The following is a 144,179-nucleotide window of genomic DNA, read 5'->3' as shown; positions in this document are numbered from 1 at the left end:
CAGCAGGACACACTTATCCATGCCTACCCTAATAGAATATTTAACCATTTCTCTGACCTCATGTGCAACTTTTAAATCAATCACCTTACTTTCTAATTCTTCCTACTTTCGTACCTGTCTATATGTTGCATCTTTGCTTTACCCTTCACTATCAATTATAATGCTCTATTACATATTGTGTTGACATTGTAACTAGTATACCATGCCATACTTTGTATTTTTGAATATTTTTACTGCTGTAATTGTCTATTTCTGAATCTATTCTTACTGTACACGGCCTTGAGTGAATTCCTTCATAAAGGTGGTAAATTAAATCCTAATAAGTGGTTCTGAGCTCTGCTTGCGGAGGAGCTGGTGCAGATGCTGCAGTTGCAATACACTCGGCCATTGAGGGTTCTTGTACCAACTGCAGATCAGCCCCAGATTCTTCCGGAGGTTCTATCCATGCCTGTGGAGAGCTCCTTAGTGCCAGTGCCTCAAACAGTGTCAACATCAACTTCTACAGTACCACTGTTGACATCAGAGGAGGAAGTGTCCCCTGAGTCCAAGGGTAGGGCTATAACTCGGCGCTCTTTGGGGCGTGGCTATGGTTCCACTGAGCCTGAGGCAGGCACAGACTCATTTAGTCCTGCCAGAGTGTGGTGAGCAGTCTGACTGGTACTGCTCATGGGAATTGAAGAAGACCCTCATTACTTATATATGTTTGCTAAAAGAATTTAATATACCACCTAGCTTTTACAGATGACAGTGGTCCACAAAATTAAATTACAAATTTAGCAGGAGTCTTATGGCATACATTCTGATCCTCCCCGCCAGATGGTCTCTTCACCAGTCGGCAAGGTGATGGTTTTGGCCATCCCATTTAAGTTGGAGATGGAGGGGAAGCCTAGGGCAGAAGTCTTTATCTGTTCTGGACTAAGCTGCCCCCTAAGGAAAGGGTTACCCTATCCTTAAAGATGCACTGACACTGGGAATCTCCCCTCTTGGTGCAGGTAACACCTAAGAAGGTGGATACACCATATTGTATCCAGAAGGCTCCTGGATTTGAGAGGGCACAACTGCCTCACCACTCTCTTGTCAATTTTGCCCTAGGAACTCCAGGACTCATTCCTTGGCTCCCCCAGGTAGAGAGGCTCAGACACTAAACTGAGAAGGAAAACTTTTCAGGTCTCTGTGCTTATTGCCCATATCCATTTCTACTAGCTCTACATGAGCCTTTACTTGCATCTTTGCCTACACCATGTACTAAGTCTTGACGATTCTCTCCCATAGGAGCAGGCCACAGACCTGCTCCAGTTGGCCAGTAAGCAGCTGGAACTATCTGGCATAGGGCATATGATTCTTTTGGTATTGCATTCAGACTCTCTGCCATGGGTGTGAGGATGTGCAGACTCTCATGGTAACATGTCTGACCTAAAACCAGCGGTTCAGTAGAGGTTGGCAGACATACCTTGTAGCGGAGGCTGCTGACCTAGTAAAGAAACATACAGATACCATCCAGACCCTGTCTTGGCAACCTCCAGCTGCAGCCTCTGTATCTAGGAGACTTTTGAGTGGGCTAGGCAGCAACCCTACTCACAAAGGTGTGGGTTTCTGCCACCTTGCTCTGCCCGGAGCCCCCAGGCCCAGCGGTCTCAGCCTTGTCAGTCCTGACCTTAGAAGTCCTAGCTGGCTCTCCAGCAACGGGTGAGTTTTTGACTGGCTCCAAGAGAGCATAGCTGCAGTACAAGTAAGCATCTCATATGGCCTTCCAGTAGGGGGAGGCTGAATACCCATTGGTTTCTTTAAATAGTCCACTTCAGTTATGCCCTGCATTGGTGTCGAAGATCACCAAATTGCCCATTGAGCATCGTTCATCAGCAGGTAGAGAAAATCTCTGCCCTTCTACTGGCCACTGTGGGGGAAAAAGGGAAGGGATTCTATGCTGGGTACTTCCTTGGGCCCAAGGAAAAAGGGTGAGATGTTGTCCCATCCTAGACTTAAGGGCCCTGAGTAAATTCCTGGTCAAAGAAACATTCAGGATTTCACTGGGCACCTTTATTCCCATGATTCAGGAAAAGATTGGCTATATTCTCTGGACTGAAGGGATGCCTATGCCCACGTTTCAATACTTCCTGTGATAGGGAAGTAGCTCTGAATATGAAAACACCAATACCAGTAGCGTGTAATACCAACAGGTTTCAGTCAGCTCCCAGGGTATTTAAGTGTCTAGCAGTAGTTGCAGCATATTTGTGCAGACTGAGAGTATGTTTGTTTTTCCCTATCTAGACGATTTATGCTTGACCAATCAATTGTAGGAGGATTGTGCAGACTGGGAGTATGTTTGTTTTTCCCTATCTGGACGATGTGCGCTTGGCCAGTCAATTGTAGGAGGAAGTGACAGTCAATGTGCCTAACTATTTATTTGCAGCATTTATATCCCACATTTTCCCACCCACGGGCAGGCCCAGTGTGGCTCACAGTAAATTACAAAAGCATACATTAAATCTTCATTAATCAACGGCAATGTAGGGAAAGGGACAAGTGAGTAATAGCAGAGGTGGGAAAATAAGGATAGAAAATAGAGTTCAATATGTAGCGGGGTGGGTCAAGAGCGTAGGCCTTTCCAAATAAGTAGGTCTTAAGGTATCCTTTGAAAGTTGGATGGTCAGAGATAACTTTCACGAATTTAGGTAGGCCATTCCATAGTTGTGCGCTAATATAGGAAAAGGTGTAGGCGTAAGTGGTTTTGTACTTGAGGCCACTGTAGATTTTACCTAAATCTGCATTACCCAAACAAGCTGAGCTATGAGAGTTTCGAGGTGGTGAGCTGAAGAGGGCATCCATGTATGCAGGGGCTTCACCGGAGAGAATTTTATGCACCAAAGCAGTTTCTCACGCAAGGGCCTTGAGCTTTCAAACCTTGATTTACCATAAATGAGCCTAGCAGCTGTGTTCTGGGCAGTTTGTAATTTTTTCAGGAGCATGTCTTTGCACCCTGCATAAATCATATTACAGTAATCAAGGCGGCTAAGGACTAAAGACTGAGTTAAACCTCTAAATACTTCCCTAGGGAAGTAAGGTTTTATGTGTTTTAGCTTCCAAAGTGAGAAGAACATTTGTCTGGTGGTAGAGTTCGTTTGCTGCTCCAAAGTTAAGTGTCTGTCGACAAGTACACCTATCCAGGTGTTAGTTACTAAGGGTGGTCATAAACTAGCCCAAGTTCCACCCTCATCTGGTTCAGTGATGTGGAGTACATAATAGGCTCAGACTTTTGTTCAATAAGCAAGAGCAGATACCTTGACAACACTCACCGTAAGTTCAAAGCAGGTCACAGCGTGCCACATGTTGAGATTGATGGACCACATGGCCTCAACAGTTCATGTCACTCCTTTGGCACATCTCCATTTGAGAGAGGCCCAGTGCACCCAGTGGTCTCAGCTAGTTGGGAATTGAACATATGTAATCCAGATCAGAGTTGACTCATGCCCTTCTCTGGTGGACAATTCAAACAAGTTTTATGGGACTGCCATTCCAAATTCCACCTCCTCCAAGTGCTAACCACTAATTCATCTGTGACAAAACACCTAGACACCTGCCTGGGGCTATCCTGTGGCCACTTAGATTGTCTATCCTCAGCACATCTCAGGTCCGCCTGCACCTAATGCTTGTGCTCTACACTAGCACCCTCCTCCCACTGACTGGGTCACAACCGCTGCTGGGTGAGTCTCCCACTCTCAAATTATCCCCAGTGATTTCTAGTTTACTGGAGGCCACACTCCTAGTGGTCCCACAGTTCCCAGAAAGCACTCGCAGACCCAAAAATCAGCAGGATTCTTTATCAGTCCAATCAAGCATGGTCAACAAACTGAAAATGTTTGTTGTCAAAACTTGCACAGTGGACAAAAAATGTGCAATCGGCAAACAGGTAACTGACATATGGATCAATTATAAAACCATCTAAAATTTTGTTTAAGTACCTGGGGAGATCAGGAAATATAGCTGCTCACCAGTTATCAAATATAACTGTTTTTTTTTTTTTTTACAGGGCTTCATCAAAGAGCTCTTCTCCCGAGCTGAGACTGGGGCAAATGCCAGTACACTCCAAATGACAAATGAGCTCCTGGGCCAATAAAAGTATACTTCAGACTGCCTTTTCGAAATGCTTAAACTAAGAAAACAGCCTTGAGTCTGCAGCAGCATCAAAACAAACATGCACCACCTGCTTGCAAAACTAGAGAAATACATGTCAGGAATTACCCAATACATTTTACAGGCATAAAACACACTGTTCTGTCACAGCATCCAACCTGGGATGGGGAGCTCATGTAGATGGGCTTCACACCCAAGGAAATTGATCTGCTTAGGAAACAGATCATCATATCAACCCCCTTAAGCTGAGAGCCATTTGGAACACTCTAAAGGCTTTCAGAGATCGGCAACAGATAGGTGCAATTTTCTGTGTGAATAAGCAGGGAGGTATGGGATCCTACCCCTTGTGTCAGATGCCAGTGGACCCTCCTTCATGGAATGGTCCTCCGAGCTACATACCTAACAGGAAAGGACAACTGCCTCTTGGAATGGTCCTCCGAGCTATATACCTAGCAGGAAAGGACAACTGCCTCTCAGACTACGCAGGGTTTAGCAACTGCATGAGTGGTCTCAATATGGGCGTAGCCCCCAGGATCTTTGAGTGGGGGACCCATCTTGGTGGATTTTTTTTTTTTTTTTTTTTTTTGCTGCTCATCTCAATAGCAAAGTCCATCCCCCTCCCACCCCCGAGTTCTGTTCCAGACTTAGATCACATGGCAGACTAGCATTGGATGCCTTTCTCCTACATTGAGGGGAGGGTCGCCTATATGCATATCTTTCAGTGCATCTCGTAGAGAAGTCTTTCTGAAACTCAAGCAAGATCAGGGAGTTATGATCCTAATCTTACTGGCCAATGCAAATCTGGTTTCCTGGAGTTCCAAAGATCTGTGGAGATTCAGAATATTTTCTGACCGTCATCATGCAGAATGAGGGATCTACATCCCAGTCTCCAATCCCTGGCCCTCACAGCTTGGAGGTTGAGAGCATAGAATTTGAACCCTTAGATTGCCAGAGGGAGTCTCCTGCATCTTGCTGTTTGTCAGGAAAGACTCCACTCATTCATTTTAAGTAGAGGAGATTTGTTGTCTGATGTGAGGGCAAGACCTTAGGTTCCCTCACCTGCCATACACAAAGCTACTTGAATACCTCCCACACCTCTCTGACTTTTTGAAAACCAATTCTGTAAGGGTTCATATAAATGCAATTAATGCTTACAACCATGTAGGAGGTAAGCCCATCTGTTTTATTCTGCTTCTAGCTGTTCTATTCATGAGAGGTTTGCTGTTGACACGGCCCCTGTCAAACCTCCAACTGTGTCATATGATCTCAATGTTGTCCTCGCCCAGCTGATAAAAGCTTCTTTTTGAGCCACTTGATTCCAGTTATCGGAAGTAGTTGATCTGGAAAATTGTGTTTTTGCATTTCAGCTTGCACAGTCAGTGAGCTTCAGGCCCTAGTAGCTGACCTACCTTATACTGAGTTTTACCCCAAGTTCTTTCCTAAGTGAGTTCCATCTTAATCAGTCAATCATTGTACCAACATTTTTTCCTGAAATCACATGCTCTCCTGGAGAGTGTACTGTATGCTTTAGGTTGAAATTGAGCCTTAACCTATCTGGAACAGACTAAAGCCCACCCAGTTTTTGTTTCTTTTGATCCAAACAGAATAGGGTAGCCATTGGCAAACACACAGCATCTAATGGGCTAGCAGATTGCATTTGCTTTACGTGTGCCCAGGCTGGACTGATATTAGAGGGACATGTCAAGGCTTATAATCCAAAGCCAACCACCCCCCCCCCCCCCCCCCCCCCCCACGGCCAAATTTTCTTTGGTTCCAGGCTGCACCTTCACAACTAGTATATAAAGTCTTAGGTTAATTGACTTTTGAGGCTGCAACATTTCAAGTTCCTTATTGTTTTCAGTCAGCCTGGTAGCTAGGGATTCCCAGCTGTGAGAATACAACTGGTGTGCTTGTCCTCAAAGAAAGCAAAGTTACTCACCTGTAGCAGGTGTTCTCCAAGCACAGCAGGCCACGTTTTCTCACATACCCTCCCACCTCCCCTTGGAGTTGTATTCTTTAGCTATTTTATGTGACCGTGGGAGCTGTACTTATGCATTGTGAAATGGGCTGCTAGAAAATTCTACATTAATTTTGCTAGTCAGTGTCTGCACCGGGCTGTGTCAGATGATGACACCCTACCTGTGAGAATACTTGGCCTGCTGTCCTCGGAGAACACCTACTACAATTGAGTAGCTTTAATTTCTCAGAGGACAAGCAGGCATATTCTCACATGTCAGTGATGTCATCCAGGGAGCATAGTGCACTGTCACTTTTAAAACTTTTTGAGACCGTGCCTTGCAGTTGCCTTTCCACCCAACACTCAAGCACAGCAGGCTATCATTTTTCTGTGGAGCAGAGAGGTTGGTTTTCTAATCTCTTTGGCACGTCAGACTGTTGTCTTTTGGTGCCTTCCCTTTTTGGGAATTTTCTTAATTTTTTTTTGTTTGATTTTTCATCCTTTGGGGCCTCTGAACTCTTATTTTGCTGGGGAAGTATCAACCATTTTTAGGCACAGACCCTCATAACTGGTGTGTTCAATGCATGGATCCGGAGCACCAGGGCATACATTTGTCCTCGCATGCACAGGCAGAGGCTACCCTTTAAGGCTTCACAGTCCAGTGTGGATAACTTTTTTTTGGTTCAGCATTGAGCATGGAAGGGAATTCGGCCCTAGATGCAGAACCTGCATCGACATTGGGTGCATCAACGCAACATTGAGAGGGTCCAACATCGGACTTGATACCAAGATATCGTAAGGACTCGACATCCTTTCTGGTGGTGCAACATGCATCAAGGGACCTGCAGTGTAAAAAAACCTGAAGCATCACCATCATTCTCCCTCCAGGCACTCCACCAACAGCACCCCTGCATTAGCATCCTTGATGCATGGGAAGCATCCATGCCGCAGTGACCATGCTCCTCTCCAACTAATTTCTTATCAAGAGCCTTCGAGGTTTTGGAGGTATCCCACACCTGCACAGGCTATAACTCAGGCTGCATCCACACTGCTTTCTCAGCTGGTACTGATGCCTATTCTACAGGAGGAAATCCGGACTGTGCTCTTGGGGCTACTGCGTTCGCACTCTATACAGGCTTACAGGGTGAGTCGGCCTTAGCCCAGCCCATCAATACAGCGGACAGACACAGGAGAAGTTCTGTGCACCAGCTTGGCTTTTATCGTCGGGGGCAGCTTGAACTTGACTGATATATGCATTGACATCGGCAGAGGAACCTTCTCCAATCTCAGACTCATATGCCTCAACATAAGAGCCCAATGAAAATTTCAACTGCTTGTATGTACTATTATTGTACATGTTTTAAATTACTTGCTTGAACATCAATGTTTTAGATAGCCCTCAGTATTGGAGCTAAGCATCAGTAGGTTTAAATGTCGCTTAGAACATTCCCAATGTCGTCACTGGTCCATGCAAATTTAATGCTTCCAATTTTACGTTTATATTCTATGCTTTAAACTTTTTTATAGATGTTTAAACTTGTAATTCTAAGAAATGTTACTTAGCTTATCAGCAAATGGTGTCTGCTACAGAGGGTTCTTCAATCCAACTTGGCACATGTTTCGCCGTCAAGCAGCTTTTTCATGGATAACCCCCCTCTGAATGAAACCAAAATAAATAGGTCAAAATTTAATAGAAATCTTATATAATAAAACTCACCCTCAACGTTCTGAAGACACTGATGTCACTTCCGTCACTTCCTTCAAGACGGGTTCGAAGAGTTCGTGGTGGTGAAGCCACCGAAATCGCCAAGTCTCGGGGCCCCGCCCTCACGTCAAACGTGATGACGTCGAGGGCGGAGCAATGGCGTACGGTGAGGTACGGAGCAATGGCGTCAGAACGACGAAGGGATCGGTAGGGAGGGAGAAGGGGGGGTGTTGGGGAGGAAAACCTTGCTAACACTCATTGCATTTGCTCCAGAAACGGGCCTCTTTTACTAGTTATACTTAAAAGCTCAGGCACTAATAAGAGGTGAGATATGACAAAGCTTGAGCTTTTAAGTATAATTTCTATTATATATATTCACATCCCTCCTGACTCCCCTTGGAGTTGTCTTAGCTTTACTACTGTGCTGCTGGTCCCACGCTCAAGCATCTGGTGGGAAGGCACATGCGCAGTGGGTTAGTCTTAAAGTGTCAGTGCACAATGGCAGTGTCCACACCGGGCTCTGTGGATGATGTTTCCCACATTTGAAAATATACTTTCCTTGGAGAACACCTGCTACAAGTAAGTAACTTACCTTTACTTATCTTTTAGCGTGGCTAAGTACTAAGTCAGATCTTGATTGTCCTCTCGTGCTACAGCTAGCTAGTGAGGCAGCTGAGAAGACATCTAATTTTTTAAATTGTATCTTCCTGCAGTAACTTTACCACAGGCGGTGGTGCCTACATTTAAAGAGGTTTGTTTTTTTTAAGTCTTCAGCTGCAAGTGTAAGCACAGATTCTTTATCATAATGATCAGTGCCATTCTCTTTTTGTACAGAGCAGATTTTGTGTCAAGATTCAGTATCTACTGTTGGTTTGGTGCTGACTGTTTTTGAATGATGGCCACACATCAGTGCAGACACTCTGCAACATATACACCACATCAACCCAGTTCGTAGTTGGAAGTTATGTTATTTTGCATCTTCGCAGACCTGGTCTTCCAGTTTCATGACTGGACTCTGCAAGCTACTGTGTACAGAAAAAGATCTTGTGGTCTTGATGGTGTAGTAGTATGTACTGGAGTAGATTATTTTAATTTGTCTAGGTCTTAATGGGATCTCCTGAGCTGCCATATGTTCTGCAAGCTTGTCTTCAGATTGAGTGAGCTGTTGTGATAGTCTTTCAACAAAGATTTTCTTTGGCACGGAGTCGGCCTCGAGCCACAAAACCTGTCTCTATCATAGAAACAGAATTACCTCTGTAGGAGTGTGATGTGTGGGAGGGGATGCAAGTATTCAGAAACTTTTTCTACTAGTTTCTGAGTTTAGTGGGAGCTATGCTATCCTGCTACTAATGGAGGGCATAGTAATGTTTGGCTGACTTTTTACATCCTGCTTATCAACAGAAGTAACTATTTTTGAGAGCATCATACAGGCATTTATAGCTAACAGCTGTTCTAAAATACGTAGAAAGGTACATTATGTCTGTACTTAGATGTTAACTTCATCCTTATCTAATCTGTAAGGGTTAATATAAGTGTTTATGGCACTAAGTTGCAGTAAATAAATACTAGTTCAATAATCTTTAACTGTTTGCGAAGTCAGAGAAACAGCATCACATGAAAGAATGATTGACCTGGAGATACAGCTCTGGAAATTTTGAAAATATTTTTGTCTTATCTCAAAACTATGTCCTGTGGTCTACAAGCAGTCTAAAACTACAAGACATCAAAATACATATTTCTCAATGTGATTTGGATTGGCTATGAGGGAACGTGTCAAGGTAGGGAACAGTCACATTTGCTCATCAGTTACAACAAGACATAGAACTAGTTATTTCCTGTTTATGAACAATTCAGCTGTGATCACTAAGCTTGTAAAAAAAAAAATCTAAAACCCAGATTTCCTGTGCTGATGAATGCCTAGTATCAACTCTTTTTTTTTTTTTTTTTTTTTTTTTTTATTATTAACAAAAGCAGATGAGCATCTTATGTGTCTGAGTTCACAGCATATTTAAGGGCAACGTCATTCCAAGTCTGATGCTGGAAAATTTATGATCTGTAAGGTTACAGGTAAAAACTTCATATCTGTTACATTGATGCTTGGATTCCAGGGCTCTGTCCCTTTCCTGGTTCTCTTCCTACCTCTCCCTCCGCACCTTTAGTGTTCATTCTGGTGGATCCTCTTCTACTTCTATCCCTCTGCCTGTCGGCGTACCTCAGGGTTCTGTTCTTGGTCCCCTCCTCTTTTCTATCTACACTTCTTCCCTTGGTTCATTAATCTCATCCCATGGCTTTTCCTACCATCTCTATGCTGATGACTCCCAAATCTACCTTTCTACCCCTAATATCTCACCTTGCATCCAAACCAAAGTTTCAGCATGCTTGTCTGACATTGCTGCCTGGATGTCTCAACGCCACCTGAAATTAAATATGACCAAAACCGAGCTTCTCATTTTCCCCCCCAAACCCACCTCCCCGCTCCCCCCGTTTTCTAATTCTGTTGATGGCTCTCTCATTCTCCCTGTCTCCTCAGCTCGAAACCTTGGGGTCATCTTTGACTCTTCTCTCTCCTTCTCTGCTCATATCCAGCAGACCGCCAAGACCTGTCGTTTCTTTCTTTACAACATCTGTAAAATCCGCCCCTTTCTTTCCGAGCACTCTACCAAAACCCTCATCCACACCCTTGTCACCTCTCGTTTAGACTACTGCAATCTGCTTCTTGCTGGCCTCCCACTTAGTCACCTCTCCCCTCTCCAGTCGGTTCAAAACTCTGCTGCCCGTCTCATCTTCCGCCAGGGTCGCTTTACTCATACTACCCCTCTCCTCAAGACCCTTCACTGGCTCCCTATCCGTTTTCGCATCCTGTTCAAACTTCTTCTACTAACCTATAAATGTATTCACTCTGCTGCTCCCCAGTATCTCTCCACACTCGTCCTTCCCTACACCCCTTCCCGTGCACTCCGCTCCATGGATAAATCCTTCTTATCTGTTCCCTTCTCCACTACTGCCAACTCCAGACTTCACGCCTTCTATCTCGCTGCACCCTACGCCTGGAATAAACTTCCTGAGCCCCTACGTCTTGCACCATCCTTGGCCACCTTTAAATCTAGACTGAAAGCCCACCTCTTTAACATTGCTTTTGACTCGTAACCACTTGTAACCACTCGCCTCCACGTACCCTCCTCTCTTCCTTCCCGTTCACATTAATTGATTTGATTTGCTTACTTTATTTATTTTTTGTCTATTAGATTGTAAGCTCTTTGAGCAGGGACTGTCTTTCTTCTATGTTTGTGCAGCGCTGCGTATGCCTTGTAGTGCTATAGAAATGCTAAATAGTAGTAGTAGTAGTACTTTTGTATATGTGATAGTAATTACACACGCGTGTGTATTTATATGTGTTTGTAGACTAAGTTTGGTGACGATACTACCTCCCATATAAAGGACTTTAAAAGGGGGAAGTAATGAGTGAATTAAATATGGTGTTTTTGCCATATATAGTATATTTGCTGTTGGCTGTCATGCGTTAACCATAGACTTTTATGCTACTGCATTCTGAATTGTGTTTATACTAATACTACTTATCATTTCTATAGCACTACTAGATGTACACAGTGCTGTACACTTGAACATGAATAGAAAGTCTTTGCTCAGCAGAGCTTACAATCTAATCAGAACAGATAAGGGAATTACTAAGGTGGGAATGATACAACTGACATTGGTACTGAACAAGTGAATAGGGGCTAAGAGTTAAAAGCAGCGTCGAAAAGGTAGGCTTTTAGCCTAGATTTGAAGACGGCCAGAGATGGAGTTTGACATACCGCCTCAGGAAGTCTATTTCAGGCATATGGTGTAGCAAAGTAAAAGGAAAAGAGTCTGGAATTGGCAGTGGAGAAGGGTACAGATAAGAGAGATTTACCCAATGAATGGAATTCCCAGAGAGGAGTATTGGGAGAGAAGAGTAGATAAGTTGTGAATTTTAGTGTTTGGAGTGTCACATATATATATGAACACTGTCGGATGTGTCACAACAGAAGAAAGGGTGAGAACCACTGGCTTATGGACTTACAGTTAGTATATAAGAACTAAATAGGTCCTGTCATACAACTTCAAAGAACCGTCGTTGTACTATACACAAGCATTTGTTTTCAGGACCAGTTTAGGAGGGATGATGATGATGTGTTATTTTGGGTTTTTTTTTAATTATCGAAAACTCGGATTAGAAAAGCCTTTGGGCCTAAAACCTAATTAAGGGGGCAAAAGGCTGGAGATCTAGTTAATATGCTTATAATGGGAAGGAGAGAACTTTGTTTGGGCTTACTAGCAAAGGAGATTGAGTAACATCAGCATTCCTTCCCACATTGGGTGTTTCAGGAGCTGAGCATCTGACATAGAAAAATATAGGCAGATAAAGACTATATAGCCTCTCCAGTCTGCCCATCCATGCCATATAATCATCTTATCACTCCCTTAGAGATCCCATGTACTTGTCCCAACTCTTGAAGTGCATCATAAGGTGTCACTTATCCCCTCTTGAAAATAGAGTCACCACTGTGAAAGGTTAGAGAAAAGAACACTGGGTTTACCAGAAAGGAAGAATACATAATCAGCGTCCCTTCCCAGAGTTGGCGTGTTGGGAGCTGTTTGTCTTCTGTCATAAGGAGCCACTCAAGCTCCTCTTTAAAATGAGTTGCCACTGTGGCATGTGGCTGCAGGGCATGCCCTAAGGGGTATACCTAACCCCTTGGAGCATAAAGAGATTATATTGTGGGTACTTTCTCTAGGGACAGAGAAAGTACCTGCATATAATATGTACAGCACAGTATACATGTAGTAGTGCTATAGAAATGATTAGTAGTAGCGATCAAGAAATTGCTCTGACTGAAGGTGTGGGGGGTTTCCACACCTAAAACCCCATGGATAAAGATTTAGCTCCTTTCTCTAAGAGCGGGGAATCTTCATTGGCTCCTTCATTAGAGGGTGCTTCATTGAGTCCTTTTACTAGAACTCTGCCTCTCCAGCTGCCTTGACTGGTTTAATCTGTGGCTCAAACAGTTGAGTCCCTCCTTAGTCTACACCATTACCTCAAAAAAGGGTTGGGTTTTTTTGGGGGGGGGGGGGGGCGGGGTTTAATCTGAACTGGTTGCCAAGACTTCTGTGCCTACGTTTGAGGTTACTCTTAAAGTTATCTGGACAGTTGTTACACTAAAAGATGTGGTGCCTCAGCTTTATTTACTTCAAATGCTATCCTTAAAGAAATTTTGACTCTAAAGTTCTATGTCATCCTACAGATCAATCCAGAGACTTGTGGATTGATTATGCCTATCAACCAGCAGGTGGAGATAGAGAGAATGCCAGAGCTCTGCCATATAGTATCTTGTGCAGCAGTTTGATTTTCCAGTATTCTCTCTATCTAGCAGGTGGATGGACATAACCTGTGCAGCTTTGGATTGATTTGCGCTCCTGGCTGGTTGAGTTTAGTTGAGCTTTTAGGGGTTGAGAGAGCCTATGAGAGCTCGGGGTATATTCGGTGGGGCCAGTTCCTTCCATCCCCCACTGGCTGGGCTCCTAAGCTAGTAAAATCTGCCTCTTTAGGTCTGCCAGAAATCTCCTGCCTCTTCTAAAGAGGCTGAAATTGGATAGAGCTGACACCAAGGAGCCAGCAGTGTTGAAAGTGCAGGGTGACGGAGTTAGGTGGCACAATTTGTTCCTGGTTGCTCTGCTTCTGCCAACATCCTCCTCTGGAGATTGAGAGTACGTGGTCTTGGTGATAGCCCTCTGAGATTGTAAAGCACTGCTCCTGGTGTGGGAGCTGGAGAACAGCATTGGGCAGCTGCAGCCTGTGTAACTGCACCTCTTCTCACAGCCCCCCTACAGCAAAGACAGCTGCAGTTTTTTTGTGCAAGTCAGTCCGGGAGTGGTTTTGGTGGGCTCCACGGTGCTTCCCTCAACCGCGTTGGTAGTCACCATCTTTGATTCACCAATGTGCTCCTATGCAGTTGTCTTCAGATTCCCCTCACATTGCTGTTTTTTTGTTTTTTCCCTTGGGGCAAGCTAGGCAGCTGGTTTGAGCCAAGTGGCAGCATCTGTGGATATGCCATTCTCGCCAGAGTCTAATGCACCAGGCCTATCTGATGAAGAGGCCTGTGTCTTCTTAGCCCTTTTCTGCTCCCCTGGGGGCCACTGTGGCACAACAGCCTAAAGGGCATGATTAGAGGTCCAAAGAAACTTTGAGGTGTCTGTCCTCTCAGATTGCACTTCAGATGTTCCCCTATTGGGGGCTTTGTGCTCCCTCCCTTATGAATCCCTTGGAGGAAAGGCAACTACCCTCTGAGGAGGGGGATCATCCCACGGCAGCCAGGTGGTGTAGGAAGGAGGAGTTACCTACGCTGATGGCCAAGGTGCTTGAGGTACTGAATATTTCTTGTTCCCTCTAGACTCAGAGGCTCCCTCTCACCCCATGATGTCTGGTACCAAACAAGTTTTGCAGACCTTCCACATTAATGCTGCCATGGAAGTTCTTATTTCAGCACAATGGGACGCTCTGGACTGCAAGTGGCTCGGGCCATGATTTGGCCTTACCTGTTCCTGGTGAAGGATTTGGAGTTACTGAGGCTCCCTAAAGTGGATTTTTTTTGTCACCGCAGTCACAAATTACCCTGCCAGTTGAGAGCAGTACTGCAGTCAAGGATGTCCTAGATAGGTTTCTCTTAAAGAGTTCTTCAAGGTCATAACTGTGTGTGGTTCTTATACTGCCCACTCTTGCTTAAATTTGGGTTCAGAAGAGGACTTGAATCAATTGATGCCCTCTTTGAAGGCTGGTCTGTCTTGCTTGGCAGATTTGCTGTATGATCTTAGGGCGTCAAGATGTTTTTGGTAGTGTCTGGCTTCGGCACGGGGCTGCAGATGTGGCCTCCCAAGTCATGGCTCACTAGACTTCCCTTTTAGAGTTAAATTGTTTTTGGGGAGGACTTGGAAAAGATTGTGAAGGATCTGGGAGATTCCAAAAGGCAGCATTTGCTGGAAGATAAACCAAAGTCTTCCTTCTTAACAGTCTAAATCTGGGAGAGTTACGTGATGCAGTGAGCAGTGGAGGACGTGTGATACGTCAGCTGCTCTGGATCCCATCTCTAATCCACTATTTTGAGGACTTCCCCTGACTTTGAACAAGTAAATTTTGATGCCCTAGTGTCTCTAGAGGCATATGGAAAAATATCTTACCCGATCCTCGATGGCGACAGCAGCTAAACCTCCTCGGCAAAAGGAAGACTGTCTTCGGGCCCCAGAAACCAATATGGCACCTTCCTCCCCTCCAGCTTTGCAACCACCTGTGTGCACGGACACTATGATAGCAGATCTAACGGAGTCGGTGGTGGGGGCACTGGACCCCAGATTTACACAACTATCTGAGCAGCTCACAGGGCTAACTGCCTTGACCTCTGAATTAGCGTGCCGTACTGGGGAGCTAGAGGCACGGGTGTCGGAAGTGGAAGACACCCAACAGGCCCAGACGGAGAGCCTAGCTAAGGTGGAGCGTTTGGCCCAGGAATACCAAGAAAAGATAGATGACTTGGAGAACCGCTTCCAACGTGACAATTTGCGTTTTGTGGGATTTCCAGAGACCATAGTTGAAACAAAGTTAAAGCAAATGATGGAAACATGGTTATTGGCAACTTTTCTGGAAGCGGGGGAAGGAGGAGTGATTCGCCAGGACAGGGCGCACCGCGAGGGCCAAAAGAAGGCAAGAGACCTACGACCACGGGTGATTATAGCAAAATTTCACCACTATTCACAAAAAGCATCTGTACTACGGCTTTATAAAGGCTGCAGAGAAGACACAAAATGGGACCTTGATTAAAATATTTCAAGATTATTCAGTGGCCTTGACAGCCCGGCGGCGAGCCTTCTTCTCCACCTGTGCCATGTTGGTGGAAAAGCAACAGCGTTTTATGTTATAATACGCAGCTACCATAAAGGTGCTTACTAATGATAAATGGATCGCTAGAGGCCGCTATGGACTGGATTAATCTTCCTAATACTTGACCAGGACTACACTTAAGCATGGACTACAGAAGTCCTGCTGCTGCCTGACCATGGAGATCATGCTTAAAACTTCCTACCTGTTTAGAGATAAGATTCTGGTTTTGAGGTTCAAAGTTCAATGTTTTATAGGTAGTTACTGAAAGGCAGTAATAGAACTGTTTACTTTTTTCCTGATTTGAAGATTGAAGATGGGTACCCTTTCTGACATTATAGTGACTCACTGGCCTGCCTGTCGTGGAGGATGGGTTGGGCACGGTTAAGAGGTGACCGAGGTGGGGGGAATGTGTGGGTGGTGGGTGAGCTGGTGGGTGTGGGGAACGAGGGAATGTTTTCATTGTGTAATTTGTGTATATGTGGCTGTGGGGACTGGGGCGGGTGTACTGCCCCATTTTTCTGGGATTGGAGTACTCTAGAACCCTTTTGGTTAGGGACACTGACACCTCGCTAGATACTTTAGTACTCTCCAGGTTGAGACTGGGTAGCCTGGAGTGTTTCCTATTTTGGTGTTTGGCTGACTCACGGATCCAGTTTGGGCCAGGCTATTAGAGCCTCCGCATTTTGTGTAATCTCTTGGAATGTCTCCAGAATTACGTCCCCCATAAAACGATCCAAAATTTTTATCCTTACTTAAGCATCATAAAGCATCCATTGTATGCCTGCAAGAAACAAAACTGTCGGACACTGAACATCAAAAGTTATGCCAGCAGTGGGTGGGGGAATGTCACTTCTCTTCCTCTGCAGGTCGTCATGGGGGAGTGGCCATACTGTGTGTCCAAATTGGTGGAGCGGGATACCGAGGAACGATATGTTCTGGTACATTTAAATTACGTGGATCAGGAATACTACTTTCGTGCAGTCTATGGACCAAACTCATATGATGCGGGGTTTTTTCATACCCTAGTTCGATTGGGCCTTAAATATGATACAGCTCCGTGGATAGTTATAGGAGACTTTAATCAGGTCTTTGACCCAACCTTAGATAGATCATCGCATAAAGCGTGTAGCGCTTTCATAAGGGGTAAAGGATTACCACATCTTTGTCAGCTGCTGGATTTGGTGGACCCTTGGCGGTTGTTACACCCAACTCAGAGAGACTACTCCCATCTGTCAAGGGTTCATCGGACATGGTCACGCATTGACTACATTTTGACCTCTGCCTCTATTTTCTCCAGATTAAACATAGAAACATGATGGCAGATAAAGGCCGTATGACCCATCCAGTCTGCCCATCCTCTGTAACCCCTAATTCTTCTGTTCCTAAGCGATCCCACATGCTTATCCCATGCCTTTTTAAATTCTGGAACAGTCCTCGACTCCACCACCTCCACCACCCTGTCCCTGTAATTTTTGCACTCAAGACCGCTTACTAATTTCGTAGCCGCCCTCTGGACCGACTGCATCCTGTTTATATCTTTCCGTAGGTGTGGTCTCCAGAACTGCACGCAGTTCTCCAAATGAGGCCTGCTGCAATGCTGGGCCCTATGGTGGTGTCTGATCACACTTTGCTCTGGGTAGACTTTATAATGGACCCTGCGTCAGACACATTGGGTCGTTGGAGGTTTCCTTCATACATGACCACAAATCCAGATTTTCGGGATCACATAGCTAAGAAATGGAAAGACTATGCAGAGTTATACAGTGAACATCAAGACACACCCACTTTATTCTGGGAGGCTTCAAAAGCAGTGATGGGCAAAATAATTAGTTATTTGAGCGCTTGTAACAAAAGACTTTCCCAAGGAATAATCTTACTAGAACGTCGTTATAAACAAACTAAGCAGGCCCATATAACATGCCCTTCGACTGCTAGGTATGAGAGCATGATGGCCACACTAGCTGCCTTAAACTCACTGATTCATGAGCGAACAAAGAAGCAGCTGTTTTCTCGCCATTTTCAATATTATCGATATGGCAACCAGACAGGAAAATTGCTTGCCCGGTTGGTGAAAGCATGGTCACCCAGAACATTTATTCCCACTTTAGTGGCCTTAGACGGTAAACACCGCCCGGCTGATATTATGCAAATTTTTTATGACTGTGCAACTCGCAATAAAATCTTTCTCATTGGGCACTTCTCCAGGGTCTGGTGGGTTTTCTTTGGAATAGTATTAGACGATGGCACAATATATATGTGCCCCACTTACGGCCTATTATGAGGCTGCGGTTTCTGGGGGTGCCTTTTCTCCTCAGGTTAATGAAGCCCTTATCACACTTATACCTAAGCCCGGTAGGGCCCCAGACTCCCCAGCAGCATTTAGGCCAATTTCACTACTCAATGTGGATTATTAAGATTCTGGAGAAGATTTTGGCAGAAAGGCTGGCTAAGCATATCCCAGGTTTAGTGGGGAATCACCAGGTTGGGTTCATTAAGGGGTGGCACCCGGGCCTGAACATGCGTAGGGCGTTGCTGGCTGTGGCGCAGAGCTGGGCCTCCCGGGAACCTTTGATGTAGGCTAGTCTTGATGCTGAAAAAGCTTTTGATTTCATATGCTGGGACTACCTGTTTGCAGCATTGCGATACGTGGGGATATAGGGTTGGTTTCTCCAAGCAGTATTAGCGCTGTATTCGACGCCCTCAGCTACTTTGTTGGTTAATGGGCTACGATCGCCAACATTTCCAGTGGGTAGAGGTACCAGGCAGGGATGCCCCTTATCCCCATTATTGTTTCTTTTTTATATAGAGCCCTTGCTCCGCACTATCGCCAGAGACCCTGGAATTTCAGGTATCCTCCTCCCCCAGCTCGCTATCAAAGTCCTCGTGTATCAGATGATATTCTCCTTACTCTCACTAATCCACAGCATTCTTTAACGCATTTACCGGATACTATTTTGGAATTTGGTTTTTACTCGGGTTTTCAGTTAAATTTGCAAAAGTCAGTTGCTTTGCCGATACAGGCTTCTATTCGCAATGGTTGGACTGGGGAATTCCCACTTCGGTGGGCCACCACCCAGATCAAGTACCTAGGCATTTATATTCCAGTAGACTTGAAGAAATTATATACTATTAATCTTCAACCTCTATGGGCTTCAATGAAAGCTTTGTTTTTAATATGGCAGAATCTGCCACTTTCTCTATGGGGTCGGGTTGCTCTGTACAATATGATACTAATCCCTAAGTGGACCTATGTGATCCAGGTCCTCTCTCTTCCTATTGTGTAGGGATGAGTTTGCACTGCACCGTCTGGTGAAGAACTTTTTGTGGAGGGGTCACTGGGCTCATGTCCCTCTCTCAAATATACCTACCCAGGATTAGGGTGGTTTGGGGGTTCTTAGTGTTCGGATGCTATCGGTGGCCGGCTGCATGCAACATTTGACAGATTGGTTTAGGGGCACAACATTTTTCTCTAATACACACACTGAACATATATTGTTGGGTCCTCACCATTTTAGTTTTTGGCTGCAGTGCTCTTGTGCAAGGGCTCTCTATGGATTACTTCAGACCAGAGGGTCTTAGAGGTGGTCAGATAAGGTTACAAACTAGAATAAACTCGTTTGCTGGCAGAATTTTATCTGGAATCACCATGTAAGGTGCCCACCAAAGTTCTGGTGGTCCCAGAAACACTCGGCATTTGATCAGGGATGTTATTCCATCTATTTTTTGCCCAAAAGGGCGGTTCTTTTCATCCGGTCCTCGACCTTAAGCATGTAAACAGATCTCTCAAGGTCAGGTACTTCTGCCTGGTCATCATCGTCAAGGTGATGGCATGGGTGACACATTCTGTTTGTTAGGAGGCACTGTTTAGTCCTTCTTTTAGTTCATTGCGCTCTCTGACTTCTTATATGTTGGTTTCCTAGTGTGTTCATGTGCATTCAGATGCAGGATATTTCTCTTCTCCTTGGTCTTTCTATTGCTCTTTTCTCAAATACTGGAAATGTACAGAGAGAATGGCAGAGCTCTGCCATATATAGTATCCTATCTCCACCTGCTGGTAGGTAGGCATAGCCTACAAGTCCCTGGAATGATCTGTCAGGACTAATGGAAAGAAAATTACCAGGTAACTGTACATTATCTATTCTTAAAAATGTGATATGGCTGAGTAAACAGAGCAGAAGAGAGATTAACACTTGTGAAAAAGTTTTTTTTATGGGGGGAAGGCCTGGTTGATATATGATTTGCTAAAAGTGAGCTTTTAAATGGTTTTTCTGAAAATAAAATACTAGAAATCTTTCCGGATGACTTGTCAGAAAAATTTGCTTGGCATCACTGTGAAGGAATCCCAGGTGAATCATAAGTAAATGATTCCAAGTCCTCGGTGCTGACATTATCCATATCAGCACTGTGGGTGGAGCTGTGCATTTGATAATTTTGTTCCAATCCATTCTTGCCTACAGGAGGCACATGCTCCGCCCCTGAATTATTAGTCAAAGAATGGCCTTGCTAAAGCAAAGCTTGCACTTCTGAATGATATAATTGAACCAGGTAAACCATCCTCTCTCAGTGCCAGTACCTGCTGTAGCCTTAGAGCCAATGAAAAGCTTGTTGGTGCTCCACATGCCTCCAAATGTTTGAGTTTCTCCATGGCTTTCCTTCCTTTGCAAGTAGAAGAATGAATTGTATTCTAAAGACAACTGCCTTGGAAGAATCCTTTTGTAGCACATACTCTTTCAATGTAGTCTTTGCTTTTTGTTTTAGCTCTTGACAACATTTCAGCATACTTAATACAGTACGATCTCAAACCTGGTACTCCTTCCTTCTGCAGATAACATAAAAATTGTGTGAATCAGAATTATACACCTTTTTCTAACAGGACAGACATCTCGACACGTGGTTTAACTTGAGACCTGGTAAAAGGATAAGCAGATAAAAGTAGATAATATTGCAAAAAACTATAAAGTAACAGAAGTACTGAAAAACTTGACTTTACAGGATCACAGATGCAACAAGACTGACAGTTAACAGTCTCTTCTTGTGTTGTGGGGACTCCTAGTACAGCCTCTGTATCATTCTGAATCATAGCTTCGGTAAACATTCCTGACTTGGTGCCCATCGTGGTATACCACCACCAATGCACCTGTGGATCCCCAACTGTTGATGGCGAATTATGAGTATCTTCATGCTTCATTTTTGAAACTAGGATATGAAAAAAATATACACTTCAAAGTACATTAAAGTAGGAGTGTGTTACTGATTTATACAACAACATGGTCTATTCTACACTTTTAATATAAACAGTTATGGAGTATTAAAAAATTAAGAAAAACAAAATCCATACTCCTTGACTCAAGCCTTGGATGGAAGCCTCTCCTGCACCATGGGTCATTCAGGTGATTACCAACCATATACCGTAGTATGACAGTTTTAACTGTTCTTAGAATTCAATTTTCAAGACGGCATGGGATTGGCTGGGGACTTCAGTTTTCAAGTCTTGCTGCAGCTTCTATTGAATACAGGCCCAGGCTTTGAGTGGCTCACTTATCACTTCTTGCTAAGCTATTCCTTTATTGATTCTGCTTCGATCACCGACTTGATGAAAGGTGAATCTCTAGTTTGTTTACATCATAACATAACATAAGAGTAGCCATACGTGGTCAGACCAATGGTCCTTCTAGCCCAATTTCCTGTTTCCAAACAGTGGCCAAGCCAGGTCACAAGTACCTGACAGAAACCCAAATTGTGACAACATTCCATGCTACAAATTCCAGAGCAAGCAGTTGTTTCCCCATGTCTGTCTCAATAGCAAACTATGGACTTTTCCTCCAGGAACTTAACCAAATGTTTTTTTAAACCCAAATATGCTAACCGCTGTTATCACATCCTCCGGCAAAGAGCTCCAGAGCTTAACTATTCGTTGAGTGAAAAAAATATTTCTTCCTATTTGTTAAAAGTATTTCCATGTAACTTCCTTGAGTGTCCCCCCCCCCCCCCCCTTTAGTCTTTGTACTTTTGGAATGAGTGAAAAATAAATTTACTTCTACTTGTTCTACACCACTCAGAATTTTGTAGACCTTCACCATACCTTCCCTCATCTGTCTCTTTTCCAAGCTGAAGAGCCCTAATCTGCAACCAGAACTGAACGCACATTCAGCAGAAGATTTCAGCATATTATCTACAATGACACCTAGATCTTTTGGTTGCTGACCCTCAAGGTGGTACAAAGACCAGAGGACACTCAATTACATTTCTTGGAAATACTTAAAACTAATAGGAATATTTTTTTTTCATTCAAATAATAATTAAGCTCTGGAACTCACTGTGGGAGGATGTGGTAACAGCAGTTAGCGTAGCTGGGTGTAAGAACGGTTTGGACAAGTTCTTGGAGGAAGAGTCTATAGTCTGTTACTGAGATGGGCATGGGTGAAGCCAGTGCTTGCCCCGGGATTGGTACTATGGAATCCATCCTTATATTTTGATTGTAGGGTAAAATTTCACATGTGAATGACCAAAATGACTTGTCTTGGAATTTGGTAAGACCAGAGCTAGTTCCATTAGTATGAATAATATGGTTTCCTAGGATACTGAAAATATCAACTAGTCCATATATTACCAACATAAACCATATTAGCTGTAGACAGTGTGTGAACACTTGAACAGCTATCTGATCAAAAGCCACTATTTCTTGGACCTTATCTCCCCAAATAGATTTTGTCCAACACAAGGTACATTTGCTTTCTGCTCACGAACATCTTCACAAATGTGAGAAGCCTTTAGCTATGCCTTTCATCCTGCAGCTATAGCAACCACAGCTCCTCTGGACACAGTATCATAAGCATCAAAAGCAGAACTAATTAAGAGTTTTGCTGTTTCTTCTAAGTCCAAAAAAAGAGGATAGTGTTGAGAAGCCAAAGTGGAAGTTAAAGGAAATGAATCCTGAAACTTCTCTAGAATGTTATATAAAGATCGATTCATAAAAAGTTGGTGTGTTGCTATTATTTCTGCATTTAATACTGTAGTTTGATAGACTCTTCTCCCAAATAAATCCAAATAATAGTCTAGCATCTTTCCTAGAGGACATATTACAATGTCTTCTTGTGGTATGAAATCTTCTTAGAGCCGATTTCACAGTGACCAATTGGTGGGGCAATTGAATCTTAACATGACCCAACACAGGCAGAACTTAGATTCTAGGCTTCTCAACACCTGTTTAGCAGAAAAGGGTTCAACCAAATTTGTTCCTGAACATCCACAAAACATCTTGTATTAGAAGCAGTACCACATGTTAGGCAAGGTGGTGTCGTTTTCTCTTCTCTGGTCCTGGTCCCATATTCCTTCCTCTATCCACTATATGTCCTCAGTCTATTGGACATTTCAATCTTCTCCCTCCCTAAGGCCAGTCCAGGTTTCTCCTTTGTCCCTGGAAGTCCAAAACCTGTCATACAGCTGGAATAATTCGGTAGTGAGAAGGCAATAGGGTGCATAAGACCTTGTATTCCTTGTTACAATATGAACTAGTTCTGTAAATAGCTTAGAACATAAGAATCACCTATCTAGCCCAAAATCACTGCCCCCCCCCCCCCCACTACAATAGCCCTTATGGGTGAAGGGGGCAACTATATGTGGGTACAATAGGGTTTTGGTGACTTTGGAAGGGGTCACAATATTTGCCACAAGAGTGGCAGGTAGAAGGAGAAAGGGACCTGAGTCCCCCACTCCATTGTGCACTTCACTGAACACTACACTACTCCAGGGACCTGCATGCTGCTCTGATAGACCTGACTTTAACATCTGCAGTTGTCATAAAGGCTGGTAAGTGATTTTTAATTCACATTTTTTGGGGGTGATGGGAGGGGGTCAGTGACCACTGGGGGGAGTCACTCCTGATTCCCTCCAGTGATCATCTGGTCATTTAGGACACCTTTTTGTGCCTTATTCTGAAAACAGGTCTAGACTAAAACGTCTTAGTTTTAGTCCTGGATGTTTTTGCTTTATCCGACTTTGGCTGTCAAATGTCCAAGTGTTAGGCATGCCCTAATCCCACCTTTGAGATGCCCCCTTGTGATTTTAATGCACTTCTGGCAGACTTCATAGAAAAACGTCTAAAAATAGGTTTTGAACATACTGATGCTGCTTTATGCCACTTTTTAGACGTTTTTCTCTTTTGAAAATGAGTCCCCCAAGTGATACTAAAGAAAAGTTAAGGGGACACTGTCTACTTAAACTTTATCACTTAGATAACAATAAGGACTCAGTGCCATAATACAAACTTGATGCCTTCCATTAGATGTGCTAAGAGACACTGCCTCTTACACTGGTTATGGTTCAATCATTCCTTTGGCAGAGCATGGCTCTAGTACATGATGAACAAATTCATTTCACCTTAGATGAAGGGCATTTTAACCAAAATTGTAGTGGTAAGAGAACAATTAGTAACACTGAGTGCCTTCTTAATGTAAAGTGCTATTGCCCTCTAATGGACACTAGGCATAATAGCAAGAACTTTTTTTTTTTTTTTTTTTACTTTAGTTGGTATAGGGGAAACGTTGTTCAAATGATACCACCAGACTAGTGCTCAGATGCACAAATCCTAATAAGCCAGCAATGTTTTTTTTTATACCAGTTCTAGCTGGTTTAGCGAGCAAGGAGTAAAATAAGACATGCACAAAAGGATTCTTCAAGCTCTTTTCCTATCACGGTAGCAGCTAACGAAAACGGAATACAAAGCTGTTATAATGAGCTAATTACTATACAAATGTGCATAAGGCAATGTACAGCCATTTTCTGACCCAATGTAGAGAAGCAGTCCCTAGCTTTGCTGTGGAAAAGTTAACGGGAGGTCTGGAGCTGTTTGCTGTTGAATAAAGTCATTTCGATTCAGCTTCAGCTGTTGAGATTTTTTGGTCCACCCTTACTCTCCTGTACATAACTATCTGGAAAGAATATATTTATGAAACAAAATTGTTTTTAATCACTTAAAAAAATATATATCAAAATTTCATAAGCCATGTAAAGCTCTGGAATTCATTACCAGAGAATGTAATAAAAGCAGTTAGCAGGGTTTAACAAAAAGGTTTGGACAAGTTCCTAAAAGTCCATAAACCATTATGAAGATAGACGAGAAAATCCACAGCTTATATTTGGGATAAGCAGCATAAAATCTGTTTTATTCCTACAATTAAACTAATTGATTTTTTACTGAAAGATACAACAATTCAAACAGTACATGTGTAGTTCAATGTTTCAAACAATATGTAACTCCACCTCTCTTGAATATTCCCCACCCATCACTCCTAATGAGGTGCCTGGACTCTTAAAGCCCTCAAGCAGGAGAAAACTTTAAGATAACCAAACAGTATTCCTGTCACTCAGCATTCCCTTCCGCTATCCCTACCCACCAACCTAAAAGCATTCTTCCTTTCTCTTCCCCCCACCTCATAATCTAGAAAAAGATCCCCAAGAGAAAGCCCTGTATCAGGAACCCTCCCCAACCCTCCTACCCCCTAGAGAGGTCAATGAACCCAGAAAAAGTCAATTTATAGTTTAATGCACTGGAAATAATCTAGATTGATCTTTTAAAGGTTATATAAAGCTCTTTTAATTCCATAAATAGAAATTAATGTAATCTATTTTGTCAATGCCAAAAGGATGGTGGTTCCTCTTTTGTCCAATATTGCAAAATATACCGCTTTCCAACCATGTAGGCCTTAGACACCCAACACTTAGTCCCTGTCCCCTTTAAGCCTGTCGAAGACACTTGCCCAATCAAGAGACCTGAAAAGTGATCTTTTGCTTAAAGACCCACTCCTAAGTATCCCACCATTGCTTTCCAGAAGATTTTAATTTGTTAGCAACCCCAAAGAGCAAGAAAAAATATATTATCCTCACACCTACACTGTCTTTTATGGGATCTTGCCAGGTACTTGTGGCCTGGATTAGTCCCCTTTGGAAACATGGACCTTCAGTCTGCCTCAGTGTGGCAATGCTTAAGTTTTTGTGTACAAAACAAATAATACAGTACAGTGGCTGTTATGAACCAACAGATTTTAAATTCAAAAAAATATCATAGATACAATATAATACAACAAAACGTAAAGACAAATAGAAGTAATAAGGCTCCCATGAGATACCAACGCTAAATAATCCCCTAAACTTAAACTCTCATTCCTCAGAGCAAAATCACAGCCTGTCAGAAACTAACAACCATTAGATTAAATAATACACCTTGTTTAGGGGAGTCAGGTTTCAAAAAATGTTAATTTCCTAACTTATAGGTTTAAATTTAGAAAGATTTTCAGCTGAATATTCACTTAAATTTAGCTTTCTAAAACTTAAGGGCCTGAAAGGATTTATTTATTGGGGTTTATTAACCGCCTTTATGAAGAGATTCACCTAAGGCAGTGTACAGCAGGTACAGTTTAACATTAAACTCATAATTTTGTTAACAGCATAACAGTAGTAAAATAACTAAGCATAAACATAAATACAATAACTGAGGTAAACTTGAAAACAGTAAATTTAAACCTAATAATAGATCTACCATGAAACAGTATCAAAAATATACAATTCAAATACCAGAGATATAATACAATGTTAGTATAATACTAATGATACACCTAATAAGTATTCATTAGAACATTCAACCAACATAGATATGATGTCAACAATTTTCTACAATACAGCTTACCATATAGTTGAGGGACCAAGAGCAGATATATGATGGGAACAAGATGTGTGGTAGAGTCAGTTGTGATAATTCGATAGTTAGCTAAATCAAGGCAAGTTCTTTGTATAATTAAGCAAAAGATAAGGAACTGATCTAAGTTACAGTTTGTGTAGCAAGCTAGTCCAGGTGCAGAATGAGAGTATAATCAGTCACCCTATTTATTAAAGGCTTAGCAGAAGAGCCAGGCTTTCACCTGCTTCCTGAAGTAGAGGTAGTCTTGAGTTATACGTAGCCCCTTTGGGAGTAAATTCCAGAGCGTAGGGGCTACTCCTGAAAAGGCTCGCTGGCAGGTATCACATCATACAATTTCTTTTGATGAGGGTACAGATAGTGATGATCCTTGAGAGGACCTTAGAGGTCTCAAAGGTGAGTAAAGGACTAACTCGTTCTTTAAAGACTCTGGCCCATTTTCTCTGAGGACCTTGAAAAACAAACAAGAGTTTTAAATTTAGCCCCATAAGGTACTGGTAGCCAGTGTAGCTTTTACAGGAAGGGTGTAATGTGGTCATACCACTTGCAGCCTTCTATCAGTCATGCTGCAACATTCTTAATTAGTTGGAGCTGATACAAACTCTTTTTGGTTTGGCCAGTGTGCAGGGCATTACAATAGTCTAGTTGTGATGCATACCACAAAGACCAAAACATGTGAAATCCCCACACATATCTAATAATGTTAAGAATGCCTTACATTATATCATCATGTTTTCCATTACCATGCAACCCAAAATACTTCTGTAACACTAAATGTCAATTCTCGTTTCATTTCCACTAACCATGATATATTGTAAGCCACATTGAGCCTGCAAAGAGGTGGGATACAAATGCAATAAATAATAATAATAATTATGGCCTGGACCACTGTGGTCAGACTCATCTTTTCAATATATGGAAAGAGATTTCGTAGCTGCCATAGGTGATAGAGTTTAACTATTTAACTATGAATATGTTCCTTGCTTTGAGAGACATGCTCCTAAATTGGCCTCTCTAATAATTTTTTACTAGGGCTAAATACCCACATTTATACTAAAAATGTCACCAAACTCCTAAATTTAGGAGCATAAAGAGTGGGTGGCAACAAGAGTGGATTTAGGACTGATATTTTAGGGTGTTTTCAGATAACATCACAACAAACCAAAAAACATGGCAAGCGAGTGAGACAAAAAGGCTGGCAAAAGAAGCTGTACTTTCTTTGAATATTTATCCCTTTGATTCTAAATTCAGACTTGCAATTAATTTGCCTAGGTTTAGGATCCTGTATTACCTAATGGTAAAAGTCATTGCTAATATGCAAATTTTTTTCCTTCTCTAACTCTGTCCTCATTGCCACCTAGGATCCCAAAAGTAATTGTCCAACTTGGTCAGTGTTCAAAAGGGCTGATTTTAGGCACTTTGAAACCTTTTAAAACTGACTTCTTTATCAGATCTATTTACTAATGTATAGTAAAACAGCAAATTATGTAAAAAAAAAAAAACAAACCACACACAGACACATACATACATACATATTACTGTCTCAAGTTAGTGACCCTTGTCATTTTCACCATATTACTGTGGCCAGGGTTTTGGGTTTTCCTGGCTGCAGGTACAGGTTTGATTTTCAGCACATTAGGTAAGGAGATACATTCAGTTACTGGTGCAGGCCAGTAAAATCATGGTTAGTCTAGTGAAAGTCAGGCTGGAGGCCTAAGCTAAAAGTCTCTCTCTCTCCCCCCATTTTCTGCTTTTGTTCTCATTTAGCAGTGTCTGAAATGCTAGTGAGCCAGTGTACTTCTGGGAAAGTTAACTACACCTTCAGGGATGGAATTAACTCTCATGCAAATAATGCAGCATGATAAAGTTAGCTCAAACTGCATTTATGTGCATTTCCATTGTAATTAGTTGTTTTCTGTGCATTTTCATGCAGTGCATCTCTGTAATTTTAATGTGAGTCTGAGCCTGTTTTTTTTTTTTTGCATTAAAGCTGTTACTGCAGCATGTCACATTAAGTGCACTTTAACATTGTTATAAAGTAGCTTAGTAAATAGAGACCTGTGCTTGTTTCAGTGTTTGATCCTTTGAAATTTAAATGTTTTATGTTCTTTTTGAAGTTTAGGGCATGATCATAAAGTTATTAATGCACGGGCACATGTATATTTTGATGGAGTATTGCCACCAACTGGCCACATAGGTGTATAGCACCATGCCATTTTTCAGCAATAGCTCAACAGAAGTTACAGTCAGGTAAAGTAGTATTTTCCTGGCCCCGGAGGGCTTACAATCTAAGAGCCTCTTATCAAGTTGCGCTAGCAGCCCCCAGTGCGTCAATATAGGGTTAAGGGGCCCTTTTACTAAGCCATGTAGGCGCACATGTGCATCCTACATGTGTCAATTTTGAATCACTGCCCAGCTACCATGTGGCCCAGGCGGTAATTTCATTTTTTTACACACATCCGCTACGCACACCGGAAAATTTTCTGGCACGTGGTGCTAACTGTGCAGTAATCAGCATTGTACGTGTATCGATGATTACTACCCAATTAACGCGTGAGACCTTACCATTAAGTCAATGGGTAGCGGTAAGGTCTCAGGCGCAAAATGGATGCATGCAAATTTAAATTTTGCTACACGTCCATTTTCGCCCCCCCCCCCAAAAAAAGGCCTTTTTTGCAGGTGCGCTGAAAAATAAAAATGGACCTGCGCATGTCCAATATATGCGTCTACACCAGCGCAGGCCATTTTTTGGTGCACCTTAGTAAAAGGACCCCTAAGTGAGTTGTCCAAGATCATAAGGGGTATGCCATTTGGACCCATCACTTTGTCCACAGTTAGTTTAGCTAGCTCTTCATGAGCACAGTCCTTTGAAAATCATTCAGGAACTACTGCACCTCCATTCTTATGTTTGTCTTCTGCAGTCCTGCTCTTGGCCCTTTAGCTGTGAACACAGATCAGAAATATTTGTTAAGCAATTCTGCCTAATCTTTATCAGCTTATACATATTCCTCCCTTTCACCTTTGAGTCTCACAATGCCACTTTTGCACTTCCTCCTATCACTAACATATTTTAAAAATGTCTTGTGGGAGTCACGTGATGCTGGAAGTAGGCACAGATCTGTTTTTGACCTGCTTAGGGGGTCCCCATGCTTCCTGACTCCATCTTCGGCTTAAATTCAGCACAACTCCGAAAACTGCTCAATCTGAGCTCTGGAATATATGGAGCAAAATACTATGTCTGCAGAAACAACTATGGCATGTAAACCTGAGTGTAGGGGCAAAGAGTGCTCTTGGCCCTCTGAGACCATCTTGGCGAACTCACCCAGGTCTTCTGTAGTGCAGTTTACAGCAGCTGCTCTTATAGAGCTCACAACGGCAGTGTCCACTGCATTGGAGCCTTTTTTTATTTTTTTCATAGTCTCCCAAATCTCTCACGTGGAGTCACTTTTCTCGAACATCACTAACCACATGACTGAGCTAGAGACACAGCTCTCCATGGTGGAAGATGAAGCCCACACTGCTCATGAGCCCATAACAGCGTTGCAAAATCAAACGTGACTCCAGGGAGAGCTGCTGAAGGAACTTGAAAACCATTCCTGCCACAATAGTCTCCAGTTTTTGGGATTCCCAGAAACTCTGGTGGTCTCTGTAATTTTGTCCACCTTTGAACACTGGCTTAACCATGAGTTCATGCTGCCCACTGCTACTGGGCTGGTGCACCTGGATCATGCACACAGACTGGGCCGTTGCAAACCGGGAGATGTTAAACCACGTGTAATTATTGCGGTTCCAGTTTAAGATTGAGATTCTCTGTCAATATTGTGCTAAAGAGAGGCTCTTCAATATGAAACTTCTTCTATATGAATCTTCCAGGATTTTTCAACTGTACTGATGGAAAGTGAAGGAGCTGTATGGCTCTATATCTGTGCAGGTATACTCCTACTACTAATCTCATTGCTATAGTGCTACTAGATGGACACATTATATGCAGGTACTTTCTCTGTCTCTTGAAGGCTCACATTCTAATATTTTTTTGTACATGGGGCAATGGAGGGTTAAGTGACTTGCCTAAGGTCACAAGGAGCTGCAGTGGGACTTGAACCCAGGTTGCCAGGATCAAAGCCCACTGCACTAACCATTATGGCTGTCCTCCACACCATGGTCCAGTAGATTGAAATATTTGGTTCATGATGGTGTATCCTGTGATTCTTAAGATTAACTGTGATGGTAATGGTCCTCATTTGACACTCTGGAGAGAGCCAGAGATTTTCTAAATGGATTAAATCTGCCTCCTTCAGCTGCGCCTTAATTGGACATTGTTTATTTCTCCTGTTTGCCTGCTGTACATTCTCATTGTGCTGTTTTTTTTTTTTTTTTTTATATTGACAGATGGCTATTTTACTTTAAAGAAGTATCCCTGTGTGGTTTGTTCAACAACTTGGGTTTATGCTTGTTTAGGTTGTTGCTGTTACTCTGTGAGCAGCCATGTTCTCTATTACAGATGGGGTGACATGGATTCAACAGTATGCCTATCATAAGGAGAGGCTGGAGTTCTGGGAGGGGGGTGGGGGTTTTGGGATGGCAGGAGGGATGTTACTAGAGCAGATTTTATTGCATGGCATATGTTCTACTGTTTAAGGCAGTGGACTTTCCAGCGCTCTTCAAGATTTGGCTGCCGGGGTTGGGGGCTGGGCAGCATTTTAGATCAGCATATCAGCCTTCTGAATTTTCAGTACCCATAACTACTGTCGGCTAGCCTCCTGGAATGTGGGAGCCATTACTTCTCCCATCAAAAGGGTGAAGATATTGATTGCACTGAACCGTCACAATGTAGATATAACCTGTCTCCAGGAGACGTCTTACTTATAGTGAACATAAAAAACTGCAATACCACTGTGTTGGAGAGATGTTTTATTCTTCCTCGGACAGTCGTAAGGGAGGGGCGACAGTGCTCTTTAGGAAATCTGAGCTCTCAAGCTGACCTCTTGTTTAAAGATGACAAGGGACACTATCTACCGTATTTTTCGGACCATAAGACGCACCGGACCATAAGACGCACCTAGGTTTTAGAGGAGGGAAATAGTTAAAAAAAAAAATTTCCTTTTTCCCTCCTCTAAAACCTAGGTGCTCCGGTGTGTCTTGTCCGAATCCCTCCCCCCGGCCCTGTCACCACTTCTCCCTACTCACGCGATCTTCCCTGGTGGTCTAGTGACGTCGGGGCAGGAAAGAGCCCCCTCTTTCCTGCCCAGTGCGCTGCTCTCCAACCTCCTGTATGCATTGCTGCCTGATGGTCTCGGCGAGATTCAAAATGGTCGCCGAGAATTGAAGTCGTCTCGGCTGCCATTTTGAATCTCGCCGAGACCGTCAGGCTGCATACAGGAGGATGGAGAGCAACGCGCTGGGCAGGAAAGAGGGGGCTCTTTCCTGCCCCGACGTCACTAGACCACCAGGGAAGATCGCGTGAGTAGGGAGAAGTGGTGACAGGGCCGGGGGGGGGGGGGGGGAGGAGGTAACCCTGACGGCGATCCGGAACTTGGAGGGCGAGCGGCCTGCCAGCCAGCCAGCCAGCCAAATCTACCTTCGGACTATAAGACGCACCCCCCATTTTCCTCCCAAATTTGGGGGGAAAAAGGTGCGTCTTATAGTCCAAAAAATACGGTACTACCCAAAGTGTGGGCTTAGGGATGAACGTATCTATTATTCGTTCTCTATAGCCCCACTCCATATGACAAAACATTTTACCTGACTCTGCTGCGGTGACTACTTCCTATCGCTGCAGCCATTGGATACACTTAGTCCTGGATTCCCAATTAGATTGCATAGTTGACCAGGGAGGTACCAGTTGATGTGGGAGTTTTGCAGACTTTTCTTGATGCCTTGGATCTGGTGGATTTGTGGCACTTGCTCCATCCTGAGAAGTAGGACTATACACATCTTTCCAGGGCCCATGGCACTCTCTCATCTAGATTATGTCTTGGTGATTCAGGACTTGGCCATGGGCCCTGGGGAAATATCAGTTCATTCCCTGATGTAGGTGGACCATGCAAAACCTAGCTGTTATAGGTCTGTGGGGGGCTTGGCGGTTTCTCACGTATCTGGCATATATTGTAGACTTTATCAAACACCTAGTAGAAAAATGGGAACAATTTTTAGTTCATAACCAACAGCAGGTACATCAGTCTACCCTATTTTGGAACACGATGAAGACAGTCCTAGGAGGCAAGCAAACCAAACCACCACAAGGGTTGCGGTACATGAATTCCTATGAAAAATAGAGTCTGAGGAAAGGGGGGAGTAGGAGGAGTGGGCTCTTCAACAACACCAGTAGGCGACGTGAGTTAGGAACAATCTCTTTGAGTCGAGTGTATATTTAAATAAAGAGATTGTTTCTAACTCACTTCGCCTACTTTCCTCAGGCAGTCCTAGGAGGCAACATCATCACTTACACCAGTCGGCGTAATAAACAACTAGCGACTAGCATATGTTAACACTCACTCTGTTGCTAAAAGAGAATCTTTGGTGGCCACCCAAGTAGCTGAAAATTCCCCTATTCATGAACATGCTAATTGTTACTTGCTTTATAAGAAATACTTTTTTTTAATAGACATGGCAACAAGACTGGGAAGATGCTGGTGAACCTGGTTTGAACATGGGGCGGGTCGCGGGCTGTTCCAACCTTGCAGACTCCATCAGGTAAGCTTACCACTTGTACTGATCAGACTGCATAAACCTTTCTTGAGCACTTCAGTTCTGTATACTCAGCAGGTGAGCCCCTATGCCTAGTGGGCATACAATCTTTGGATAAAGCAGAGCTTCCGTGCTTGTCTGCTGAGGCACTCAATAGACTGCTACAGGCTAAGGAGCTCCAATCCATCATTAAATCCTTGAAAAATAGCCCATCTGCTCCAAGACCAGAGTATTCTGGCAAATTTTATAAGAATCTACAAGTTAAAATCATAAGTACATACATAAGTATTGCCATACTTATATACTTTTGTAAGAACAAAGGTCTTACATAAGTACAAAGACCAAAGGTCCATCAAGCCCAGCATCCTGTTTCCAACAGTGGCCAATCCAGGTCACAAATACCTGGCAAGATCCCAAAAAAGTACAAAACATTTTATACTGCTTATCCCAGAAATAGTGGATTTTCCCCAAGTCCATTTAATAATGGTCTATGGACTTTTCCTTTAGGAAGCCGTCCAAACCTTTTTTAAACTCCACTAAGCTAACCGCCTTTACCACATTCTCTGGCAACAAATTCCAGAGTTTAATTACACGTTGAGTGAAGAAAATTTTCTCCGATTCGTTTTAAATTTACTACATTCTAAATCATGGGCAGACTCAAAAAAGATGTCAGGAAGTATTTTTTCACGGAGAGGGTGGTGGATGCTTGGAATGCCCTCCCGCAGGAGGTGGTGGAGATGAAACCAGTAACGGAATTCAAACATGCGTGGGATATGCATAAAGGAATCCTGTGCAGTAGGAATGGATCCTCAGAAGCTTAGCCAAAATTGGGTGGCGGAGCAGGTGGGGGAAGAGAGGTTGGTGGTTGGGAGGCGAGGATAGTGGAGGGCAGACTTATACGGTCTGTGCCGGAGCCAGTGATGCGAGGCGGGAAATACTGCTGGGCAGACTTGTACGGTCTGTGCCCTGAAAAAGGCAGGTACAAATCAAGGTAAGGTATACACATATGAGTTTATCTTGTTGGGCAGACTGGATGGACCATGCAGGTCTTTTTCTGCCGTCATCTACTATGTTACTATTTTCAAGAAATGTTAGATTTTGGTCAATTCCCTCTACATGACAGTACAGCCTTGATCACCCAGATATGAAACCTGGCAAACCAGAAGAGCAGGCAGACTCTTACTACCCATCTCCCTGCTGAATGTCGATATTGTTATCTAACTGTCTGGCGGTGGAGCTTCCTCATCTTATTAGTAGTGCGCAGTAGGCTTTGTGAGGACCCAACACTCAGTAATTAATGTCAGAAAGGTCTTGATTGCCATGTTTCATTGTCAGACCTTTGCCATCCTGTCCATGGCAGTCAGCCTGGACGTGGAAAAGGCTTTTGACAAAGTACATTGGCTCTATTTGAAGTCCTTAGAAAGGTGGGGATTCATGACTGGTTTCTCCAGGTGGTACAGGACCTATATATTGGCCTACAAGCTCAAATGTAACAAATAAATAAATAAATTGTTAGTCAATGGAGAGTGCACTCCCTCCTTTGACATGCAGAGGTACTCAACAGGGATGGCCTTTGTCCCCCTCCCTCTTGTTTGTTCTTGATTAATAACTCGAGCCCTGCTTTGAGTTATTAATCAAGATCTGAACATGGAGGGGGTGACTGTGCATGCCACCATTATTAAATCCTTTGCTTTCACTGACAATTTTATGATTATGTTAACGTCTCCAGCGTAGTCCTTTCCTGCCATATTGAACTTAATTACTACTTATATCATGCTTTCAGGATTCACTTTCAATCTCCATAAATCAAAAGCATTGCCAATTCTCCCGGAGGTGCACTCTTCATGGGTAGATCCCTTTCCCCTTGTGTGGGCAGAAGACACCCTTAGATAGCTGTGTGCCATTATAACCCAGAATTTGGCTTTACTCTACTCTCGTAATGTAACACCCTTACTTGAGGACACCTGCACCAGGTTACGCATGTGGACACTGTATCCGTTATCTTTGTGAGGTCATATCCACTTTTTTTAATATGATGCTGGCACCCAAGTGGCTTTTTAACTCGCAGGGATGAGAGATTTTAGGGGCGGGCTGTGCAACACTTCCTTTGTCAGGGGAAGAGGCCCAGATTGTCCTTAGTGGCATTGCAAACTCCGAAACACCATGGTGGTATGGACTTACTGAATATAAAATACCTGACTGACTGGTATCAGGTTATGCCCCATTTTTGAGTCTCTGAACTAGAGCCTTAGTTGATACCACTTATGCATTTCAGTGCAATCCTACATGGTCTCAGCACCACTTCCTTGGGATTACTTGTCTCATTTGATACTACAAACAGCAAGGGCTACCTAGAGATGGATTTGTATGAGGCATTTCTTCTCTCCCACAGTTACTCTTTATTTATTCCTTTGTGACAATCCTGCTTTTCCTCCTGGATTGGGATAGTGTTTACTTGTTGGAAACAGAAAGGAATTTGGTGGACCTGGAGATCCAGCTCAAGTCCTTTGCCACTCTCCAGCAAGAATTTGGGCTTTTAGTGTCAGATTTCTTTTTTTTATTTCAAGTTCAACATTATTTCGTTCTCTACCATGGCAGGACTTCATGGAGGATGTACAACAGACTTGGTGAAGGCCTTCACTCTAGGTCACAGATGCCCATACCCTTGACATTTTATCACCGATATTTACAGGATTGAACTCCCAATATTGACAATGCAAAATTGCCCTGGCAAGGGACTAATGATTTACAATGTACACTTTTCCACAGACCAATTCCAGGCTTTTGTGCTGGGCCTCCTGAACTATTCTGCTTTTGTTCCTCAATTGGAAATGTTGTACAAATTTGCTCTAAGGCCTTATCTATCCTTTCATTGGGCCTGAAAAGCAGGAGTGGCCTCGGGTGCTGAATGTCCAAAATGAGCGGCTAGGACACGTTTTGGTAGTGTCCACATATTAGAACTCAAGAATACCCATACTACTACTACTACTACTACTATTTAGCATACCGGGTCAGACCTATGGTTCATCTAGCCCAGTATCCTGCTTCCAACAGTGGCCAATCCGGGTAGTAGCAACGTTCCATGCTACCAATCCTGGGGCAAGCAGTGGCTTCTCCCATGTCCATCTCAATAACAGACTACGGACTTTTCCTCCAGGAACTTGTACAAACCTTTTTAAAAAAACAGATTCACTAACCACTGTTACCACATCTTCTGGCAGCAAGTTCCAGAGCTTAACTATTTTTTAAGTAAAAAAAAATATTTCCCCCTATTTGTTGTAAAAGTATTTCCATTTAGTTTCATTGAGTGTCTCCTGGTCTTTGTTATCTTTTGGCACCACATTCTTCATGTGCTACTGCAAATATGGGGTTGCACAGCATGACAAGAACAACTGTTACTGTTTGGTTGTGCAGTCTTGACTGAAACTTAACGCAAGGCTTTCGGAGATTCTTCCATCTTGCCTTGCTGTTTGTCCTGAAGTCCATACTTCTGGCCTGGTTATTGCCGATGGGGACTACTGTGAGGCAGTGGCTTGCATTGCTCATTATGCAACTGCATCTAGAGAGAAACCAAATATCTGATTTTTCTCAACACCCTGGAATTCTTTTTCAGGAAACTCAGGAACCATTTTGGATGACTATCATCAGCTCGAAGTCAATTGTTAAATCTTTGCTGTTCATTACCTGTGTCTACATCATAGATGTTTTCTTTATGGCCACCATGGTGTTTGAGGATGGGGGTTGGGGAGAGGGATTTGCTTCTGGCTGGGTACATTGATTTCAGTATCTTGTTGTAGTCAATTACTATGTCCCTTGGGCAGTGGCGTCGCGAGGGCAGCTGACACCCGGGGCGGGTCGCCGCTGCGCACCCCCCTCCGGGTGCAGCACGACACACCCTCCCCCCCTCCGTAGCGCAACCGCCCCCCCCCCCCCCCCCGCAAGAACATACCTGGAAGGTGGTGAGGGGCGGGCGGGAGAGCCAATCCGCCGAGTGCATGCCGCTGGGGGGTGTCAGCACCTCACTGGTTCCTTGCTCTCTCTGCCCCGGAACAGGAAGTAACCTGTTCCGGGGCAGAGACAGCAAGGAACCAGCGAGGCGCCGACACCCCCCAGCGGCGTGCACCCGGGGCGGACCGCCCCACTGCCCCCCCCTTCCTACGCCACTGCCCTTGGGACTTTAATTTGTTGGTTGTTGCTTTTGAATGAATAAAAAGCCTGAAACATAAAAAAGTCCTGTCCCCCCCCCCCCCCCTCTCCCATTTTACAGTAGTGGCTGTTTTTTCTTCTGTTTGCATCTTTGCTTTCCTGACTACCAGTTTCTCTTAGCTTTTCCATATATTGTCCCCTGCCTTCCTCTTTCTGTGATCTCCTATAGTTTATGAAAGCTAATGTCTTTTTCTTTACCTTTTCAGCTACTTTTCAGAACCAAACGTTGGCAGCTATGCAGTTCAAACACACTTTGTCAGTGCTTGCCATCTACAGGGTAAATACATGTTAAGGAGATCCAAAAGTCCTTAATCCCTTACAAGTGATGAGTGCTTCTTCATAGACAAATACATAGCTGCCAAGTGACCGTGTTTCAGTAGGGATATTTAAGACCAGGCCTGAATTTCTGACAACACTGTCCTGTGGTGGTATGAGGCCTGCATCACCGATTTCAATGGTTAGAATCAGAGAATACAAATAGCACACTGCTTTGGGATATAAGTTCAACACCAGAAATGGACTAAAATACCCCAACTGAAACTGGGTAGCTATGCACATATCAGAAAGGAAGTGTAGTGTTTTGCTGGTGTTGGGAGATGTCTAGTGAAGGAACCTAGAACATGTCTTCTCTTTTTTTTTTCTTCTGAATTGTCTCTTAGGAAAGAGTCAAAGGCTCAAGGTCAGAGCATTTGGGCCTTCAGCGAAAGAATACTTGGAGCAGCTATGAGGGGCACTGAGCAGAAATATTTTGTAGTTTCCTAGTGAAAGGGAGTGTTTTAGATGAGAATGTACAACAAGGTGTGAAAGAGAAGTGGAAATACATCCAAGAATGTCTAGGTTCCAGGAAGTGGTATTCTGGTTTAGGAAATGTGATCAGTTTGTGATGGAGAAACCATCACTTTGCATTCGGTTACCAATTGAGTGTTATAGTCTGGGAAGTTTCTGAAGAGTATCCCAACAGAGAGACTGTACCATGGAAAGGAAATTCTAGAACAAAAAATCCTAAGATGAGGCTCAAATTGATCTACATTCAACAGCAACGTTTGAAAATATTTCTTCATGGAAAGGGTAGTAGAATAGTTTCCCCTTGAAACCTTGGAGGAGACAAAAACAGCAGAATAAAAAAAACCCCATATGGGACAAACACAAATAATCTTTAGTTATGAAGGGAAAGATATAGGTTACCTGAAGCCCAATGAAATAAAACAGGAATTAAACCAGGTGGACGACATGAGCTTTATGGTCCTTTCTGCCATCATATTATATTCTACGCTCGTATATATTTTTGGTTATTAAATTACCACTAATATAAATTGTATATTTTAACTTTACTCTGGCAACAGTTCAAGTATACAATGTTTGCAGGAATTCACAAAATCTATTGAGTGTCAAAGGCTAATGGTTATAATTTGCCTTGCAGCACAACCAGGTCAGGTGTTAAAAACAGTATGACAACCTGTTAAGCAGCTAACAGCAGCAGAACTTTAGCACACTAGATGACATTTGCTTAAACCCTATGCTGTCTATTAAAATGTTTTATTGTGTATTGTGTTGACATTGTAATATAGCATACTATGCCATACTTTGTATTGTTGTTTGAATATTTTTACTGTTGTAATTCTCTATTGCTTATGTTTGACTTATTGTTGCTGTACGCCACCTTGAGTGAATTGCTTAAAAAAAGGCAGAAAACAAATCCTAATAAATAAATAAACAATACTTTGAAGACTATATGGACTGATGGACTATTCAGTGTTACTATTACTACTGTGTTGTGATTTTTGTATTATATTCTCCTCAATTAAGTTTCATCATAGAAATAATGAATATGCTACTAGAATTTCTCCCATTACCTATGCCTGTCCCAAACTACTAAAAAAGATTAATGTCAGATGGCAACCAACTGTAAAAATGTCATTGCCATAATTGTTGTCCCTAATAATGCAGAAATAAGGATCAACAAGAGAGTTGTAGGCAATACTTGTTTATTGGACCGACTAAATATATTTGTTACTAAGTTTTGAGAGTTCTCTTTCCATCAGGTCAGTAAAGAAATATAAAAAGCCTACAATTCACTATTACTAGAGGATAAATTTGCTGTAACAAATATCTCTTGCTCTTCCATTTCTTATGACAACCACATGAAACATTTTACTAAAAGGTTGAGATCAGAGTTGATTGGAATTTAGATGTCCATATTGGGACATACTCAGTTCCAGTAGTATCTTACAAAGGCTCTGCTAAACATGGTAGGCCCAATGTGGAGATGGTCCTGTTTAAATCGCTCGGTCAGGGATAACCGGCAATATTCAGTGCACATAAATGCTGGATATTGCTGGGAAATGGCCAACACTGAATTGCATGACCTCTTTTGTTTTTTAACTTTATTTATGAAGGTCCCAGTCGATATTCAGACCTGACACTGACTATCCTGGGCTAATTTAGCTGGCAACAGTCAGCTATCAGCTAGACTGCATTTTGTAAAATATGAATAATGACATGAAGGAATGCATATGTATTAGCTTGTTCATTCAGCAGAAGCAGCCATTTTACAACTCTCTAAAGCATCCCTGTAATGAACAGTCTCCAGGAGTCTTGCACTCTTGGTAGACGCTTCACCAACTTTTCTAAGTCCTCTCCAAAAAGAAGCTTCCCTCTAAAGGAAAGCTTACTAAGTCTAGCCTTGGCTGCTACATTCGCTGACCAATTCCTGAGCCAGAGAAACCTCCTCACAGCTACTAACAACAATGTCATCCCTTTGGCTGAAGTATGAATCAAGTCCTACAGTGTATCTGCCAGAAAGGTGGAAGCTATCTTCAGAATCCTGCACTGAAGTCTTAGGCAACTGTTCTAGCTATTTAAAACAAACCCTAGCCATGTAACCACCAAACTAGCTGCCTGTAGCACCAAGGCAGAAACTCAAAATGCTTGTATCAAAATAACCTTCATGAAATGATCTTGAGGGTCTTTAAATGCAGCTCCATCCTCCACTGGAATCATTGTCTTCTTAGTAACAGCTGACACTAGAGCATCTACCTCAGGGAGATATATCTTTTTCCTCAGCCAAAATGGAACAGAGCTTAGTCACTAAAGGACCAACCTTAAACCTGCATCCGAGGACTCCCAATCTGTCAAAATCATTTGCTTAATGGCACTGTGCAGAACGAAGGCCCTAAAAGACTAATTCTGCCCAAAGAGTCCATGGGCTTATCATCTGGGATTTTTAAAGGTTGCCAGTACCTGAATAATTAAGAGCCAGCAACTCCTCCCAGTAGAAGATCCTAATCAAAGAGAAGTCTTCACTGGAGAGAACCAACTTCTCATCTAAGATACCTTAAGCATGTCTCCCTGCATGTCCAGTTGGTCCTACAACAATCCATGAGAACAGCCTGACCTTTCAGAGCCTGCATCCTCATGTTCCTCCTCAACTACAGCTCTGTTTCTTAGAGGAAATTTGAACCTCAGGAACTCTATTTGTAAGGATAAACCAAGGTCAGTTGGCTGCACAGTGCCCCCTCTTTAAACAAAAAGTATGCTGTTAACAGAAAATACCTCATTAAAAAACTGAACTGCTCCATCTTCTGAACCACCAGAATTCAGTGGCAGGAGAACTGGTGGGCCTTCTACTGATTCCGACTGCTCTGAGGCAGCTGCAGGCAAATAGGCAGTTTGCTAAATTTAGAGAAGGTCTAAAAACTCATCTTTTTACTCAGGTCTTTTCAAGTCAGATTGACTTGTGGGGCCTGCAATGGCAGCAGAATGACTACTGTGTACTTGATTCTCTTTTGTATCTAAGATCTGTAGTTCCTTTCAGTTTTTCTATTTAGTTCTGTAAACCGCTTTGACTGTTACCATTTGAAAGGTGGTATAACATGTACTAAATAGTAAACATAATGCCAGGTCTCATGCACCAAGTATGGGCAGTGCCTCAGCCATGGCAAACTGAGAGAAATCATTGACCTACAGAAATGTCAGCCATTGAAGCTGGAATGTCTGTGGAAGAACTCCCCAGACACTTGGGACAGACATCTCTTGGTGCTTTGACAGTATGGCAAGAGCTGCAGCTTAAACAATGATACCCATGCTCTTATTTTATTTTTGTTACATTTGTACCCCACGCTTTCCCACTCATGGCAGGCTCAATGCGGCTTACATGGGGCAATGGAGGGTTAAGTGACTTGCCCAGAGTCACAAGGAGCTGCCTGTGCCTGAAGTGGGAATCGAACTCCGTTCCTCAGTTCCCCAGGTCCAAAGTCCACCACCCTAACCACTAGGCCACTCCTCTAACTCTTGGTTAGAGTGGTGGACTTTAGTCCTGGGGAACTGGGTTCGATTTCCACTGCAGGCACAGGCAGCTCCTTGTGACTCTGGGCAAGTCACTTAACCCTCCATTACCCCAGGTACAAATAAGTACCTGTATATAATATGTAAGCCGCATTGAGCCTGCCATGAGTGGGAAAGCGCGGGGTACAAATGTAATAAAAAAAAAAGTATGCCCAGCTCCTCTCCCTGGCTCAACTCTCTTTCCTTCCGAGTCCTAAGAAGCCCTCTAGAAACAAAACAGCCTAACGAGACAGCAGACACACTGTGTCCTGCCACCACTCTTAATATCTTTTTTTTTTAATGATATCTGATGGGATTCTTGCCAAAAGGGCAGTCGAGGGCCCCCTCCTAGAACCAGTGAAAGGGACAGAGGCACAACAACTCACCCCTCCAGAATGAATGAGTGTGAGGAGGGAGGAAGGACCTGGGATCCCCCAGATGTAACATCCCAAGGCATAGATAATCCACCAAGAACCTCAAAGCAAGGTGCCATATTCAATCTATTTAGTTTCAGACTTCTGACAAACAAAACAATTTTACCTCAGCCTACCTAACTGATCAGACAGGACTGCATATCTCACCTACCACTGGATGGCTATTGCTAGGCTGCACAGACTGCTATATACAGTGATGCCATAATTCAGTAGTTCTCAGTCTCTACTGCTAGCAGGAGAGCATAAACCCATGTCTGGACTGGTATGGAGGCATGATAAGGGTAATACATGTGTAGATTTTTGTCCTGCCCAAGCCATGTCCAAACCACACCCCCTTGAAATCTCTCCATGGTGTGGGCCTCCATGTGTAAATAATTGCTTTCTGAAATTGCCACTTATACTTGTATGCAATATACACATGTGGAGATGTTTCTAAAATAAAGGCCTTAACTTCAAATAAAAACATAAAAGACACAGGCTCTGAACGAACCGCAAATAGAAGAAAATGACACCAAACAGAAAAAAAAGTGTATGGATGACTCTCATATGGAGAAAAACTAAAGATGTTAGTTATCTTCAGTTTGGAGAATTGAGAGGAGATATGATAGAGTTCTATAAAAGTCTGAGTGAAGTAGAACTAGGAGACTTCAACATTCATCTGGATTTTCTCTAGGCTCCCTATAGTGCACGATAGATGATCTCTACTTACACAACATATCACCTCCCCTACTCATATAGCAGTTCACATGCTGGATGTTGTTACATCTACTAAACCCAATTTCCTAGGACATTAGTTTTTCTCCTATTGCCCAAACTTGGACTGATCATTCGCTAGAGTTAGTTTCCTTTTAAGTCTTCCTTCTGTCCGAAAACCCCCGAGTCCTCTCCTCAGACCTGAACGTGATCTCTAGAACCTCACAACTGAGAAGTTCAATAACTTCATTCCTATCACAGATACTTTTCCATCTCTATCACTTGAAGAACAACTTTTCATACTTGTATCTAATAATTATTGACTGATTGCCCAACTTCCCTTTTTTCCAAAAATCGCTGAACACTTTGTTTGGAAAACCTAACCAACTTTCTGAAAATATCTAATGCACTACACCCACGACTGGATTTAGAAGAACTCACAAAATGGAGACCGCCCTCTTAGGCCTTACCACCAACATATTTCAACACTGGGATCTATATAGAAGAGTTATTCTCCTCTCTCTGGATCTCTCCGCAGCGTTCAATCTAGTATATCACACTATCACATTCATTTACTCACTCGCCTTGAAGACCTGGGAATAATAGATACTAACCTGACATGGTTTTGCTCATATCTTTTGGGATAGAACTTACCAAGTTTATTGGCACAATACACATTCTAATTTCTATACCCTTGATCAGGGATTTTAAACACATTCAGTGGGGCAATCCTGAAAACCCCGACTGGTTGGATGAACCCAGAGGACTGGATTGAAAACCTCTGCCCTAGATTATGGAGCCCCACAGGGCTCTTTATTAGCCCCAACTCACTCTTTTCAATATACTCATGGCACCACTTTTGACCCTTTATTCAGTCAAAGCTTACTGCCTTCATCTATGTAGATGGTATTCAAGTTATATCCATCCTTGACAAAGCCAATCACCACAAGATCACCAATCTGAACAATAAATTGATCAGAATAGCAGAGTGGCTATTTTCCTCAAAAACTAAAATTGAATCCAGAAAAACACAGGCGTTACTGATCTCCTGCCCTGGCAGTTTATCATTGACTACTCCCATTGCTATGGCAGGAACATAAGTACATAAGTACATAAGTACATAAGTACATAAGTACATAAGTAATGCCATACTGGGAAAAGACCAAGGGTCCATCGAGCCCAGCATCCTGTCCACGACAGCGGCCAATCCAGGCCAAGGGCACCTGGCAAGCTTCCCAAACGTACAAACATTCTATACATGTTATTCCTGGAATTTTGGATTTTTCCAAGTCCATTTAGTAGTGGTTTATGGACTTGTCCTTTAGGAATCCGTCCAACCCCTTTTTAAACTCTGCTAAGCTAACCGCCTTCACCACTTTCTCTGGCAATGAATTCCAGAGTTTAATTACACGTTGGGTGAAGAAAAATTTTCTCCGATTTGTTTTAAATTTACTACACTTTAGTTTCATCGCATGCCCCCTAGTCCTAGTATTTTTGGAAAGCGTTAACAGACGCTTCACATCCACCTGTTCCACTCCACTCATTATTTTATATACCTCTATCATGTCTCCCCTCAGCCGTCTCTTCTCCAAGCTGTATAGCCCTAGCCTCCTTAGTCTTTCTTCATAGGGAACCCCCATATCTTTTGGAATGTTCATCAGGATCCTTGGTGTCATCTTTGGTCCAAATCTCTGCTTCCAGACTTATGTTTCCTAAACAGAATGATGCTGTTATTTCAAACGCAAGATGATATACTCCATCTGCCTTTACAATTGGTTCAGAATATGGCAGTGAAACTGTTGACAGAATTGAGAAAATATGACCATGTAACCCTTTCTGCTTCAGGAAGAACACTGACTACCAATAACTTCAAAACCCTTTCCGTAGTACATATTATTCTGGCTCACCATTATTTCTCTATTATCTCCTAATTCCTTACTTAGCATCCAGAACCCTCAGATCCTCCCAAACAATCCTGTAGTTCCTTCCTTCCATCACATTTGTTACAACTTTGTTAGATCAAACATTTTCAGTGTAGTAGGCCTTTCCCTCTAATCGAATTCATAGCTTATATATCGTACTTGTTCCAACAAGAGGTTCTAGGTGGCTTAGAATTCAAAAAGCCAAAGTGGGGAATAACAAATTAGTCCAAAATAGAAAATAATGAATTATAAAGCTTATCAAATAAAAGGGTCTTCAAATTCTTATACAACCACCTATAGTCTAGTTCTAAACAAACTAGGCCTGGTAAAGAATTCCACACAGTAATTGCTTGAAAGGAAAACACAGAACCAAGTTGACGTTTGAACCTTAAGTTCTTAAAAAACAGATACCTCACTAATAAAACTTTCACGAACTCTAACAGAATTATAAAAGCAATGAGAGAAAAGCTGAATTAACAGTTTAGAAGTATTCCCATATAACACCTGAAAAATTAAACAAGCAGTTGTAAAAGTAATTTGTATGCATATACAAAGCCAATACAACAGAATTACAAGCGGGTTTTTCAAACTGGATTCACAGCTTAAATGAAAAATGCGGAAAGGACCTCAGACAAGTGACATACAGCGAACACGCTGAAATATAGTGCTCATATGAGCATCGCATGAGCATCACTACATATCAGTCATTGATCACTCTCCAACCTTCCTCCACTGTGCTGATACCATATCAAAACAAACTTTAATTAATATCCGTAATATCAAGCTCCAAGCTACTTAGCTGAATAGCGGTTGCAATCAGGCAGCCCTGCCCAACGGCCCGTTTCACCCCGCAACCGGGGCTTCTTCAGGGGAAACAAACAGGGGAACCTACAGCATACCCCGCTGGAGCAACAGGACAAACCATCAATTGGCGTCCCCGCAGCAAACTCCGCCTACGGGAACTAAAGCAGCATACAAAGCCAATGCAATTCTTTGAGATAACCAGAAACACTACCATACTTCTGTAATCAAAAGATCGGATGTACTGCTGTATTCTGAAAAAGTTGTAGCTTAGCTAACAGCTTACTACTCAGGCCAACATATAATGAATTAAAATAATCCAAATTAGATACAATCAACATTTGGACCAGCACAGTAAAATGTGACCTTTGAAAATAGGACCTTACCAACCTCAATTGTCGCATACGAAAAAAAAGATTTTTTCAGACTTGACTAATCTGTGTTTCAAAAGTAAATGAATAATCCAAGATGACTCTCAGGACCCTAGATTATTTCTCCACACTTAGGGGTATGTTTAATAAGGCACCTTTAAAGTTAAGGCACATTAAACATTTCTATGGGCGCATTCGCGTTTAATGCACGTCAACCATTAACACGCATTAAAAACACTAAAGCGTCTATAGAGCTCCTTAGTAAACATATCCCTTAAAGTAATTCCATTAGGCAATATTAAATTAAAGGGAATGTCATTTATAAAATTAGAAAACCATAACATGTTTGTCTTAGTCTGACTGAAGCATGTGTACCCCAGCCCATTTCTGAATTTTGTTCATTGCACAGAAAATTCTGGCAGATGTTTCATTCAATGTAGAAGTTACAGGGAGCAACATTAAAATATCATCAGCACAAGAAAATAATGTTCACCTCATCCATAACAATATGTAAAATGAAGCTCATGGAAAGAGTAGACAACATAGGGGACAGTGGAGAGCCCTGAGGCACCCCACAGGTAGATACCCAACTCTTCAACATTTCGCCTCCCTTCCAAACAGTAGAAGATCTATTCCTCAAAAAGTCTCTGAACCAGTTTAAAACTGAACCAGAAACCACTCAATCTAGTCAACAATAAATCATGATCAAGTCAGTCAAAAGTTGCTGAAATATCATATTGAAGTAAAATAATGTTTTCCCCACTTAGAAATTCTTTAACAATAGTAGTTAGCACCAGTACAAGAGACTCAGTACTATGTTGGGATCTAAACCCAAACTGTATGGAATGATAGCATGAATATCTAGCAATATATTTAAATACTGTTGGCCAGGGGTGTGCTGGTAATTTTTAACAACAGGCTTTTTCTCCGGACGTAGCCAGCTCTGCAGGGGCGGCTGGGGGGGGGGGGGGGGGGAGCAACACTTGCCTCTCTCTCCTCCCTCCCTTCATGCGGGCATGCTAGGCATACCTTTGCTGGCAACCAATAAATGGACTGCCACCACTCCCAACCTCTTGCTCTGAGCAGCATGCTGGAACTTCTCTCACATGCTCGAGAAGTCTCCGCCTGCTGCCCAGAGCTGGAAACAAGGAGCGGGGAGCAGCAGTAGTCTATTTACTTGGCTGGCAGGGCTCAGCATCCCCACCAGCAAAGTAAAAGAGAACTCAGCAGGAGGCCCAAGCCCACATTTTGGGAGCCAGTTGTTAAAGTACCCATGGAGGGCCCTACTTTAACAACCGGCTCCCAAAATTCTTAAAAACTTAACAACCGGCTCTTGCGAGCCTGTGAGAGCCTGATCCAGCACACCACTGCTGTTGGCTAACAAGTGTTTCCAGCAGCTTTGTAAGCAGAGCAATCCCCGCTATAGGTCTAAAACTGGAAGTAAGTGATAAATCCAAGTTCTGAGCTTTTGGTATAGGAGTTACAGCAATACAGCCTCTCTCTTCTGGAAGCTTCCCATGCATCAGCAGGCTATTAAAAAAAGAAAAACATTCCATAGAATTATAGTAACTTGTGGATTAGCAAACAAATTAGGACAAATATCCAATACACATTGGCAAGATGACATTTCTGGAAGCAAGGATTGGAAATCGCTAATAGTAATGGGTTCAAAAGAGTTCCATAATCAATCTGCAAAAATATCTACCACCAAATATTGGTCCAAAACTGAAAAATGAGAATCTAATATCTGCAATTGATTTCCTCTCTGGAACCCGCTCCCTCCAAATAGTCCTTATAGAATTTTTAAATATGACCTGAAAACATTTCTTTTTTTTTTCAGAATGCTTTCCCTGATTGATACCTTGTCAACGGTCTCTATGCTTGGGGGATATTGTGGCTGCACAGTAAGTGATATCTGCTTTGAAGGTATTCTGCTTCGTACATCTGTCCTATTTTTTGATGTAGTTCTCTTCTAGTATTCTTTATTTTTTTAATTATGTATTACATATACAATGTGCTCTGAAAGTTCTCCTCTAGAGTGGTATAAACCTGAGAAGGAAAACACAAATCAATTGTTTAATATTTAGTTTAAAATTTGTTTGGCTCGCCTTTTTTAGTTGTAGCTCAAGGTGAGTTATACTTGGGAACAGTAGGTATTAACTCTTTCAAAAAGTACAAGGAGACATGCTATGAATTTACAATTTAGTACTCTTAAAACAAATAGGAGAAAGTATTTTTTTCATTCAAGCTATTTCTGTAACTTGAAATCAAATGATGTAGTAAGAGCAGTTAATGTAGCTAGATTTTTTAAAAGGCTGGAGAAAAGTTTGAGGCGCCGCAGCAGGCATCGGAAGAAGAGGGAGAGCTGTTCGGACCCGGGGGGGGGGGGGTAGGAGGGGGAGTATCAGGAGAGCTGCTGACTCGACCTCAGGGAGGAGGGAGGTAGAAATTCAGAATGAGGGGGAAAAAAAGATGTGGCTGGAAACAAAAAAAAAAAAATCAGGTAGTGTCACGGGGATTCCCAAACTCCCACGGCACACCGGTTGAAAAACCCTGTTCTAAATCCTGCAAGACACCACAATGTTATAGGTCCCTAGAGATACCCACATGGGAGACATTCAGGCTAAAAGGTTTGTATTCATGCTTCTCCATGAATGTAGTAGTGTGCTTGATCCAAAGTATAAAATGTGAACAAGAATGCTACATCTGTGAAACAAACCTTAAAACTGGAGTACTTAAAGGGAACTATAGGAGTACACAAGCATGAGAAGCCATTTGTAATTAGCATGATCAAACACACAGAAACACATACAGGATGACTTAATAAAAAATATTTGCTCTCTTGCCCATTATCAAATATAGACTTTCAGCTGTGAAGTTTTACTATCTCTGTCAACTCCTTTCCTTCACAGATGTGATAAAAAGAAAAGTTATCTTCTGAAAGCTACTCCAAAAAAAGGTATCACTTATGATTTGCTTATTGATCCTTATTTCTACATATAGAAGTGGAACAACACAGCAACCAAGAATCTTTGAATACTTAATGGCATACTGCAGAGCAAAATATGTAAACCCATATGGCAAATGACGTTTAGGTTTTTGTGCATCTGTGCGACATCTTTCATATCAGTTGGTTTTTCAGTAGTGAAATGTTTTACAGTCCATAGGAGCCAGTTCTGTGTGTGCTGGAGCACCCCCGATATTGAGCAAACTCTGTGTTCAAGGAGAGGTCGTTTCCATTCAGTTTAGCACCCCCAGTCATTTTGAAAAGTTGGCTTCCTAAGTTACAGACTCATGTAGTGAAATCAGATATTGTGCTTCATCTGATATGGTTCATACATAACCTGCACTGAAATCTACATTTTAACTTTGCAGAAGCCAAGTTGTGTTAAAGCTCCTGCAATTAATGCATGATATCAACTTGGTTCTCTGAGAGAATTTTTAAAACTTTAACCAGATCTCCAGAGTAGTAGATTAGTGATACTATTTCTCAATTACTGAGCAACAGAAATCTAATCATTTCTGAAGTCTATTGTTAAGTCTAATGTTGCAGTTCTCAGATTGCACTTAAGTGGTCTTTCACTAAGCTGTGTTAAGCAGCTAGTGTGGGTTTTACTGTGCAGTAACATTAGTATAACCCATGCTAACATCTACCGTACACTAAAATGGAAAGTGTGGTAAAAATCCCATGCTGCTTAACCCTGCTAGGAGTAGGAACCAGATGTGACTTGGGCAGGATAGAGGCATGGTCAGCTGTAACAAGTAGCACTCAGGTCTGTACCATGTGCTTGCTGTCTGCACTTAGTGCCACTTCCAAGAGGAGGCACAACTCTGTGGCCTTCCAATCTCCTCCCCTGATATCCAATTTTCTTCCCATACCTCCTCCCTGGCAGGTTGACTCCCTCAAAGTCCTCAACCTGATCCCCCCTGCAAACACAGTACTCCCACAGTCAAACTCTGCACCCCCCCCCCCCCCCCGACAGAACCCTGGTCTCCAAAGTCCTCCCCCCACCCCCTGGGATGTACTCGGGGGTCACCATTTGTCATCCAGTGGGTCCCCATCAGCAGTAATCCTCCTTTGCCTCAGTTGGAGCTGTCATCCAAAGTGGTGCCAATGATCCCTAGCAGTAGTCTTGTGGTGGTATCACTAGAGAGTATCCTTCCATACAAAGGAATAAATCTCCTTATATGGAAGGATGGCCCACAGAGCACTGGTTCTCAACCCAGTTCTAAGGGCACACCCAACCAGTTGAGTTTTCAGGATACCCACAATGAATATACATGAGATAGACTTTGCATGCACTGCCTCCTTAGGATGTAAATCTATCTCAAGTATATTCATTGTGGGTATCTTGAAAACCAGACTGGGTAGGCGTTCCCCAAGCACTGGGCTGAGAAGTGTTGCCCTAGTGGCAGTAATGCAAAACTATTGCTAGAAGTCATTGGCACCATTTTGGATAACAGCACAACTTGGGCAGCAGTGAGGAAGGGATCAAGTGAAGGGGAGGGCTTTGGAAAGGTAGAGTTGTTCTGTCAGGGGTGATGTGTCTGGGGGGGGAGGGGGGTCAGATTAGGTGCATGTAGAAGGTCCAACCTGCCATGGAAAGGGTGTGGTAGAGGAATCGAACTTCAGGGAAGGGGAAATGGGATGGGGGGGGGGGGTGTAAGCTGCCATGGCTTTCCAGTATTCATTTTTTAAATCATGAATTGGGCTCCTACCAAGTTAGCTGTGGTAGATAGTACCTGCACTGTCTGCCACTGTGGTGCACCTCTGTGGTAAGTGTCTGTCCTGTGTGGTAAATACAGGGTCAACGTTGGCCATGCCCCCTGTATTTATCACACATACCACATGTTTATTTTTGCTATTCATGTGCAGTAAGTGCAAAAACACTGTACTTAAGTAAAAGAGTCCCTTGGTTTCTGACTGTACCAATCATGTTCCATCATTCTTAGACTTAAAGTCTTAGGTAGCTAGTAGCCCTTGGAAGCACATGGAAAAGCGGTGGCAATCGGACTGTTATTTAACTAGACAGAAACAAAAAAAAGGCAAAGATCTGCCACAGAAATGGCAAATCAAAAGAAAAAAAGCAGATCAAAAAAGACAAAAAAATAGAACAGGAGGGTAACAGAAGAAGTGGTTTATTACAAGTTACCCGACGTGGCCACGTTTCGCCCTCAGGCTGCGTCAGGGGTAAAAAAACTAATAGGGGTAAAAAGCAAAGTGAACCCCTAAAAGTAGTCCTACAACCACCTTACATAAGTGCTTCCCAAGCTTACTCAGCAAACTTCACAATGCTATGTTGACTGGCAGCTGCTTTTTTTCTTTTGATCTGTTATTTAACTATACTCATTTGCAACTGACCTATTACAATATGAAATTGTGTCACAATAATCCTCATGTAACATGTGCAAATATAATTCCGCTACTACCTTCATTTTGTCACGTTAGTTGGCATATGGAGAGTGGAGTAACCCAGTGTGGTAGTGAGAAACGTACAGTATGTGATATCAGTCATTGTACAGCTATGAAATATGCTACAAAAAGCTTCTTATTAATGATGGTAGCCACATTGGATGAGACAGTAAAAATGGAAAAAAATATTGTTCTTCTTAATCAGGAACTTTAAAACATATAATCTTCAGTGCCTACATTTTGGTGCAAATAATGTTTTTCCTTTGCTGTAAGATGATACATATTTGGAGTCCTTTTATAAGATGATCATCTTGTTGATTTCTTACATGATGTCACAATCCAGGTCCTGTACAGGAATAGCTTTAAATTGACTGGGGTCTAACACCACTAAGTGTGGACAGTTTCATTTATGTTCATTATAAAAAGATTGTTTACAAATTTCTTTAACAGGTACAAGATATGTTTTACATATGTCTATCGATAGATGACATTCTTTTAATAGATTTCCAAACCAGCACTTTCTATGCACATCTTCCATATACAGTGACAGTTCCTGATGAAATTATGTATAATCCAATTGTACCATTCACTGCAGAAAAGTGTTTCCACAGTCTGACGATCTTTCTTTGGAGTATATTTCTGATTATTTCACAGTTTGGACCTGTCAGCACTCTTTTGATGAACATTCTTCCTAACCTTCTTTCCATAAAATGCTGAGGTACAAATTATGTTTTGTGTTCATTTAGTTGAACACTGGTGTAGCAGACCTAAAAGAGACAGAGACAGAAAGTATATGAGCTTGATTAGTGAAAAATATATTACACACCAGTTCAGTGTACAACATGAGGCAGTGGTAAGGTTCAAAAGAAAAACATCAAGTACACTAAGCTAAAATGTTCCAAAATATTTAGTATTCCAAAATTACAAAGGGGGAGAAATGGGATTCCAAAATCATAAATCAAACATAAAGAGAGGAACCTCACATAGGCAAAAATACAGAAGCAACTATTAATACATGATTTTTTTAAAACTTACATATAGAAAAATGTAAAGAAACAATGCTGAAAAATGTATCATATATTAAGCTGCTTAGTACACAAATTAAAACTTAGCCAAGAAGAAACTTGAAGCCTTAATTCATATAGGGGTCCTTTTATAAAGGTGCAGGAAAAGTGGCCTTACCGCCTTTCTGTGTTTTTTTCAACTACAAAGCAGTTTACATAGTATATATAGGTACTTATTTGTACCTGGGGCAGTGGAGGGTTAGGAGACTTACCCAGAGTCACAAGGAGCTGCAGTGGGAACTGAACTCAGTTCCCCAGGATCAAAGTCAGCTGCACTAACCACTAGGCTACTCCTCCACTAGCAACATTCCACGTAGAATCTCAAATAGTAGCAACAGCAACATTCCATGTAGAATCTCAACTAGTAGCAACATTCCATGTAGAATCTCAACTAGTAGCAACATTCCATGTAGAATCTCAAATAGGGAAAAGGAAATGGGACTTGATACACCACCTTTCTGAGGTTTTTGCAACTACATTCAAAGCGGTTTACATATATTCAGTTACTTATTTTGTACCAGGGGCAATGGAGGGTTAAGTAACTTGCCCAGAGTCACAAGGAGCTGCAGTGGGAATTGAACTCAGTTCCCCAGGATCAAAGTCAGCTGCACTAACCACTAGGCTACTCCTCCATTCAAATGTTGCCATTAGTGTGTGACCATTACAAAAAGATTAGTGTGTGAGCCCCTACTGCTGTTTATTTTGTAGACACTAAGGGTTCACGCACTTATCATGCACTGATTGGTGTAGAAGCACAGTCTCCATCCCCAAACACACTCCCTCTGTGAAAAGAATAAACAATTTTTTTTTTTTAGTGCATGGTGTGTGCATACAGAGTGCAAAATTACTGTGGGACATCTCAGTGCAGACTGCAGTAAGCCCTTTCAAGCTGTGGTAAGTGTGCACTAGCGCTTACCGCAGCTGAGTAAAAGGACCCCATAATCATGTACCTTCTTGTAAGTGAAGATGTGAGAGCTAATAAGGGTATCTTGTTGTAGACAACCTCCAAGCGTGATTTACACCTGCTACCTGGGATGTCTAGGCTTCAGAAAAGTGTTCCTATTGAGCAGCACTCAACTGCACCAATTAGGGGAGGCTGCCCTGTTAGTCCCCCAGTGGTTGAGGTCCTCTATCTCCCCCCCCCCCCCCCCTCCAAAAGTGAAACTAGCATAGGATACCAGGTTCTATGACAAAATTTGGAAAAAATAAATGTTTATGATTTTAAAATGGCTGACAAACTCATATTTTGGCACATAAAACAAAAATCTCAACATAAATGTTTGTTACATTTGTACCCTGCACTTTCCCACTCATGGCAGGCTCAATGCGGCTTACATATACAGGTACTTATTTGTACCTGGGGCAATGGAGGGTTAAGTGACTGGCCCAGAGTCACACGGAGCTGCCTGTGCCTGAAGTGGGAATTGAACTCAGTTCCTCAGGACCAGAGTCCACCACCCTAACCACTAGGCCCACTAGCGCAACATTCCATGTAGAAGTCGGCCCTTGCAGATCACCAATGTGGCCGCACAGGCTTCTGCTTCTGCGAAACAGAAACAGAAGCCTGCGCAGCCTTCTACATGGAATGTTGCTAGTGGAATAGCAACATTCCATGTAGAATCTCCAATAGTATCTATTTTATTTTTGTTACATTTGTCCCCTGTGCTTTCCCACTCATGGCAGGCTCAATGCGGCTTACATAGGGCAATGGAGGGTTAAGTGACTTGCCCAGAGTCACAAGGAGCTGCCTGTGCCTGAAGTGGGAATTGAACTCAGTTCCCCAGGACCAGAGTCCACTACCCTAACCACTAGGCCACTCCTCCACTCCATAATATAAATGTAAATATTTATGTGTCTGTTTTGATTTGTTGATATTTTAGATGTCTATATTTCTAAAATGGATGCTCCTGCCACACATAATCAGTGCACAAATGTCCATTTCTCCCAGTATTTTAGAACAGGCTCCAATTCTAGCAGAACTTGATAAGTCCTGCCCTGGACATCTAAATTCTGATTTGTACATCCTTTCTAAAATTCTGATCTTGGTATAACAATGTCTCACAGGGCTGTTAATGTCTATACCAGTTGCTATTTGAGGGGCTGATGAAGTAACCTTGCATTAGAGCTGTGTGCTAAAGCTTAGCATGTGGTTTCTTAACACAAATGTAATGCAAAAATTCTGCTTACCAATGCAGTAAGCAAACAGCATGCACACAGACCGAACACAAACTCCCTTCCCCCATGTACTAACAGGGGAGACTACACACTGGACACATGTGAACACAGGTCTGCGCTAGTGACAACTGGAGGACTTGCACACTCATTAGATTACCATTCCTCATTGCACTTTGAACTCCCCAATCCCTTTGACCCCAAAAAGGTTCCTGGTGGCCCCTGGGCCCTCCCTCACTTCAAAGATTTCCTTGATTTCTTGTGGCCCCTTTCACCTCTTCACCTTCTCTCACAAAATATATGCTGGGAGCCCAAGTGGAGCCCTCTGATACCCCTCTAGCCCCCACCCCCACACATCTCCAACATTGGGCGGCAGGAGCAATGCCCTTTTACTTCTGCCTCTGCAATGCCATTTTGGAACATGGTGGCACATTTCACCTCAGATAACCATTTTGCTACTAGATGCATTTTTATGCCAAATTTTAGCTAGCGTAAAGTTGCAGCATTAAGAGAAGAGTAAAAAACTGCTGTTTTTTTTAATATCAGGAGCAATTTCATATTTGTTCATTCGCATATGATTTGCATGCCCACTATACTATCCTTTAGTGCAATGGTTTTTGCACAAGATTCTCAAAGGCTAGAAGTCTTTCTGTATACATCGGCAGTAAAACACGCTCAGGAAAATCTTGAGCAAACTGCTATGCTAAAGCACAGTGCAGTTTACTGCATCAGCCCCAGTTGTGAAAGTCGTCACAGGAAGATGAACACATTGGTTTAAAGCAGGATTACAGCCACATACATGAAAGTTTCTATATGTAAACAAAATTTTTAAAAAAGTCTTAAATTTCTCCTGTACTATATGAGGTTCCTTCTGTTGTTCCAAACATTATGGGGGAAACCTCCACCCCAATAGTGAATCAGTAACCCATTACTAACTACCCATTTCCACTGTTTTATCCTTTTTCATTTTGGATTTATAACAACATCTTTATACTGTGCTTCTGAAGTTCACATTTTGAAAATATAGGTGCTATTGGAAAAATTACCGCATCGCAAACAGTGACCGATGCACAAAGGGGATCACATTCAAATGACATGCACGGATCCCCTTTTGTGCATCGATCACTGCGACTGGAAGCTGCCAAATGCATTTGACAGCTTGACCAAATCCCTGGTTGTCCAGTGGACTGCCTCCTGATCCACGCAACCCGGACCACCTCCTGATCCGAAAAGACCCTCCCTAAGATCTCTTAAAAATTCGTTGATGGTCCAGTGGACCCCAACACCGCCACCCCCTCCTGGACCCCCAAGCATAAATGCCCTGGTGGTCCAGTGGACCCTGCACTCCCTCCTGGCCCCCCCAAATAATATTACCATTGTGATCCAGTGGACCCGACCCCCCTGCACCTCCTCCTGGACCCCCCCCCCCCCCCCACAAAGCAAAGATCTACCTGGTGGTCTAGTGACTCCCCTTCCTGTACCTTAAGAAGTTGGAGGCAGGAAGATAGGAGCAACACCTCCTCCTTCCCGCCTCTGGGCCTGCCCAGAACAAAATGGTGCTTATCCCCACCCTGTGCATCCCAGAATGCACTGGGCAGGGGCTGGGCACTGACATTTTGTTCCATGTGGGCCCAGAAGCAGGAGGGAGGATGGGTTGCTCCTGCCCATCTGTTTCTAACTTTTTAATGCACGGGGAGGGAGAAGGGAAACTAGACCACAAGATAGATTACTGCTTTGGGGGGCGTCCAGAAAGGGGTGCTGTGGGGGGGGGGGGGGGTTGGGTCCACTGGATCACCGTGGTGATTTTACTTGGGGGGCGGGGCAGAAGTGCGTGACCCACCAACCAGGGCTTTTATGCTTGGGGGTCTGGGAAGGGGGTCTGGAGGGGAGAGGTAGCAGGCAGCCTTTGCAGTTGCCTGTTTGTCTCTCTGCTCTCCGTCAGCTCCAGTGCAGCCGTAAAATTAGTTTGTTAAACCTAGGTGCTCTGGAACTGTGCATTGCCCGGAATGCTTGTTAGAATACTAATGAGCTCATTATAATACATTTGCATGGGGTTCTTGGTGGCTGCTAACAGCACACTTTAAAGCCACGGAAAACCCCTTTGTGCATTACTCGCTTAATAACATTTGGTTTAGACTGGCTACAACTAGTCTAAAGCAAACAATCTCAGAATGGTAAGCTTTGTGCATCAGGCCCTAAGAAGCTTATATCCTAATTTACAACTTCCAATAAATTGTCTGGCAAGCAGTACAGCCAAAACAGGCAAAAGGAGATTAAGAACACTAAGGGGTCCATTACTAAAGTGTCACAAGTTTTTTGCACGTAGAGTGCCTTAACAGCAAAAATTTTAAATATGCTAATTGCAAAGGCTGTGTGGTAATTGTTGGGACTGTGCCCAGCATGTCCTCAGGAATTACTGCACTAGTACAGGTAAACCTAATTTCAATTATTGCTGGTTCACTTAAGAACATAAGAATAGCCATACTGGGTCAGACCGATGGTCCGTCTATATAGTAGCATAGTAGACGACGGCAGAAAAAGACCTGCACGGTGCATCCAGTCTGCCCAACAAGATAAACTCATATGTGCTACTTTTTGTGTATACTAAGTTCTTTCTATTAATATTGGACTTCAAAATTGTATTCAAAAATTGTATTTAAAACTTTTGTAGTAAAGTTAATTTGAGTTTATGTTTAAAAAAAGTTTTTTGAGGTTAAACATGGTGTAGTAAGAAGTGGCGTAGCCAGACCTGACATTTTGGCTGGGCCCAGAGCTAATATGGGTGGGCACTAATATCTATCTATCTATCTATAGATAGATAGATATAGATAGATATATATATATGCATGAGTAGTGCGCCCTACTTCTAGCATTTTTCCTCTCTTTCCCTCCTTTCATCCAGCATTTCTCCTGTTTCTCTCTCCATCTGACCAACCAAGGTCTCCCCCTTGCTCCCCTTCCTTCTCCCCAACAGCTTGTCTCTCCCCTGCCCTTTTCCATGTCCCCTCTTTCCATTCATCTTTCTCTCTGTACCCTTCTTCTATCCAGCATCCCAACTCTTTCTTTCCATCCAGCATGTCCCCTTTCTCTCTCTCCCTTCCACCAACATCTTCTCTCGCACTCCACCTTCTGTCCAGTGTCTCCCGCCTTTCATCCATCTCCTCTCTCTTCCTCCTTTCATCCAGTGTCTCCCCTTTTTCTGTCCCCATCCAACATCTTTGATCTCTCTCTCTTCCCCCCCCCCCCATGCAACATACACCCTGACACACTATCTTCCTCCTCCTCTTCCAAACAAAATATTTTCCTCCACCCCAGCATCCACGTACCTTAGTTCCCCAGGACCCCAAACGGCTGCTGAGATCAGCTCAACTGCATCCCTTCTACACGCTGCCACTGTGAGCAGCCTCAACAAAAGAAGAAAATGAAGCACAAGGCCGCAGCAGCCTTCAGGCATGCGCTGTCGGTCTGCCGGTCCTCAGCCTTTGTCGGAACAGGAAATTGACGTCAGCGGGGGCAGAGGACGGCAGAGCCGACAGCGCATGCCTGAAGGCTGCTGCGGTCCCACGCTTCATTTTCTTCTTTTGCTGAGGCTGCTCACAGAGAAGCAGCGGCGGCGGAGGATCATCGCAGCGGCAGCGGGAGACTTTCCCGCTTTGGCAGGAGTGCGGAAGATGACCTGCCAAAGTGGGAGTGTCCCGCTGAATGTGGGAGACTTGGCAGGCAGGCGGGCGGGCGGGCCTTAGCCAAGATTGGGCGGGCCTGGGCCCACCCAGGCCCACCTGTAGCTACGCCCCTGGTAGTAAGGGCTTTAAAGTGAATGCTCTGGCATTTTTGAACCAGTAAGGGCCATTTTCTAAATTTTAGCCCGACTCAGAGCTATTTGCAGCATTCTTCATTTTCTATAGTTTTTTGCACTTCTTGCCAGCATTGGTCATTTTGTTAATATCTTAAGCTCTTATGTTTTAGAACTGAGAGTTTGCTTTGTTAACCTGAAGAAGCCAGCTTTATGGTGAAACAGGTCCACATTGGTTTGCGTACAAAGGTCTTACTGACCTTTGTGAGCTGGTCACCCTTCCAGACTCCGGCCAGGGCTGACCCTGCTTAGCTTCCTCCACACACACACACACACACACACACACACACGGTCACGTCTGGGCTCTAGCCTTCTCGGTAACTCACAGGATTCTGTCTCAAACACTGGGGAGCTTTCTGCCTCCTCTTCTCCCTTCACAAAACGCTCATCAACACCAGGCTTCTTATCATTAAGGGTTTTATTAATGGCCATTTAACATACTCCTCATGGTTATTTCTTCTTTAACATCAACATTTCTTTTTCTTTAACATAAACATTTCTTCAAGTCAAACATAACAAAAAGGCACTTTACTCAGAGCCTGCTACTTAAACCCTTCTTAAGACAGTTCCTCAAACAGTCAAACAAAAGAATTTACTTTCCTTCTCAGAGCTGTCACCTTTTCCAGAGAGAGCTTCCCCAGTGTTTCCATCTACTTCCTACAGCTTTCCACCACTCTCTTAATAAAGCTGCCTGCAACCCTCTCACACCTGGTTCAATTTCCCGATCAACTACTGGCTTCTCACTCTCCTGCCTAGAGTCCTCCCCCTGACTCTGATTCCCTTGCTGCTGCAGTGCATTCTGGACCTTGTAGTTTCCCGCCTCATCACACCTATTCTGGTCATTTTGAAGCACTTTAAATCTCTTTAAATAAAGGATCTTGCAACTACAAGGATTGTTCGCTGGCTTTAGAGTGTCAGTTCTTTTTCATTGAATTTTCCACTGCATACATGAAGGATTTGAACAATCTTTTTAAATTGTCTTGATGTCCGTGGGATTCATAACGCTATGGTTTGAGGAACAGTTGAAGTACTAGCGTTTCAAAGTTTTGATTTTTCTAAATAAACATCTTTGTAACTTATCTGGAGTAGTGGTAAGAGACCCCTATTTTGTGGACACCATGAACATAGGCTGCTTCCAACAGTGACCAATCTAGACCACAAGTACCTGGTAGAATCCCAAAGAGTAGCTAGATTCTATGTACTAATCCTAGGGATATGTAGTGGCTTTCCCCGTGTCTTAATAGCAGATTATGGAGTTTTCCTCCAGGAACTAGTCCAAACCTTTTTTTAAACCCATTGAGGAGGTATTAGGTGAACCAGAGCTAACTGCTAAAGTGACGGTTAGCACACAGTAAGTACCGTGCACTAACTGCAGTATGTAGTTCACACCGAGTCTCTCTCTTTCAGGGTTTCCTCACCATTTAAACATGACTGTTTCTTATTTTCTCATTTCTCATCTGTTTGCAACAGCAGAAGTCAGTTTCAACAACCTACTGCAACAAAAAGGAATGTTATTAAATTTCAAGATATCTACACTGGTTCTATCAAGGTATATCCAATCTAGGATGACACACCTAACATTTTTTGATCAACATATTTTGGCATTATATGCTAAGAATGATATCCAAGTGATAAAACTGCAGGACATGTGGAGGTATGGAAGAAGTGCTGTGGGTTAAACTGGACAGAGGGAAAGGAAAATGTATCTATATCAGAGTGATATACAGACCACCCTCACAGTTGGAGGAAATGGACAGGGACATAACTGAAGACAGCCGCAAGATAGCTAGGACATGGGAAGTACTACTGATAGGTGACTTCAATATGCCGGACGTTGATTGGGGTGTCCCGGCTGCGGGGTCGTCTAGAAGCAAAGAGATCTTAGATTCCCTAAAGGAAGAACTGTTCCAGCAGTGGGTGACGGAACCGATGAGGGATGGAGCTGTTCTAGACCTGGTGCTTACGAATGGAGAGTATGTTTCTGACGTCAAGGTGGCAGACCATTTGGCATCTAGTGATCATCGTATGGTATGGTTCAATATTAAAACAGAAGAGAGGGCTCATTCAAGATTGAAGGTCCTGGATTTCAAAGGAACTAACTTTGCTGAGATGGGGGAATTTCTCAAGGAACAGTTAGCGGGATGGGAACAGCTGAAGGATGTAGAACAGCAATGGGCAAGACTGAAAGGAGCTATATTAAAGGCAACTAACCTTTATGTTAGAAAATTACATAAAAGTAAGAGGAAAAGAAGGCCTCTCTGGTACTCGAATGTAGTAGCTGAAAAGATAAGGGAAAGGAGGCTAGCCTTTGCACGTTATAAGACGACTCAGAAAGATGAAGACAGGAGAGAATACCTAAATAAGCGAAGAGAAGCTGGAAAAGCTATCAGGAAAGCGAAGCGGCAAATGGAGGAAAAGACAGCTAATACAGTAAAATTGGGGGACAAGACCTTTTTCAGATATATAAGTGACAAGAGGAAGTGCCATAATAGCATTGTGAGGCTCAAAGCTGAGGGAGAGAAATATGTGGAAGATGTTAAGGATAAAGCTGAACTGCTTAACGATTATTTTAGCTCTGTGTTCACGAATGAAAGACCGGGGGTAGAGCTGCAGAAAACAAAGGCTAAAGGGGATGGATGTATGGTAGACCAAGACCCGTTTACGGAGGACTGTGTTCGTGAGGAGCTTGCCAAACTAAAAGTAGACAGAACAATGGGGCCTGATGGGATACACCCGAGGGTGCTTAAGGAACTCAGAGATAGTTTGGCGGCTCCGCTGACGGACCTTTTCAATGCTTCCTTAGAAACTGGAGTGGTCCCAGTGGACTGGAGAAGGGTGGATGTGGTTCCTTTGCACAAGAGTGGAAGTAAGAAGGAGGTTGGAAATTAGAGACCTGTCAGTCTGACCTCGGTGGTGAGTAAGCTAATTGAAATGCTTCTAAAGAGGAGGATTGTGACATTTCTTGAACTACATGTTATCAATAGAAATCAAACAAAATAAAACATGGAAAAGAAAATAAGATGATACCTTTTTTATTGGACATAACTTAATACATTTCTTGATTAGCTTTCGAAGGTTGCCCTTCTTCGTCAGATCGGAAATAAGCAAATGTGCTAGCTGACAGTGTATATAAGTGAAAAACATTCAAGCATTGCTATGACAGTCTGACAGGGTGGGAGGATGGGGGTGGGTAGGAAGTATGCATGGGGACATCAAAGTATATCTTTGGTATTCTAACAGGGTGGGTGTGGACAGGTGAGGGGAGGGTGATCAACAGAGACATACAGCTTTATGGTTTATAATGGGCTAGGAACCCCAGGTCCTTGTTAAGTCCTTTCTGTTGGGTGTTAAAATATTCAATCATTCTGACTTCAAAGGTCTTACGTTCTTGTATGGTTTTAAAGTTACCTTTGAGGATTCTCACTGTGAAGTCACTGGTGCAGTGTCCTGGTCTTGTAAAATGTTGCCCAACAGGCGTGGGAACCCTGCTGGCACCAGCATTGTTTATATGATGTCTATGTAAATTGAATCTTGTCTTAAGCATCTGGCCTGTTTCTCCAATATAAGACCTTTGAAGTCAGAATGATTGAATATTTTAACACCCAACAGAAAGGACTTAACAAGGACCTGGGGTTCCTAGCCCATTATAAACCATAAAGCTGTATGTCTCTGTTGATCACCCTCCCCTCACCTGTCCACACCCACCCTGTTAGAATACCAAAGATATACTTTGATGTCCCCATGCATACTTCCTACCCACCCCCATCCTCCCACCCTGTCAGACTGTCATAGCAATGCTTGAATGTTTTTCACTTATATACACTGTCAGCTAGCACATTTGCTTATTTCCGATCTGACGAAGAAGGGCAACCTTCGAAAGCTAATCAAGAAATGTATTAAGTTATGTCCAATAAAAAAGGTATCATCTTATTTTCTTTTCCATGTTTTATTTTGTTTGATTTCTATTGATAACCTTAAGAGTGGACTAACACGGCTACCACACTCCTCTACTTGAACTACATGGAATGCAGGACCCGAGGCAGCATGGCTTCACTAGTGGCAGGTCGTGTCAGACGAATCTGTCTGTCTTCTTCGATTGGGTGACCAAACAGTTGGATGTGGGAGGGGCGCTTGATGTGGTATACTTGGATTTCAGCAAAGCCTTTGACACGGTTCCGCACAGGTGACTGATAAATAAATTGAGTGCCCTCAGTATAGGACCTAGAGTAACTGATTGGGTTAAAAATTGGTTGAATGGTAGGAGACAGAGGGTAGTGGTAAATGGAGCTTGCTCTGAAGAAAAGGATGTGGTCAGTGGAGTACCGCAGGGATCGGTCCTAGGGCCGGCTCTTTTTAACGTCTTTGTGAGCGATATTGCAGAAGGGCTGTCTGGTAAGGTTTGTCTCTTTGCGGATGATACTAAACTCTGCAACAGGGTGGACACCCTGGAGGGTGTGAATGACATGAGGAAGGACCTAGCGAAGCTAGAGGAATGGACCAATATTTGGCAAGTAAGGTTTAATCCCAAAAAAATTCAGGGTCATGCACTTGGGTCACAAACATCTGAGGGAACGGTACAGTATAGGGGGTGAAGTGCTTCAGTGTGCGAAGGAAGAGCGGAACATGGGGGTGATTGTGTCTGATGACCTTAAAACTTTCAAACAGGTAGAAAAAGCGACAGCCAAAGCCAGAAGGATGCTTGGGTGCATAAAGAGAGGCATGACCAGCAGGAAAAAGGAGGTGATAGTGCTGTTGTGTAAGTCTCTGGTGAGGCCCCATTTGGAGTATTGCGTGCAGTTCTGGAGACCGCACCTACAGAAAGATATAAACAGGAAAGATATAAACAGGATGCAGTCGGTCCAGAGGGCGGCTATGAAATAAGCGGTCTTGAATGCAAAAATTATAGGGACAGGCTTATGAACCTCAACATGTATACGCTGAAAGAGAGGAGGGAGAGAGGAGACATGATAGAAACGTTTAAATATCTCAAGGGCATTTATGTACATGAAGAGAGCCTTTTCCAAATGAAGGAGATCTCTGGAATGAGGGGGCATATGACAAAGTTAAGAGGGGATAGGCTTAGGAGTAACCTAAGGAAGTATTATTTCACAGAAAGGGTGGTGGAGGCGTGGAATGGCCTCCCGATGGAGGTGGAGTCGAGGACTGTTAAAAAGGCATGGGATAAGCATGTGGGATCGCTTAGGAACAGGTAGAATTGGGGGTTACAGAGGATGGGCAGACTGGATGGGTCATATGGCCTTTATCTGCCGTTATGTTTCTAACCTATGAGCTGAATTTTGACAGAACGTGTTGCAATTAAGATCTCAGTCAGTAGAGGGCACAAATGTATAAATGTTTTAGACATTTAAGCCGGCAAGTTGAAAAGAGTCACTCATATGCAATAAACAGCAAGATTTGTAAAAACAAATGTCATTGGCATCTTTTAGAATGCAAGTAGTAGAAATTTACTGTGGAATAGCAAAGACATTTGACAGAAGTCAAGCAAATTTAAGTAGGGAAGCAGATGAAATATAAATAAGTTCACTTATATATGATTTGTTACTCCATATTCTCTTTTGCTCACTATCAAGGTGTCCTTAGTCAGATATTAGATAGCTAACTTGATATGAACAAACTATCTTGAAATGAATGTACTGAATACATTTTATAATTAAGCTTATGATTGTTGTACCACATTTATAGAACACGGAGTGTGAATGAAGATTATAACAACCAGTGGAGTAGCTACAGGGGGGGGCTTCAAGGGCCCAGGCCCCCCATCCCTATCTGAGGCCCCCTATCCTGGTAGCCAAAGAGTTGCCTGCATAGGTGCCCCGTATAAGAAGCCAGTCCGAAGCCCAAGCCCAAGCAATTCAACCCCTTCTCTTGCCACCTTACTCCAGCCAATGTCTGGGGCTGCTGGTATTTCTCCCTTCATTCCCCCCTTCCCCAGTCTGTTTTACCATACTCTACCAGTAGCAACACTGCAGTGATCAAATTGGGCTGCTCTGGGGCCTTCCCTGTGACATGCCCTGCCCGTGTGAAACAGGAAGTGGCATCAGAGGAGGCAGGGCGCATCCCAGGGAAGGCCTCGAAGTAGTCTGATTTGATTGTTGCGGTGTTGCTACCTGCAGCAATCAGAGTATGTTAGAATCGACTTGGGGGGGGGGATGAAGGAAGAGAAAGAAATACCAGCAGCCCCAGACAGTGGCTGGAGTAAAGTGGTAGGGGAGGGGGCAAGGGGTTACATTGTTTGGGCATGGGCTTCGGACTGGCTTCTTATATGGGGCACCTATACATGCAACTCTTTGGCCACCAGCGTAGGGGGGCATGGGCCAAGGCCCTTCTCCTCATAGCTACGCCACTGCTTTGGGGCCTCTCCTCCTGTGACATGCCTCGTCTCCTCTGATGCCACTTCCTGTTTTGTGTGGGCAGGGTGTGTCACAGGGAAGGCCCCACAGCAGCCCAGTTTGATCGCTGCAATGTTGCTACTGGCAGCAATCAGAGTATGTTAGCGGATGGGGGTGGAAGATGAAGGGGAGAGAGGCTCGGGGAGGGGGGATTTGAAATATGCTACTTGACCAGGGGGAGGGGAGAGAAGGAATGGGCAAGAAGGGGTACCGCTGGACCCCGGGAAGGGGGAGGTGGAAGGAATGGACAGGGAGAGGTACTGCTCAACATGGGGAGCGAGGTGCAAGAGATGGACAAGGAGAAGTGCTACTGGTCCTGGGGGAGAGGAAGGAAGGAATAGGGAGAGATGCTGTTGGATCCAGGGGAAGGAGAAAGGTACAAACAGGAAGAGGTACTGCTGTAAAGGCGGGAGGAGGAAAGAATAGACAGGAAAAGGGCAGAGGTGCTGCTGGACTCAAGGTGAGAGAAAAGGAAGTGTCAAATAGGGAGAGGTGTTGGACCCATGATGAAGGAGATGAAGGGAAGCTGAACCAATGGGGGGGTGGAGGGAGGAGAGAGATTGAGACAGGACTGGGAGAGGGGAGGAGAGTGAGAGAGATGCTGGATGGGATGAGGGAGAGACAGAGAGATGAGGGAGACAGGCACCAGATCAGGGGAGGGGAGAAAGGGGCCCACAGGGAGAGATACTGTCTCCAGCATGAGGGGTATGAGAGGAATGGAAAAGGAGGGGTGGGATAAGGAAGACAGAGAAGAGATGTTTTGCATGGAGGGAGCTTAGGGACAGGGACAAGAGGGGCAGTGCTAGATGGAGAGAGGATAGGGGGCACAGGAACAATGCTGGACATTGGGGGAGGGAGATAGGGGCATAGAGGGGCAATGCTGATCACAGGGGAATGGAAAGGGACAGAGGAGCAGATGCAGGGCAAAACAGAAACACAAATAGGAGATGCTGAATAGGATGGATAGGGAAGCAGAGGGAAGATGGATGGTAGACAAGAAGAGACAAAATGTCAAAAACTGAGAAAAGTAGAAAACAGACACAAGGGCTAAAGTAAATGATAAAACAAAATGCTCAGACCACATTATCCTGTTTTCCAAACAGTGGCCAAGCCAGGTCACAAGTACCTGGCAGAAACCCAAATAGTGGCAACATTCCATACTACAAATCCCAGGGCAAGCAGTTGCTTCCCATGTCTGTCTCAATAGCAGACTATGGACTTTTCCTCCAGGAATTTGTCCAAAGCTTTTTTAAACCCAGATATACTAACTGCTGTTACTACATCCTCTGGACACAGTTACAGAGCTTAACTATTCGTTGAGTGAAAAAAATATTTCCTCCTATTTGTTTTTAAAGTATTTCCATATAACTTCCTCGAGTGTCCCCTAGTCTTTGTACTTTTGGAACGAGTGAAAAATCTATCTACTTCTACTCGTTCTACATCACTCAGGATTTTGTAGACCTCAATCATATCTCCCCTCATCCATCTCTTTTCCAAGCTGAAGAGCCCTATCCTCTTTAGCCTTTCTTCATACGAGAGGAGGTCCATCCCCTTTATCATTTTGGTCGTTCTTCTTTGAACCTTTTCTAATTCCGCTATATCTTTTTTGAGATACGGTGACCAGAACTGAACACAATACTCAAAGTGCGGATGCACCATGGAGCGATACAAACGCATTATAATATTTTCTTTCTTATTCACCATCCCATTTCTAATAATTCCTAGCATCCTGTTTGCTTTTTTTGGCCGCTGCTGCACACTGAGCAGAAGATTTCAGAGTATTAACTACAACGACACCCAGATCTTTTTCTTGAGTGCTGACCCCCAAGTTTGACCCTAGAATCAGGCAACTATGATTCGGATTATTCTTTCCAATGTGCATCACCTTGCATTTGTCCACAGTAAATTTCATCTGCCATTTGGATGCCCAGTCTTCCAATTTACTAAGGTCTTCCTGCAATATTTCACAGTCTGCACGTGTTTTAACAACCTTGAATAGTTTTGTATCATCTGTAAATCTGATTACCTCACTTGTCCCGATCTCCATATCATTTATAAATATGTTAAATAGCACTGGTCCCAGTACAGATCCCTGCGGCACTCCACTGTTCACCCTCCTCCATTGAGAGAAATGACCATTTAACCCTACCCTCTGTTTTCTGTACAATAACCAATTCCTAATCCATACCAAAACCTTGCCTCCTATCCCATGACTCTTTCTCCTAGTGGGTAAAATTGTAGTAGTAATTTTAAAAATAAATTTTTTGCATGTGTATGCACATAAAAGGCCTCTGATAAAATTACCCCACAGGTAAAAGTACATGCTTGAAATAACCATGTGCTTTAACTTCAAAACTAGGTGACCTGTAATAATGTTACCTTCCATGAGGTTTTACCTGCTTGTATAAAGTTCACTTCTGTGAGTAAAGCACGGGTTTACTTGTGCAAAAGGCTTAAAAAATTATCCTGATAATGTTATGTGGCTAAGAAGTTATGCAAGTTTTTTTGTATTCTTTCTTATCAAGCTTTGTAATTCCTTTTGGTTTTATGTTGCTTTAGTGTTGTAACCCAGCCTTGCCTGTACTGATTTGGTGGTATATCAAGTCTCAAGCGATAAACACCTAACCATGGTATTACAAACATTTTCTGACCTTACTGTTAACAAGATGCAACCACTGTTCTATCAGATTATAGACTCTGTCCAAATGGTCGGTGAAGTCATGAGATATTTTGAACATTTTGTATGAACAACACTTTGACATTTGCAAAAAGAAAAAAAATGGTAAGATCACAAAACTTATGTGCACAACTACTATAAAACAAGAAATACAGAAGGTTATTGCAAAGAGAAGCTCACTGCACAAAGCCATGCAAAATTACTAAAGTAAGAGCATACAAACATTTCATAGCTTTGCCCACTTGGTGTCATACTTACTCGGTTTGGTCCTATCTCATACATATCTAATTTACATTAAGCACTTCCTTCATCTGTGGAGAAGAAAAATAAACTGATTACATACACTTTATTTGTTTTTTTTAACTGACACTGTGCTGGGAATTAAACTCGGGCACCACTGCTACTGAGCCAACTCAACTTTGATTTCTACAATATGGGTTAGATTCTATATACGGCGCCTAAAAAGTGCTATTCTATAAGCCACGCTTAAAGTTAGGCGTGGTTTATAGAATAGTGCTTACACCCAGAAGTTGCACCTAACTTCAGGCACAGCCATTTGCACCAGCTAAAATGTGGTGCAAATGTACGTACCTCCATTAGGTGTGTATCCCTGTTATTCTATAACAATGTGCATTAATTTTAGGAACGTACTCCTCCCATTTCCACACCCCCTTTTTCAGATCGTGTGTAAATTTTAGACACGGATCTCGTGCCTAAAGTTACATTCATAAATAGCAATTAAATCTAATTAGTGACAATAATTGCTTGTTAAAAAGCCAATTATTGGTACTTACTGGCTCATTATTCAATTAAATTGCATGCACAAATTGGGTGCATGCCCAAATTTGTGTGCACAGGTTTTAGAGACTTTTATTGAATTAGGGGATATGTGTTTTCATCAGCCCAGGAAACAAGTATGCTTTTGTTCACTAGGGTGCAAAGGATGACAATGAAATTCACTTTTCCCTATTTTCATTTATCCTCTAAACATGGAAATAGTTCCTTTTGAAAGCAATGAAAACATGTTTCTGATGTACTATAAATGGAAAGGGATTACATTAAAAAGTTAAGCTAAGCAATGAAAAAGAGTAAAATAATGATACGTATCAAATTTATATCCTGCATTATCTTTAAAAAGAATCTAAGCGGGTTACAACAATACATATATAAAAGTATAATACAAAACAAATACACATAGTTAACAGTTAAATCAGTTTTGTTTTAAAATATCTCATACACTTTGATGAAAAAAGAACCTATTTCCACATTAAGGAAACATTTAAAGGCAAGGATACAATAATAAAAAAAAAATAGGTTTTGAAAATATGAAAGCTTATAAGGCTGAACAAATTGGACAAAACATATACTAAACAAATACTGCAGTTTTGCTAGACAGAGGAGCATGATGTGCTGTTTAGTAAAATAAAAAAAAAAAAAAATGTTCATTACTCAATACAGTATATACTTTTATCAAATGCTTCCTTAAAAGAATGATCTTGTAATTTGTCAATCACAAGTCCATAGTTTAACAGCTATAATAATAAATTGATAGGCTGATTTACAATCTTGCTTCATATACACTTACTAGAGCGGTGCATAAATTAAAAGGTTTATATCAAACTCCTTTATTCAGGAAAGACTTGTAAGATACCTAATTTTAAAGTACTGGCATCGTATTTAGGAAGTAGTTACTATTATGCATAATAGGGCACATTTTTTGCCAAATACATATTAAATGGCAAAATTGTGTGTTATTTTCCCTTAACTCACCTTTTTAGTGTAACATGTTTAATTATGAGATGCAAAACATCTTATGCCAAATGAATAACACAGCTTGCATTTGACCTTGCAAGTTGCATTATTCATGGAAAGATAAAGCCAGTTAGCAAATTCCACCTCTCAGACTACCAAGCTACTAATAGAAGGCTTGATGGTCCAGAGGAGCCTCTTAAAGAGGCCAGTGATGGTATACTTGCATGCACCACTCCTCTCAATCAAAGCTTCAATCCAACCCCAATAAAAATTCACCAATTCTTATCTGACCGTCTGACCAAGCAGCAGTACCATAAAACTATGCAGAAACATAAAATGTACATTCTCTGTATCAGGTCCATTACTGTTGAGATTCTGTACATCTTTGAGGCAGTTTAAGAAAGATCTAAAAACATATCTTTTTTTTCTCCAGGCTTTTAAAGTCTGATAATTTTGAGGTCTCAATAGTGCAGGTAATGTTGTATTAGGATTTATTTGGTTTTGTATTTTTTTTAATCTGTATTTTATTGTGAATGTTCTACTGTGAACCGCTTAGTAGTTAAGCGGGGTATACATTTTAAAATAAATAAATAAAATAAACTGTCTTTAGAGATTGCATTTACCATCTTGAACCTGTGCGCCAAGATGATAGGAGAATCTGGGGATTATTCCTGCCCTCCACTAGCCACCAGGGAAACCATTGGCAGGTGCCACATTGAGACCTATTTCCAGGGATGGAAAGCTTGAAGTTGAGGTGGTGGGGGGATTAAATTTGGGGCCTCTGATAGGGGTGAGGGTGGATGTATTTGTTGCTGAGGAGGGATAGGGAGTGAGTAATTTTTTCAGGCACCAGCTCATTACCACACATTAGAAACATAGAAAGATGATGGCAGATAAGAGCCAAATGGCCCATCCAGCCTGCCCTTCCACAGTAACCACTAACTCCTCCTTTTCCTAAGGGATCCCACATCTTTGTCCCACGCTTCCTTAAATTCTGACACAGTCTTTGTCTCCACAACCTCCACCGGGAGGCCATTCTACATATCCACCACCCTTTCCGTAAAAAGAGTATTTTCTTAGATTCTTCCTATTTCCTGTTAAACATCATCCTATGCCCTCTTATTCCAGTTTCCCTTCATTTGAAAAAGGCTCACCTCCTGTATATTAAAGCCACTGAGTTATTTAAATGTCTCTATCATATCTCCTCTCTCCCACTTCTCTTCCAACGTACATATGTTGAGGTTCATGAGCTATCACTATATGTTTTATGACCGAGACCACTTACCAATTTGGTAGCCGCCCTCTGGACTGACTCAATCTTGTTTATATCTTTCCGTAGGTGAGGTCTCCAGAACTGCATGCAGTATTCTAAGTGGGGGCTCACCAGAGACTTATACAAGGGCATTATCACATCTTTTTTCATGCTGGTCATCCCTCTCCTTATGCACCCAAGCTTCCTTCTGGCTTTGACCATTGCCTTGTCTACCTGTTTGGTCACCTTAAGGTCATCAGGAGCACTTCATTCCCCTATATTGTATTGGGCCCTAGGATTATTGTAACCCAAGTGCATGATCCTGCATTTCTTAGCATTAAATCTTAGTTGCCAATTTTCGGAACAAGCTTCGCTAGATCCGCCTTCATGCCATCGACTCCCTCCGGGGTGTCCACCCTATTACAGAGTTTGGTATCATCCGCAAAGAGACAAACCTTACCAGACAGCCCTTCTGCAATATCACTCACGAAGATGTTAAAAAGAGCCAGCACTACGACCAATCCCTGTGGTATACCACTCATTAACATCCCTTTCCTTGAAGCAAGCTCTATTTACCACTACCCTCTGTCTCCTCCCATTTAACCAGTTTTTAACCCAGTCGGTCACTTTAGGTAACATACCGAGGGCATTCAGTTTATTAATTAGTAACCTGTGCGGAAACGTGTCAAAGGCTTTGCTAAAATCCAAGTACACCACATCTAGTGCCCCTCCCACATCCAATTGTTTGGTCACCCAGTCAAAGAAGCCAATCAGATTCGTCTCACACAACCTACCTTTAGTGAAGCCATGCTGCCTCGGGTCCTGCAGGCCATTCGATTCGAGAAACCTCACGATCCTCCGCTTCAGAAGCATTTCCATTAGTTTATTCACCACTGAAGTTAGACTGACAGGTCTGTAATTCCCAACCTCCTCCTTACTTCTGCTCTTGTGCAGAGGGCCAACATCCGCCCTCCTCCAGTCCTCCAGAACCACTCCAGATTCTAAGAAAGCATTGAAGAGGTACAACAGTGGAACTGCCAAACTATCTCCGAGTTCCTTGAGCACCCTCGAATGTATCCCATCAGGCCCCATTGCTTTGTCTACTTTTAATTTAGCTAGCTCCTCATGAAACAGTCCTCTGAGAATCAGTCCTGGTCCACCACACATCCATCCACACCAGCACCCGCTCTCCATTCCTATAGCCAGGAATACACAATATTCCCGGCTGCAGCAACACAAAATGAAATTTATTCAAAGACTGCAGTTTTGTTCAAGTTTTCCAGTGAGGTTTACATAGGCAATATGATAGTTTGTTGATGACTCTATATGTCCATACTAATTGCTGTAGTTGAATATATACCTTATCTAAGTCAGTCTTTATTTTCTTCCTTTTGTGGTTATCCACCATCCTGGGCAGATTTATTACATTTGTATCCCACATTTTCCCACCTATTTGCAGGCTCAATGTGGCTTACACAGTACCGTAAAGGCGTTCGCCAAGTCCAGTAGAGAAACAAATACAGGGTGATGTTGTGGTCGAATAAAAAAAGTGTGTTCACCTATTTATATATTCACTTATGCATGTGTCTAAAATAGTATGTCTTTCCTTATTTATAATAGACAGTTTAGTTGATTTTCTAAAATATTATCAACCATATTCTGATGAATTCTAATATATGCTTTCATTCCTATTTGTTTTATTAAACAAACAACATGTGTGGCTGTATCAAAACTTTTCTATATTTATTTTTTCCTTCAGGTCTTTTCCTCTCTATTTTCACAATCAACTGGGGGGTTTTTTCTGTAAGAAGAAAAAGAACTATTATTTCAAAAGAAAATTAATCATAATTGAATCTCTGAAAGAAAGGACCAAATGGATACCCCTGAAGGAAAAATCTGAAAGGAACAGAAAAAATAGCAGTGGTTGTTATAAAACTATAGCTCATTGTCCCCTCTAGCTATAAAGCGAAGATACTTACCTGTAGCAGGTATTCTCCAAGGACAGCAGGCTGATTGTTCTCACATGTGGGTCGACGTTCGCGTCGGCCCAGGAATCGGCATTTTGCAAGCAATATATAATCAAAGTTATGCCAGAGTCCTGTGGTGCACGTGCAGCGCATGTGCAGACAACTTCCCGCCCATCGCGTGCGCGTGCCTCCTCGGTTTAATCAAAAAGCATAAAAACAAATAACAACTCCTCCAAAGGGGAGGTGGGCGGGTTTTTGAGAACAATCAGCCTGATGTCCTCAGAGAATACCTGCTACAGGTAAGTATCTTCGCTTTCTCCGAGGACAAGCAGGCTGCTTGTTCTCACATGTGGAGTATCCCTAGCAACCAGGCTCACTCAAAACAATGAACATTGGTCAATTGGGGCTCGCAACGGCGAGGACATAACATAGATTGACCTGACACCATAAACAACTAACTGGGAGTGCAGCCTGGAACAGAACAAAAATGGGTCTGGGGGGTGGAGTTGGATTCTAAACCCCGAACAGATTCTGCAGCACTGACTGGCCAAACCGACTGTTGCGTCAGGTATCCTGCTGAAAGCAGTAGTGAGATGTGAATGTGTGGACTGATGGATTAGGGAGTAGAGTGACTGTTCTCTGCTCTACTCCAGGCTCACCCCCTACCCTGCCTCTTCCTTACAGGTTGCTTGGGACAAAGAGGCTGAAACAAAGTACCCCTGCAACTCTGGAATCTGAAAAGTGACAGAACTGTATCCCAGGCCATTCCCCCAGAACAAGGTATCTTTCAAAGATATCACCATAACAGGGAAGATAGGGCATCCTGTTAGCGAGGTTGCAATAGAGACCATAGTAGACCAGGCATCTTTAAATAAAAAGCAGACAGATTTTCAAGATTGCAAATTATCACTCTCAACTGCTGAGCAAATTGTAAAAAGGAACAACAAACATAGTTTGAAATGTCAATATGCAAATACTTGAAGCCTAAGAAATAAGATGGAATAGTTAGAATATATTGCACTTAAAGAAAAATTAGATATAATAGGCATCTCTGTGACCTGGTGGAAGGAGGATAACCAGTGGGACACTGTCATACCAGGGTACAAATTATATCATAGTGATAGGGAGGATCGAATTGGTGGAGGGGTAGCATTGTATGGTAAGGAAGGTTTTGAATTGAACAGACTAAAAATTCTGCAGGATACAAAACAGGGGCGTAGCTACGGGTGGGCCTGGGTGGGCCCAGGCCCACCCAATTTCAGTCCAGGCCTGCCCAGCGCCAGCGCCAGCTCCCATTGCCGGCCACTGCTGCTTTTCCTGATGAGCAGCAGTGGCCGGCGCTACAAAAAGAAGAAGCGCTCAGCTGACTGAGCTGAGCGCCAACGCTAACCCGACGAGAAAAAATGTTTTTAAAAAAAAGCGGCACTGCAGGCAGCCTTGCAGCATTGGCTGCTGGCTCTGCAGGCTCCTCCCGTCTCTTACATCACTGCCCCTGTAGCGAAGCAGGGGCAGTGACGTAAGAGACGGAAGGAGCCTGCAGAGCCAGCAGCCAATGCTGCGAGGCTGCCTGCAGTGCCGCTTTTTTTAAAAACATTTTTTCTCGTCGGGTTAGCATTGGCGCTCAGCTCAGTCAGCTGAGCGCTTCTTCTTTTTGTAGCGCCGGCCACTGCTGCTCATCAGGAAAAGCAGCAGTGGCCGGCAATGGGAGCTGGGGCTGGTGGGCCTGAATGGGAGAGGGAAAATGGATGGCAGGATGGGGAGAAAGAGGGAAAATGGAAGGATGGGGAGAGAAAGAGGGAAAACAGATGGGAGGATGGCAGAGAAAGAGGGGAAACGGAAGGATGGGGAGAGAAAGAGGGAAAACAGATGGCAGGATGGGGAGAAAGAGGGAAAATGGAAGGATGGGGAGAGAAAGAGGGAAAACAGATGGGAGGATGGCAGAGAAAGAGGGAAATCGGAAGGATGGGGAGAGAAAGAGGGAAAATAGATGGCAGGATGGGGAGAAAGAGGGAAAATGGAAGGATGGGGAGAGAAAGAGGGAAACAGATGGGAGGATGGCAGAGAAAGAGGGAAACAGATGGGAGGATGGCAGAGAAAGAGGGAAAACGGAAGGATGGGGAGAGAAAGAGGGAAAACAGATGGCAGGATGGCAGAGAAAGAGGGGAAACGGAAGGATGGGGAGAGAAAGAGGGAAAACAGATGGCAGGATGGGGAGAAAGAGGGAAAATGGAAAGATGGGGAGAGAAAGAGGGGAAACAGATGGGAGGATGGCAGAGAAAGAGGGAAACGGAAGGATGGGGAGAGAAAGAGGGAAAACAGATGGGAGGATGGCAGAGAAAGAGGGAAAATGGAAGGATGGGGAGAGAAAGAGGGGAAACGGAAGGATGGGGAGAGAAAGAGGGAAAACAGATGGCAGGATGGGGAGAGAAAGAGGGAAAACAGATGGGAGGATGGCAGAGAAAGAGGGAAAATGGAAGGATGGGGAGAGAAAGAGGGAAGATGCTGGATGGAAGTGTAGGGAGAAAGAGGTGACACTGGATGGAAGGATGCAGAAAGAAAGAGGGGAGACTATTGGAAGGATGGGGAGAGAGAGGGGAGACACTGGAAGGATGGGGAGAGAAAGAGGAGAGACTGCATGGAAAGGGGGAGTAGTGAAAGATTGGAGAATAAGAGGAAGGGGCATGGGGAGAACAAGGGTGAGAAAAAGATGAAAAGCCATAAGTAGATGAAGGAAATTAAAGAATGGATAGTAAGAATGAATTAAATCTGGACACAGAGAGAGGCAGAAAAATATTGAAGAAAGCAAAGAAAAAGGAGAGAAAAATGACAAATGGCCAGGAAACCCTGGCAGAAGAGTTAAGCGAAAACGAAGGAAAGCAGAATCTAGAGACAGGGAGCAACACAATGAGAAAAAGTAAATGGCCATACAACAAAGGTAAAGAAAATAATTTTATTTTTAATTTAGGATAAAGTAATATGGTGTTAATAAAGTTTCAGAGACCAATACTTCCTTCCTTAGGTCAGGAGAGGATACCGTAACAGCATTATACTGACCTGAGGCAGGAGGTTTTGGCCTCTGAAAGCTCATTGAAAAGGGTGTTAGGCTATTAAATAAATTGTCTGAAATCTGATGCACTGAAAAGCAGCACTTTACCCTGTGTGACAAATGCATCTGAGTGTGACTACATTTTGCTGGGGGGGGGGGGGGTAGAGAGAAAAATTTGTGCCCACCCACTTTGGGTTCAGGCCCACCCAAAATTGGCAGTCTGGCTACGCCACTGATACAAAATACATCTTGAAATCCCCATGGATAGAAATTCCATGTGTAAAGGGTGATTTCAATTACCCCAATATTGGCTGGGTAAATTTAACATCAGGGCATGCCAGGGAGGTAAAATTCCTTGATGAAATCAAAGACTGTTTTATAGAGCAGCTGGTTCAGGAACCAACAAGAGAGGGAACGATTGAATATACATAGACTTAGTGGAGCGCATGGATCTGGTGCAGGAAGTAATGGTACTGGGGCCGCTTCACAACAGTGATCATAACATGATCAGATTTGATGTAAGCACTGGAGTAAGTACATACAGGCAATCCAATATGTTAGCATTTAACTTTCAAAAAGGAGACTATCATAAAATAAGAAGAACAGTAAAAAAATGAAGCTTAGAGCAGAAGCTGCAAAGGTCAAAAATTTACATCAGGAATGCTGTTCAAAAATACCATCCTGGAAGCCTAGGCCAGATATATTCAATGTATTAAAAAAGGGAGAAAGGAAGGCCAAATGACAGCCGGCATGGTTAAAAAGTGATGTGAAGGAAGATATCAGAGCTAAAAGAACATCCTTCAGAAAATGGAAGGATCCAGCTGAAAATAATAGGAAGCAGCATAAGGAATGGCAAATCAAATGCAAAGCACTAATAAGGAAGGCCAAGAGAGGCTTTGAAAAGAAGTTTGCATTGGAGGCAAAAACAGATAGTAAAACCTATTTTAGGTATATTAGAAACAAGAAGCCGGCAAAAGAATCAGTTGGACTGCTAGATTACCAAGGGATAAAATGAATTCTTTGCTTCGGTCTTCACCGAGGAAGATGTGGGAGAGATACCAATGCCAGAAATGGTATTCAATGCTGAGGAGTCAGAAAAACTGAATCAAATTTCTGTAAACCCGGAAGATGTAATGGGGCAATTTGACAAATTGAAGAGTAGCACATTCACCTAGACTGGATGGTATACATCCCAGAGTACTGATAGAACTGAAAAGTGAACCCTTGCAAAATTGTTAGTAATATGTAATTTATCTTTAAAATCAAGCATGCTACCATACGATTGAAGGGTGGCCAATTTAACGCCAATTTTTAAAAAAGGTTCCAGAGATCTTTGATGACTCAACAGGTTTCCTTGGAGCGCAATTCATTTGCAGACATGGATTCTATGATGGGCAAGCGTTTCTCACAAGTGTGGGAATCTTTCTGGACTGCACTGACACCAAAGGGGGGGTGTTTATGGGTTTCAGGGTGGGGGGTAGATGGGGGAGCTTAGGGGGTTATTCAAAAATTGATTTAACTGTTTGGCTCTCAACTGGATTCTGTACTTTGATCGCATGACTGTATTGGCATTGAACCAATAAAGGTGATTTTAAAAGGTTCCACAGGTGATCCTGGAAATGGCAGAGACTATTTTAAAGAACAAAATTATAGAACATGTACATAAGAATGGATTAATGAGACAAAGCCAACATGGATTCAGTGAAGGGAAATCTTGCTTCACCAATCTACTACATTTCTTTGAAGCAGTGAACAAACATGTGGATAAAGGTGAGCTGGTTGATACTGTGTATCTGGATTTTCAAAAGATATTTGACAAAGTACCTCATGAAAGACTCCTGTGGAATTTAGAGCGTCAAGGGATAGGAGGTAATACCCTATTGTGGATTAAAAACTGGTGAAAAGATAGATTATGCTCTCACCTATCCACCCTTATTTGTTTGTCCTTGAGATAGTCTAAATCCCTGGTTACTTACTACACATGTATTAATTTGCTTCTTCAAGTTCTTGTAATTTGTTTTATATTCTGTACATTATCAGGCTCGTGTCAAGGGTCTATGCCGCCCCCCCGCAGACGAACTGTTGGCGCCCCCCCCCCCCCCCCCCCCCCGCAGAAGAACAGTTGGCGCGCGCACGCCCCTCTCCCCCCCCCCCATGAAGATGATCGCTGCGCGCCCTGGGGGCCTTTTACTTGCAGTCGCAGCAGCGTCTGTGAAAGCGGATGCGCTGCCGACGTCTCCCTTCCCTTCGCGCTCTTGGTTCCCTCAGTGTCCGCCTTCTTCTGACGTCAGAAGAAGGCGGGACACTGAGGGAACCAATGAGTGCAAGGGAAGGGAGACGTCGGCAGCGCTCCGTTTTCACAGACGCTGCTGCGACTGCAAATAAAAGATTTAAAGGCCTCGGCGGCGCGGGGCGAGGGTAAGCACTGTGGCGGCGCCCTCCAGAAGTGGGCGCCCTCCTGCGGTGCTTACCCCGCTTACCGCATCGGCACGGCCCTGTACATTATTATGTTTTATTCACTTTATTGTTTGTTTGTAAGCCACACTGAAGTTGAGTCTATTTTAGACTAATGAATAAATAATAAATAAATACAAAAGGGAGTAGGATTAAATGGTCAGTATTCTCAATGGAGAAGAGTTGATAGTCAGGTTCTGCAGGGGTCTGTGCTGGGTCTGCTGCTTTTTAACATATTTACAAATGATCTAGAGATAGGAATAACTAGTGAGGTAATTAAATTTGCTAATAACACAAAGTTATTCAAAGTTGTTAAATTGCAAGAGGACCTTACGAGTCTGGGAGAGTGGGCATCCAAATGGCAGATGACATTTAATGTGAGCAAGTGCAAAGTGATGCACGTGGGAAAGAGAAACCCAAACTATAGATACGTGATGCAGGATTCCACATTAGGAGTCATCAGCCAGGAAAAGGATCTAGGTGTCATTGTTGAAGAAACTTTGAAATCCTCTGCTCTGTGTTCAGCGGCGATTAAGAAAGCAAATAGAATGTTAGGTATTATTAGGAAAGGAATGAAAAGCAAAAATGAGAATGTTATAATACCTTTGTATCGTTCCATGGTGCGACCACAGCTTGAATACTGTGTGCAATGCTGATCACCACATCTCAAAAATGATATAGTGGAATGAGAAAAGGTACAGAGAAGGGCGACGAAAATTATAAAAGGGATGAGACAACTTCCCTATGAGGAAAGGCTAGAGAGTCTAGGGCTCTTTAGCTTGGAGAAGAAATGGCTGAGGGGAGATATGATAGAGGTCTATAAAATAATGAGTGGAATAGAAACACAAGATAAACACACACCACACAGAAGTCAGGCACAAACATATACACATATATACAATATGCACATGCTCACAGGGACTGGAAATAATTCCCTATCTCTGATGAGTTTACTTTTAGTTATTCTATGTATTTCATTTTCTGTGTTATTAATTCTAATATGAAGCCTACTGGCTGAATCATGCCTGTTCTTTAATGGTTGCTATGTTTACTGCCAACTAGTATTTGTTGCAATGGAAAGGCCAGGTGAAGGCTTTAGCAAACTGGGCACATACCAAGGGCCTAAAATGTTTAGGGATCCTTGTCACATAAGCTCAAGAGGCTAGGATTGCCAGCTACATGGCCTTTTCAGGATTCTGAAGTTTTGCATTAATGTTTGGAATCCAAAAGGATGGTTTTAATCTGCAATACTCCAATTTCCAGCCCCTCCCCTTCATGGCCTGTCGGTTTCCAGTATCACTAGCAGCAGACTCCAACCAATGGACAAGCAGTGGGGTAGATCCCTGAAAGGCTGCTGATTAAAGGAATGTATATGTGTGTGTGTGTGTGGGGGGGGGGGGGGGGGGGAGCCGGGAAGCCAGGGGAAAAGTCCTGTGCTGTACAAGTAAGGGAGTACAAGTGCTATAGGTACTGAGTATGGGGGGGGGGGGGGAAACTGAGAAGGACTAGGTATGGGAGAAGTGGAATGAGGGGAAGGGGGACAGCTGGAGCCTCAGGAAAAGAGTCAGCAACTGAAAGGTCACACAATGATAGGCAGAGCTGCTGAAGGTGGAAGGGGCAGTTACTGAACGGTCAACGTACAAAACATTACTACAGCTTTAACTTGGTTTTACCATGGGTTTTACTGGCCGAGCAATGTTCAAATGAGACCACATTAAAATGTGTGTTAATGCAGTCATTATGTATTCTGCAGCCATGCTCAAAAAAATAAAAATAAAATAAAAAGTTTCTCACACACATTGTGCGTGGGAAACGTTTCGCCAGGTTCTGAGCAGCGTAGAAGTGTTGGTTGAGAGAAGTGGGTATCTAGCCATCCAACCCAACCACCTTGCACTGGCCTCTAGCAGCCTCCCTCTCTCTCTCTCTGACCCAAGCCTATCCAAACACTCCCCTCGTCCCCAGCTTAAAATTTCTCCCCCTAGTAGTCTAGTGGCCCCCTCAATTGATTTCTTACCCAGAACCCCCTCCCTCGTTCCCACCACACACAAATTCTCTGGTGGTCTAATAGTCCCCTCTCTCCTCCCCTAATCTTTCCAAAATACCTGGTAGTCTAGTGGGTCCCTCTCCATTAGCCCCCAACCCTGTACCTCGAACAAGGCAGGAACAATGCCTACTCGCTCCTGCTTCAGATGCCAAAATCTGCAAAATGGTGGCACCCCACCCTGTGCAGTGCATCCTGGGAGAAATAAGGGAGAAATTCCCTTATATGGTAGACAGGCACTGCCTGGTGCCTCCCAGATTTTGCAGATAATGGCACCTGAAGGCAGAAGGAAGTGGGTATCACTCTTGCCTTGTTCGCTGTATAGGGTCAAGGGGCTAGGCTTGGGGTCACAAGGTGGGTGGGGGATCCACTAGACTACCAGGAAATTTGTGTGCGTGGGAAGGAGGGGGACCGGGGGGGAGGGGCAATTAGATCACCAGGGCATCTTTTTTATTATTAGAAGGGGGTTCAGGTCCAGGAAAGGTCAGTCATGTGGAGGTGGGGTGGGTGCAGCTAAGCACCACAGTTATGTTTTTTGGAAGGATAGGGGCAGGAAGAGGTGCCAGGTCGGGGAATGTTTGTTGAGGCATGGGTTAAGGGGTTGTTTGTCAGGGCATTGGGGTCCGTGGTGTGAGTGTGTGTGTGTTTTTTTTTAAATGTTAACCTTTCCAGTCAGTGCCTGAGCTAATCACCACTCAGTTGCTGACAGGAAAGTAGACATTTAGCTATGGGACCTAGATTACTCCCATTATCTTAACACAGAAATAATTTGCATGCTCATTGAATAGAGAGTGCTGTGGCAATTTCCTGGTGCTAATTTCACAGTAGAGTGAAGACTCTACTGCGTACCTTAGAGCATTGGCCCCTGAATGAGCATGTGAGTAGCAGCAGGCCGCAGCACAATATCAAAAGAGTGAATACGTGTGTGAAGTGCAAGCGAGTACATGCCTGTTTCTATGTCTTTCTCTGGTGAGGTCAGTAACAACTTTCTTTTGAAAATTTGAGCTGGAGAAGTCCACTGTTATAAATGTACCAGTGTGCATAAGTAGAAAAAAGGTTTTCAGTTTAGGGAATTCATTCAAGTAACTATTTAATTACCTGGGCAAATTCCTTTGAAAATTGGCCTAATAACTCTTGTTTATATTTTGTCAGAGGCACCAAAGAAATATAACTGTCATTTTCAGTTCTTTCTTCCATCTGTGAAGCCTTTTTGACACTTAAATACATCTAGATCTATACCGTGGATGCATTGCTTGTAAATCTCACTCTTTGGCCTTTAATCTCACTCTAGGATGATCCATCCTTGGATTCTCTCTGGTTTCTATCAAAGGTAATGAGGGATGAAACTGATTTACCCAACTGACCTTGTCAGCCTACTACTCCAGCTACTAGATCACTCCATGTTCTCTCACAACCTATTGCTGCCACTTGAGAAAATAAGTAAGTGAAGGTCTATGGTAGGCTCTATATGTTAATCCAACCCTGTCTGTAGGACAGTGACACCCTGTGGTTTAACTGTAAAATCTATCCTTTTGAATATGTCAGAGACCTCTAATGGTTCCATTTAGTTTAATTTTAATATTCCTTCCAAAACAAACAGATTGTTTCATTACCACATCATCCAAGTCACCCTCTCCCCTCTCTCATCCAAGTTAAAGACATACGGAGACAACACAGCTATATATACACGCAGGTTGGAAAGAATTCCATGAGTCACGCTCTGCATGCTTTCTCCAATAAATCCCAATGAACCTGTCTTTGTTAATATTTAGATATCTGGAAGGTTTGTTGTTACTGCTGGCCTTAGTCTGGTTTGTATTTGTTCTGTATTCTAGGTGCTCTTGGTTTACAGATTAGATTCACTGAATACATCAATGCTTTTAGCGGAACACTTCATTTTCACATGATGGAATCAGCCATCAACTAATAAGTACAATGGATTTTTTTTCTGTTTACTTCAAAACATTGAGGTTCTGCACACAACCTTGAACAACAAAAGTAATTTAAGGATCTGAGTAGGTAGGGCTTAATTTCTGGGGGAATGGCCTGGGATACAGTTCTGTCACTTTTCAGATTCCAGAGTTGCAGGGGTACTTTCTTTCAGCCTCTTTGTCCCAAGCAACCTGTTAGGAAGAGGCAGGGTAAAAGGTGAGCCTGGAGTAGAGCAGAGAACAGTCACTCTACTCCCTAATCCAGCTCCTCTTCTTCTGGTGCTCTTGCCCCTGGCCTGCCCATCTGCCCCCTCTCTTCCTCAGCTCTACACTATCACTTCCTTTTTGTTTATAAATTACAGCCTGTGAACAAGTGATAGAAATTTATTATCAAAACTCTATATTCACTTCTGACATAAACAATTTTCTAAGACAAATATTATTCTGTCAATGAAACATGAGAAACCATATGGTCTAGTGTTTCAGATCTAGCATACACATTGATTCACATATCATTCTGTCTTTTTTTTTTTAATGCAACTCATGACAACTAGCAAAGTGGGAGTGCTTCATACATCTTAGAAAGGATCATTTTTCTGAGCAATTTCTATGGGTAAAAACTGTGTTACCTGTGCAAATCATTTGTCTAAACCATGGTTCTCAACCAAGTCTTCAGGATACGCCAAGCCAGTCTAACCTTTTGGTATTGTGCCAAGGATGTTTCTCAAACCTCAGCTGAGCCTCAATATTCCTGAACCATGACTGGGCTGGAAAAGCCATTGTGTGTGAGCACTACATTGCACTCCCTGGACAGAGAATGATTTGGAGCCAATGATGTTCTCTATTTCTTCTTTGGAGAAGATCTCTGTGCTGCTAGTTTTGCCAGTTTTAGCACTGAGATGGAGTGGGCACTAGGTGGCATCCTGCCACAGCTATAATAACAATGTTCTCCATCATAGGGAAAGAAGAAGAAAAAAATCCCCAAAAAACAAGAATCTTCTTTTTTTCCAGACAAAAAGACTAAAATATAATCTAAAAAAAAAAAAAAAAAAGAGAAACAGAGGTAAGAGAACTACTTAAGCACATCCATTTGGCAGTGTGTTTAAAAAAACTGAGGCGCCTCTACAGGGTAAGCCTTTCAAGAAGGGTCATGCATGTTTAGACACTATTTTTCTCCGAGTTGAGAGAACCACTTCAACCCAGCACTCTCAGATGATACTTAATTTATTTATTTATTAGGATTTATTTACCATCTTTTTGAAGGAATTCACTCAAGGTGGTGAACAGCAACAATAAGTCAAGCATAAGCAATAAACAATTACAGCAATAAAAATATTCAAACTACAATATAAAGTATGGCATAGTGTGTGTGTAACTCGGGTCTTACCTGTGACTAGCTCTGGACCTGGGTCACAAAAGAAACTCTCACACTTAATCAAACTTCACAGTCTCCGCTCACTTTCAGGCCACTCGTACCTCGCACTTCTTTTCAGTCTCCTTACAGTCGAGCTGGGGTGGGTAATGGTCCGGAAAAGCGATCCGGGGGTTTGGGAGACACTTTTCCAGTTTGGGATTCCACTCTGCTCTCCAGTCCAGGAACCACGCGACATTCCAGAAGGCTTAATAACAAACTTCAACCTTCTATTGTAACTTCTGCAACTAGCAAACTCTTAATTCAGTGATCCTTTCCACAGTCAATGATATAAACTCTTCTATAACTCAGTCAGACTTCTGTTGTTCTGGGAGGGGGGGCGGAGTAACTGGGTATTTATATGGTGTGGGGGAGCGTGGACTACCACGAGCTCATACGTTAATACTCTTTTTAAAGAATGTCTTTCAGGGAGTGCATTCCAGAGAGTGCGGGGGCTACTCTGGAGAAGGCTTGCTGGCAGGTATCACATCATGTGATGTCCTTTGGGGAGGGTGTGGTTAGGTATACTCCTTGGGAGGACCTTAGTGATTTTGGAGGTGTGTAGAGGGATATCTAGTTCTTCGAGTATTCTGAGCTATTTCCTTTAAGGACTCATTTGCATGGCTGTTTCATCCTGCTTGTCAACAGAGAAGTTTATAAATCACTTGAATAGTGGTGTACTTGGGGAGGGGCAATGCTTACACGTATGCCACTAACATATATCACCTTTGACCTCCTGTCACCAGAGCCTCTTCCGTCCATGTGGTTCACAGCTTAGATGAGCTGTTTGACCTGCCTGGTGCTCTGCAGATTCTACTGTGCACTGAGACACCAGCAACAGAAAGATCAAGTTAAAGAACTGCCTGGCCTGCTATGCCATCAATTTCACTCTTCTTTCCCGTCATCAGCCATACTCATGGTCCCCCTATCCCCACCAAGGCTTCTGTAAAAACATAATCTGACAAAATATTTTTAAACTTTGAATGAATACTTTAATTTGGGTCTCTCTCAGTAAACGCAAGACAACTTCTCTCCAATGTCTGCAGCATGGTACATTATTAAGTAATGTAAAAGCCTACAAAAGGGGTCCTCAGAGCCTATAGCATACCTGCCAAGACTCAAATGGCACCAATTCTACCTATGAAAAGGCAAGGCTACAAACATTACATCATGCCCTAGAACACACCTTTCACAGTGAAAACAGAAATAGGGCTGCTACAGATATACACAGATACACTACATGTTAGCAGAATACCTCACCTCAATCAATTATACATGTAAACCACAGAGACCACCCCCCTCCCCCAACAAAAATAGAACAAGTGGCCACAAACTAATAAATAGAAATTTGCAAACAAAAATTTAACTGGAAACCCTAAGAAGTCAGAACATGCCTGAAGTGCTACACTGGAAAAATAGAAACAGAAATGCTTTTTATCTTTATTGAGCAAAATACATCCTATCAGGGATGCATATTTCTCAAATCTGATATATTCTGGTATACTCAATTCAATTTAAAATACCTTTATTGTCTGGGCATTTTATTTTTCCAATCAATCACTTTGGGTCCAATCTCTCTTTCCTGCTTTCCTCTCGTTTTAATTGTTTTTCCCATTTTTTTTTTTTTTTGCCATTTCTCCTCTCTCCTGTCTTCTTCCATTCTTCCCCTACATCTGCCTCTGGCATGCTGATTTTTCCCTTTCAGCACTTTCCTCCATTTTTTCTGCCTCTCTATTCATTCAAAAGTTACCTCTCTTATCTTACGAGTTTAATAATTAAAGATAAAGAGACTCTGGTAAAAAGAGTTGAGTATCTTGATAATCAGATCAGGAAGAACAACCTGAGATTTCTTAATTTTCCTAAAGCACCTTTAATACCACCTATAGATATGCTTAAGAAATATTTTGAAGAAATCCTAAAAATTCCTAAAGAAAGTTTCCCTCCTGTTGTTAAGACTCAATATATATTTGGGAAATCTTCTAAACCAGAACGCTTACCTGAATTGAATGTAACAGCTTTTCTAGAAGACTCTCTTGAGACAATTACACAAAGATTGACTTTATTAGTTACTTTTGCTTTTGAAGTTGACAGGAATAATATATTCCGCTTATATTTCAAGAATATGCAAGCCAGTTTTTTGGGGGGTAAAATTCAGATTTACCCGGATCTTAATAGAGATACGCAACGGAGAAGGCGAGAGTTTTTGGCTCTTAAAACGAGGACTCTCGCCTTAGGAGGGACTTACACCTTGAAGTATCCATGTAGATGCCTGGTAATAATTAGTAATGTTACTTATGTTTTTCTTGACCCCCAAAAAATGGCTGAATTTATAATTGCTAAGGAAAAGGGAACTGTCCAGCCCTGAATGGCCCCAATGGCATGCTGGTTGTACCATCTTGTGGATATCTAATACTCATCTCTCTGAGTGATTGTAAGAAGGAAATGTATTTTCTTTTCCTTGTTTTTCCTTAAGGTTTTGTTTTCCTATATCTTGTTCCTCCAAATTATGGTGGTCAATATGTATATGTTTTTGTTTCCTGTTTATTAATCCTAATAATGGAGAGATTTATCTCTGTTTGTAATAATATCTTTAATCCTGCATTTATATTAATATGAATGTAATTTGTTGAAAAGCATAAATAAAAAAATAAAAAAAATAAAAAAAGTTACCTCTCTTTTTCACCCTTTATTCCTCAATCATCCTTTTTTTTTTTTTACCTTTCATCTGCCTTTCCGCTTTTAAACAACTTCCCTCACCTTCTTAGCCCTTCATTTTTAACTTGGATTTAGCTCAAATCCTTTTCAGCAGCAGCTCAAGGAGAGTTACATCAGGTACACCAGGAAGTATTTCTCTGTCCCTGGAGGGAGTACAATCTGAGGGGCCCATGCAGAAAGCCTCGTATTAGAGCCTGATCTCTCCGGTACCCTGCCCCATGGTGCATCAAGTGAAGTTAGGGAGAAATTCCCTTATATGGTAGACAGACCCCCCTCAGTGCTTCCCGGGATACACCATGTGGAGTAGGGTGCCACCATTTTGAAGACGGCAGTGCCGAAGGCAGGAGCCAAGTGGGCATCGTTCCTGCTTTCATGTACAGGGGAATCCAGGGGCCTTGAAAAGGGGATCTGGATGTTAAGAGGTGCCACTAGAGAACTGGCGAGATTTCCTGTATCATGTGGGGGTGAGTGGGTTGGTGCAGGGAAGAGAGAGGGGCACCACTAGATCACTAGGGATTTTTGTGCTCATGTTAGGGGTGGGGGGAAGTCCCACTAGATTACCAGGTATCTACAAGCTTTACTGTGGGGAACAGGGGCAGGATTAGGGTCTGGTTGGGTTGGGGAGAGTTAAGTAGGCTGTTAGACTACCAGAGATAGGGACCGGTGCAGGAAGTAGTCTGGGGCAGGGTGGTTGGGTTGGAGGGAGAAAGAGGGTGCCATTAAGAAACCCACTCTTCTCAACTGACCCTTCTATGCTGCCCTGGACCGGGCACAATATTTCCCGCACACAACGCGCATGAAAACCTTTTTTTATTCTGCATGACTGTGGGATAGTAAATTACTGTATTTACATGCATTTAAGTGCATTTTAATGCAATCTGCGGTAGGGATTTCTGCACAACACTTGTGCTGAAACCCTTTTTGCATTGGTAACATGGTAAAAAACTGTTTCTGCAAGGGCCCCTAAGTTTGAATTTGAGGCAATGGATGGTTAAGTGACTGCAGGCACAACGAACAGGAAGAATCTCTAAGAGAAAGCAGAGGTTGGCCAAAAGATGAACCACTCTTCTATAAGTGTTGCAGGCTTCAGACTCTTCTTTGACCTCCTCCACCATGATGAGGTCTGAAGCCTGCAATACTTGATAGAAGAGTTTGTTTGTGACCCCTGAGGCAGGCGGGTCGTCCTGCCAAAACACGGACTGTGCTGGGTCCTTCTACTGATGCTCTGAATAAAGTGTGATTAAGCAACATCTCTTGTGATGGTTTGTCGTCTTTTGGCCAGACTCTACTTTCTTCTATCGGGGTTAAGTGACTGCCCATGATCACATACAACAGCAGTGAAATTTTAACTGGGCTTCCCTGGCTGCCACTCTGTCTCTCCCTCTTATTCACTTCTTTTACCCAATTCCCTTTAATCAATATCCACCCTCTGTCCTCGCCTCCTCCCCAGGCCTAATCTATTTTCCTCTGTCTCTCATCCTCTCCACGGCCTCCAGTCCCTTTCTTCTGTCTCTTATCCACACCTAATCTCAGATTACCCCCTTTTACCACTTCTGTGGCTCTATTTACTTCTTTCTCTAATTCAACTCCTTGCCAATCCATCCTTATGCTACATAAGTACATAAGTAATGCCATACTGGGAAAAGACCAAGGGTCCATCGAGCCCAGCATCCCGTCCACGACAGCGGCCAATCCAGGCCAAGGGCACCTGGCAAGCTTCCCAAACGTATAAACATTCTATACATGTTATTCCTGGAATTGTGGATTTTTCCCAAGTCCATTTAGTAGCGGTTTATGGACTTGTCCTTTAGGAAACCGTCCAACCCCTTTTTAAACTCTGCTAAGCTAACCGCCTTCACCACTTTCTCCGGCAACGAATTCCAGAGTTTAATTATCCGTTGGGTGAAGAAAAGTTTTCTCTGATTTGTTTTAAATTTACTACACTGTAGTTTCATCGCATGCCCCCTAGTCCTAGTATTTTTGGAAAGCGTGAACAGACGCTTCACAGCCACCTGTTCCACTCCACTCATTATTTTATATACCTCTATCATGTCTCCCCTCAGCCGTCTCTTCTCCAAGCTGAATAGCCCTAGCCTCCTTAGTCTTTCTTCATAGGGAAGTCGTCCCATCCCCGCTATCATTTTAGTCACCTTTCCCACATGTTCAGTGCTCTTTCCCACATGTTTCCAGCATGCCCAGCATCTGTCTTTTCTTTCTTTTAGGGAAGAAGGCTGAGAAGTAGGTAACTCAGGTTCAAATATTTAACATGCTGATTATTATTCTGAGGGAGTACAGGTATGGTGGTGGCTATCCTGCAAGTTGTTACAGAAGCCGCTAGTGCTAATGTAGCATCAGTAAGTATTTATGAAGAAAGCATGTTAGCAGCCACAAAGGAAAATCCTATGAAAAGAACCTCAGGGTAAAATACTGAACTACTTGAAGAACCTGAATTCTAACTGCAGTTCTTTCTTCTTACCGTTAGGAGTGTCTTGTTGCACATTCATTACTCTTTAAGAAATGGTTGACTCCAAGAACAGAAACATAAGTTACTCCCAAGATTTGATATTATTTATTTAAACGGGCTTTTCCTAGTACTCTACTAAAAAGAAGCATATAGAGGTCAGTGGCTTCAAATCCACAATCAGAAGCTGAAGAAAAGAAATATGCCCAGTTGGACATCTGGATCTAAAGGAAGTGAACTGTCAAAAAGCACCGCCAACTCCAGGCTCCGCTCATTCTGCCTCGCCTCACCCTATGCTTGGAACAACCTTCCTGAACCCTTACGCCAAGCCCCCTCCCTGCCCGTCTTCAAGTCTTTGCTTAAAGCCCACCTCTTCAATGCTGCGTTCGGCACCTAACCCTTACCGTTCAGTGAATCCAGACTGTCCCAATTTGACTGCCCCTATCGGACCGACCGTTCACTTGTCTATTAGATTGTAAGCTCTTTGAGCAGGGACTGTCTCTCTTTGTTAAATTGTACAGCGCTGCGTAACCCTAGTAGCGCTCTAGAAATGTTAAGCAGTAGTAGTAGTAGTAAAAAGCAATTTGTCTACTCGACAAGTAATACTAGCTTTGCTCTCTTTTCTTAGCTCTGCTTACTTCTACTTCTTCTTGACTTATCACTAGAACAGCAGTTCTCAACCAGTGTGTCACGAGTACCCAGGAGGAGGTGTGTCGCGGGATCGGCACAGAGCAGCGGTTCTGTTTGGCTTTTTTTTTTTTGTGAAGGTTGCAGATTGTCTTGCTCTTCCCTCCTACCACTGATCCAGCACCTTGCCCTTGTCTTCCCCTAGTACCGCTCCCTGCCATCTGTGAAATCTCACTTGTGTGCATCAGCCATATCAGGCTGCCTGAGCTGATCTAGAACCTTTCCTCTGCTGCAACGTCTTGTGTACACAACAGCGCTGCCGACAAAGAGGTGAAGATTCACGGACTGGAGAAGGGGGAGGTGGGGGTTGAGGCAGGAAGAGGCAGAAGTGATGAATTTATAGAGGGACTGAGGAAGGAAGAGGGAGAACTGCTGGACTCATGGGGGGCTGAGAGAAAAAGAGGTACTGGACTTATGGGAGCGGACTGAAGAAAGAAGAGGGAAGATGCTTGACTTGCAGGGGGGGTTAAGAGAGGGAAAGGAATTGGTGTGCACCTGTGGGGAGCAAGGGAAGGGGCTGAGGGAGGGAGAGATGCTGAACCTTAAGAGGGACAGGAGCTGAGGGAAAAAGAGAAACAGGTGCTACACCTTCAGAGGAGAGGGGAAGGTGGTGACTGAGGGAAGAAGAGTGAGAGATGCTGGACTCTCAAGGCTATAAGGCTGAGAGAAGGAGGAGACTGGAGAGATGCTTGGCATGGTGGAACAATGTGGGAGAGACCATGGGTGTTTTCAAGGAAATGAGTGAGAAGAGAATGGTGAGTACAAAGGGTAGAAGTGCACTAATGGGAAGTAGGTGAAAGAGAAAGAAACAGGGGGTCAGGGAAGGAGTGAGACAGGAGAGCCAGTGGAGGAGATGGAAGCTTGATAGGTAAATTAAACATGGAGGTCAGTGACAGGGTGACATTTGAGTGGGCAGACAGAAAAGAGAAAGAGGAAGTAGGTCAGAGGTGACTGAAGTGAGGGAATTAAAGAGGAAAGGAGGAAAGCGGAGAAAGGACAAATGGACAACACCCACTGGGAAAAGAGCAGAAAAGAGAAACTAAGACCAATGGGCTTGAAAAAGAAAGTTTCCATTATTTTGAAATTTTTAGGTGGAATACGTTAGCTTTGGGAAATGTGCATTACTGATGTCTGTGTTTTGTTCAGTTCAAGAAGAAATGCATTTCTGTTTTTATTTCTCCGATGTTGTGGTACCTGCCTAGTTTGACTTCTTGGGATTCCCAGTTCAATTTTTTTCTTTATATTTCTAATTTGTGATCCCTTGTTCTGTATTTGGTGAGGGATTGTCTGTTTTTCACATGTGACCAAGATGTGGAATTCTCTTTGCATGTAGTTTCTGCGTAGAACTCTGTAGCAGTCCCACTTGTTCTGTTTTACAAGTAGTAGGTGTACTAAGTACATAAGTACATAAGTAGTGCCATACTGGGAAAGACCAAAGGTCCATCTAGCCCAGCATCCTGTCACCGACAGTGGCCAATCCAGGTCAAGGGCACCTGGCACGCTCCCCAAACGTAAAAACATTCCAGACAAGTTATACCTAAAAATGCGGAATTTTTCCAAGTCCATTTAATAGCGGTCTATGGACTTGTCCTTTAGGAATCTATCTAACCCCTTTTTAAACTCCGTCAAGCTAACCGCCCGTACCACGTTCTCCGGCAACGAATTCCAGAGTCTAATTACACGTTGGGTGAAGAAAAATTTTCTCCGATTCGTTTTAAATTTACCACACTGTAGCTTCAACTCATGCCCTCTAGTCCTAGTATTTTTGGATAGCGTGAACAGTCGCTTCACATCCACCCGATCCATTCCACTCATTATTTTATACACTTCTATCATATCTCCCCTCAGCCGTCTCTTCTCCAAGCTGAAAAGCCCTAGCCTTCTCAGCCTCTCTTCATAGGAAAGTCGTCCCATCCCCACTATCATTTTCGTCGCCCTTCGCTGTACCTTTTCCAATTCTACTATATCTTTTTTGAGATACGGAGACCAGTACTGAACACAATACTCCAGGTGCGGTCGCACCATGGAGCGATACAACGGCATTATAACATCCGCACACCTGGACTCCATACCCTTCCTAATAACACCCAACATTCTATTTGCTTTCCTAGCCGCAGCAGCACACTGAGCAGAAGGTTTCAGCGTATCATCGACGACGACACCCAGATCCCTTTCTTGATCCGTAACTCCTAACGCGGAACCTTGCAAGACGTAGCTATAATTCGGGTTCCTCTTACGCACATGCATCACTTTGCACTTGTCAACATTGAACTTCATCTGCCACTTGCACGCCCATTCTCCCAGTCTCGCAAGGTCCTCCTGTAATCGTTCACATTCCTCCTGCGACTTGATGACCCTGAATAATTTTGTGTCATCGGCGAATTTAATTACCTCACTAGTTATTCCCATCTCTAGGTCATTTATAAATACATTAAAAAAACTACTGTTCTAGGACCCCATATAATATTTGCAGTGCTGCCTATTAGGTGGGGTTAATGTTGTTTAAATCATACGAATTAGTGCTACTGTAGTAAGTATGTTGAGTTAGGATTTTTTTCAGGTTTTATATTAATTCACAGTGTGCCTGGGTAGTGGAGAGATTTATGTTGCTATTACTCAGATGACATAAGAATCCAATTTTTTTTGTATGGTAATTTCCATGGAAAAAATATGCTAGTTATGACCTACACCTGTTGTTGGGGGGAGATTGGATTTTTGTGGATGCAGAGCACGTTTAAATTTAAACTCACGAGAATACTAAGGTCCGTGAGGGTCATGTATGTAGTGTGTCACATATTTGAGCTCTGTTCGTCAGGTGTGTCCAGACTGAAAAAGGTTGAGAACTACTGCACTAGAAGATGATTATAATTAATTCTTAAGAGAGATTTAAAAAAAAAAAAAAAACGACAGTGCTTCAGGACAAGTAGGTCTGTATCACTGGCAGTTCTAACTATTGTCAAGTAATTACTTTTTGAACTCAAAAGCTTCTATAACCTGAATTTGTAGCTTAAAAAGATAGCTGGGTAGCAGCTAAGGAGAAAATAGTTATATTGTTGTAAAGGATTTACCCTGAGACAGCTCAGGGTACTATATTACCGTAAAGCAACCTTACCTTTGTTTTCTACTTTGAGTTCTTCTGATAATAAGCTGTTCTGTCTGTTGCCAAGCACAAATGCCAGAAATGAGAGGATCAGGGCATCTAAGATTCCAATAATAGCCAGGATATATGCCCAACGAATCGAACAAGACCCAAGTGTGTACTTCTCTGTCTTTTCACCACACATTTGCTTAACTTCTTCGGAATCCCAACCATCAGGAAAAATCATACAGCCCAGTATAAGACAAGCAGCTAGAGAAAAGAAACACATGGAATAAATGGCATAAAGTGTTAATAGCTTTCATTTCTACATTCAGAAAAAAAACCTACATTTTATCAAACACACACGATAACCTCACCATCTTAGGAATGGCATAGTCTGCACAATCTATCAGACAGAAACATAATACTCTGTTTTGTTTAAAAACAACAAAACAAAATAAAAAAATTATTTTATCAAACAAGTTTCAAATATTCAGTTTCAGAAGATTTTTATTTTAATTAAATGTTTTTATATGATTTTTCTAACTAAAAACAAAACAGCTTATACTGTTACATAGTAACAGATGGTTTACATAGAAATTTAGTAGATGATGGCAGGAAAAAAAAAAAGGCCATCCGACCACTTTATTCTGCCCACAAGATACATCTCTGCTGCCAGTCACAGAATGCGTTCACCTAAAATGAACCCATTCATCAATCTGAAGCCAGTGAAGACCGGCCAAAGCTGAAGAGATATGGCCTCTCCACCCTAGGCTGAGTAACAACCTGGCCACAGTGTGTTTTGAACTTTTTTTTTTTTTAAGACTTCCTCATAATGGATAAAGGGCTCTTCCTTTCACACAACAGGTACAGCACCTTCAGTTAGTTGTCTTACTTGACCAACACAGCTTTGCATCAAACTTGATACCTGTTAGAGCAGTAGTCTCTAAAAATACTATTCTTATGCCCATCCCACAACATAACCTTGCCACTCCATGAACTTTTCCTTGCCCCTGTTAATACAATATTACCCTTCCCCCCAGATCATCTGAACAACTCCAAGGTCATGCCTACTTATGAGATAATGGAGGCCATTTTAGAAGGGTTAGGCAGTATTTACATGTATACAAAGTAACTTTACCTGTGTAAATGGGCATACATGTAAGAAGTGATTTTCAAAAGACTGCTACTTAGACATGTATTCATAGCACATACAGACGTGTATTTTCAAAGCACTTAGCCTTACAAAGTTCCATAGGTTACTATGGAACTTTGTAAGGCTAAGTGCTTTGAAAATGAGCCCCATAGATTTCAAGGGGGTATGGTATGGGCAGACTAAAAAAATTATTCCCCCCCCCCCCCCCCCCCCCCATATTCAGCCTGTAGTACACTCTCTTCTGTGTTACTTGAGGGAAATATTTATTTTCCTTTTGAAGGTACTGCGAAAGTTTTAGGTGAATTGTGTAGTGCATTTTTTTCTTTTTAAGTAAGGCAACTGAGATCTGTTTGTGCACTTTTTGAATAATATCGTTTTGCAACTTTGACTTAATACATAATATTATCTTACTTGGATTACTGTAACTCATTGCACGTTGAAATTTCAATGGCTTGCAAAGAAGGTTGCAGCTAATTCAGAACACAGCTGCCTGTATGATTTTTAAGATCTCTAGATTTGACTATTATGTGTCACCACTTTTGAGAGAGTCTTTAAAATCTCTTGTTTCGTGTTTAAAATGTTTTGTGAGGACATTCCAGAAGAGTTTCTGACTATGGTATCTTTCCTATGGTTAAGCTTCCTGGTAGACGCGCTAGGATTTTTAAGCTTATGTATCCTCCTTTTAAAGGTGTTTGCTTAAAAAAGGTGGTCAAACAATCTTTATCTTACAAGGCTGTTTCAATTTGGAACACTCTTCCTGAAGTTATTAGATTTGTTGTTTCGTATTTTGTACTCAGAAAATATTTAAAGGCCTATTATTTTTCTGATAATTAAACCCATTTTGTGTTCTTTAGTCTTTTGCTTCTTTTGTATTAATGTACCTTTTATTTTTAATCTTTCTAAACTACTTTGGGACCTTTTTTTTTTTTTAAGGGTAGAAGCGGTATATAAGACTGATGCATAGAACAGAATAGAGGCGTGGCCTAATGGTTAGTGCAGCGGGGTGCACACCTGGAGAACCAAGCTCGATTCCCACTGTTGCCTAACGGTCGGCAGTGATTGAGATCCTGGGGAACCGGGTTCAATTCCCTCTGCAGCTCTGTGTGACTCTAGGCAAGTCACTCAGCCCTCCATTGTGAGCCCATTAGGGACAGCACAAGTACCTGTACAATTATATGTAAATTGCCTCGACTTGTGCTCGAAAGAAGTGGTATATCAATTTAATAAAATGATAAACAATGGCTACTGCAGCAAAACAATCTGGTTGTTCTGTGGCAGTACCTGGATAATGATTGCTGCTGACTATTCAGCTACTATGGTGAATGCCTGAGACTATCTGGATAGCGACAATCTTCAACTGCTATCTGAAGCTTATCTGTACACACTTAGGACAACTTTGGTCTCCATACCCGGGGGGGGGGGGGGGGGGGGGGGGGGCAGATGCACTAAACTTAATGAGCCATTAATGAGCAAGTAGTAAACCCTGGCATGCACTAAAGGCTTCTCCGAGCCATTTTCCGATCACGGTAGCAGCTAACGAAAATGGAATGCAGATGATCCAAAGGCTATTATAATGAGATGCACTACGGTTTTCCAATCCCCTTACTGTGAAAAACCTAATGGGAGGTCTACACCTCTCGTTGGGGCAAATCGGAAGAAAAAAATGTCGTCAGGGACGTCCTTTTTGGACGTCCTTTACCTGAACCCCCCCCCCCCACTCCAAAGACGTTCTTTTTGGACGTCCTTCACTTAATAAAAACCTGTGCCGCCCAAAAGGAAGACGCTGTGCCGCTCACCCCCTCCACAGCCTGCTGCAGGAAGGCTTAGATGCGGCTCGATCGTGCAGTTGAGGACGTCCATCCAAAAAGACGTGCTTTTTAGATGTCCCCCCCCCCCCCCCCAGTAATAAAAACGTCCTTTTTGGACGTGCTTCACTCAGCTGAAAGACCTGGAAGTCTCTAAGCCAATCACAACACGTTTAGCTGTGATTGGCTCAGAGACTTCCAGGTCTCTCAGCTGAGTGAAGCACGTCCAAAAAGGACGTTTTTATTATTTGGGGGGGGAGGATGTTTTTATTATTGGGGGGGAGGATGTCCAAAAAGGACTTCTTTTTGGATGGACGTCCTCAACTGCACGATCGAGCCGCATCGGAGCCTTCCTGCAGCAGGCCATGGAGGGGGTGAGCGGCACAGCGTCTTCCTTTCGGGCAGCACAGAGGCATATTTGGCATGCGTAGAGCAGCCAGCATAACGCTTGGCTGCTCTGCGCATGCTCGACTGGCCGACTGTTTACCGATGGAATAGAAAATGCAACTGAGCTACAACGAGCAGCTCATTTGCATTCCTTTTCCTTGATGCATGCCCGTTCCTTACCGATTCGCTAAGGGAATCGGTAAGGGAAGGGCTTTACCGATTTTTTAGTGCATCTTGGCCCCAGACTGTTCCAGCACTATCTGGATAGTGCCACGGCAGGTGCTGCTACCCAGATAAATGCTTTTGAATATCAACCCTCTAATGTACTTCCCATTTTAGAAGAGGAATATACATGCATTTCAAAACACTTCCCCACTGCCATTCACACCTCTTCCAAATGACACATAAATGTGAGCAAACTGCTTATTTGGACCTGAGCTTCTGAGTGAGCAGCAATTATGCTTGACCTTTGAAAACTTCCCAAAAAGCCAAACTTTGAGGTTTAGAATGCAACATCATAATTGGTTCCTCTCATACATGTAAGTTTTACAAAAGATCCAGCAGTTACATGTGTATTTGTTGACAATTACACATGTAAGTTGTAACATTGGCACTTATATGTGTAACACACCGTGTGAGTGTGACGCTGCTCTTTTTGCATTGAATAGATGAGCCAGCCCCATTAAGATAGCAATGTTTCTAAGCCTGAGAAGCTTCTGGTGACATACCCCATCAGTAAGGACTTGCTATCCTGCTTGTCCTCAAAATTTAAATATCTGCATGGTATAAACACACCGAAGGCAGACCTCTTTGAATTAAAAGGAAGCTCTGGAATGATGAAGGTGAAAGGGGGTTCAACTCAGGAGAGATTTAACAAAATATTTTTTTATGGAAAGGGTGGTGGACGCATGGAACTGAGACGTGGTGAAGATTAGTTTTGTATTAGAATTCAAAAAAGCACAGAATAAGCACAAAGGATTTCTGAGAAAGATGAAGGGTTTGTAGATTGTAGAAATTACTATGGGCAGACTAAATAGGCTGAATGGATTTTATCTTCCATCAATTTCTCTGTTTCTAGGGGCGGGGGTTGGCTGCATTTGAGGCAAAGGTAGAAGTTATATGGAGAACAGTGAAGTTCAGTTGCTCCTCATATAATGTATGCATTCAACTCTAAATATATAAATGCAAGATCTAATTTTAGATCAGAAATTCATTTAAAATTATATGTGGGTTTTCAGTAATGGCACCTGTAGATTTACCACTGTTGAAAAGCCACTTAACTTTAAAGGGATTTTTTAAAATTTGTCTTAAGTTAAGCAGTCATTTGTCTGCTGAAAATTTACCTCCTTTTTGATATAACTTTCTCCTTTTATGAGAAACTAGTAAAAAAGGCCCGTTTCGATAGGCAATGAAACAGGTGCTAGCAAGGTAATTTCTGCCCCCCCCCCACCATCACCACCACCCTCCCTTGTTCCAGACCACCCTCCCTCGCTTCCGAGTTGCAGACCCCCCTCCCTCCCTTCCTTCAGAGTTCCAGACCCCCCTCCCCTCCGTTCCTTCCCTCCCTTCCTTCCCTTCTGAGTTCCAGAACCCCCTTCCCTGCCTTCTGAGTTCCAGACCCCCCATCTCTCCCTCCCTCCCAGTTCAAGGCCCCCTCACGCCCCTGCCACCGAGTTCCAGACTCCCCCCTCCCTCCGATTTCAATCCCCCCTCCGCGTTACCGACCCCTGGACCCCCTTTCCACGGCCCTGTCAACCCCCCCCTTCCCACAGGAAAACCTCCCCCCGACGCCGTTGCGTACCTGTGCTGTCATCCGAAGTTGTATTCGCGTCTGCGCCGGCGTTATTCAGGCAGGGGGAGGAGTAGGAGAGATTACCCGCCCTCGACGTCATCGCGTTTTGAAGCGAGGGAGGGCCAGAGAGACATCCTACATTACGTCACTCTGATCTACCGACGGAAGCTCACCACCTCCTAGGGAGCCACGATCCCAGGCAGCGTTCAGAACGTTGGAGGTGAGAATTATTATGTAGGATGCCATTTGACAAAACTCAAATACTTTCTGCTATGCACACCTAAAAGCCAAAAGGATTTGGGGGGAGTGGGGAACCAAGCCCATTGTGTTTTGTCATGTGAAAAAGCTTTGGCATATTCTGGAAATATATGCATTCCACTGACAGCAAACGTTATTAAATCAGTACTGCGGGGGAATGAAGAGGCATGACCTGTTTTTAATATTGCCAAAACAATTTACAACACTGTTTTTCAAATTTGACAGCATTACTTAAAATATTTCAGAGAAACAGCCAGCCTTTTTCATCTGGTCTCCCAGGGTTTAGTGTATCTTTTAGATCTAGTTACTGCAAAATACTGATAGTGCACAAATTCTTTGAGGCGTTAAATCTCCATCTTCCACTGGTAATCAAATTACCTCTGAAAGTTAATGCAGTCAGTGAGAAGAATTTAATGATATTCAAAACCTCCATGGTAATAATTACAGATGAAGAGGGTCAGTCATTTGAGAATTAATGTAAAAAGTGCACAGAATAGTAATCTGAATTAATGTAACAGAGTATAAATAATCAATTGTAAAGTAAGCACTGAAAGGTAACTGTATTTACTTTTATTTCATAGGCTTAAATAAATGAAGTTTATAAGTAATTTACAAAAAAGAAGGCCCTTATTAGATTACAACAAAATTGTAAATTTTTGTTTTGCAAACCTTGTCACTAACAATTTTAAAGTATTACACAACAGTGTGGGTATGCTCCTTACATCCTTCTGAGTAATGGCAAAAGCAAAGCGTGGAGGAGTGGCCTAGTGGTTAGTGTGGTGGACTTTGGTCCTGGGGAACTGGGTTTGATTCCCACTGCAGGCACAGGCAGCTCCTTGTGACTCTGGGGCAAGTCACTTAAGCCCCATGTAAGCCGCATTGAGCCTGCCATGAGTGGGAAAGCGCAGGGTACAAATGTAACAAAAATAAAATAGATACTATTGGAGATTCTACATGGAATGTTGCTACTATTGGAGATTCTACATGGAATGTTGCTATTCCACTAGCAACATTCCATGTAGAAGGCTGCGCAGGCTTCTGTTTCTGTGAGTCTGACGTCCTGCGCGGCCACATTGGTGATCTGCAAGGGCCGACTTCTACATGGAATGTTGCTAGTGGAATAGCAACATTCCATGTAGAATCTCAAATAGTAGCAACAGTGGAGGAGTGGCCTGGGGACTTTGGTCCTGAGGAACTGAGTTTGATTCCCACTTCAGGCACAGGCAGCTCCTTGTGACTCTGGGCAAGTCACTTAACCTTCCATTGCCCCATGTAAGCCGCATTGAGCCTGCCATGAGTGGGAAAGCGCGGGGTACAAATGTAACAAAAATAAAATAGATACTATTGGAGATTTTACATGGAATGTTGCTACTATTGGAGATTCTACATGGAATGTTGCTATTCTGTAGAAGGCTGCGCGGGCTTCTGTTTCTGTGAGTCTGACGTCCTCCACGTACGTGCAGGACGTCAGACTCACAGAAGCAGAAGCCTGCGCGGCCACATTGGTGATCTGCAAGGGCCGACTTCTCAAATAGTAGTAGCAACAGTGGAGGAGTGGCCTAGTGGTTAGGGTGGTGGACTTTGGTCCTGGGGAACTGAGGAACTGAGTTCAATTCCCACTTCAGGCACAGGCAGCTCCTTGTGACTCTGGGCAAGTCACTTAACCCTCCATTGCCCCAGGTACAAATAAGTACCTGTATATGTAAGCCGCATTGAGCCTGCCATGAGTGGGAAAGCACAGGGTACAAATGTAACAAAAATAAAATAGATACTACTGGAGATTCCACATGGAATGTTGCTACTACTGGAGATTCTACATGGAATGTTGCTACTATTGGAGATTCTACATGGAATGTTGCTATTCCACTAGCAACATTCCATGTAGAAGGCTGCGCAGGCTTCTGTTTCTGTGAGTCTGACGTCCTGCACGTACGTGCAGGACGTCAGACTCACAGAAGCAGAAGCCTGCGCGGCCACATTGGTGTGACTCTGGGCAAGTCACTTAACCCTCCATTGCCCCATGTAAGCCGCATTGAACCTGCTATGAGTGGGAAAGCGCGGGGTACAAATGTAACAAAAATAAAAAATACTACAGGGTTCATTTTCTGCAATGGGCCCTGTGGTAAATAATGTGAATTAATGGTATTAGTGAGCAATGTTACTAAATGACCCCTTTAGTTTTTCTGCTATTACTTTATTATTACTCCTTTTACCTCTCGGTTGTCTAACTTCCTCACAGGCTTTTTGCTTTTACTGTACTAGAGAAAAATGTTATTACAAGTTCTTGTTCCTGCAGCACAGTTTCTTTTCAAATTTTCTTTTGCCTTATTTCTGTTTTACATGTAATTCACCAGTTATTTTCCTTATTTGGGTCCTTTTTTTTTTTTTTTTAAAAGATGCCTGTTTTAACTTAACTTTAATTGGCCGGTGCAGGAAGTAGTCTGGGGCAGGTTGGTTGGGTTGGAGGGAGAAAGAGGGTGCCGTTAAGAAACTCACTCCTCTCAACCAACCCACTATGGTGCCCTGGACCGGGCACAATATTTCCTGCACACGACACGCACGAAAACCTTTTTTTTGTTCTGCATGACTGTGGGATAGTAATTACTGTATTTATATGCATTTAAGTGCATTTTAATGCACTTTGCGGTAAGGATTTCTGTACAACACTTGTGCTGAAACCCTTTTTGCATTGCAATCTCACAGTAAAAAACAGTTTCTGCATGGGCCCCTAATTTTGTATCTGAGGCAATGGATCCCTGCCAAAATCACCTGCTGACCAAAAATCGTGTCCTGGCGCACCTGGACATCCACTCTGTAATGCCTGACAAACAAATGCAAGAAGGACCAAGGGGCCACTCTGCAAATACCCACCTGAGAAACCAAAGAGACCTCTTCCCCCCTCCTCACTCTGTTGGAAGCAACTGATCCCTGGTCACCCATGTCCAGAGCCGCCTGGAGCTCAGACTCTGATGCGGTGCAAATTTTACACACACCGGAAGCAGTGACTCCACACCGCTGACAAATGGCGCACCTGTGGAGCTTCTCTGCCATAACTGCTCCGAACGAATGGTCTCAGCCCAAACTTGAAAGTGGAAACAGGCACACTAAAGCAGAACAGGGAGAGAACAGCAAGTGGCACTGCGCTGGTCTTTATTTTTTATTTTTTCAATTAAATAAAATTCAGTGCACTGTCTCTGTTCTGATGCTTTTTTTTTTTTGTCAATTGAGGACAATGTAGCTGTTCCCCGCAGCTCTACAGCACCCTTACCTCAAAGGGGTGGAGGCTAGTCTTCAAACCATGATCATCTGAGCCCTTACTGTGCCCAGGGAAGGTTCAGGAAGAGAGATGGGAGGAGGGACCCAGCCACCCGACTGTACACCCTTGAGGCACCAGAAACCCCCAAGGGTCTCAGCCTCAACCAGCAAACAAACCCCAGCAGCGCACAGAAAAGAAGCAAGAAAAGAATGCTTATCTCTTTTTCTTTTAAATAGAGACTTAAATATAGAACGAGACTGAAGGGCTCACTACGTCTTTCACCTGCTGGAGATTGAAAATACTGAGACTTGTTAGGGCTGAGCTGGGCTCTTATTGGCTCTCTTAGAAACATTGTTTTCAGTCTCCACCTGCTGGAAGGCATGCACAACCCACTAGTCCTGCTGGGCCGATCTGGAGGGACGCTACAGAATTAGTGATTTCAGGTGGGCATAGAATGTAGATATTGCCCAAAAGAGTCTTTTGAGTGTTTTTTTTCAGCTTTCAGATGTTTCAAGATGTTTTAGTTACTCCTTTTTAAGGTTTTAGACATGTTACAGTAATCTGACCTCCCAGTATGTATACAAAGCAGTCTAAAATACAGTATGGCTGATTCCAGTGTGAGAGAGAGGAGAGAAGCTGCTGCCCTGCCTCTAACTGCTTTTATATTTTCCAAGAGCTGCTGATCGTAGGTTTTATTTCCCCACTTTTTAGCAAGATCTTTTTTTTTTTAATGGAAAATCATTTTTATTAGCCACAGAATGCAATATACCACAAGAAACAATAAAAAGGTTAGTATACATAAACAATTATACATAAACAAACCACAGCAACTAGTTGTAGAAAATTGCAATCACTCATTCACCCCTCCCAACCGTTCCTTCCCAAACCCACCCAGCACTGCATGTGGCAAGTTAAACAATGTCCTCACATCAACCAAAAGCTCTAGTTAAGAATCCGACTGCAGGCCCCCGGTTGCATAGTATCCCAGAATCTCTCCCAAACATGTTGAAACCTCTCACCTCCAGCAGAAGAAAACTCTTGTTTGTCCAAGCGCCGCCGAGACTTCCAATGGCGGACTCGCGAGACTTCTGCTGTAGTCTTGGAGGCCGCCCTTGTAAGTGTCGGTGGCCATTTTGAACAGTGATCTGGCAGTGGGGGAGGGTCAGCACCAGCAGCGGGCAGGCAAGTCCGGGGATCTTTCCTGCCTGCCCCAAAAATTCGCTACACAATCTGGGTGGCTAGAGGGGAGGCAGGTGAAAGAGCAGGGTCGTTGGACAAGGGTGGCTGCAGTGGGGGCAGGGGGAGAGGAGGGTCGCTGGACATGGATCAGCTGTGAGGCATGGAATGTTTTTTTTTTTTCGCGGGTTCTGAAGTTCACAGCATAATTGCAACGGTGACGTCAGCATGACTACAGAGCCTAGCTCAGCAACTCTGAAGGAGCCACGGACACAGGCAGCAAGATTAGAACGTTGGAGGTGAGAATTATTATATAGGATAATTATGATTTGTATTTCAATACATTTTAACTTATTTTGATTTGTATGTTTATTTATTAGTGTTATGCCAAATCCCTGCTGCAGCTATTTCAGCAAAATGTGGCCATGTCAGGTCTCTTCATAAAAAAATTCTCTGAACTCCTGGTCTACTCTGTTTTCTACTTCTCACTTTGCATTTGTCCACATTAAATTTCATCTGCCATTTGGATGCCCAGTATTCCAGTTTCCTAAGGTCTTCCTGCAATTTTACACAGTCCGCATATGTTTTGACAACTTTGAATAGTTTTGTGTCAGCATCAAATGTAATCACCACACTTGTCATTCCGATTTCCAGATCATTTATAAATATGTTAAACAGCACCGATCCCAGTACAAGATCTCTGTGGCACTCCACTATTCACCCTCCTCCATTGAGAAAAATAGCCATTTAACCCTACCCTCTCTTTTCTGCCCAATAACCAATTCCTAATCCACAGAAGGACTTTGCCTCCTATTCCATTACCTTTTAATATTCTCAGGAGCCTCTCATGAGGAACTTTGTCAAAAACTTTCTGAAATTCTAGATAAAAGGTACCAGTTCACCTTTATCGATATGTTTATTCACACCTTCAAATAAATGAAGCAAATTGGTAAGGCAAGACTTCCTTTGGCTGACCCCATGCTCTTTCCCATTAAACCATGTTTGTCTATATATTCCATAATTTTATTCTTTATAATAGTTTCCACTATTTTGCCTGACACTGAAATCAGGCTTACCATTCTGTAATTTCCCAGATTACCCCTGATCCCTTTTTACAAATTGCCGTTAATTGGGATTACATTTCCCTATGTGCATCACTTTGCACTTGTTCACATTAAATTTAACCTGCCATTTAGATATCTAGTCTTCCAGTCTCACAAAATCCTTCTGTGAATATTCCAATATTGTGCCATCTGCATTCTGCAAATTTGATCATCTGCATTCTCCTATTGTATTTTTGCTATATACATGGGATTGGAAAAATAGATTGTATTTTCAGTTCTATGCATATTTTGTTTCATGTAAAACATACCACATGCAAAGTAAGCACACTCTGAAATTACCTGCATAAATTCTTTTGAATATTCACCTCATTATTTTTACGTCCATATGTATGATTATTTCCTCTAATCTCTCTATGGAACACAAGCACTTTCCATAGTGACACTATTGTACTTACACCTTAGAACCGAGTGCCCTACGCCACTGGAATAAGAAAAACTAATGAAACATATAATTGCTTTTATAATAACCAGTTCTCAATAATTTTCTCTAGTAAAAAAAATGTATAAGCACAGTATTTACATACACATAATTTGAGGTGGAGGAGCATTTAAAAAAAAACATCTTCCTGTTTGATTATGGCTGTGAGATGGACGTTTTTGAACTGAAAGCATCCAAAATGAATAGCCATTTTGCAAAGTGAAACATCCAGCTTTTTAACAACCAAAAAAATATCAGGGATATGAACGTATGTTTTGCATCATTTTCAAAAGACATTTCAAAAGAGTGGAGGAGTGGCCTAGTGGTTAGGGTGGTGGACTTTGGTCCTGGGGGACTGAGGAACTGAGTTTGATTCCCACTTCAGGCACAGGCAGCTCCTTGTGACTCTGGGCAAGTCACTTAACCCTCCATTGCCCCATGTAAGCCGCATTGAGACTGCCATGAGTGGGAACGTGCAGGGTACAAATGTAACAAAAATAAAATAGATACTATTGGAGATTCTACATGGAATGTTGCTACTATTGGAGATTCTACATGGAATGTTGCTATTCCACTAGCAACATTCCATGTAGAAGGCTGCGCAGGCTTCTGTTTCTGTGAGTCTGACGTCCTGCACGTACGCGCAGGACGTCAGACTCACAGAAGCAGAAGCCTGCGCGGCCACATTGGTGATCTGCAAGGGCCGACTTCTACATGGAATGTTGCGCTAGTGGAATAGCAACATTCCATGTAGAATCTCAAATAGTAGCAACAGTGGAGGAGTGGCCTAGTGGTTAGGGTGGTGGACTTTGGTCCTGAGGAACTGAGTTCGATTCCTGGCTCAGGCAGCTCCTTGTGACTCTGGGCAAGTCACTTAACCCTCCATTGCCTGCCATGAGTGGGAAAGCGTGGGGTACAAATGTAACAAAAATAAAAAATAAATCAAGCATGAATCTGATTTGTGACTATGATCAAAAAGAAAGACTATATTAACAGAATTTAAATATCAATATTCATCCTATTATGCTTTTGAAAATGTACATACTTTTAATAAATATGTTCAAAGTGCATCAGTTAAATCATTTTTGGGAAGACTGTTCATATTAGTCAAGGTAAAGAAATTGTACTCTTGTGCAGCAGTGAAGGGTACAGTTACATCTTCTCCTCAGTTCCAACTACTTGCTCCATGTGTCAAGGCCTTTTAGCATGAATGTCAGGACGTGAGAGCTGCCTGAAGTAACTTTCAGGGGGCAAGGACAGCATAACTAAAAAAAAATTCCGGGGGAGGGGGGCAGGAGAGAAAAATGAGCAAATGATCCTTTCTCCCTCCTCAGGCACCCATGTCCTTCTTCACTCATCCTTAAGACAAGCAAGGTACGGCAAGGCAGCTTGTACCAAGCACTAGATACAGCTTACTCTCTGACTGAGCAAGAGCAGTAGTGGAGATCTGGCAGCAACAGACATGGCACCACTATTTCCAGCAAAAGTGATGTGCAATGGTGACTTCTTTTGAGATCCTCTAATCTGATGAATGTTTCAGTTTTCTAAATACTTCCTGCTCCGAGTTGTAAGGGGATCAGTCCCTAGTGTGCCTCACTGGGTAAGTACGGTCTGTGCCAGAGCTGGTGGTGGGAGGCGGGGCTGGTGCTGGGCAGACTTATATGGTCTGTGTCAGAGCCGGTGGTGAGAGGCGTGGCTGGGAGGCGGGGATAGTGCTGGGCAGACTTATACGGTCTGTGCCAGAGCCGGTGGTGGGAGGCGTGGCTGGTGGTTGAAAGGCGGGGATAGTGCTGGGCAGATTTATACGGTCAGTGCCCTGAAGAGGACAAGTACAAATCAAGGTAGGGTATACACAAAAAGTAGCACATATGAGTTTATCTTGTTGGGCAGACTGGATGGACCATGCAGGTCTTTTTCTGCCGTCATCTACTATGTTACTATGTTAAATGATACTAGAGGTACATACCGTTGCATAGATACACATGAGATAGTCCCTGCTCCACAGAGCTCACAGTCTAGCCAGTATTTGCAATACACTGGGCTCATACATATGATAAATATCTCCTTTATGTTAGGATCCTAGATGCCTAGTTTGAAAAATATTTCCATTGCAATCTTACACTTTGTTAATATGAAAGTGACAAGAGCTAAAATTGAAGGAGAAACATGAACACCTTACTCTCATGGTGTTAAGAGTTAGCAGATCTGCTTTCATCAAGCACAATCCTGTGAAGATGTGTATTCTTTTTGGGGGGGGGGGGGGGGGAGAACTAATCCTGCTTTTATCTGTTGTTGCTATGGTTACCATCTAACTGATTTTGTATATATCTCAATACAAGATAATGCAAAAAATGGTTGTTTTTTTTACTTAAACAAAACTAAAGTATAAACAATATTCCAGTATAAAATACAAGTCACATAATATATAACAGAAAATTAGGAATCAATTTTGAATGTAGAAGTAAACAAAGCTTCAATGTATTGCAGAATGTCTTGAGTATAAGTAATTCAAAGCTGTGATGTTGTTCAGCTCTCTCACTGGCTGTAATTGGCTGCAGCTTAAACCAGAGTAACATTATGAGAAGACTAAGAACTCTTGAGCCAAAATCTTACATAATGCAGTAATCAAACAAGGAAAAACAACTTACAGTTCAGATTGCTGGACAAGAGTTTTGCCTTGCAAACTGGAAGTCTGCTCTCAACCAGCTCTCTCTCCATGCAAGAGAGATGCTGGGAGGGAATCAACAACATACAGATTCTTAGTACTATTGATCCCTTTGACAGTTCTCAGATAGGCACTATTAACCATAAGCTAAATATAGCAACCTAAGTAACATAGTAGATGACGGCAGAAAAAGCCCTGCACAGTCCATCCAGTCTGCCCAACAAGATAACTCATATGTGCCACTTTTTGTGTATACCTTACCTTGATTTGTACCTGTCTTTTTCAGGGCACAGACCGTATAAGTCTGCCCAGCACTATCCCCGCCTCCCACTACCGGCTCTTGCCACGCAATCTAAGCTAAGCTCCTGAGGATCCATTCCTTTTGAACAGGATTCCTTTATGTTTATCCCACGCATGTTTGAATTCAGTTACCATTTTCATCTCCACCACCTCCCGCGGGAGGGCATTCCAAGCATCCACTACTCTCTCCGTGAAAAAATACTTCCTGACATTTTTCTTGAGTCTGCCCCCCCTTCAATCTCATTATGTATGTGGCTTAGACAGTATTGCTTGATACTTAAATCCAGAAAAATCTCAAGTTGTACTTTTTTCCTCGAGGCCAGATCCTATACTGGCCACTCCACGTTTCTTGAAAGCTGTCTCGGTTTCTCTGACACTATGAAGATCCTAGGTGTTCTCCTTGATAGTACACTGACTTTTGTTCCTCGGGTATCTTCTGTGGCATGTTGTGCATTTTTTTCAGCTTAAGACGCACCAGATCTATTAGACCATTTCTTTTTCCAGCTGCTCTGAATATTCTTGTTCATTCTTTTGTTGTATCGCAACTTGATTATCGCAATTCTCTTTATATGGGTCTTACCCAACGCAAATTTAGGAAATTACAACTCATTCAAAACACTGCTATTAAGCTTATTACAGGACACAGGAGATATGACCATGTTACACTACTTCTGAAAGATGTTCATTGACTGACTATTTTTTACCAGGTCAAGTATAAGTTGCTTTTTCTAGTATACAAATTTCATGCCACCAGGAGCGTTCTTTCCTCTCCACACTTCTTGTTTCTTATAACCCACCTCATCTTTTACAATCCTCACAATGGGATCTTCTTGTTGGTACCATCTTTTCATGATATTTCTTTTCTCACTGCATGCCGCTCCATTTTTTCAGCTCGCCTCAGCTTTGGAATTCTTTGCCAGAAGATTTGAAGATCCTCCCCACTTTACCTCAGTTTAAAACTGAGCTAAAAACCTACTTTTTTTGGAGGCTTATGGTCCCTAGCCGGAATTGCATGGATCACCAACAGTCATATTTCCCTATTGTTTTCTCCCTTTTTTCTCTCTTTCTTTCCTATAAGATAATGTAGTTCCTTCCCTTGTTCCTTTTATAGCAGTATGTCCTGTCAGTTTATCATGAAAATGTTTCAATTTTCTCCCTATTAGTTTGTAATGTGCTCAGAAAGGAAAGGATGAATTTTGGTGATATTATAGAGAAAGAAACGACAGGTTTTAGCAGTCTGTTGAACATGTGCAGAGAAAGAGAGAGGAGTCAAAGATAACCCCAAGGTTACAAGCTGATGAGACAGGGAGGATGAGAGTATTATCCACAGAGATAGAGAATGGGGTAAAAGAAGAGGTGAATTTAGGGGGAAAGATAAGAAGCTCATCCAGGCAGCAATGTCAGACAGACAGGATAATACTTTGGCCTAGATTACTGCTGAAATTTCTGGTGTGGCGAGGTAGATCTGGGAGTCATCAGCACAAAGGTGATAGTGAAAACCATGGCATGAGATCAGAGCACCAATGAAAGTAGTATAGAAGGAGAAAAGAAGAGGTCCCAAGACAGAGCCCTAGTGAGATAGAAGTGGAGGAGGACCCACCAGAATATACACTAAAAGTACGATGGGAGAGATAAGAAAAAAAAAAAATAGGAAAGAACAGATCCCTGAAATCCAAGTGAGGTTAGTTACAAGCAGCATCAAAAAGGTGGGCTTTTAGCTTAGATTTGAAGACGGCCAGAGATGGAGCTTGACTTACCGGCTCAGGAAGTCTATTCCAGGCATATAGTGCAGCAAGATAAAAGAAACGGTGTCTAAAGTTAGCGGTGGAGGAGAAGGGTGCAGATAAGAGAGATTTATCCAGTGAACAGAGTTCCCGGGGAGGAATGTAGGGAGAGATGAGAGTGGAGAGGTACTGAGGAGCTGCAGAGTGAATGCACTTATAGGTCAATAAGAGGAGTTTGAACTGTATGCAGAAACGGATAGGAAGCCAGTGAAGTGACTTGAGAAGAGGGCTAATATGAGCATAACGACACTGGCAGAATATTAGTCATGCAGCAGAATTTTGAACAGTTTGAAGAGGAGAGAGATGGCTAAGTGGGAGACCTGTTAGACAATTGTCTCTCCAGGGAGTGTAGCAAGGCTGGGTTTGAAACAAATTCTTACATACCTGATTTCCTGCAAACAAAAGAGCTTCCCAATACTACTGAGTGATATCTGCTTTTTTCCCCCTTAATATTACAATTGTTTTGTTTATTCTATAGCGTTGCTATCAGTTACTTGCTCTCTATACTTATTTTATGTACTGTACTGCTCGTTTATTTATATCTACTAAAGAAAGAAAAGATATTTCTCTCTGCTGCACTGCAGGCTTTTAAATTGTCCTTTTCCTCCCACTCTTGCACTTGGTGAAATAACTAATTTCTTGGCTAGTGAACTGTTGAACATCTCTGCTAGTTGTATTTTGTTTATTTATTTTCTCCCATTGTCATTCATAGGTAAGAGAACCAGTTTAAAATACAGAAAGCATTTTGCATTAAAAAAACTGCTGGGATTTTTTTTGGAAAAACAGAATTCTCAAAAGGCCTCATTCTCCTTTTGATTATGATGCTTGTTTGGCTCAGTTAAGCAATTGTGGTCTCTAACTAGGGTATTATAAATTCTAAATTTCTCTGTTCTTATCAGAATGACCCTTTATAAAAAGAAAGATTTGAGATCATCCTTTGTTCTGTCTATAGACACTTTCAATGCCCCTCCCATCCAACTCCACACCTCCCCTCCCCTGAGCTTGCTGTTCCTATATAAGCAACCCAGTTCACCTACACAGTATTCTGCAATGATATCACAATTGACTCTTACTGTTGATATCTCCTACATTAATACAAAGGAGAACACTGCAAACAGGTTATTTCTTCTGGATGCTTTGAATTAAGTGCTCTGCCTGATTTGTTTAACAAAACTTTTCAGGGTTTTTTTTTTTTTAATTGTAAAATTATAAAGCTGGGTAAGCTATCAGGTTCTTTTCTGTAGCCTTGATAGTTTAAGGTAAATACTATTATTATAAAGGTTCTCTATAAAGTGTGGCTGTTATCAAGCAATCAAACAGACTCCCAACAAGAAAAACTATCAAGACTGTTTTGAGGAAAAGGCCTCGAGAAACCCCGTGATCCTCCAGAATATGAAGGTCACTCGGGGTTGGATTCCTTCATCATTGGCCAGAAAAACCTCTTCAGTCAATTTTCAACAAGCTATCAAGTAAACCTTAAACACAGAGAATCGATGGACATGCTTACTTTATTTTTTGTCTATTAGATTGTAATCTCTTTGAGAAGGGACTGTTTTTCTTCTATGTTTGTGCAGCGCTGCGTACGCCTTGTAGCGCTATAGAAATGCTAAACAGTAGTAGTAGTAGTAGGATGGGATGGGAGGAGAGGAGAGAATCACGGGAGACAGATGGGAGGGCAGGGAAGAGGAAAATTGCAGGACATGGAGGGGAGGGCAGGGAGAGGAGAATTGCTGGACATGAAGGGGAGGCCAAGGGGAGGTCACAATCGCGGGACATGGAGGGGAGGGCAGGGGAGAGAGGAAAAAAATTGCTTAGACCAGAGCTTTCCTAGAGCCTGTTTCATTTTGGAAGAAACGGGCTTGGTTCCACTCGTATTCCAATAAAATGTGAGGAAGCGAGTAGGACTACCCACAGAAAATAACTGAAGTTTCAATCTCACACAAGAGGCTAGCTGTTACTGACTTACAGAAACTGAGAAAAATGTAGGACCTTTGGTAGGTCTTTCTCTCTTCTATTTTAACAGGTGCAAAAAAACTTCTACAACTGAAATATGGCTGGGAAACATTGCATCACACTCTGATTCTTGCACTCCCCTCCATGATCCTTCCTACTCCCCACCACTTCCCCTCTATTTCCTCTCCACCTCCTTAATCCCTTCTTCTCCACACTCTACTCCAAATTCTCTTATACCCCTCCTTCCCTTGCTCCTTTATTCCCTTCATCGCCATTTCTTTCTTCCGCTGCCTCCAAACTTTTCCATTGCCATCTCACCACCACCTTGCATCCTCATTCCCTGCAGCTACTCTGTAGAGAATGATATGGGGACAAAGTTTATCCCTGTTCCTGCCCTGTCTCAGTGAGCTCTGTCCTCATCCCCACCCTGTACTTGCAAGCTCAGACTGACCCATGCCTCAAACAGCTATGATTAATAAAATGATTTAAATATAAAAAGAAATAACAAGGAACAATGTCCTGTACAACTCATTTATAAATCACAAATATAGAACGAGGACCAACAAAACCCTTCTCCCCACTCACAAACATCCCCTCCACTATTGAGAAAACTGAACAAACCAAATTACTACAGAATGCTATATAGAAAGTTCATGCTAATAGAATACCTCGGTCAAACATACAAAACACAAAATGCCAAATACAGAATAGCTGACCAAAAATGATAAACAAAAATTAAAACAAAATCCCAAGAAGCCACACCTTGCATGTAGTATAACACCAAAGAAATAGAAAGAGATGCATTTCCTCCTATACAGTGTAGATATATACCTATAGCAGGTATTCTCCAAGGACAGCAGGCTGATTGTTCTTGCGATTGGGTCGTTGTCCACGACAGCTCAGGAGACCAGCAAATCCCTAGTAAAAAACAAAAACTTCTCGAATGCACCGGTGCGCGGGCAGAGCGAACCGCGCATGCGCGAATGGCTTCCGCCCATGGCGCAAGCGTGCCCTCTAAGCAAAACAGAGAATAGAACAACTCCAAAAGGGGAGGAGGGAGGGTTTGTGAGAACAATCAGCCTGCTGTCCTCGGAGAATACCTGCTACAGGTATGTATCTACACTTTCTCCGAGGACAAGCAGGCTGCTTGTTCTCACGACTGGGGTATCCCTAGCCCCCAGGCTCACTCAAAACATTGAACTTTGGTCAATTGGGCCTCGCAACGGCGAGGACATAACATAGATTGACCTAAAAGAAACACAACTAAGCGAGAGTGCAGCCTGGAACAGAACATAAATGGGCCTAGGAGGGTGGAGTTGGATTCTAAACCCCGAACAGATTCTGCAGCACCGACTGCCCAAACTGACTGTCGCGTCGGGTATCCTGATGAAGGCAGTAGTGAGATGTGAATGTGTGGACTGATGACCACGTTGCAGCCTTGCAAATCTCTTCAATGGAGGCTGACTTTAAGTGAGCCACTGACGCAGCCATCGCTCTAACATTATGAGCTGTAACATGGCCCTCCAGAGTCAGCCCAGCTTGGGCATAAGTGAAGGAAATGCAATCTGCTAGCCAATTAGAGATAGTGCATTTTCTGATGGCGACTCCTCTCCTGTTTGGGTCAAAAGAAACAAACAACTGGGCGGACTGTCTATATGGCTTTGTCCGCTCCACGTAAAAGGCCAATGCTCTCTTACAGTCCAAGGTGTGCAACTGACGTTCACCAGGGCGGGTGTGTGGATGGGGGAAAATGTTGGCAAGACAATTGACTGGTTCAGCTGGAACTCCGACACCATCTTTGGCAAGAACTTTGGGTGTGTGCAGAGGACTACTCTGTTATGATGAAACTTGATATAAGAGCCAGAGACTGGAGGTTAGGATGTAGAAGAGACCCCTCGTTCTGGGTGATGAGGGTCGGAAAACACTCCAATCACCACGGTTCTTCGGAGGACAAATCCAGAAGAAGAGGGAACCAGATCTGACAGGGCCAAAAAGGCACAATCAGAATCATGGTTCCACGGTCTTGCTTGAGTTTCAGCAAAGTCTTCCCAACTAGAGGTATGGGAGGATAAGCATACAGAAGGCCTGTCCCCCAATGTAGAAGAAAGGCATCTGACGTTAGCCTGAAGTCTGGAACAGAATTGAGGGACTTTGTGATTGATCTGAGTGGCAAAAAGATCTACCAAGGGAGTGCCCACTCTCGGAAGATCTTGTAGACAACTGCCATGTTTAGCGACCACTCGTGAGGTTGCATGATCCTGCTCAACCTGTCGGCCAGACTGCTGTTTACACCTGCCAGATATGTGGCATGGAGAAACATGCCGTGATGGTGCGCCCAAAGCCACATCTGGACGGCTTCCTGACACAGAGGGCGAGATCCGGTGCCCCCATGCTTGTTGGTGTAATACATAGCAACTGGATTGTCTGTCTGAATTAGAATGATTTGATTGGACAGCCAATCTCTGAAAGCCTTGAGAGCGTTCCAGATCGCTCGTAATTCCAGGAGGTTGATCTGAAGACCCTTTTCCTGAAAGGACCAAGCTCCTTGAGTGTGAAGTCCATCTACATGAGCTCCCCACCCCAGGAGGGATGCATCCATCGTCAGCACTTTTTGCGGCTGAGGAATTTGGAATGGACATCCCAAGGTCAAATTGGATCGAATGGTCCACCACTGAAGGGAACTGCAAAAGCCGGTGAAGAGATGGATCACATCCTCTAGTTCCCCTGTGGCCTGGCACCACTGGGAAGCTAGGGTCCATCGAGCTGATCTCATATGTAGGCGTGCCATGGGAGTCACATGAACTGTGGAAGCCATGTACCCTAAGAGTCTCAACATCTGCCGAGCTGTGAACTGTTGCGACGCTCAAGCCAAGGATACTAGGGCCAGGAGATTGTCTGCCCTTGCCTGGGGACGATAAGCTTGAGACGTCCGGGTATCCAACAGAGCCCCAATGAACTCCAATTTCTGAACCGGGAAAAGGTGGGACAGGATAATTGATTACAAACCCCAGTAGCTCTAGCACTCAAACAGTCATCCGCATGGACTGTACAGCGCCTGCCTCCAAGGTGCTCTTCACCAGCCAATCGTCGAGATAAGGGAAGACATGCACTCCCAGCCTGCATAGCGATGCTGCGACAACTGCCAGGCACTTTGTGAAGACCCTGGGTGCAGATGCGAGGCCAAAAGACAGTACACAGTACTGCAAGTGCCGAGTTCCCAACCGAAATCAAAGCTACTTCCTGTGAGCTGGGAGTATCAAGATGTGGGTATAGGCATCCTTTAAGTCCAGACAGCATAGCCAATCATTTTCTTGAATCATGGGAAGAAGGGTGCCCAGGGAAACCATCCTGAACTTTTCTCAGACTAGGAATTTGTTCAGGGCCCTTCGGTCTAGGATGGGACGCATCCCCCCTGTTTTCTTTTGCACAAGGAAGTACCTGGAATAGAATCCCAGCCCTTCTTCCCCTGGTGGAACGGGTTTGACCGCATTGGCCTTTAGAAGGGTGGAGAGTTCCTCTGCAAGTACCTGCTTGTGCTGGGAGCTGAAGGACTGAGCTCCCGGTGGACAATTTGGAGGCATGGATTCCAGACTGAGAATGTATCCTAACCGAACAATTTGAAGAACCCACCTGTTGGAGGTTATAAGAGGCCACCTTTGGTGAAAAAATATCAACCTCTCTACGACCGGTAAGTCGTCCGGCCCGGACACTTTTTCTGAGGCTCTGCTGCACTGAAGCCAGTCAAAAGCCCATCCCTTGCTTTTGCTGGGGAGCCGAAGGGGCCTTAGTCGCACACCGTTGATGGGAACGAGCGTGCTGGGACTGAGCCTGGATAGGCTGCCGAGAAGCAGGAGTGTACCTATTGTAGGAATAGGGAGCACTCCTCTTCCCTCCAAAAAACCTCCTAGATGAGGAGGTGGTAGCAGAAGACGCCCGGCGGGAGAGAGAATCCATATCATCATGGTGCTTCTTGATCTGATCGACCATGTCCTCTACTTTTTCTCCAAAAAGATTATCCCCCCCCCACCCCCCGGCAAGGAACATCCACCATTCGCTGCTGGGTCTTATGATCCAGGTCAGAGACACACAGCCATGAGAGTCTGCGCATCACTATACCTTGAGCAGCTACTCGGGATGCCACATCAAAAGTGTCATAAGTACCCCTGGCCAGGAATTTATGACACGCCTTCTGCTGCCTGACCACCTGGTGAAAAGGTTCGGTGAGCTCCGACCAAACTGGACAGTTGCCTCACCGAGTTCCGCAAGTGGATGCTCGTGTAGAGCTGGTATGTTTGGATCTTGGCTGCGAGCATAGTGGCCTGATACGTCTTTCTCCCAATAGAATCCAAGGTCCTAGACTCTCTGCCTGGGGGCGCCAAGGCATAGTCTCTAGTACTCTTGGCTCTTCTGAGAGCAGAGTCCAACACCATGGAATCGTGAGGTAGTTGGGCCTTCACCATTACTGGTTCTCCATGGACTCTGTACTGGGACTCAGCTTTTTTGGGGACCACTGGATTAGATAGAGGGAACAACCAGTTTTGCATAAGAACTTCCCTGAGTGTGTTATGTAAGGGGGTTGTTGCAACCTCTGTGGGCGAAGGATAGTCCATGACCTTGAGCATCTCGGCCCTGGGCTCATCCACAACCTCCATAGGGAAGGGAATATCCTTAGACATTTCCTGAACAAAGGAGGAAAAAGAAAGACTCTCAGGGGGAGACATCCTTCTTTCAATAGGCAGAGTAGGATCAGAGGGGATCCCATAGGACTCTTCTTCAGAAAAGTATCTAGGATCTTCCTCTTCCTCCCACAAGCTCTGATCATTGGTATCGGACAAAAGCTAAGAGCAGCCCGAACCCGAGCCTGTCTCGACGTCGAGGAACAACGGCCTCGAGGGGGATGTCGAGAAGTTGACTCCTGCCTGGACTGCGGCGAAGCTTCCTCCGCTGACTTCGAAGGAGAATCGACCTGGGTGGCGGCCAATGCCGAAAGTGGCACCGAGAGTGGAGACCTCACCACAGGCGAAGGCCCAGATGCCGCTTCCACAGTCGATGTAGAAGGCGCAAGTACCTCTGGCACCGAAGCAGACTGGCGAAGCAATCCCTCCAGAAGCTCTGGAAGAAGGGCCCTGATGCGCTCGTCAAGAGCCTCCATCGGAAAAGGCTGCGGGGCTTGTGCAGGAGCCAGTGACGGAATCTGTGGGGGCTTGAGAGCTGGTACCAAGCTGCCAGAAGACCGACGCATCGGTACCTCCTGGATAGAGGGTGAGCGGTCCTCTCAGCAACGACGCTTCTCGGGTGCCGAATCCCTCTACTCCTCGGAGCTCTCGGTACCGCGCATGGAAAAAGAACAGTGACGATGCTTCTTAGCCTTCACTTGATGCCTGTTATTGAAACTCCTCGGTACCGAAGAGGAGGACGTGGAATCCTCACGCCTCCTCGGGGCCGGGTCAGACAAAGGTCGGTCCCGGGGGGGGCCCTGCATAGCAGTAGGCCTCGAGACAGGTGGAGACCCACTCGATGCCTCAATGTGGTCGTTCGGCAGCCATTACCTGCGCTCTCGAAGTTGATGCTTCCCTCGACGTCGACGCAATGCCGCCAACCTATGTACCGATGTTGATGCTGACATCGAAGGACCGGACTGATGAGCAAAAAGTCTTTCACGTTGAGCCTCCCGAGACACTTGGGTCCGTTTTTTCATTAAAGAGCACAGCTTACAAGCAGCTGGCAAATGTTCGGGCCCAAGGCACTACCACGCATGGGGGTCGGTACCCAAGATGGTCCAGTTGCAGCAAGTACAACGCTGGAAGACGCTGGGAGTCCTCGATGACATGGACGGAAAAACGGCGGCTGCAAAATTAAAGGACTCGATCATGCCGAATAAAAAGGCACAAAAAAGGAAAAGAACACCCGGCCGAGCAGCCTAAAAGGCAGCCGCGACGAAAAAGGAAGGAAACTTAAAGTGACGAAAACTAAGAAATAAGGTGAAAAAACTAATTCTTTTTATATATATATATATATATATATATATATATATATATATTTGTAGTAAACTACTAAAAGAGAAGAAAAAAGAAAAAAGGGGGAGCGGTAAACGCTAAATAAAGTCTCCTGAGCCGAAAAAATTGAGCGCAGTAGAAAAATACGTGTCACTCAAGATCGCGGACAAAAAGAAACAGAGGGCGCACTCGCGCCGTGGGCGGGAAGCCGTTCGCGCATGCGCAGTTTGCTCTGCCTGCACGCCAGTGCGTTCAAGACGTTTTCAGTTTTTGCTAGGGATTTGCCGGTCTCCTGGGCTGCTGCGGACGACGACCCAATCGTTAGAACAAGCAGCCTGCTTGTCCTCGGAGAATGTGTCAAATATAAAGATCACACATGCCAGGGATGGTGTTAGGGGAGTGCAACAAGGGTAACTGCCCCTTGTCCAGAGAGAGCCCTAAGCCTGCTGGAAGTTGAAGGCACGGCCTGGTAGTGGGCTTTAGGGTCCCCTCCCCAAATTACTGCCTGGAGTGGAGGAGTGGCCTAGTGGTTAGAGCACCAGTCTTGCAATCCAGAGGTGGCCAGTTCAAATCCTGCTGCTGCTCCTTGTGATCTTGGGCAAGTCACTTAATCCTCCATTGCCTCAGGTACAAACTTAGATTGTGAGTCCTTCTGGGACAGAGAAATATCCAGTGTACCTGAATTGTAACTCACCTTGAGCTACTACTGAAATAGGTGTGAGCAAAATCCAAATAAATAAATAACTATTCATTGAGTGAAAATTTATTTCCTCCTATTTGTTTTAAAAAGTATTTCCATGTAACTTCATTGACTGTCCCCTAGTCTTTGTACTTTTAGAATGAGAAAAAAAAATTGATTCACTTCTACTCCTTCTACACCGCTGAGGATTTTGTAGATCTCAATCATATCTCCCCTCATCTGTCTCTTTTCCAAGATGAAGAACCCTATCTTCCTTAGTCTTTCCTCATATGAGAGGAGTTCATCCCCTTTATCATTTTGGTCACTCTTCTTTGAACTTATATATATATATATACACATATATATATATATATATACACACACATATATACAATGTTAGGTACAAAGTGTCACAGAAATAGCACAGTTGTGTGGGGTAGGACATGAGGGAGGGATGTATCAAGGTATTGGTACTGTCAGTGGTGTGGATTAAGTTCGTGATTTAAGTTGGGTCCTTTGGATATGCTTGTTTGAAGAGGTAAGTTTTCAGCAATTAATAAATTTCAAAAAGATATACGCCGGTACTGCTCAGAGCCTAGGAAATAAAAAGACTTCTTCTATTTGTTTGCACTATAGATAATATGAACCTTTAATTAAACATTTCTTTTTTTTCCCCAGAAATTTTATTAAATTTTCATACAGAAACAAAAATGCTAATTACAATGTAGTATAGAAAGTACAAAATACATGTACATATTGTGCAGAGGAAAGAATATACTAATTCAGTGTGTGTGAATTGACTATGTCTTCTTGTTTTTTAGTGCATGGGAGAGAATCTTCTTTATTGTGTTTCTGTAGATATATGAGAGTGATCAAAATGCTCTAATTAAAAATTTCTAAATTAACACTTTCCTCCCTGCTGTTCCACTGACGCGTCTTTTCTTTGCACACTTTGGGAAGGATTCAAGTACTTGATTTTCTAAACATGAAAGAAGATGAGGACGCATAAGTATGTTGTTATACAGGGCAAGGGGATTTCCATTCGCTTCTAAAAATTCAATTGCATTCGCAATTGCATACAGGCCGCAGTCCCAAACATTGGGTAGATAGTCGACTGGTAAAATGAAAACTTCCAGTCTGCCATTCTTCCTTCTGTTCCAGTACCTTTGGAGTAGCTGATTTTGCGCTGATGCAGAAAGTTTGGTGAGAAGCAGGCTGTCAGCTACCTCCACTCTAGAGTTCGTAGTGGAGGATGTAAACCAGTGCTGCATATCATCATCATTATTAACTCAGAGCAAAGGTAAACAACCAACCATGAACCTTTTCTAATTCCACTATATCTTTTTTGAGATACAGTGACCAGAACTGAATGCAATACTCAAGGTAAGGTCACACCATGGAGCAATACAGAGGCATTATAGTATTTTCTGTCTTATTTACCATCCCTCTGTATTCTCTTAACTCACTCGCCAGGCCTCCTGTCCATTTGACATTTATTCTTTTCTCCATGCTCACCATCATCTTCCATCTCTGCGTCCCTCTCTTTCCCCATGTTCAGTATCTCCCTGCTCTGTTTCCTATACTTCCCTGTGTCTATATCTCCGCATCTATCATCTCCACTCTATGTCCCTATCCACTCACCCTGTGTCCAGCATCACTCCTCTGTTTCCCTATGCCTCCCCCCCCGTCCAGCTGTGTTCCTATTCTCCCCCATGTCTAGCATTTTCTCTGTCAATATACCCCCTCCCATGTCCAGCATTGCTCTTCTGGGCCATACAGCATCCCCACTTTGTGTCCCTGTCCTATGCTCCCCTCCATGCCCATCATTTCCCCTTTTTTCTGTATACCTCCCTCTGTACAGCTTCTCTTCTCTCTTCCTCCCCCACAACCAGTGTGTCTTTCCTCTCTGACCCCATCCCATCCAACTTCTCTCCCTCCCCCCCACAGCATGACTCACCTGCCCTCCCTTTCTCTCATCCTCTGTTATTTGACTCCCTCTTCCTTCATCCCCTTTGTTTGTCATCTCCTTTTGATGCACCTTTTGATGCAACTTCCTGTTTTCACAAAACAGGAAGTTGTATCAGAAGGCAGGACCCAGCAGAGGGAAGGCCCCAAAGCAGACCTGTGGGAATTGCTGTTGGGTGGCTCAATAAGGTAGAGGTACCACAGAAATTAGGGGGGAGGGAGGAAGCCACAGAGATGCTGGATCCGCAGAATGGGTTATCGCAGTTTTAAAAAAAAATTTAACGCAGGACCAAGGCTTTTTACTGGTCCTGCGTGGCAGTAAAAGGTTTTCCTCCCGCAACTGCGGTAAATGCTCCAAAATTGTTTCTTTTATCGTGGATTTACCATGGTTCCCCATCCCTGTGTCATTCTCTACTGCTCTAGCTCCCACCACCTATAGCCTCATTTCCTGCCAGAACCAAATCATCTTTTTGAAGAGGTGGGGGCTTTCACTCCCTGTCACCACCCGTTGTTCTGCTGAGCTGTGAGTGTTGTATCAGTTCAACAAATGCATGCAGACAACAGCAGGTATTCATTTTTAACAAATATGTACAGATGAGATAGGAGGTAATATCCTATTATAGGCTGGTAACTGGTTTTAAGCTTAACCAAACTATATTCAAATGTTCTGAATATGCACTTACATTTATTTTGGGTAAAATTAAAACTTACCTGGTTCCAGCTATAAAACAAACAGAGGAGTACATTGTTTTTCTAAATTGAGCTACTATTACTATTGTTAATGACAACAAATTTAGATCAGACATCTATTATTGCAAACAATATTAATATTATACACAATAAAAACTTTATAGTCTCTAAAATGGTATCAAACAGTGTGTCAAAAGTTAGATAGTTAAATATTTCCATTTAGCATTCATGCCATTTACTTGCTGGATGCAATTTTAAATATTAGTGTGCTCTATAAATAAATTAAATTGGCTTGCAGCCAATAACTAAAGAAAATGAATTGTGTATCACCATTAAAATGTGCTTAATTTATAGCAGTGTTGCATACAACTTAATCTTGAAATTTAAAATGAATCTAAAATTCCCACAAAGACAAAATGGAATCATTTATCAACATAAAATACATTGTGAAAACATCAACAAGGTGAATATTTATGTGAAAATGGCTATTACAGATTAGATACATTCAAAGGGACACATACTTCAAACTATTTTCTTGAAGTTTAACTTTCAGCTAGCTCTTCTTTAAGGACATTAAGATGCTGGTATTTAAGTTCTCATTGGAAGGTGATATATAAATGTAAGCTAACATAATAATACATTCAAAGAATAAAACTGTTACTGAAAGTAATTATCACATTAAAAACTGCACTTGTATATTATATATAGATTAAATTAAATTTCAGATCTTGGGAGATATCTTCATTGGACATGTGTGTTTCAAATGGAATTCGCACTTGGAAGATTCCTCATGGGTAGTCTATGCTGTTGACCGCACAGACTTTCTGGTTTTCGTTCAGTTCACAATGAATACAAGTAGGATAAATATCCATAGCATTAACGTTTTTGTAAGCAATATTGCCAAAGGGCTATCTGGTAAGGTTTGCCTCTTTGAGGATAATACCAAAATCTGCAATAGGATAGGCACCCCTGATGGTATGGATAATATGAGGAGGGACCTAGCAAAGCTTCAAAGAATGGTCTAGAATTTGGCAGCTAAGATTTAATGCTAAAAAAAATGCAGAGTCATGCATTTGAGCTGCAAAAATCCAAGGGAGCTGTACAATTTAGGGGCTGAAGCACTTTTGTACATCAAAGAGGAACAGGGCTTGGGTGTGATCACACATGATGATCTTAAGGTGATCAAACAGAAAAGGTGAGGGCAAAAGCTAAAAGAATGCTTGATTGCACAGGGAGAGGAATGGCCAGAAGGAAAAAGGTGGTGATAAAGCCTCTGTATAAATCTTTGGTGAAACCTCATTCATAACGGGATGCACTAAAGACTCGTTAAAGCCCTTTCCTTACCGATTCCACTAGCAAACTGGTAAGGAACGGGCATGCATCAGAGAATAGGAATGCAAATGAGCTGTTCGTTGTAGCTCACTTGCATTCTCTATTCCATCGTTAAACAGTCGGCCAATCGGCCGGTCGAGAATGCGCAGAGCAGCCAAGCATTATGCTGGCTACTCTGCACATGCCAATAAGCCTCCCTGTGCCGCCCGAAGATGCCGCGCTGCTCACCCCCTCCAATGTGGCTTGATCCAGAGGACAGTGCAGTTGAGGACGCCCATCCAAAAAAAAAAACATCCATTTTGGCCGTCATTCCCCCCCTGCAATAATAAAAACCTGGAAGTCCCTGAGCCAATCACAACGTGTTTAGCCGAGCTAAATGCGCTGTGATTGGCTCAGAGACTTCCAGGTCTCTCAGCTGAGTGAAACACTGCCAAAAAAGACGTTTTTATTATTGCAGGGTGGGAATGACGGCCAAAATGGACGTCCATCCAAAAAAAACATCCATTTTGGCTGTCATTCTCCCCTGCAATAATAAAAACGTTTTTTTTTTGGCAGTGCTTCACTCAGCTGAGACCTGGAAGTCCCTGAGCCAATCACAACGTGTTTAGCCGCGCTAAACGCGCTGTGATTGGCTCAGAGACTTCCAGGTCTCTCAGCTGAGTGAAGCACTGCCAAAAAAAAAACGTTTTTATTATTGCAGGGTTTCTACACAATTTGCTCATCTGCATTCCGTTTTCGTTAGCTGCTACCGTCATCGGAAAAAAGTCTTTAGTGCATGCCAGGGTTTACTACTTGCTCGTTAAGTTTAGTGCATCTGGCCCTCAGAGTGCTGTATACAATTCTGGAAACCGTACCTACAAAAGATATAAACAGGATGGAGCTGGTCCAGAGGGTGGCCTTTGTCATAAAGTGTATAGGGACAGGCTTAAAGATTTCAATATATATACATACTTTGCAAGTAAGTGGGTGAGGGGAGATATGATTGAAACAATTAAATACCTCTGTGGCATAAATGTACAGGAGGCGAGACTCTTTTGGATTGAAAGGAAACTGTGGAAAACATTACTCTGATAAAGTGAGGTGAAGAATAAATCCATAAACAAAAAGGTAACCGTCTGCCTGGTTTAAAACAAGTCACAGACAAGCTGAAGGCTGCGGCAGAAACTCAATAAGCAGTCAAAGCTAAAGGTGCAAAAAAAAAAAAAAAAAAAATCTAATTTGGAACCAAAATAAGATCTGACAGAAATCAATGTGATAAAGAACAATTCCAGGCAGAATTCCACCAGCTAACAGAAAGAAACTCAACAAACCAAAAGTTTAATTGCTTAGCCAATTGGTTTCATTAGGCATTCATGGATTGGCCCAATGGCCCAGCAACAGTTATGCCCATTGGATAAAGACCACGGTTAGGTTCCTACACCTTACTCTGCAATGGAAGGGTCATGGATCTTGGCCCTGGTTCAAGTTAAGCTAAAAGTCCAAAAGCAGCAGAAGGAAATTGCTAGATAAAAAAAAAACCCAAAACAAAGCAAAGCAAGAGAAATTGTTTCAAAAAGGTTATTAAAGTGAGGGATATTTAGAATGAGTGGCTCCTGCCCTGTTAAATCTCAGTGAATAGAGTATCCTCTGTTTTTCAGCAGCGCTTAACACAGTGCTGCTGAAAATGTGGTGTGGCCACCGCAGCACCCACTAGTTACTGCTGGGGTGGTCCAGAGCAGAGTTGAGGAGGAGCTAGGAGCTATGTGGGCACATAGCTAACCAGGCATTTTGGATTGCACAGAAGCAGGGGCGTAGCCAGACAACAGATTTTGGGTGGGCCTAGGCAAGACGTGGGTGGGCACCAAATGTTCTCTCTCTATCCCCCCATCACCACCACTAAAAAAATATCTCAGCTGGCAGGAAAATGCTTCTTTCCACCTTGGCAGTCTGCAGCAGGCATGTGCTGAAAACTGAGCATGCGCAGGTGTCGGTATCTTGGAGAGTAGCGTTTTCATTACCATTGGGGGGGGAGGAGTCTTCAGCTGGCAGAGCTTGGGATCTCCACCAGCTACTGCTAAACGTAAGCTACTGTTGGGTGGGCCTGAGCCCTAAGTGGGTGGGCCCTGGACCACCCAGGCCCACCTGTGGCTATGCCACTGAACAGAATGCAGTCCTAACTTTGTCTGGTTAGCTATATGGCTACAGCACTGAATATTATCTACATCTGTATAACTTCCAGGTGCCAACAAAGACCTAGATATTCCATGCTGGCACCTGGCTAGGGCCTGGCACTGAATATCTGGGTCTAAAATGTCCTGCAGCTGTCTGAGGTTAAAGAAATGCTGACCACCACTGGCTTAATACTGACCTGTAAACATTTCTAGTTTAAAAAAATAAATGTTTGTAAAATGCCATCTTTTGTTCAGTATGTCCTGACCTAAAGGGAGTCCCCCAGTCAGTCCAATGAAAGAGATTAGGGGAACTCTCATAAATGCGTGAGGGCAGCCTCAGTTCCTACATAAAAGAAAAGAGAAATAGGGGAGAACAGCACAACCAGTGCTTAAAGTTGTTTTTTTTTTTTTTCTTGAAAAGTAAATAAGAGCAATTTAAAAAGGTAAATCAATGGTAGTAAGTTGCTCAGTTCAAAAGGTGTGGAGTTTGAGTCCTTGGTCTTCAACTCCTCTGGTATTCTTCTCTTCTTATCATCCTGTTGGGGTCACTCATCCCTTCTCTCAGTTCAAATTTCTGCAACACAGTTGACAAAATCCTCATCTTCACTATCATAACATAACATAGTAACATTTTTATATTCTTAAGCATCTAGATTTTTGAATCATAAGAATAAGGATGCATATTTTGGGGGCACTGGCTGTGTGCATTATTAAAGATCGGATTTGAACCACACACTGGCAGTTTTACTTGTGCTAATAAATATTTTTTAGATTGTCATCATGTTTTAATGCTATTTCTGTTGCCTCTTAGAGAAAGATTTCATATTTATGCACAGTGCCAGTTCAACAGGACTAGGTAAATCTCCCTGAGCAGGAATGAGAAAACCACTACCATGCAAACTGTCTTCCAAAGATGGCTGATAGCAAAAGCCAGATCTTGAACTGCTGAGATTTTGGTGATCATTAAGGCAGAAATATATGCTGAGGGGGCTGCATATGTACCTGTGCTCAAGGAACCACTTCCAATCTTGTCACCATGGTGCCCAGGAGCTGAAGATTGCTGCTGAGCATTTTAAAAAAAAAAAACCAACCAACGCAAAACATGGACTGTTGGGTCTGTAGTTTGATTACTATCTCCTGAGTCAGAAAGACTATACTTCATTGGTGAAGAATCAAACTCCTATGTACTTGAGACACAGACAGAACAAGGTGAATCTTTGCATAATTTACAATCCAGTGATGGTCTTCTAACAGATGAATCACCCTAGTCATGGCCAAATGGGATTCTACCAACAAGTCGGTTAAAATCAATCAATTGTCTAAGTAAAGATGAACCCTTATCCCTTCCCTATGAAAGAAGGCTGCTACAACCACCATAACCTTTAAGAAGGTCATTTGGGCTTTTATGACCCCCAAACGGAAGCGCTCTGAACTGAAAGCACCAGCCTGGGCCTCAGAACCACAGGAAATAACTGCCCATCCCATCCCTAATCACGATGTACAAGTATGCCTCTGACAGATCCAGAGGTTAGAAACTCCCCTGGCAGTACTAAACATATCACAGAGCACAAGGTTTCCATGCAAAAATGGAGTATCTGGAGGGAAATACTGACTTTCCTTAAAAGTCCAAGACACAGCAGAAGGTTTCCCCTTTTTGTGGAACCACAAAATAGATGGACAAGTGCCCCCCTCCCTGTTGTTTGAAGGGAACTGGTTAGATAGCTCCTAAATGGAGGGGCCACTGAAGTGTCTCACTTGTAGCCTTCTTTCTTTAGGTGTTGGAAAATAGTTCCAATGTATACCTTTGCTGAACCTTGAGATCTTAGATGTGTACCCAGTTTCAGTGGAACAAGTGGAGCTAACCCCCCTTCTGCATTCCCATTCCTCATTATGACCCCTTGGGGGAAACAAAAGAGAAGGGCTAAAAAAGGCACAGGCGGATGCCTGCAGAAACCCCAATTTAGTAGAAAACTAGAATGGCCCTACCATGAATTCTGAGGCCCAAGGTGCATTCAAACTGAGCAATAGAGTAGCATGTGAGGGAATGAGTGGTATAGCAGCAGGTGTCCCTAGGAACACTCCATCACTGAGGCTGCAGATTGGCCACTTTGCGGCTGGTGGCGCTAGCTAGACCTGCCATGTCGGAGATTAAAGCAGAGCCAATATAAGCAAAGGGATGTTACGCTCTCTGGCTAGGAGGGCGGGCTCCACAGTCAGCAGCAAGTAAAAACTCTCTAGCAGAACAGAACAGGGAGATCCTGGGAGGAGAGAAGCTGCCCTGCAGTGTAGGTCTCCCATGTTTATGTATAAGTTACCAGAACCTGGCTAAGGTAGGCAAATCTTTAACTTTAGCTTTACAAGAATCCTGTTCTTGAAGTCTGGCTGGAGTCAGACCTGCATTTGTGCGATCCTGCAAGTAGCTGTATGTACTGTGGGTTTGAGGTCTGTCAGCTACAGGCCTGTGCAAAGTTGGCCTCTGAACTAAAGAGGTAACAGGGTTCAGCATTTGTTTAATAAAGAGGTTTTATTTCACTTTTTATTCTTGTCTGGCTGTATTTTATGACGGTCTCCTGTTCCAACCCCGCTCACACTATCATATAGCACAGTGATGGGCAACCTTTTGAGCTTGGTATGTCAAAATTCGCCAAAACACCGAGCATAACTCGGGTGGTGTGTCACTTCGAGAAAAAAAAACCATAATTTCGCGATATTTATAGTTTAAATAACAAAAATGTATAATTGTAATATATAACTGTATTTAATAAACCAAAACCTATTTATTTAACTTACCTGCTTAGTGACTTCTTTGTTCATCTGTCAGTCGGTTTCTTTTGTTGGTCTTGATATTATTTAACTTGTGTGGGGTGCCGTGAACTAAGATAAGTGAGGGGGAGGGGGAATTCTTTAACTAATCTGCCTATTAGTGACTTTTTTGTTGCTGAATTTCATTGGCTAAATCTTCAATTGAAGGTTGGTATTTTGTACACTTCAAGCCCAAGCAAGCACTACTAACTTCATCTTTCAATCTGTTTCTTTTGTTGGTTTTGATATTATTTAACGCTGAGAATAAGGTTTCACAAAACTACGTAGAGGGAAAAATTGTGAGTAAAGCCATTGCTATATTTTTCAGGGTGCTAAAAGTGTCTGGTAATCGAATCCAGGCACTCCAAATTTCCTGGTAACTCAGATATTCTCTTAATAATTGCATCTTTATTCTGCATATCGTAAAATAGAACTGGTGCACATCTTAGGAGAGTTTCTTTAATAAATTCTCCCTCACTGAGTGCTTTTCCATGCTAAGCTATGGAGTGAGCAATGCTCAAACTTGCAGATGTTAAATTTGTAGAACCTTTTACAAATTTAAGGATGGACTTAGATTGGCTCTTATAAAAGTGTAGCTGCCTGGAAATGTATTCCTTCCTTTCATCCTCACTTTTTTTCAAGAGCTGGGAATGATTAGTTTCAAAATGTCTATTTATATTCCACGTTCTGCTTACTACCGTTTCAGTACATAGAACGCAAAATGATCTGCCATTTTTTTCTATAATGCCATACATCTCGGTCCATGTCTCTTGAAAGGGTCGGCTACTGCTACTACCACTTCCTTTACTTAACCTTGGTTTTTTATTTTTTGGGTTCTCCATCAGGGGGGCAGTGACAGAAGATAGAATTATAGATAGCCTGTTAGCCCTGCAGGCAATTAGGGGTTAACTAGCCTAACTGACCACCTTATGTAAATTAAGATGGCTGCCGCTATTTCTAATGGCGGGAAACGGCACCCATAGCACATGCCCTCGCCTCTCCCAGCCTCCCCCTCACCTATCTCAGCAATGATGGTCAATTAGAAGGTAAAATTATGTATCATACCTGATAATTTTCTTTCCATTAATCATAGCTGATCAATCCATAGACTGGTGGGTTGTGTCCATCTACCAGCAGGTGGAGATAGAGAGCAATCCTTTTGCCTCCCTATATGTGGTCATGTGCTGCCGGAAACTCCTCAGTATGTCGATATCCAAGCTCCATCCGCAGGACTCAGCACTTAGAGAATTACACCCACAAAGGGACACTCTGCCCAGCTCACCACCGCCGAAATGGGGGAGGGGAATTAACCCAGCTCATCCCCACACAAGTGGGGGAGGGGAATCCGTCCAGCTCATCCCCGCGGAGCGGGGGAGGGACACCACACCCGCCGATGCGGGGGGATCTGGCTTATCCTGCAACCGCAACCGCGGGAGGAGCTGACTGACCCTAACACCGCCGAAGCGGGAGGGGTACAAAGCTGCCCTACAGCCGCATGAAGCGGGAGGGAGTGCCGGCAGAATTTAAATCTCAATCCAGCCCCGTAAAACGGAGGGGAGAGGAATGCAGCAGCTCACTGTAACACAAACTCGTCTCAACTCTTGAAGAATCCAAGTGAAAGAAGAACTTGAACATGAAGTCCTCCTGAAGTAACTGAAGGCTAAACTTGAACCTAAAATTCAACCAGAATATAAACAGTACAGATATCTGGGAGGGGCTATGGATTGATCAGCTATGATTAATGGAAAGAAAATTATCAGGTATGATACATAATTTTACCTTCCATATCATCAAGCTGATCAATCCATAGACTGGTGGGATGTACCGAAGCAGTACTCACCCAGGGCGGGACATAGAAATCCCTGACCGCAACACTGAAGCTCCAAACCGGGCCTCCGCCCGAGCAGCCACAGTCAAGCGGTAATGCCTGGCAAAGGTATGGGCCTTCCCCGCAGCCACCTAAGCCGCTGCAATGGCTTCCTTGCCCATCTTGCCACTGTAGGCTTAGAAGCCTGCAGACCCTTACGAGGACCTGTAAACAGGACAAACAGATGATCCGATTTCCGGAAATCATTGGTCACTTCCAAGTATCTGATGATGACTCGTCTCACATCCAGAAATTGAGAGCAGAGTATTCCTCTGGGTAGACCTCCCTACGAAAGGAAGGGAGACAGAGCTGCTGAATCACATGGAAGCGAAAAACAATCTTGGGCAGGAAGGAAGGCACTGTGCGAATAGTCACTCCTGCCTCAGTGAACTGCAGAAAAAACTCTCGACATGAGAGTGCCTGGAGCTCGGAAACTCTTCTGGCTGAAGTGATAGCCACCAAAAAGACTGCTTTCAACGTCAGGTCTTTCAGAGATGCCCTCGACAAGGGTTCAAAAGGCGGCTTCTGCAATGCTCTTAGCACCAGGTTGAGATTCCACGCAGGCACCACTGAGTGCAGAGGAGGGCGCAGGTGATTAACTCCCTTGAGAAAGCGCACCACATCTGGCTGCGAAGCCAGGGAAGCACCCTTCAGGCGGCCCCTGAAGCAAGCCATAGCCGCTACCTGAACTTTCAGGTAACTGAGCGACAGGCCTTTGTCCAGACCTTCTTGCAGGAACGCCAACACTGAAGAAATTGGAGCAGTGAAGGGAGAAAGTGAGCCTGCTTCACACCACGCTGCAAAGATACGACAAACCCTGGCGTAAGCAGTAGAAGTAGAGCGCTTCCTCGCTCTCAGCATAGTGGCGATGACCTTGTCTGAGAAGCCCTTCTTTCTCAGACGCTGCCGCTCAATAGCCAGGCCGTAAGACCAAAGGGGGAGGGATCCTCCATCACCACGGGACCCTGATGTAACAGGCCCTGCACCACTGGCAGCCGCAGAGGATCGCCGACTGAGAGCCTGATCAAGTCCACATACCAGGGACGTCTGGGCCAATCCGGACCCACCAGGATTACCCTGCCGGGATGCTTTGCCACCCGGTCTAGCACCCTGCCCAACATGGGCCAGGGCGGGAACACATAGAGAAGCTCTTGTGTCGGCCACTGTTGGAGAAGAGCATCTACTCCCAGGGATCGAGGGTCCCGTCCTCTGCTGAAAAAGCGCGGCACTTGGCAATTGGCCGATGACGCCATCAGATCTAGGCTCGGCTGGCCCCAGCGCTTCGTGATGCCCAAGAACGCCTGAGCAGATAGCTGCCACTCTCCGGGCTCCAAGGTATGGCGACTGAGAAAGTCCGCCTTGACATTCATGACTCCGGCAATGTGGGCCGCTGACAGCTGTTCCAGGTTCGCTTCCGCCCACTGGCATAGATTCATGGCCTCCTTGGCTAGAGGGGCGCTCTTGGTACCTCCCTGGCGGTTGACATAGGCCACAGCCGTGGCATTGTCCGACAGGACCCGTACAGGCTTCAACACCAGTACCGGGATGAACTCCAACAACACCAACCGAATGGCTCTGAGTTCCAGGAGGTTGATAGACCACTTGCCTCTGCAGGAGACCAGAGCCCCTGCGCTGTCCTTCCCAAGCAGTGGGCTCCCAAGCCCATCAAAGAGGCGTCTGTCATGACGACAATCCACTCCGGGGTCACCAGAGGCATTCCTGCAGACAACTTGTCTGTCTGCGTCCACCAGCTCAGCGCCTTGCGCACTGCTGGGTCCAAGGGAAGGCGCACAGCATAATCCTCCGACACCGGAGTCCAGCGCTGCAGCAGAGAGTGTTGTAGTGGTCTCATATGAGCCCTGGCCCAGGGCACTACCTCCATCGTGGCCGTCATAGAGCCCAACAGCTGCACGTAGTCCCAAGCCCGAATAGGAGAGGCTACTAGGAACTAGTCCACCTGAGCCTGAAACTTGACAATCCGATTGTCTGGCAGGAACACTCTGCCCACTTGGGTGTCGAATCGAACTCCCAGATACTCCAGGGACTGAGTCGGGCGCAGCTGGCTTTACTCCCAGTTGATGATCCACCCCAGGGAGCTCAAAAGAGCAACCACCCGGTTCACAGCTTTGCCGCACTCTGCATAAGAGGGGGCTTGGATCAACCAGTCGTCCAGATAAGGATGGACTTGAACTCCTTCCTTCCTCAGGAAGGCCGCGATGACCACCATTACTTTGGAGAAGGTCCGCGGAGCAGTAGCCAACCCGAACGGGAGGGCTCTGAACTGGAAGTGTCGGCCCAGGACTGCAAAACGCAGAAAGCGTTGATGAGGAGGCCAGATGGGAATATGCAAGTACGCTTCCTTGATGTCCAAGGATGCCAGGAACTCTCCTGCCTTCACTGCCGCTATAACAGAGCGGAGAGTCTCCATGCGAAAGTGCCGCACTTTCAAGGCCCGATTGACCCCTTTGAGGTCGAGGATAGACCGGACAGAACCTCCTTTCTTTGGTACCACAAAGTAAATGGAGTAACGTCCCTTGCCAAGCTGATTTTCTGGCACCGGAACGACCGCGCCCAGGCGGATCAGATTGTCCAAAGTCTGCTACACTACCACAGCTTTGACCGGAGACTTGCAGGGAGAGAGTACAAACCCATCTTTTAAGGGTCGGCAGAACTCTAGCTTGTAGCCGTCTCTGATGACTTCCAGCACCCAAGCGTCTGAAGTTATTGTGGTCCACTCGCCCAGAAACGAGGACAGCCGTCCTCCAATCTGCACTGGGGCGTGGACCAAGGCCCCGTCATTGGGTACGAGACCCTGGGGGAGGACCGGAGGGAGCACCTCCGGGACGGCGGTCTCTGCGAAAGGAATGCTGCTTGGGGGAGAAGTTCCTCTTGAAGGAAGAGGGGGCAGAGGAGCCCGACCTGCCCGGGCGGTACCGACGGGCTTCCTGAAACCGTCCTCTGGAGGTACCAGGGCGAGTACTAGCCCGAACCCTGACCTCTGGTAACTTCTTGCCCTTAGACGTGCCAAGATCGGTCACGATTTTGTCCAGCTCGACCCCAAAGAGCAGCTTGCCTTTAAAAGGCAATCTAGCCAGGCGGGATTTAGAGGCGTGGTCAGCAGACCAATGTTTCAGCCAAAGCCACCGCCGCGCAGAGATTGTCTGAGCCATGCCTTTCGCTGAGGCCCTCAAGACATCATACAGCAAGTCTGCCAAATAGGCTAAGCCCGATTCCAGGGCCGGCCAATCAGCCCTCAAGGAAAGATCCGAGGGGAAAGCCCGCTGCACCATAGTCAGGCACGCCCTGGCCACATAGGAGCCGCAAATTGAGGCCTGCAAACTTAAAGCCGCTGCCTCAAAGGACAACCTTAAGGCCGCCTCCAATCTTCTGTCTTGGGCGTCCTTTAGGGCCGTGCCACCTTCCACCGGCAACGCCTTTTTCTTAGTCACCGCAGTGATTAAAGAATCCACGGTAGGCCACAGAAAGGCCTCACGTTCACCTTCAGGCAAAGGATAGAGGCGGGACATAGCCCTAGCCACTTTGAGTCTCGCTTCCGGGACATCCCATTGAGCCGAAATCAAGGTGTGCATGGCATCATGCACGTGGAAGGTTCTAGGCGGGCGCTTCGTCCCCAGCATAATGGCGGAGCCAACAGGGGCTGAGGGAGAGACGTCCTCCGGAGAGGAAATCTTCAAAATGCTCATGGCCTGCAATAACAGGTTGGGCAAATCCTCTGAGCGAAAGATCCGCGCTGCAGAGGGGTCATCCGCTCCATCCGAGCGGGGATCCGTCTCCTCCAAGGAATCCCCAAAGAACCGTTGGGAGAACTCAGATATGTTGCCCTCATCTACATCGGAGGAGACAAAGTCCTCCAAGGCCTGGGAATCAACCCGAGGGCGTTTACCTCCGGGGGCCTCAACCTCTTTACCAGACGAGGAAGCAGGGGTAGCATTTTGCATAAGGAAGGCCTGATGCAGCAGCAAAATAAACTCGGGGGAGAAACCCCCCAGACTATGCACTTCCGCAGCCTGGGCCACAGCCCTAGACGCACCCTCAACCGGCGCTCGCAAGAGCGGGGGAGAGACATGCTGCGCATCCAAGATGGCGTCCGGCGCGACACTCCGCGAAGGAGCCGCGCGGGAAGAACGGCGCTTAACTTTAGCTGCTTTTTTGCCGTCGCCCAAATCAAGGGTGTTCATGGCAATAGCGTCTCCCACCTCAAGGGCGGCCCAAGAAGAAGCCGTCCGAGCAGCGTGGCCGGCCAAGATGGCGGAGGCGAGCAGCGGGGGATGGGCGTTTATGGCGGGAAAAACCGCCACACTGGAGGAAGAACCGGGACACTCATCGGTCTCCAAACTGCCACCCAACAAGGGCGAATCAGGCTTTAAGACCCCCGCATCCCCTCTAGAAGCGCACACGCGATCCGGGGAGCGATTCTTTGCGCCCTCGCCCTCCGACGCCATAGGCCACGTGGAGATCAATCGGGGAACCCCCTGCCCGCTACAAAAAGGTAAAAATTACCTGCTTTCCGCTCCGAGCTGTAACGAACTGATGTCCCAGTGAGTAGCTGCAATAAACGTTTAAATAAACGTCGAAATAAACGCCTTTAAGGACGTCCAAAAAAATTTTTTTTTTTTTTTTTTTTAAACGGAGCCAGCAGGAGGGGGGAGAAAAGGAGGGACCTGGCGCCACCAGGTTTGCACTTGCTCAAGAAGAGCCCTCAACCCCAGGCACTCAACAAAACCTAAAAAATTAGGTTTGGAGGCCTAGCCAGAGCTGCTGCTGTGTGTGACCACCACCTGCTGAGATAGAGAACATACTGAGGAGTTTCCGGCAGCACATGACCACATATAGGGAGGCAAAAGGATTGCTCTCTATCTCCACCTGCTGGTAGATGGACACAACCCACCAGTCTATGGATTGATCAGCATGATGAAATGGAAATCCACGACACCCCGGAACAGTAGATTGGATGATGGTTGCTGTGGTTATGTGGTAATGGCGATCACAGGGCCCCCAGAGATGCGTCCCCCACGGCATTCCGCTGCTCTCTGCTCCGCCGGCCGGAAGTGAGGTCAAAGATCCCCTAACGGCCGTGCAGGAGCCGGGGCAGAGGGAGCAGCAGGGAGGGAACAAGCGGAGGACTCGGAGGGAGCCAATAGGAGCGCACACGGCACCCCCCCAGCGGGTAAACATGCACCGGGGGGGGGGGGGGGGGGTGATTTCGCCGGGGGGGGGAGGTCGCGCTGCACCTGGGGGGGGGGGGACGCATCGGCGATCCGCCCCGGGGAACGCCGCTGCTTCTCTGTATGCGGCCACATGCGGCCGCGTGTCACCGAAAATGGCTAAGCGTGTCAGTACTGACACGCGTGTCATAGGTTCGCCATCATGGATATAGCACTAACCTGAAGCTTTTTTTTATACTTCACAATGCAAAAAAAGAAAACACAGGAAAATAAAATTTACTAAGAAAGAAAAATACAAAACAAAACTACAATCAAATTACAAAAAGTCCACGTTAAGGGGGAAAAGGCAATATCTCTTTAACATGACATACCATAATGACTCATAATTGGAACCGTAATTCTCCATCATCTACTTAACAATCAAATTATTTTCTCCCTATGTAGTACAGCCTAATTTATCATGTATTTCATGTTCAATATGTGATACCAATTGCATGTTCTCCCTTTTTTATCTGATTGTTCATTATATCATCCAATTGTATCTGTACTCTGAAATGGCATAAGTCATGACGGAAAATTGTAAGCCACATTGAGCCTGCAAATAGGTGGCAAAATGTGGGATACAAATGCAACAAATAAATAAACAAAAGAAAAAGAGAAAAACAGTAATCACAGTCTTAGATACAAAATCCACAAGAGCAGCAAACAAAATATAAACTCCTAGATACTCAAAACCTAAACTGCTCACCCACTAAGTCCTTGGAGAAATTTTTCCATCTGCAGATAATCCCAATATACAGAATTTTTATACTGAAAAGACAACATAGATAGTGTCAGTATTTGACTACTTAGTGTACTGTAATTATGAGGTGCAATGCATGTTTGATCTATTCTTACTGTACACCGCCTTGAGTGAATTCCTTCAAAAAGGCGGTAAATAAATCCTAATAAATAAATAAATAAATAAAATAAAGGAATTTTAAGAAGTGTGGCACCAAGAGCCAAAGTTCTAGAATTCAAAGCCAAAATGGCTTTCCATCTAAACCGAGTTGACTAAGCAACATCAGGAATGTCAGGTTCTCAGGTTCAGAGCCCGCGGGGCCAAGCTCTGGAGCAAACGTGAGCCCTTGGGCTGCTGCCGAGGAGCGACAGCAGCAGGCAAAACCCACCTACCAACACTGGGCAAGCACACCGGCAGGGACTGCAGGCACTGCCCAGTGAACCGGAACACATGGACTGGAATCCCCCGGACCGGAGGACACAGGATTGGAACACTGGACTGCAATCCCCCGGACTGGAACACACACAATGGACTGGAGCGCACCAGACTGGACACACACCGGACCGGAACACACTGGACTGGAGCACACAGGACTGGTCCGTACAGCTTCACCTGCGCTTGGCCACTACCCCCCCCCCCAAAGGGTTGAGCCCTTGGGTTCGAGTGGCCGGCAGGACTTACCAGATACCGGATGACACAGGGACCAGGACTGGAAACAGAAGAGACAGCAGTGCTCCAAGGAACTGGACTAACTAGGGCACTCCTAGGCCTACACTAACAAAAGGACTTCCTAAGCCCTATACCAACAAGCTAAACACAAAACTAACAAGTTTCCTAAGCACTACTCTAGCAAGCTAGATACAAAACTAACAAGGTGATTCCTAAGCCCTACTCTAGCAAGCTACACACAAGGTGCTTCCAAAACCTAGAGGGAAAAGCAGGGGAACCACAAGGGAAATGCAGGAAAGCTAAACACAACTCAAAGTGCACACTGCACAACCACTAACCTGGACCTTTAGCAAAAGCAAGCAGGGAACCTAGACACAAAGTCAGAAGTGCACACTGCACCACCCTACCTAAAGCCAACGTTGCAAAGGCCTTGAAGGAAAGAACACCACTTCCTTATCAAGGCCCTCCCAGATGATGTCACACTCCCTAGCCCCAGGCAACAGCTCACTGACCCAGAGAGGCCCAACCCACACCAATGCAGTCCCGTGAAGCACTTGAAGCCAGTACACCCAGAAAGGGAGCAGAGCAACTCAGGCAACACCCACAGCTGCAGTGAAGTGAGACAATTAGAGTCATGCTGCTGGAAGCTGCCAGCACAGAGAGAGAGAGAGAGAGAGAGAGAGAGAGAGAGAGAGAGAGAGAGAGAGAGAGAGAGAGAGAGAGAGAGCCAGCTCAGAAAGGACAGACAAAAGAAACAGAAGCCAGCAAAGCTGACCACCAGGAAAAAGGTAAGTTTGAGAGGGGTTATGACCACAATCATAACAAGGAAATTCTAAGGAGTCATTTTACTAAGCTGTGGTAAACACTAGCACAAGCTTACTGCAGATTAAAACGGCTTACTGCGGGACTCACTCAGGCATCCAGCAGTAGAATCTCTGGTGACACAAATACATGAGGAAAATTAACAAAGAAACTTTGCAAAGTATTTTCCGTTTCCATTTAAAACGTGTATTAACTGTGTCTTTAACTGCCGACACAGATACAACCTGCCACCCTGGAATGCCTTACCCAAGGATTGACCCCCCAAACCCCAATCTAAGCAGCTGCACAAGCCAGCTGTGGCACAGGCACACTGGCTGCCCTCCGATCTCTGCACACAAACCTATTCTGCAAGTAGTGCCCTCCCTCCATGAGCAGGGCTATGAGGATCCCCCATATCACCCAGCCCACTGAGGCCCAAAAGTACTCTAGACTTGCATGGCATCCTCTCCACCCCCTTAAAAAGGCCCCACCACACATCTCTCTATAGTGGAGTGGAGGAGTGGCCTAGTGGTTAGGGTGGTGGACTTTGGTCCTGGGGAAGTGAGGAACTGAGTTTGATTCCCACTTCAGGCACAGGCAGCTCCTTGTGACTCTGGGCAAGTCACTTAACCCTCCATTGCCCCATGTAAGCCGCATTGAGCCTGCCATGAGTGGGAAAGCGCAGGGTACAAATGTAAAAAAAATAAAGTAGATACTATTGGAGATTCTACATGGAATGCTGCTACTATTGGAGATTCTACATGGAATGTTGCTAGCAACATTCCATGTAGAAGGCTGCGCAGGCTTCTGTTTCTGTGAGTCTGACGTCCTGCACGTAAGTGCAGGACGTCAGACTCACAGAAGCAGAAGCCTGCGCGGCCACATTGGTGATCTGCAAGGGCCGACTTCTACATGGAATGTTGCTAGTGGAATAGCAACATTCCATGTAGAATCTCAAATAGTAGCAACAGTGGAGGAGTGGCCTAGTGGTTAGGGTGGTGGACTTTGGTCCTGGGGAACTGAGGAACTGAGTTCAATTCCCACTTCAGGCACAGGCAGCTCCTTGTGACTCTGGGCAAGTCACTTAACCCTCCATTGCCCCATGTAAGCCGCATTGAGCCTGCCATGAGTGGGAAAGACAGGGTACAAATGTAACAAAAACAAAAAAAAATTAGCGATGGGCAGTGATTAACAATTTTTAATCGCAATCATGTGATTAAAAATATTTAACAAAGCAATTAAAAAATGTAATCGCTTTTAATCACACCGTGCATTTTGGGCATTTCTCTCGCCCATTCCTATTGGCTCTCTCCTATCAAACACAATCATGTCTCTCTATTTCTCTCATGCCCCCTTCAAGTTTCTCCATGCCCCCTCCCCAGCCTTCACCCAAATTCTCTTATGCTCCCCTCCACAGCCTTCACCCAGATTCTCTCATGTCCCCCTCCCCAATCTTCACCAAGATTCTCTCATGCCCCCCCCACAGATTTTTTAAACATAGACTCCCCCCCCCCCACTTTACCTCAAAAGCTCGAGCTCCGAATTTTCCCTTCTTCCGCGCTTTTTCTGCCCTTGCATGGCTGAGCTCTGAAGTTACGTGAGCCACACTGTGCAGGAAGCTGGGAAAGTCTTGCAGGACTTGAAACCGCGAGATTTCTCCAACTTCCTGCATGGCCGGCTTACTGCTCTTTGCTGAACTGTCGGAGTTTTCACCATTCTATGCCTCAGGCTCTGTGAAGCAACAGGCCCGAGAATACATGACAATAAATACTAATAACTGTGTTTTTTGAACCGCAGGGGTTTGCCCTTGCTACTACTGTTCGGCTCTGTGAAGAAACAGGCTGGGGAATTTCGGTTCTTGTAAATAAATATTTAATTTTTGTATTTTATCCTTTTTGTCCATCTGTATTATTTCCTCCGGCCATGCCCAACCCTCTCTTGGGGTCTCACAAGTTGTGGCACTGGTGGGATTCTGCGATTGTCCTGCTGAAGAACGCTGGATCATTGTAGAGACAATGCAGGAACAGCTGGCATAAGGGATTAGCCCTGCCCTACTTGGGGGGGGGGGGGGCGTTTAACTAGTGCCATTCAGGCAGGTTTTTATTTTGTTTGGAGTGTACTGTGCAGTCTGAATTGCTACAGCAAAAACATGGACTGCTCCAAGCCCTGATTGAAGGGGAACAGCAACAAGAGATCCTGCATCGGCAAAAGCACCAACAATTTATGCAGGCACATCTCAAGCAGCAGCAGGTGCAGCAGCAAGTGTTACAGAAGCTCCTACAGCTACAACAGGACTCTCAGGCCAAAGCAGAGGTTAAGCACCCCACCACTCAGTTTATCAGTAGTCCCTCCAGGTTCCTTGCTGAAGAAAATGGTACCGGAAGATAATCCAGATTACTTCATCACTAACTTTGAAAGGACCGCCCACTTTACTGGTTGGCCGGAAATGTCATGGACGGCATTTATGGAGAACCTATTGATCAGAAGCAGCCAGACGACATTCCAGGATGGAAAATTTTATACTGGGGTGACTGTCCACTGGATTGATAGAATCTTTCGAGAGGAAGTCTGCTTGTCTGGCCTTAAAACTGAAAGGTTCCCACACATTTGATATTCTTGCATCAGTTCTCAAAGATATTCAGTTTGCCATCAGATGAAAAATTGTTAGAAAAACAACAGACAACGATTCCAACTTTGTGAAAGCTTTCTTTGTAATTGGACAGCAAGACAATGATAATGAAGATGAAGATGGAAGTGGTGAATTACACAGCACTACTTCTAATACAGATGATAAAGCACTCTTTGCTATACGGAAGTCAAGTGTTTCAGATAGAGTCCCTTGATTAATACTTTCAGACCAAGTCAGAAGACATCAGTAATACAGCAGCCTGGCTTAATTTGAAGGAACTTATCACACTGAACAATCCATCTTCTGCTAGTACAGCTGTTGAACATCTTTTTAGCTGTGCTTGATTAATGACTCACAAGCACACTTGCATGAGTGACAAGTCATTTTCAAAAATTTAGTTGTACTAAAAGCAAAGTGGATTGAATTGTACAGAAGTAAAGTTATTGGGATTAAAACATTAACAATAGTTGCATTCACTGTAGTTGTGGTACTTTTACTTTCTACTCAAAAAGTATAATAGGCAATTTTTTACTTTCACTTAAGTAAATTTTTTAATGTGTTTTTCACTGTACTTTTACTTTAGTATTAAAATATACATTTATTTTTTACTTTTTCTTAAATACTATGACCTAGTACTTTGAACAACACTGCCCCCACCCGGCTGGCAAACATTTCTAGGGATAGCAGAAGCTGCCAGTACTCTGCAACAAGGGACAAGAGTGGATATAGGATGTATTAAGCGTAAAGTAAAATCAATAATAATAGGTCAGTAAACAGAGGGCTGAGGGTTGGGATCAACTGTCTACTGATAGAAGTAGACAGGTGATTAAAAAATACTCCAACAGCCACTTTCAACTGGAAACCTGTCCCAGCTACCTAATACAATCTGCCCCCCACCGCTTCATAACAGATCTCGCATCCCACTCAAACTTCATGCTTCAGCAGGGTATCTACCCTAAAGAAAAAGGCAACATCCTGCTCACCCCAATACCAAAAGACACCAAGAAAAAAAAAAACAAACGACATTACTAACTACCGCCCAGTAGCATCTATCCCATTAGTAATCAAACTAATGGAATGACTGGTGACCAAACAACTCAATGACTACATAAACAAATTCACTATACTACATGAGTCACAATCAGGATTTTGACCCCTACACAGCACCGAAACAGTACTACTTACTCTCATAACCAAATTCAAGCAGGAAATAGCATTAGGCAAGAGTATTCTCCTCCTCCAATTTGACATGTCAAGTGCGTTCAACATGGTCAACCATAACATACTGCTAAGACTCCTAGAATACTTTGGAATCAGTGGTGGCACTCTCAATTGAATCAAGGGTTTTCTAACCACAAGAACATATCAAGTTAAATCAAAAACAAACATATTGTCACCGTGGAAACCAGGCTGCAGTGTACCGCAAAGATCACCACTATCACCGATCCTTTTCAACCTCATGATGACTCCACTAGCCAAGACCTTATCCACCCAAGGCCTTAACCCATTTATCTACGCTGATGACGTTACATTATACATCCCCTACAAACATGATCTGGCAGAAAATCACCAACGAAATCAAGCTCAGCTTAAACATCATAAACTCCATGGGCAAATGCATTCCAACTAAAACTCAATACAGAAAAAACACACTGTCTCATAATACAATACATACAAACCCACAAACATTAACACCCCAGGATACACCCTCCCTATCTTTTCCCAGTGTGGCATTACTTATATACTTATCTCAGACAGCCTGAAAATTCTTGGAGTAACACTCGACCGTAACCTATCACTAGAGACCCAAGCGAAATCCACCATAAAGAAAATGTTTTTCTCAATGTGGAAACTCAAACGCCTGAAACCATTCTTCCCGAGGGAAATATTTCGTAACCTGATACAGCCAATGGTACTAAGCCATGCAGACTACTGTAATGGAATCTATGCAGGATGCAAGGATCAAATCATAAAGAAACTTCAGACCACCCAAAACACAGCAGCCAGGCTTATATTCGGAAAAACGTGTTTTGACAGCACCAAACCACTCCGAGAAAAACTGCATTGGCTACCAATCAAAGAACATATCACTTTCAAAATCTGCACGACTGTTCATAAAATTATTTACAGCGAGGCACCTGGATACATGACAGACCTCATCGACCTACCAACCAGAAACACCACAAAATCTACACGATCATACCTAAACCTCCACTACCCAAGCAGCAATGGACTCAAATACAAATCCACCTATGCATCCAGCTTTTCCTACTTAAGCGCACAACTGGAACGCACTACCAAAAGCAGTAAAAACTACACTCGACCACCTAAATTTTTGGAAAGCACTAAAGACAGACCCATTCAGAAGAGCATACCCCTCCGACCCAACATAAAATACCGAACACTTGTGACACAATGTAATAACCAAAGACCGTAATGGACATTACCTGGCTCTTCCTCTCTAAGTTCCCCCCAATTGTACCTACCATACATGTACCCCATTCTACCACAATATCACTTTGTATTCATTCATACCATGTATTTGTTCAGACCAGAATCGGCTAACGCCGTTAGCGGTAAAATGTAAGCCACATTGAGCCTGCAAAAGGTGGAAAAATGTGGGATACAAAATGTAACAAATAATAATAATAAAAATCTCTATATATAAAAGGCACCACCAACGTTCTAAATGAAGCCTCTAGCCGGAAGTGTGAAGGGGGAGAGATATCTGGTTTCCCCATGAGTGTCTGCCCCGCCCTCGCTCTCTCTGTAACACAAACAGTGAAGGAAAACACAGCAAAGCACGAAATCAAATCGCTCTCTCTGTAACAGTGAAGGACTCAGAGGGGGGAGGGGAGAGAGGGCAGAAGCCCTCACTATCTCTGTAACACAAACACAGCACAGCAGGAAACTTAACACTGAAGGACTCGACTCCGAGGGGGGAGGGGACAGAGAGCAGAGGGGACAGACAGCACAGGGGAAAGGAGAGAGGGCAGGGACACACACACTCCCACATGCACACAGAAGAAAACCTTGCTAGCCCCCGTTTCATTTGCATCAGAAACGAGGCTTTTTTACTAGTTATTTATTAAAGATTTATTACCACATTTTTTTAATTCACCCAAGGCAGTGTACAGAAGTCAAACATAGGCGATAGAAAATTACAGCAGCAAAAATATGGAAAACAATACAAGGTATGGCATAGTATGCAACATTACAATGCCAAGACAATATGCAATAAAACATTTTAATAGCATAGGGTGTAAGCAAAGAAGAAACATATAGATTGATAAAAAAGTAACAGGAGTTAAAAATAAGGGGACTAATTTAAAGAAAGTTGCACACGAAATATTATCATGAAAGGATGCTTAAATATTATCTCAGCTAGTTTAGGAGTGGATAAGTATATCCTCCTACAGTATGTGCAGCCAGTGTCACTCCTTGTGTGTGTGACTAACAAGTTAGTTACTTCTTCCATTCCATTTATGAAATATGGAGGTTTTTTTTAGCAACTTGTACTTAAAATATCAACTAAAGAGCTTAGAATAGATAAAATCTTAAATATTATACATCAAAATATCACGAGGTAGGTGTTATATATCTTCTACTAAAACAAATGACCTGAACCTAATATATACACTGACACAAAATACATTGTCAAGTTACTATGTTGAATCTGCAAACCAGACAAGCAGAAAATAAGTTACAAAACCCAAATCTTTGAAGAGACAATGGGTTGAATATAATTTTTTTAATCCATATAATCTAGAACCTTTTGCATTTTTCAAATTTCCCTCCAATTTCTAATGGTTTTCAATTTTAATACTGTACTGCATCTTAGGAAGATTAATTTCTTTTTTAAATCTTTATTTTATATACTTTCCCTAAAGCTTCCTTCTGCTTATGGGACAAAGTGTCTGAATTACAAAAATTAAAGCCTTTGCATTATCACTAATTACCACTTAAATGCTTCTTAAGTCTCAGAACTTCATAAAGGCAGGACAGAAGGGAAGAAAATATGAGCTATTGCAATTTTTCTATACTGCCTTTCTCAAGGCAATCCAAAACAGTTCAGGATAAAGCATCATAAAATAGCAGTAAATACAATTTAAAAATAAATATAATCATAACCCCTATCCCAATATCCACGCTCAAATCAGGAAATGAGAAAAAATGGAGGTATTACTTACCACTATAGTATGATGCTGACTAGCTTACAGTTAGAAACGAATGGGTGCATTCAATAGCAATCTTCCTTGCATCCTTGTCATTTTTTTTCAATGTTTCCACAATTTTTATTGATAACACAACAGTAAACTGCAAAATATACAAACTTCCAAAAAAGAAACCACTCAACAGGTCACAAAGGTGCCATACAAGAATAAGGTCTGTCATCAAAACTTTTTTTTTTTTTTTTTAGAAATTTCCACCCCAAATCCAAGCAAGCAAACCAGAACCCTCAAAATCTTAAGACCCCAAACAAGCCCTCCCCTACCCCCCCCCCCCCCCCAAACCAACTGTCTAATAGGAACAGAACACCAAGGGCTCGAACTCTTGTGGCCCAAGCATTAAGCTAAATAAGAGTAAACCCCCACCTTTTTACCATTTGTTTTTTATTACACCGTTTTGTTACCTCTTTCTATTCCATTTAATGCTTCTCAACTAATTTTCAGAAAATCTAGTGCTGGCACTCCTGTAAAAAGTAGCAGAGAGGTGCTTGATCCTCATGAAGTTCTCCTTGTACACTCCAACTAATCAGTATCTTCAAGGAACTAGGAAAATGCTGGTCTCTTTCTCGTTCAGTTCATATATTACTCTCCGACTATGCGAGAGTGTGAACATAAAATTATTGACAATGAAACATAGCAGATGACGGCAGAAAAAGACCTGCACGGTCCATCCAGTCTGCCCAACAAGAATTATAACGATTCTTTTAGTGCTAGCTCCCTAGATTCAAGATAGCCTATCCTGGTGCTAAAACACCGAAGAAACGTGCAAGCATAGGTATTATTTTCTAGCAACATGTAGTCATTTTCAAAACTCAGAGAGTGCAAAGGCGTGTCTTGCCCTAGCACTCAAAATGAAACGAAATCCGTCTTCTTTATGACACCAAAACAACCAGCTCCCATTAAATATAACAGTTGCTGCCCCGAGATTTCACTTGTAAAATATAATTGAACTATGCCGATTTTCCTATTTTTAAAACCACCACCACCCTACATGTGTGGTTAAACATGCCCTTTAGGATAATTCTTTATACTTGTTATAATATAATTGTCATTTATATCCCGTGGATGCAGTGATTTGTGTTACTCACCAGACGTTAGTTGCGTCCAAGCACAGATCTTGTAGACTGTGGCCGTGTTACAGAAGAAAAACAGGACGAAAGAGAATATGCAGGCTATAACCAGCACCATAGAAAGCCCGATGAAGAACGAGGCAGCCTTAAAGGCTCCTGAAGGGATGGTGGAGAAATCAAAGAGGCTTCCTCTACAGGTCAGTTCTCTGGAAAAGCCGTCCCCGATGCAATAGTGAAAGAGTCCGAAATACCCAGCCTGGGGAGTGTCTACCCCGTCCCCTATCCAGTAAGGCTGGATGAAGCACACGACGTTCACAATGGCAAAGCAGACCGTGAAGATCGCCCATAGGACACCTATGGCCCTGGAGTTCCGGACATAATTGGTGTGATAGATCTTTGCAGCTTCCTCGGCGGGTAACATCCCCCCCGGCTGACCCGCAGACATATCAAACACCACTGCTCAGTGCAGAGAGAGAGGGCGACGGCCAAAAGCAAGGGTGGGGGTCAGTCAGAAGAACCCGCATGAGATGGAACCTGAGGGGTGCCAGGGTCTCAGCATCCTCCTGAAGCGGAGGGGCGGCTGCTACGCTCGCTTTCTCTCTCTCCGCCCCGGGGCCGCACACGGAGTCAGCGGGACAGGTAGAAGGAATAGCAACAAGGGGGGGGGAGGGGCTGTCTTCCCTTTACTCCTGTAGGAAGGCTAGTGGTGGTGGCGCGACTCAGCTGTCGCCTGCAACCGGCTTCGCGTGTGGAGCGCGAGACAACATGGGCTTCCTTCCTAGTTCCTTCCTTCCTAGCAGCGCGTGCCCAGGCTGGCGGGCTCACGCCACGCGCCTGCCTCGCGTTCTTCTTCCCACTTTACAACCGTTATCCTGTGCCGCGCTCGGCTCGGCTGACGTGGTGGTGGCACGTGATCGAGTCCTGCTGCGACTCCGGCGAATGAGAGAGACGGCCACCAGGAGTGGACCGGGCCAACCATTAGGCACACTAGGCAGCGGCCTAGGGCAGCGGCTGTACTTAAGGAAAATGATAGATCCCT

The 144,179-nt window shown here is 43.6% G+C and overlaps 1 protein-coding gene across 1 annotated transcript; it reads right to left on the bottom strand.

Moving 5' to 3' along the window:
* Nucleotides 1-51,192: 51,192 nt before the first annotated feature.
* Nucleotides 51,193-143,959, bottom strand: LHFPL3 (LHFPL tetraspan subfamily member 3). The gene is made up of 4 exons (XM_030216429.1): nucleotides 143,159-143,959; nucleotides 92,254-92,490; nucleotides 67,683-67,735; nucleotides 51,193-52,015 (listed from the first exon to the last, which is right to left on the bottom strand). Exons 1-3 carry the CDS (start codon nucleotides 143,583-143,585, stop codon nucleotides 67,719-67,721), a joined length of 681 nt encoding a protein of 226 aa, XP_030072289.1. The 5' UTR covers nucleotides 143,586-143,959; the 3' UTR covers nucleotides 51,193-52,015; nucleotides 67,683-67,718.
* Nucleotides 143,960-144,179: the final 220 nt, after the last annotated feature.

Source organism: Microcaecilia unicolor, chromosome 10, assembly GCF_901765095.1.
Source record: "Microcaecilia unicolor chromosome 10, aMicUni1.1, whole genome shotgun sequence".
Classification (NCBI taxonomy): Eukaryota; Metazoa; Chordata; class Amphibia; order Gymnophiona; family Siphonopidae; genus Microcaecilia; species Microcaecilia unicolor.
Note: the sequence above shows the minus strand (reverse complement) of the source record. Positions and strands in the feature narration are given on the sequence as shown.

What these genes read in the sequence shown, in the direction of transcription:
- LHFPL3 (XM_030216429.1), bottom strand. Translation starts at nt 143,585, where the DNA reads ATGTCTGCGGGTCAGCCGGGGGGGATGTTACCCGCCGAGGAAGCTGCA. An exon ending in TTGGACGCAACTAACGTCTG is followed by an intron (nt 92,491 to 143,158) that starts GTGAGTAACACA and finishes TCTTTTCTCTAG; the next exon opens with CTGCTTGTCTTATACTGGGC.